The sequence below is a fragment of the Haematobia irritans genome, chromosome 2, assembly GCF_050003625.1.
Source record: "Haematobia irritans isolate KBUSLIRL chromosome 2, ASM5000362v1, whole genome shotgun sequence".
Taxonomy (NCBI): Eukaryota; Metazoa; Arthropoda; class Insecta; order Diptera; family Muscidae; genus Haematobia; species Haematobia irritans.
The window spans coordinates 137,455,966-137,583,275 of record NC_134398.1 but is presented as its reverse complement, the minus strand read 5'-3'; the positions used below and the strand labels follow the sequence as shown (position 1 = coordinate 137,583,275).

At 32.8% G+C, this 127,310-nt stretch overlaps 1 protein-coding gene across 1 annotated transcript; it reads right to left on the bottom strand.

Moving 5' to 3' along the window:
* Nucleotides 1-12,551: 12,551 nt before the first annotated feature.
* Nucleotides 12,552-90,742, bottom strand: LOC142226290 (uncharacterized). Its single transcript, XM_075296209.1, has 4 exons — nucleotides 90,562-90,742; nucleotides 89,878-90,019; nucleotides 53,152-53,376; nucleotides 12,552-15,534 (listed from the first exon to the last, which is right to left on the bottom strand). Exons 3-4 carry the CDS (start codon nucleotides 53,360-53,362, stop codon nucleotides 12,905-12,907), a joined length of 2,841 nt encoding a protein of 946 aa, XP_075152324.1. The 5' UTR covers nucleotides 53,363-53,376; nucleotides 89,878-90,019; nucleotides 90,562-90,742; the 3' UTR covers nucleotides 12,552-12,904.
* Nucleotides 90,743-127,310: the final 36,568 nt, after the last annotated feature.

The window sequence follows — 127,310 nt, the reverse complement described above, 5'->3', positions numbered from 1 at the left end:
TAGTTTGCAAACATTTTTGGAATATACGTAGGTTAGGTATTAGAGGTGTGCACCTGACACGAAAATGTCGTGAATCATGAAAATTTTCGTGAGTCACGCTGATTGCAACAACGTAAGTGTGAGTGATTAACAAATCAAATGTCGTGCGTGAGTCACGAAAATAATATCTTCGTGAGTGTGTGTGAGTAACGAATTTCGGAAAAATACGCTCACGAAAATAATTCCGATTATGAACATAAAATGCTTGGAAGTTGAATTCATTTACAATTTTAGTGACACCTTAGTACTAAGTTGGTTTCTGCGAAAAACGAATATCTTTATCTATCTCCGTAAATAGTGTCTTAAACCCAGGGATGTTAACTTATTTCTGCGAAATAATATGCCTGCATATTTTTTCATGTGAAAAATCCAGGGTTGTATAAATATTTGTTGGAAAATGTTCAAAACAAAGGTTTCGCATTTATTCCGCGCTAACGTTTTTATATGTAGTATAACAGTTTTTCGTGCGAAAACGTGATCTAGGCTTAAGATGTTGAAAGTCCTCTATTTTAACCATGATCATGTTTTCAGACACGTCTCTCAGGTAAATTACTCATAAAATTATTCCTGAGTCACGACATTTTTCGACAAATTTTCTTTTCGTGAGTGTGAATGAGTCTTACCAAACAACATCGTGCGTGACTCGATTTTTTTCGTAATACAAAATTTTCGTATGTGATGGACAGAAATGAACAACGTACAATAAATTTTCTTGAATTTATTTTTATCATATTGACATTTGTAATACAGCTTAGTTAAAAATTTCTAAAATTAGCCTACATTTTCTTTCTGATGGGTTCTATTTTGTTTGAGGTTATGACCATATTTTTTTAATGTAGCTCCCATGCTCTTATAGTTTATATTTTGGGCATGGGAAAGATAGAATTTAATTTGAACTATGGCCACTGGCATAACTACACCGATTTTTTTCAGTTTCTATCATGAAATTAATTGATACAGTTAATTTTTTAATTAAAATTTCTTCAACTCAAATATCACATCATTAAAGATATTGGATTGAATATTGGATTGAATAATTAAAAGTTTTCTTCCGCTAGTTTCAATTAATTTTTAAATTGGTTCAATCAAAAAATTTTAATTGACATTCGAAAAACTTTATTTTTTTTAAGATTTTACACTCAAAAAGTGAACTCTCTATTTCACTAAAGCCAATTTAACTTTATTTTAGTTCATGGAATTACTATGTTTAGAGAAAGTTTCCTTTACTCTAATAATTTTTTGTACACGTTAGTTAAATTAACTAAAATCGAGGAAAAAATATACTCAAATGAAGCATAAAGATTAACTTAATTCGTGTCTTGCACAAAATAGTTCAGAATTCCTTTAAATTTGTAAATTTTACTACAAATGCGTCCATCATGAACTTCGTATGTCACTAAAGACATTCTTGCAATTTTGAACTGCAAGTTTTTCCTTCCAACTACAAAATTTTCTTTAACAAGTGAAAAAACTTAGTTATGTCTAATAAATTTTCTTGAACTTGTCCAAAAATATTTACTTATTTTTATGACATCGGAGTGATGCCAACGTTTGTAATACTGTTTAGTTACATTTTTCTACAAATATTCAATTTTTTCTAAAATTAACCGAAAGTTTTCTTCCTGGTGGGTTCACTGTTTTTTCAGTGTAGATGAAATAATTTTCTTGCAATTTTACAAGAGTGTATATATTTAAATATGAGTTAAAATTAAATGAATCAATGCATATTATGAAACCAATTATTTCCAAATAAAATTTTATATTAGTTTTTTAATTGGAAGTATATTTTATTTAATTAAAATGCTATTGGGGATATATACAATTTTAATAAATAATGTAAAAAATGTCAATCATTTCCTTAAATAACCTTACTTTTTATTTTATTTCATTCCTACCAACTTTGAAGCAATGTATTTCAATATGCAACAAGTTACACTTTTATGTGTCACTTTGAAACACTGTATTATCTCACTCGCTTCATGAAGTACACCGCCTTCTCAGTTTGTGGTTTCTGTTTGATTTGATTGCTCTCTCTTTGTGGCATTTCGCATTTCTCCCCATTCTTCTTTATGTTTTGTGTATACCCCACCAAGTCAAGCATTGCATGAAGTGACGACGATAAAGAAAATAATAAAACGCTGCTTAAACACTGCTTTTATGCATGGATGTTCGGTCGATCACGATGCTTATGGTAAATTGTGTTTGTTACTACTGCGTTTCTTGTTGTTTTTGTTAATCATATCTCCCCACATAAAAGTACTTAATGATTTGTGTTATATTAAATAATGCTGCTGGTCTTGATTGTGGATTGAAGAACTAAAGCAATACGTTGAGTGCCAACTACAAAATAATCAACCATCCCAATCCATATCAACATACTCATAGAGATATGTTTATATGTATTCGTATTAAAACGAACTCAATGCACTCCAAGTTTGATTTTCTCTAACATGTGTGTTTATTGTTTTCATCAATCTATTGAGTCAAATCAGAGAAAGTGAGAGTGAAATGGAGAGTGTGCCAACAAAGAGTAGTTCCTCGAATATGCATAAATGATGAGATAAGAATAACATCAATCTTCGTCAATGTCATCTTTAAGTATATCTGTAAACCTAAACCTTGCGGAGATTAAAAAAAAATACTACGATAATTATTGTAAATTTCAGTCTTATTCTAATTTAACGGTACTTTTTGTCTTACAATACAATGATTATTATTGCTCATAAACATAGTGGAATTTTTAGTGTGAAAATTGGCAGTCACATTACTCTATTTAAGAATTTGATGATATCTTCCGATTTTTACTCGGAATAACATAACTTTATGACGAATCAATTTTGGAAGTTACTCATACTCGTATTGATATCAACATTCTGATTATACTACTTCCCCAAAATTTGAAATAAAATGCCATGGTTTAATAATAAATAATTATATACATATGTCCGTTGGCTCAAATTTGCCGAAATCTCAAATGTATTTTATTTGTACAGCTGTGGGCAAAATAATAGCACCCCAATCTGTGGATGGTTTGTTAAAAAAATTTCAATTAATTTGAACAGTGGACTAAATTGTATGAGTCAACCTAAAGTAATGTGTTGCCACTATACCTGACCTAATATTTTTATGAAATCTTCTATTTATACGTTTAAAAGGTCTTTTTTTGGGTACGTTTAATTGTTTTACAATAGACGCGTAATAAAGATATTCTAAAAACCATAAGCGTAGGAAGGCCTCTGGGGAGGGGGCTTAGACCCCCCCAGAAAAATTTTAGCCCCCCCCCAGAATTTGAAAACCTATTTACGACTTTGCATTGTGGTAGCAGTTGCCGATTTTATTTCTTAACATTGTCTTCTAAATTGTAAGTTGGTTTCTTTACTATAAGGTGAATTTTGTGATATTTTCCCGAATAAAAGTTTTTATGATTTTTTGTCGAATATTTTCAAAAATTATTAAAATATTAAAATTTTCTAGAATGGATTAGCATTTTTGAGACAAAATTTGAAAAATTTGTACCATTTTATAAACTTTTACTCTTTTTTAATCCATTACAAAAAAAAAAAAAACAAGTAAGGAAAGTCTAAAGTCGGGCGGGGCCGACTATATTATACCCTGCACCACTTTGTAGATCTAAATTTTCGATACCATATCACATCTGTCAAATGTGTTGAGTGCTATATATAAAGGTTTGTCCCAAATACATACATTTAAATATCACTCGATTTGGACAGAATTTGATAGACTTTTACAAAATCTATAGACTCAAAATTTAAGTGATAGACTTTTAAAAAATCTATAGACTCAAAATTTAAGATGGACTAGGGTGGAACACAATGTTAGTAAAAAAAAAAATATGGGAAACATTTAAATCTGAAGCAATTTTAAGGAAACTTCGCAAAAGTTTATTTATGATTTATCGCTCGATATATATGTATTAGAAGTTTAAGAAAATTAGAGTAATTTTTTCAACTTTTCGACTAAGCAGTGGCGATTTTACAAGGAAAATGTTGGTATTTTGACCATTTTTGTCGAAATCAGAAAAACATATATATGGGAGCTATATCTAAATCTGAACCGATTTCAACCAAATTTGGCACGCATAGCAACAATGCCAATTCTACTCCCTGTGAAAAATTTCAACTAAATCGGAGCAAAAAATTAGCCTCTCTGGTCATATGAGTGCAAATCGGGCGAAAGCTATATATGGGAGCTATATCTAAATCTGAACCGATTTCAACCAAATTTGGCACGCATAGCTACAATGCTTATTCTACTCCCTGTGCAAAATTTCAATTAAATCGGAGTAAAAGATTGGCCTCTGTGGTCATATGAGTGTAAATCGGGCGAAAGCTATATATGGAAGCTATATCTAAATCTGAACCGATTTCCACCAAATTTGACACGCATAGCTATAATGCTAATTCTACTCCCTGTGCAAAATTTCAACTAAATCGGAGCAAAAAATTGGCCTCTGTGGACAAAGGAGTGTAAATCGGGCGAAAGCTATATATGGGAGCTATATCTAAATCTGAACCGATTTGGATGATATTTTGCAAGTTTTTCGAGACTCATAAAATATTCGGATGTACGGAATTTGAGGAAGATCGGTTGATATACACGCCAATTATGACCAGATCGGTGAAAAATATATATGGCAGCTATATCTAAATCTGAACCGATTTTTTCCAAAATCAATAGGGATCGTCTTTGAGTCGAAACAGGACCCTATACCAAATTTTAGGACAATCGGACTAAAACTGCGAGCTGTACTTTGCACACAAAAATACATCAACAGACAGACAGACGGACATCGCTAAATCGACTCAGAATTTAATTCTAAGACGATCGGTATACTAAATGATGGGTCTCAGACTTTTCCTTCTTGGCGTTACATACAAATGCACAAACTTATTATACCCTGTACGACAGTGGTGGTGAAGGGTATAAAAATACCCATTAAAAACACAACACGTCGCAGAGTTCCTCGATCTGGCCATAAGCTGAATACCAAAGCGTATAACATAAAAATGGATGAAATCACAATAAACTGTTACAACAACAACAACCCATTACAAACAAAAAATACCCATTAAAGAAAAATGAGTTATAAAAAATTGAATCAAAACAACTTCCTGCGTATTTAAAATAATTAACTTCTTTGTGAAGACATTTTTGGAAGTGCTTTTACAGTTGTGCCTTCAGAAACACAACACAAAAATTTTTTTGCTGGCAAAAAGTGTGGAACTACTTTTAGTTACTTTTTTATAAATTAATTGTCGAGTTATATTGAAGTCTGATTTTTTATTAATTTTTATAAAATAAAACATGAATCGAACTGAAGTTCAGTCTATTAATTTTTTTCTAGGGGGGCTATAGCCCCCCCCTAGGAAAATTGTCTAGCTACGCTAATGCTAAAAACCCTTTAATAGTTACTTGGAGTGGTACAACTTCTCATGCAGGTGCTATTTAGACAACATTTAGATACAGTCTACGAGGGTTTTCCAGCAATCAATTATGGTGATATTTCTGAGTGTTTCAAAGGTTCTCTAAATGGTCTCACCGCAATATGAAACGCAGTTCGGACATGGCTATAAACTAGAGATGTGCACGTGAGTAATATTTTACTCACGCTCACGGACACTCACGACGGAAAAATCTTACTCACGCACACTCACGCACGAAATGTCGTGGCCCACGAAAAATATCTTGACTCACGAAAAATATGTTGAATCACGAATAAATTTATGAATAATTCACCTTAGGGACGTGTTTGAAAACATGAGCATTATTAAAACCGAGAGCGTTATTAAACTCTTGACATCCCAGGTGAATGAATTCATCTCGTAAGCGTTTTATTTCCGTGGGCGGGATTTTTTTCGTAAGCGTATTTTTTCGAAATTCGTTACTCACGCACACTCACGAAGAAATTATTTTCGTGACTCGCGCTCACTCACGACTTTTGATTTGTGAATCACGCTCACGACTCACGAAATTTTTCGTGATTCACGTCAATTTCGTGTCACGTGCACACCTCTACTATAAACAGGAGACGTCTTATCATTGAACTAAAAATACAATAGGACTGGAGAGAAATTCACTACGTGTGGTTGGACTGAATTGTCTAAGCGAGCCTTACCCAAGCTAATATTTCTACGAAATCTTATATTTATACATTTAAAAGATTCATTTTGGTAAGTTTGTTTTAAAATAGACCCATCTATGGAGGTGCTATTTAGACAAAATTTAGATACCGTCTTCTAGTGTTTTCAACTTGTGAGACCCATAGTTGTCTCCAACTCTAAAAAGTTTTGTCACACAGAAAAAAATATCACCAAAATATTTCCAACTAAAAAAATTGATTGAATTTCAAATCGTAATCAAACAAAAAATTATTTGAAACAATTAACAAAAATATCTCCAATTAGAAATTTAATTTAAATTTAAACAAATTTGTTCGATTTGATGAAGAGTATATACTTCATTGGTTCATTAAAGAAAAATCCAATTATAATTATCGGAAACTCCTATAAAATTATAAGAAAATTTATTACGAATAAATAAATAATAATACAATAAGCAATTAATTTCCTAAAATAAAAAATTGATTGAATTTTAAGACCAAAATCAAATAAAATTTGTAATTGATCCAATTAAAAACTTAATTGAAAGTGCCGAAGAAATCAATTAAGTTTTTATTTAATTATATCTTTTATTTTTAGTTAATTGTGCGATTGATGCTATCATTTTGGTGATTTGAAAATTTCAATGAAAAAATTAATTGGATCAATTAATTTCGTGCTTGAATCAGAAAAAATTCTCTGCAGGGATAAATAAAATAAAGTGTGATCTTATCTTTAATTCAAAGATTGGAAATCTGAGATAAATTGAAGAATACTTCTTTAAATCATGAATGGATTTTCTTTACTGAAAAAAGCACTTGCTTTGCCTTCGTTTTGTCTGTACAGAATGCCGATTTTAAAAATGTTGCCAGTAATCTAAAAACATGCTATCATTTCAGTGAGTAGAAAAGAATTCAAAAGAGCAAACAGGGCAATCGCAGCTCTCATTTGCCGGCAGTGCTGAAAATGCCCGCAATTTGCCTCTATGCCTGGCACTATTTTCACAACAGAATTCGAATCCTTTTCGCACTTTTACCTGCAAAAAATGCGTATTTTTTACAAGAAAAGGAAACACCATTACATTAACATATGTTAATTGTGCGTACTTCAAATATTATAAACTATCTTGTGATTAAAATGCTTTCATATCCAAGAAATCTCTATTGTGGGGTTGCTAAGTAATTTGTTTCCACTAGTTTCAAATTTTTGTGATGTATACTCGCAATGAAAATATATCTTCAAAATATTTTGTAATACAACATTCGCATTCAATATCTCTCAGTTGCTTAGTGTATTTAGCAAGGTTTCAAACCCATGATAGAATTTTTTTATTACTCCTACAAATATGCTACAAGTTTTTTTTTAAGCATGTGTATTCGGTCGGCCCTGAGTAACTTAGTGTTGTGTTTAGCTATATTTTGCCAGTCGACGCTGCCGCCGAATATTTCGACTCATCTCGACTTCAATTTAGTCGCCATTTAATCAAAAATATTGATTTATATCAGAAAAACTTATAAATAATTGTTGAATTTTTTGCCAACATGTTGAACTTCCCACTCACAATCAATCAATTATAATTTTGCAAAAATTTAGCTCGGAGAATTTGAATGAAACGTCCCAGCAAAAAAAGCGTCACCAAAAAAGTGGTGAAAATGGACTTTTTGGATCCGGAAGTGGTGCAAAATTGGCGCAGAAGCGATGAATTTAACATGGGCTTGTCATAGGACGGATGTCCACCATTTCAACAGCCGTTGCACTGAATTTGCATCACATCTCAAGGTCTGATCCCAATTCAGTGTTTTAGATGTGAATTATAAAAAAAATATTGTGATATTTTGTCAAATAAAAAAGAAATTATAACTTCTGATGATTTTATATGCATTTTAACTCTTGTCTGAAACATTTGACATCAACTATTTTCAAAAACTCGCAATTTTTCTAGAATGTATTTAGAAGTTTTTTCGAGAAAATTTCAACTATTTGTACCATTTTATAAATTCTTACTCAGTTTTTAACCTTTTTTTTTAAAGAAAAAGGTTAAAATTACCCATTAAAAAATGAAAAAAGCAAGTTATAAAAAATTGAATTAAAATAACTTCCTGTGAAGTTAAAATGAAGAGCATATTTGGGTGGACATTTTTGGAAGTGCTTTTAAAGTTGTGCCTTTAGAAGAACTTCCATATTTTTTTGCTGGGGTACAATTGATTTTACGATTTGTTGTACAACTAATCTCATTACACTCGTATAACTTCAAAATTTAGTGTCAGCCGTCGCCGACATAAATGGGTTGGCTTCATTTTCTGTTCATGGTAAGAAAAAGTTTTACGTGAGACCAATTCTGTTTTTTATGCCATCCATTTAATTTTTTAACAAACAAATACTTTTGCTGTCTTCTATAATATATCGGTCGTCATTCCTCTATGGAATGATTTAGCAAAAATTGGTGAAGTGGTTGGGGTTAAACGCTGAAGAATTCGGTCGGACTGTAATAAAGCAGAGATGGATGGATTTCTTTGGTACTTCTGAAATAATGGAAATCCTCTTTAATATGATAATTTTTTAATCATTTTCAATACCATAAGTAGGGCTACCAATCAATTTAATTTTTTGAGTACATTTTGAACACAGGAGTTTTCGTTCATATTGTATTAAATTAACTTTCATTTCATAACGAAATTGGCATATTTTTTATGGACCTAAAATATATCTAGATTTGTAATTTTAAGGAGATCGGTTTTAGAGTGTCCAAATAACCTTTTTTTCAGTTTATACAAAAACCCAAATTTTTTGAAAAACTTTGTTTCGGTTTTTTATTTTGCCCAAAGCCGGTTAACAGGTTAAAACAAAAAATTTTTTGTGAAAATGAGTTTTAAACACTCACTTTCTTCAAAACAGGTAAATAATTAAAATGGACATATAAAATGGACAAATAAATTAAGGATTAATTCATGCTGTACTTCCATTGTGATTGTGAAAAATTAAATGCCTTTAAGATATTCCCTTTGCAAACAATATTTTTGTGAAGCATGCCAACGAAAATGCTCGATTACTTATATATGCCGAACTAAAATTCGGACAATTGTCACAACGCTTCTAATTCGGGATTATTTTCTCTTAAAGAAAGCGCTTTATAACAAAGTGGAATTATATTTGACTAAAATTTCATTCCGAAGGAAAATATGCGAAATAGTCGAATGCTGTAGTAAAAGATTATTTTGTGCTACTAGGTGAAAAAGTGTTGCAAGTAATCAGTTGTTTATCAACTACAATATCTCTCTACAAAAAAATCGGCTTTCGGAAAAATATGACAAAGTAGATAGAAATTTCATTCAAACAAAAAAAAAAAAAAAGAAAACTTGTTAACCGATGGTTAAAACCCGGTTTTTGCGGGTAATCGAAAATGTAAATTTTTTAACAATCCGGTTTCGGTTTTTATAATTGAATCCGGTTAACCGGTGTCGGTTTTCGACACCCTAATCGGTTTATATAGGAGCTATATTGATATCTTCGTACATATATACCAGCCCTTACCAAATGGAGGGGCGCGCCCCCTAGGGGGCACCACGAGGTTCCAAGGGTGGGGCGCAGTGTCTTTTTTGGTTGAGCAGATTTTGTATCATTGAATTTGTTAAAACAACACAAATATATAAGCTCAACAAAACATAAATAATATACTACAAAAGAACGTACCATTCGTACATTTCGAAATGTTCATTTATAAACACAGTGAGAAAAGAGTAGAAGTTACATGCAATATCATAATTTGGTGTAGGTTTTCCATTATTAGTCGTTCACTACCATTATTTGCTAAATTTCTTACTAAAATATCAGAAATAGTACCCACTTTTTTTTAAATGTGTGAAGACAAAACACATTTTCAAAATTTTGATACAATTTTCATCACTTTTAGACCTACAGTCAAAATATAAAATACCTAAATGTTAAAACTGATTTGAGATGTACTTTATCAGTAATAGTACCAAATATTAAAAAACTAGCTTATGAACAGGACAATTGCCAAATTTCCATCTAATTGATAAACTCTTTTATATTAATATTCGTTAACATTCTTATTCTTAATTATTTTTAATAATTATTAATCATATTTTTAGGTTTTGTTAACATTTTTATACACTCCACCATAGGGGTATATTAACTTTGTTATTCCGTTTGTAACACATCGAAATATTGCTCTAAGACCCCATAAGTATATATATTCTGGGTCGTGGTGAAATTCTGATTCGACTAAGCATGTCCGTCCGTCCGTCTGTTGAAATCACGCTAATTTCCGAACGAAACAAGCTATCGACTTCAAACTTGGCACAAGTAGGTCGGATGGTATTGCAATTGGACCATATCGGTCCATTTTTACGTATAGCCCTCATATAAACGGACCCCCAGATTTGGCTTGCGGAGCCTCTAAGAGTAGCATATTTCATCCGATCTGGCTGAAATTTGGTACATGGTGTAAGTATATGGTCTCTAACAACCATGCAAAAATTGGTCCATATCGGTCCGTAATTATATATAGCCCCCATATAAACCGATCCCCAGATTTGGATTGCGGATCCTCTAAAAGAAGTAAATTTCATCCGATCCGTTTGAAATTTGGTACGTGGTGTAAGTATATGGTCTCTAACAACCATGCAAAAATTGGTCCACACCGGTCCATAATTATATATAGTCCCCATATAAACCGATCCCCATATTTGACCTCGGAGGCAGGAACAAAATCCATCCGATCCGGTTGAAATTTGGTACGTGGTGTTAGTATATGGTCTCTAACAAACACGCAAGAATTGGTCCATATCGGTCCATAATTATATATAGCCCCCATATAAATCGATCCCCAGATTTGACCTCCGGAACCTCTTGGAGGATCAAAATTCATCCGATATGGTCTCTAACAACCATGCAAAAATTGGTCCATATCGGTCCATAATTATATATAGCCCCCATATAAACCGTTCCCCAGATTTGATCTCCGGAGCCTCTTGGCTCATCTGATCCGGTTGAAATGTGGAACGTGGTGTTAGTATATAGCCGCTAATAACCATGCCAAAATTGGTCCATATCGGTCTATAGTTATATATAGCCGATCCCCAATCACACAAAAATTGGTCCATATCGGTTCATAATCATGGTTGCCACTCGAGCCAAAAATAATCTACCAAAATTGTATTTCTATAGCAAATTTTGTCAAAATTTTATTTCTATAGGAAATTTTGTCAAAATTTTATTCCTAACAAAATTTTGTCAAATTTTATTTCTATAGAAAATTTGGCAAAATTTTAATTCTATAGAGAATGTTGTTAAAATTTTAATTGAAAATCTTGTCAACATTTTATTTCTATAGAAAATTTTGTCAAAATTTTATTTCTATCGATAATGTGTCAAAATTTTATTTTGTCAAAATTTTATTTCTATAGAAACTTTTGTCAAAATTTTATTTCTATAGAAAATTTTGTCAAACTTACCCCCATTTTCATAAAGCTCCGTTAGTGTTCCGTTAACTAACCAACTTTTAAACCGTATTATGGACGAAGCTGTCATCTTGCATATATATATTCCATATGCCAGTTAGGAACTTAACTGACGAAAATTTTTCAGTTAAAGTTAACTGGAGAGAAGATATTTGCAATTTACTTTCTGTTAACTGACAGTTAAAGCCTAACGGAGCTACATGAAAATGGCCGTTAATTATATACATTACAAACTTAATTATATTATATTACCGCAACCCAAGTAATTCGATTGTGGATGACAGTCTTCAGTAGAAGCTTCTACGCAATCCAGGGAGAGGGGTACAGCTTCGGCTTGGCTGAACTTACGGCCGTATATACTTGTTTTCAGATTATTTGGTTAAACAAAATTTGTTTTTGGTTGGGGGCGCAACGAAATCGAAACAGTTTTTTTGGGAAGCTCTGATGTAGACAAAAGACGAATTTATGCAATTTTTTTAACACGATAGGTACATTATTGGGAGCCACCGTGCAATAGTTAGCATGCCCGCTTTGCATACACAAGGTCATGGGTTCGACACTGGGACACATACTACTATTATTACTGGCTGTTACGAAAATGGGTGCCTGTGTTGTGCTAGTGATGGAACTGGTAAAAGGAATGGATGTAGCGTGATTATTACAGACAGACAGACGGACATAGTTAGATCGTCTTTGAATTTCACCCTGATTAGCGACTCTATATGGTTTATATAGTCGGAAATGGATATTCCGATGTGTTACAAACGGAATGGCAAACTTATCACCATCCTATAGTGGTGGGTATAAAAATTGTAACTGGTACGACCGACAACTACTTACGCATTAAAAACTATTTCGCCAAAACAATTTTTTTAATAAATAGATTTTTATTTCAATAATTTACACTTAAACAACTAAATCAATAAATAGATTTTTCTTAAATAATCACATAAATAATTGTGATCTATAATTACTTAATTACTAAAATCATCTCCTACATATATAAAATGACAAGGGTATTGATTGATTGTTGAAGAGAAAGGGATAACAATAAGTTTCTTTTAAATAGAATTTTTCGCTATATATACACTTAAAGGAATCATATGAGAAGGGGCAGAGTAAATCGACAAACAAAAAAGTCATTACTTTGAGGCCACTAGGTTTAAAGGGATGATTTCGAAAATTTTGGTATAGAACAGTAAATACGAAATACTAGCCAGCTATAAGAACACATTAAATATAACTCCTTATAAATAGGAAAGGTTACGCCTTCGTCGTCTTTCGCTGTTGTCGACGGGCCAAATCTAGAATTTCTAAATTATCTTCAGATAAATCGGTTAATGTATCTGTATCCAAGTCATCCAGATCTTCGGAGCTATTTACCAAAGCATCAATGCGTTTAAGAAATTGGTGGTTGTCCCCCTCCTCGTCCTCATCATATTCATCATCGAAGCCAAATGTTGATAGATCATCTTCTTCCTCATAGTTTTTGTAGTCCTTATCTGAGGGGGTAACCCGAGACTCCGGTAATTGATCATAATCGAATATTTGTCTGGTTTCACGTGGAAGATACTCTGTGGTAGTTGTGAAGAATTTGGAATCATCATCGTCATAATCAATGGCCTTGATGGCTTGCAATTTAGTACTAACACGAGCTTCGATTTGAGGCTGAGTTTGCATAGTGATAGATTTCAATTTGGTGGTCCCATTTGAGGGAATCGCCGGGATTGTATTATTCTGCTTATCTATATCTTCCTTGAGGAAAGAATCCAAAGAGGAACCTAAAAGATTTAAAAATCCTTGCATAGCTGTTGGGGGCTCTGTTTGATGTCCCTGGCTAGGTTTCTCTTGGGTATTTAGAGTGTTCACATTATTCGAACCGAGCTTTTCACCTTTTACTGGAGTTTTGGCGGGAATTTTATCGATTTTGGGTTTTATTGTAGTTGTTGTCGTTGTTGTTGCTTTTGTTGTGACCATTGCTTTAGTCGGTTTTAAGGTAGTGGTCGTCACACTTAACTTTGGAATAGGTTTGGTGGTTGTGCTCTCTACTTTCTTGGGACTACTAACTGTTGATGATTCCACTTTCTTGGCCATAGCTGTTTGTGGTTTCTTGGTTGTTAGCGGCTTGGAACTTGAGCTAGGTGCTTTTGCTGTGGTACTCGTCACCGGTTTCTTAGTTGTTGTTGTTGTGGTTGTCTTTACTGTCATTTTTGGAGTACTCTCTGTTACCTTTTCCATGGGTTGGGTGGTTTTTGTATGCAGATGTTTAACCTCAAAAGTTTCTGGTGTTCCTCGCTTTTCATTAGGATCTGCTCTGCGTACCACAGGTTCGCGACTTGATATAACCGGAACTATTTTCGGTTTATGAGGATCCAATTCATCTTTGCCATAAGTCTTAACCTTTGAATGACCTTCAATAATTAAATACATGGGTCCACGTAAGGGTTTCTCAGGTTGATTATAGTGTGAGAACAAAGAATCAGTAGTCATTTTAATAGGGGCCACTGTGGGTCGATAAGCTAGATTGCTAGTATTCGGAATCAGTAATCGTGTTGGACTCAGAGTGGTTGTAGTCTTGGGTGCGGGAGTTGTTGTGGTATGTGTAAAGAATATTGGAGAGGGTGTGGTATGATAGGTAGTACTGGTAGTACTACTACTGCTAGCTGTTACAAAAATGGGTGTCTGGGTTGTGCTTGTGGTGGAACTGGTAGTGGGAATGACTGTTGTACTGCTGGGAGTACTAGTGGTCACAAAAGTCACCGGCGAATAATTAATACTCTGGTGTATGGTATATGTCTTGGCTGGTTGGATCATTGCTTCAAAATGTGTTTCCGTTTGTGGTTGAGACCTTACTGGTACTGCCTCACTGTGATACAAAGAATTGGGTGCTGCAGTAGGTTTCGCGCTTTTAATGAACTCTTTCTGCAACAAATCATGAATCCATGGTTTACGAGAACTGGAAGATGTTTTTTGTACTCCCATAGATCCTCTAATCGAATTCGGTGAATAATAATCATGACTTCCTCCAGTCATTGAATGATGACTGGTAGTCGTCATACTTGGCCTGGTATATGTCAAATACTTCATGGACTCATGGTGATGTGTATCTGACGATGGCTGATGACCATGTGATGGACTATGGACAAAATGTTGATTTGGTTGATTCATTCCGGATGGTTTCATATGATGTAGGGACGAAGGCATTGCTGTCACCATAGAAGAAGAGACAGGATTGGGTGAATGCATCCAGGGTTGAGATGATGTAGCTGTTATATGGTGGTATGGTTTCGAATGACCTGCATTCATACCTGGGGCCAATGGTGAAGAACTCATATGCGAATGATGTGGGGACATTATGGGCATATTATGTCTATAATCCGCATGTGACGGCTTCATCATATGACCTCCATTTTGTGATTGCGATTGTGCAGATTGCGGTTGCTGCTGTGTTGCCTGCATCATGGGCATGGCCGGTTGCATTGGTGGAGGCATAAGATGGGTGGGCAATTGATGTGAGTAGTAACTACGTCTTATCGATGTATACTTGGGTTGCAATAATGGCGTTTCACCTTTGGCATTTTTCATCATATGTGGACCTTGGGGATGCTGAACACTTGATGTTGAGCCCATTCCTCCTCTGATTCGATCTCCAGTGACACCTAATAACAGAATCTCATTTTTACCAGGATTGGCTTTTTTCAACTTGGCATCCAATATATTCGCTGTTGCTTCATCGAATTTTTCTTTATCCTTATCCGGATCCGCCCAATAACGTACCCTATCCAAAGTGGGTGGACTATAATCAAAAGTTGGATCATTCTTCAATGGATCTCCACGACCCACGGGGCGCCATTCATTGCTGTTATAATCCATGCGGGGACTAAAGTTGCGCACTGAAATAAAACCAAAGAAAGAAAGAAACCACATTATTATTTCATAGAAATATGATATGTTGTCGTAGAGCTTTTCAAGGGGTGGAGGGGAGGGGCGAGAAAATCATAATTTGAACATGTGTTTTTGATGATTATTACAAGCGTGTTGTAATTGCCAATTTTATTGGCTTGGAAAACTAAAGCAGCACTTATGTGGTTAAGTGATGCAGAGCAGTAACATGAGAAGCTTTAAAACAGGATTGTTTACAAAATGTGCTCATATCATCAGTACTTCCTTATAGTAATACAGTGTTTTCAAGAGAGACATATTGTGATGATATTTGGGATGAGTTTTGGTGGTGGTTCTCCAGTAATATAAGATAAGTAAGACAAATAGTGAATCACATCAAAATTAGAGTTTTATTGCAGACTTTTTCCATATCCGCGTATGCAATCCTGCTTAAGGGAAAACTTCTTTTGATTTGGCTGCAGATATTGTATAAAATTAGAAATATCCTAAGGCTAAGATTCTAAGACGCTATGTGGAAACCTAACAATGTATTTTCTTATATCATAACATCTTAACATACATCAGCAAAAAAATTATAAAAAATATTTTCTAGTACAAAAATTACAAATAGAGTTTTTAGAGAATACTATATTCAACATGAGATATTAGGTAAGTTAGGTGGCAGCCCAATGTATCAGGCTCACTTAGACTATTCAGTCAATTGTGATACCACAGTAGTGAACTTCTCTCTTATCAATGAGTGCTGCCCGATTCCATATTAAGCTCAATGACAAGGGACCTCCAGGGAATTCCCGGGATCCCCGGAAAAAACCCTAATCAAAAAGTAAGAAATTTGGTTATGTATTTTGAAAACAAAAAAAACGTAAAATTATTATTTTTTTTATTTTATACCCTCCACCATAGGATGGGGGTATATTAACTTTGTAATTCCGTTTGTAACACATCGAAATATTGCTCTAAGATCCCATAAAGTATATATATTCTGGGTCGTGGTGAAATTCTGAGTCGATCTTAGCATGTCCGTCCGTCTGTTGAAATCACGCTAACTTCCGAACGAAACAAGCTATCGACTTGAAACTCGGCACAAGTAGTTGTTATTGATGTAGGTCGGATGGTATTGAAAATGGGCCATATCCACTTTTACGTATAGTCCCCATATAAACGGACCCCCAAATTTGGCTTGCGGGGACTCTAAGAGAAGCAAATTTCATCTGATTCGGCTGAAATTTGGTACATGGTGTAAAAATATGGTCTCTAACAACTATGCAAAAATTGGTCTACATCGGTCAATAATTATATATAGCCCCCATACAAACCAATTCCCCGATATGGCTTGCGGAGCCTGTAAGAGAAGCAAATGTCATCCGACCCAGATGAAATTTGGTACATGGTGTAAGAATATGGTCTCTAACAACTATGCAAAAATTGGTCCACATGGGTCAATAATTATATATAGGCCCCATATAAACCGATCCCCAGATTTGACCTCCAGAGCCCCTTGGAAGAGCAAAATTCATCCGAATAGGTTGAGATTTGGTACGTGATGTTAGTATATGATATCCAACAACCATGCAGGAATTGGTTCATATCAGTCCATAAATATATATATCCCCCATATAAACCGATCCCCAGATTTGACCTCTGGTGCCTTTTGGAGAAGCAAAATTCATCCGAATCGGTTGAAATTTGGTACGTGATGTTAGTATATGATATCCAACAACCATGCAGGAATTGGTTTATATCAGTCCATAATTATATATAGCCCCCATATAAACCGACCCCCCAAATTTGGCTTGTGGGGACTCTAAGAGAAGCAAATTTGATCCGATTCGGCTGAAATTTGGTACATGGTGTTGGCATATGGTCTCTAACAACCATGTAAAAATTGGTCCACATCGGTCCATAATTATATATAGCCCCCATATAAACCGATCCCCAGATTTGGCTTGTGGAGCCTCTAAGAGAAGCATATTTCATCCGATCCGGCTGAAATTTGGTACATGGTGTTGGTATATGGTCTCTAACAATCGTGCAAAAATTGGTCCACATCGGTCCATAATTATATATAGCCCCCATATAAACCGATCCCCAGATTTGGCTTGCGGTGCCTCAAAGAGAAGCAAATTTCATCCGATCTGGTTGAAATTTGGTACGTGGTGGTAGTATATGATATCCAACAACCATGCAGGAATTGGTTTATATCAGTCCATAATTATATATAGCCCCCATATAAACCGATCTCCAGATTTGGCTTGCGAAGCCTCAAAGAGAAGCAAATTGCATCCGATCCGGCTGAAATTTGGTACATGGTATTGGTATATGGTCTCTAACAACCGTGCAAAAATTAGTCCACATCGGTCCATAATTATATATCGCCCATATAAACCGATCCCCAGATTTGGGTTGCGGAGCCTCAAAGAGAAGCAAATTTCATCCGACCCGGCTGAAATTTGGTACATGGTGTAAAAATATGGTCTCTACCAACTATGCAAAAATTGGTCCACATCGGTCAATAATTATATATAGCCCCCATATAAACCAATACCCCGATTTGGCTTGCGGAGCCTCTAAGAGAAGCAAATTTCATCCGATCCGGCTGAAATTTGGTACATGGTCTGTAACAACTATGCAAAAGTTGGTCGAAATCGGTCCATAATTATATATAGCCCCCATATAAACCGATCCCCAGATATGACATCATTGTGCTATTATATGGCTGTTAAAAACCATGCCCAACTAGGTCCATATCGGTCTATAGTTATACATAGCCCTCAGATAAATCGATCCCCAATCACACAAAAATTGGTCCATATCAAGTTCATAATTGTATATAGCCCCCATATAAACGACCCCCATATTTCAATTCTGGCTCTCTACCACGTACCACAATTTAGAAAACGATGTTAAGAAGTTTTAAGATACCACAACCCAAGTAATTCGATTGTGGATGACACTCTTTCGTAGAAGTTTCTACGCAATCCATGGTGGAGGGTACATAAGATTCGGCCTGGCCGAACTTACGGTCATATATACTTGTTTAATTCTAATTTCGACCAAACTCCTACTAGTTATTCAACGGTGGATTTTTCTCTTTCAGTGACATTTCTAGGTGTTTCAAAGGTTCTCCGTCGTTCGGACCCGCATTCAAAAAGGCGTTTACTTGATCCCAGGATTTTGACCTTCCCTTAGGGTTTTTGGAATTGATTCCAAGCCAAAGATGTGGTTTATTTAAAATAAAGGCATTTTTTAGTGACCTAACTGGCTTTAAATCTAGGATCAATAAAATTAAAATTATGATATAGACCTATATTAATAAAGAAATTCATGTACAAACAACTGTTGGTTTAAAAATCCAAATTATATATATTTCAGTGTAAAACAATATTTTCTTAATTCCCAAAAACTTTAAACCAAAGATCCTAAATCCTCAAAATTTTAAGCCAATATTGTGTTACAAATTTGAGTTCCAAACATATAAATTTTACACCCAAACATATGAAAAGCAGTCTGTTTCGTTCGTGTAGTTATAGTGATAATTGTCTGTTGATGGCAATAAGAACTACATGGCCCAATGACTTAGAAACTGAATGGTCCGGGGCTCGATTCACCGTCTGAACAAAGGTAAAATTTAAAAAATGTATAAATTCTAAAAATTTCTTCTACATTGTTTGTATTACAGAAAAATGTGCTGAGAAGTAAATAAACCAATTGGAAGTGAGAAATATATGAGGAAAAGCAAGTAGCAAGAAAATAAAAAAAAAAAAAATATAAAATTGTTTTTACATTCTGTAAAAAGTCAAGGTTTATCACAAAAATCAGAACTTTTCTTCCAAATAAACTTCCTTACAGCGAAAAGCAAATGGTAAACGATATTTGTTTGTCTAAAATTTCCTTTGGGTGGAAATAATTATGTTTTTGTCGTGTAGCTTGTTGTCATAATCTCCATTTATATGCTTTTTCTACCACTGTAGTATTTTGATTCTTTTACTCTCAGACAGGTCTTAATAGTTTCACAAAACTGCTGGTGCACGCATCGTTGTACTAAACTTCAAGTTCATATGACTCAAGTAAGCTAAAGAAAAACATTTGAAGCCTATCTAGCTTCAGTTGGACTTGACATAAGTAGTGTGTCGTGTCAAAGCCACCATTTGGATGCATGAGTTTTGCACCTACTATGCAATAATATGCATTCAATTTTTTTATTGATATTCCTATAGCAAACACTATCCAGCCAACTATCTAGTTTGTCCGTCTGACAGATTGGCCGGCAAGTTAACAGCGATGAATTCATATGTGGTTAATGGATACATGTGTAAGGTGTAGCAACACATCTGTTTGTATATTTATGTAGATGCATTTTGGATGTTAGTTTATCTTAAATCATAACTTGTTAAAGTGTTAACAAATGTTGACCAAAAATCGCGCCAATGCGATCATCATCACATTGTGGTCTTCGAGAGAGAAGATTACTACGACACCACCAGCACCACTGCCACTAGCACCAACAGTATTACCACCTTCCCGTACTCGTACTGAGTTTGTGATGTCAGTCAGTCGTCTCTCACTCAGAGATACGTTCGAAGATAGTTTGTGTTAGCTTGTTGCACTGTCATTGCACGACATTGCACAGCGGACTCCATTTGGACTGGAGTCGTTGGGTTCTTGTTGCTGTATTTATTATTTGGATTGTTGAACTGGTGGTGGAAGTGTTGGCGTTTGTTTGGATTTGCTACCATAACAAACTAACATCCATCCACTATCCAGCCGAGTTTGCATTGATATTAGCTTCTGTTGATCTTGTAGTGTTGTCGTTGTTGACGTCGTCATCATCATCGTCGTCTGGCCATGGTCTGAGGAGTGTCTGGCTTAGACAAATTATATTGATTTAACAGCTGAATGACGTTATAGTGGTGGTGGTGTCAGTATTTGCAACTTGTTTTCGATTACTTGCAAAAGTTTTGTTTTCGTTTTTAGTTTTATGCAGTTTTTGTGATTAGATCCATTCCAGTGTATGTGTGACTGTGTGTGTGTTATGATTTTTGATCCATTTAAAAAAGTAATCGGAGCCTATAATTGTTGCCTGCAGCAATCCAATATGTAATTGCAAATTTTTGCGTTGACGAACCTGATTTACATGCAAATTTACAAAAAAAATTAAAGTTTGTGTCTTAAGTCTTTCGTTTTATTATCTAATGATGTTTGATTTTATGGTAAAAAATTTATTGATTGTAGTATATGAAAAATTGAAGATTAGTAAAATGCATATGACCTAGCACTATCGTGCTATAATGCAAAGCCTATTCTGTTTTTCATAAAAAGAAACTATGGTTTCTAGCCCATTTTCATCCGAATACAAGAGATTTTATGTATCCAACAAAGATAATCCCATCATGAAAGAAAATGTGGAATTTATTTAAGAACATTTTAACTAAAACCGTTTACTAATTACAGCATGATACAAATAAGTTAATACTTTTTGTTAAATTGAAGGCGATTTATTAAAAATGATGATGTCTTTATTCAAAGTTGAAGGCATACACAATTTAATTAATTCATTTTAGAAACTTATGAATACAATTTAAATAAAATCTACTAATTTTAACATAATTTGAACCACTTTAAGCCAATTTCGAATTTAGTGTATTTCATTGGTATACAAGTTTTTTTCATGTCATTGAAGTGAGCAAAAAATTATAAAAAAAAGTAAAGAAAGTCTAAAGTCGGGCGGGGCCGACTATATTATACCATGCACCACTTTGTAGATCCACATCGATTTCAAATGTGTTGGTTGCTACATATAAAGGTTTATGTTCCCATAGAAATTAAAATTTGACCCGATCTGGACAAAAATTGTCAGACTTTTACAAAATCTATAGACTTAAAAATTTAAATTTAAAAAATGCTAAATCCAATCTGAACAAATTGTGCATTTTTTTTAAATATTTGAGGTCAAACGTTTCCGACAAGCGTTAGAATCCATTAAAAATTGGAAAAAATTATAAAAATTATTTATTTGACAAAATATCACAGAATTTTTTAATTTACATCTATAACATAGAATTCGGATCACACCTAAAGAAGTGATGCAAATTCGGTGCAACGGCTGTTGAAATGGAGGACTTCCATCCTATGACAAGCCCATGTTAAATTCATTGCTTCTGCGTAAATTTTGCACCACTTCCGGATCCAAAAAGAACATTTTCATTACTTTTTTGGCGACGCCTTTTTTTTGGGATGTTAGTTAAAAAAGATTAGGGAAACATTTAAATCTGAACCGATTTTTAGGCAATTTCGCAGAAGCGTATTTATGGTTTATTGGTCGATAGATATGTATCAGAAGTATAGGAAAATTGGTGTAATTTTTACAAGTTTTCGACTTAGCAGTTGCGATTATACAAAGAAAATGTGGATATTTCGGCCATTTTTGTCAATTCGGAAATACATATATAGGGGAGCTACATCTAGGTAGGTTAGGTGGCAGCCCGATGTATCAGACTCACTTAGACTATTCAGTCCATTGTGGTACCCCATTGGTGAACTTCTCTCTTATCACTGAGTGCTGCCCGATTCCATGTTAAGCTCAATGACAAGGGACCTCCTTTTTATAGCCGAGTCCGAACGGCGTTCCACATTGCAGTGAAACCACTTTGAGAAGCTTTGAAACCCTCAGAAATGTCACCAGCATTACTGAGGTGGGGTAATCCACCGCTGCAAAACTCTTTGGTGTTAGGTCGAAGCAGGAAGCGAACCCACGACTTTGTGTATGCAAGACGGGCATGCTAACCATTGCACCACGGCTATATCTAAATCTGACTCGATTTCAATCAAATTCGGCATGCAGATCCAGAACCATAATTCTATTCTCTGTGCAAAGTTTCAAGTATTTAATTCGGTGTAAACCTTTGATCTCTGTGTTTATATGAGTGTAAATTGGGTGAAAGATATATGGAATATTTATATATATATATCTAAATCTGAACCGATTTCAATCAAAATTAGCAGATACAGTAATTTTACTCTCTGTGCAAAATTACACGTAAAAAAATCAAAAAAAAAAAAAAAACGCTTCTCTAACATGTTCCAAACATATTTTGCAGGACATATATTATTGGATGTTGCCGAAACATTATTATGTTTGGTTTATGTGAACATAGTATATGTTTGGAAGCATTTTGAACCCAAAAGTATTATATGCTTGGACGAATTTTCTCCCAAAGAAGATTGTGCTCAAAACAAAAAAAAAATATTTTTGTCTAATTGCATATTCCCTCACATCTTTCTCACTTGCACGAGGCTTTTTTAGTTCTTAGCACCTCTCTAATACAAATAATGTGGAAGAAATTATTCAAATTTATAAATTTTTTAAATTTTACATTTCACCGGGACAGAGAATCGAACCGCGGACCATACATTTTGTAAGCCAACACACTATCCACTGCACGCAGAGAAGGAATATGATCACCTCAAACATGTTTTAAGAGCAAAATGTTATTTTTGTATGGTGACCATGTAACATGTTTGCCACCAAAATTTAATTTTCTCGACAAATATAACCTGCTTGCCGAAATCAGATACATGATTTCCGAGAAAATAACATGGTTGCGAAAACCATGTTACATGGTCACCACCCAAAAATAACATTTTGCTCTTAAAACATGTTTGAGGTGATCATATTCCTTCTCTGGGTGTGGGCTTCATAGCTGTTATTGCCATCAATAGACAATTATCGTTATAGCCATCAACGCACAAGCAACGTAAGCAGCCAAACAGTTATATTTATATAGCATAGTTTGCGGCGCCCACGAGCCGATGCAAACAAAACATTATTTAACAGAAAAATACATTTGTTGGCCAAGTGGAGCAGAGTTTAGCATGTCCGCCTTGCATGCGAAGGATCGTGGGTTCAAGAGGAACTAAACTTTGTTTTTATACATCTTAATTATTAATTTTTCACTGTTTCCCACTTTTTCATTTTACTGTCCCAACTCTAAGAGTTATTTTTTATGAAGATCTCTTTGTTATTTTTATATATTTTCCACTGTTTTTTTTAATTTGTTTTTGTTCGTTCCGATTTGTTTTGACGAACCATGGAAAAAATTGTGTCCATAATGCCAAAATGATAAACAAACATACATCAAATGCAGTTCAATGCAAAAACACATGCTCTTTTTTCAATTGTATATTCTCTTGGTTCCGAATATCTATTCTCTTTACTCCGAATAATCATTTCAATATTCAAATTAAATAATATTTAGACTTGATCATATGAAATTCCTGGCGAAGCTTTTTTAACAGCCAAGCTCGTATCCAAAACAAATGAACTCATAAAACAGTTTTCCGAAACGACATAAAATGCAAGCAGTTTGATTCTCTCGCTGTGTTATGTTGATATCTTCGTCAATCCCTCCGATTTCCATCTTTATTTCCTTCTCTATGCTCTATCTCTCTCTGTCACTCTCTGAATAAAATATCACAACCTACGAGTATATGTTTACTTGAAATTTGTATATTTTTATGTATGTTTACATTCACACATATAATTTTTATGAACAATTTATGTCCCAAACATAATATATTCTAATATATTAACATATTTGTCCCAAACATTTAATGCTAGTTTATGAACATTACATTTTTGCACTTAAATATATTGCGTTTGAAAATTTCTGCTCGAAACACATTTTGTTTATATCGGAACATATGAAAAACATGATCATATAAGTGCATATGTATTCTTGTCAAATTTATTTGGACAAAGCCCTATAGACTGCAAGATGGTTGGACGTACAGCTGTTTCGGAATTACCACATTCCTCATCAGCATCCTCTACTTGCAGCAAAACCAATTATCAGAATAAATTCGGGTAATTCACTCAACCCAAAATGAACTACACTTGAACCTCCCGAAAAAAGGTTTTTGATAGTCGCAAATTTGCATGCATATTTCTTCTCCTTTGCCAAAGTCAAGTAATCGATTTGAGTGCAGTTAGCTGGGTTTGATTTTGAGCGTGCTTCCTCTATCTTCATTCGACTTATACTTATTTTAGTATATGGGGGATATACTAAGATAAGTATAGATGAAAGTCTCAATTTAAATTTTAAGCATCAAGGCTCGATTTCTCTCTGAATTGTATGAAATTTTGATTTCCGTGAGTGTATGTGTATGTTTTTTTTATTTTTTTTTAATTTCAGTAAACTTTTTATTGTTAGATATTGTAAGAAACCGACGAAATATTGTTAGATATTGTAAGAAACCGACAATATCCAGATTATGCCTTTGTAGTACACAATTTATATTGGTAATTCAACCATTATCTCAGTACAATAAATTCCAATTTGTTTCTGATAATAATGTATGAAATAACCCTTGAGAAAAATCATCTACCAATTTGTTTTAAGAAAAAACTCCAACTAAAATTGCGATCCTTTATCAAATGTTTTTAAATCCAATTAATCGTTGGAAAGAAAACAAATAGTAACGAAAACAAAAGACTCAAGGCACGAACTTGAATTCTGGTTACATATCCCCTTTCACACAGCGTTTGAACTTTCAAGCGCGAGCAAACGATCTTTTTCTCGATACATACGAGTGCCATTCGTCTTGAAATACCCCTTGAAATTCTCTATCAATATTTATACAATATTTTCATGTATGTTTGTGTTTTTGTTATTGGTTTTAACTTCTCGACCACTTACTTAATCGTTTAATGCAAAAATGGAAAGCGATTTGTCTGGTTTTTAGCTAATAATTTATCAACAACATATTCGGTATGTTGCACGTTTTAGTTTTCGTTGTTTAGTTTGTTTCTTCTCTCTCGACTGTTTGTTTCTTTTTTTGGTTGGTTTGAAACTCTACTTCAAACCATTGCCTTTGGCAATGTCATCTGTTGGTAAAATATCATGAATGAGATGATGCTGACTCGGATGAATATGATGCTTATGATAATGAAGTTTATATACCAGGGTAATGTATTATAGCATTTTCCCATAACAACACAGATACACATGGACATGAGAATATGACAACACTTGCCTACATTCGTACCTTCAAATCAATAATAGACTAAGTCTATGATAAGATTTGTGGAAAATATATATTTTTTTGTTAGAACCAAATTTTAAAGGTTGCGTTATGGGACTGGGTAGCCAAATATCTAAGTCCACTTAGCCTATTTTGGAATTATATTTTTTTAATATACAGAGCTGTTCAAAACATTTGCAACCAAATTCTCTGTTGAAATTAAACCGTAATTATAATGAAAATAAAAATATTAAAACCAAAATTTTAATGCAATGTTGTTGCTTATTATGTCAATTTTGAAGACTCAAGGAAATAACGGAACTAACGATAAATATTTTTTATAATTCATAATTTTTTGTTTAAAATGAAAGTTTTCGCCTGTTCAAAACATTTGCAACTAATATTAAGTGTCACATATATTTAAAAATAATTAAAGTTGTTGTAACTTTTAACGATAAATGTTAATAGTTAATACTATAGCCATGCCATTTGATTACTTCTGCGCAACTTTTTGCCATTGGTTAGAATTAAATGGTCAATGATATCCTATACATAAATAGATTTCGTAAATAGATTTAAAATTTCGTACCGATTTTGTCGTTTTACAGCTTCCCAAAGCTTGTTTTATGACTTTTACTTTAGGCGACTGAACAGGCTAGTCAAGCACCCGCAATTTTTCATCGGAAATCCACTGTTTTACCACGTTACACGTGTACTAGAGGTCATGATCGCGCTGAATAATCCATGCAGACGGCATTTCCCGGAATGTTTACGACAATATCACATGGGACAAAATGTTTTTGTAGACTTCCGACAGCACAATACCCTCGACTCTATAAATCGGGCCTATAACTTGTCCAAAAAATACCCCCAGACCCTAATATTGGCCTCACCATGATTGACGTAACTTTTTGTATTTCTTGGATTAAGGCTTTCCTTGCAGCCTTCGTACTAAATTTCTACCATCCGATACATGCAAGTTAAATTTTCAATCGTGGGAAAATATAGCACATATCCACTGCTCCTGAGGCCATTTATGTTATTTTTGTGAAAATTGAAGGCGCGCTAACCTACACGCAGAGAAGGAATATGATCACCTCAAACATATTTCAAGAGCAAAATGTTATTTTTGTATGGTGACCATGTAACAAGTTCGTCACTAAAATGTTATTTTCTCATCAAATATAACCTGCTTGCCGAAATCAGATGCATGATTTTCGAGAAAATAACATGGTTGCGAAAACCATGTTACATGGTCACCGCCCAAAAATAACATTTTGCTCTTAAAACATGTTTGAGGTGACCATATTCCTTCTCTGGGTGTAGTTTTCTATGAAATAAGTGATTTTAGACATTTTTGTATAATGACACTCCGACTTCTAATGCTCTACCTCTGATAGTTATGGTAGATATACCAAGTTGAATTTAATTTCTGACTTCTTTAGATGATATTTGATTGTATTGTTGCATAGTTCTTTTGATTATATGATCTTCTTTTGGCGTAGTCTTCTACCCCAGAGTACAGTTTTGGTGCATCCACTGTTTATAACTCGAGACGCATTTTTGTGATACCCCAATTTTAAAATCATCGATATTTTGCTTTTTATTATGTTGATTATGCTTATTGCCGGTAATTTTATCGAATTATTCAAAAAATAGAGCATAGAGGCCTATGGCGATCGGTTTATGGCCAAATTAAGCAATGAACTTAACAATACTCCTACAATGGCATTTTTGTACATTTAATCCATCTTCTTATAGGATTTTATAACTATTTCAGCTAAAAATACAAAAAATAATGGCCCTTAAAGAAGAAAATATTACAGGGTTCTAGGTAGTTGCAAATGTTTTGAACAGGTCGAATCATACGATTCTTCACCTTTCGTGAAATATCAATTTTTAATAACAGCCCATTCATTTTTCCAATTAGAATTTGGAAATACCACTCCATAACGATTATTTGTTAAGTGGAAGCGAAACAAAGAAATTATTATTATGGGAGATATACTTAGATTAAGTTCATGGTAGGACTAGTTGCAAATGTTTTCAACAGCACTGTATATATATCCACATTTGCATGAGCATAGTAATATTTTTAGCCAAAATATCCAAATCATCAAATCGTCATTGTTTTGTGAGTTCGCGCGGCACCTACTTTGCACATACTAGATGTACTAGGTATCAGGTCTATTCCTGGAGAAGACATAGGAGCATGTCCTGCAGGAATTACAACCAATATAACTTTCTGGTTATTTTTTAAAGGCGATTATAATTTAGGTACTAAAAGTCAACTTTACTATATATAAAATCAACAATCCGAAGTACAAAATTGACGGAAATAAGAACCATACCGTTTGTTTTTATTTTATTAATTATTAAGTTAAAGTTATTCGCATTTTTAAATAAAACATGACGGTTATAAGAAACCTCGGTATAAATTATCATATCTTGTTATATACACTCAAAAAAATGTTTATTTGGATGTAAATATTTTGACCTCCCTTAAAGAGTTTGGTATTAATTCTGAGCCAAAGATGCGGCTGTTTTAAAATAAAGATATTGGGGACCCCTCTAGTTTTAAATCTAGTATCAATAAAATAAAAATTAGGATACATATCTCATATATCGAAATTTTATTTTGTTTTCACGATTTTTTTTTATTGTGGTACTATCATATTTACATTATTTCTTAAGACTATATAAGTTTATAAGTTTTTTTTGAGAATTTACTAAAAAGTATTGCAACAAAAGAATTCTAACTTTGTTTATGAGAAAACTACAATTTTTTATTTGATACAGTTTTAGGCAAAAAAGATATATTTATAAAGGTATTCATGTATAAACAAATGCCAGTTTAAAATTTAAAATAAGTCTTAGCTTGAAACGTTTTTATCTTAAATCTAAAGATTCAGTATTTTAGATAAATTTAAAGGCGATTTCTTTAACTCAAAAATCGTTTTTCTTACTTTAAGGAAATTTGAGAAAATTTGCATTACTAGAAAAACATACGACTTTAACGGAAGGACGAAGGAGGAATTTCCAAAATTTGTGTCCTAAATTTAATGATAAAAATGTTTGAAGCATAGATTATAAACTTTCTTTTAATTAAAATGTCATTATTTTAAAGAAATTTGTCCTTAATATTGTGTAAATTGCGTGTCCTATAATGTAGGTTGTCTAATTATTCATATTACTCCAATATTTTTGGTTTCATAGATAACGTCAAAACATATTTGCACTAAAAAGTGATCCCTTTAGGGCACTAAAGCCAATTTAACCCAATTTTAGTTCATGGACTTATTATGTTTCGAGACATTTTCCTTGACTTTAATAATTGTTTGCGTACGTTAGTGACATTAACTAAAATAGGGTACAAAATTATACACAAATACAGCATAAAGATTTACTAAATATTTTATTTTAACATCGTATGACGTTAAAGACGTTGGTACAATTTTGAACTCAATTTTTTTCGCTCAGAGTTTGAAATTTTCTATATTTACTTATTTTTGTGTTGTTGGCTGTTAACAAACAGTTTAGTTTACATTTTCAAAAATTAACTAACATTTTCCTTCCTGGTAGGTTCACGGGTTTTTGAGTGTATAGACCGAAATCAGACTGCACCTATTGAAAATAATGAACATAATTTAAAATAACGCGCCAGGAATTCCAAAACAATGATCCACACTGAAAAAAATATTGTCGTCAGGTCAAAGATTTCATGTATTTAAAATACGAATGTACATTTTGCTTAGCATAGAAGACGCATTTCTCTAATATAAAAAAAAATCTACTATTTTTAAACGCTTTTTTGCTTTGTAGTCAAGATGCAAAATGTCCACAAATTAGACAAATTAATTAATTAATTTTGAAGAATTTTTCAGAATTATGAAAGCTAAGTTGACCTTAGTCAATCAAAATTTTCTTACCTTTTGGGATACGCGAACCACTTAACTATGAGGACAACACGACTTCATTGAAAGGTTTATAGACTTTTGGACAAAGAAAAAAAATTTATATCCGAGAAATGTGTCTTCTATGCTAAGCAAAATTCGGATTTGTATTTTATGAACATGAAATCTTTGGCCTCACGACAATATTGTTTTCAGTGCATTTTCGACCAAAGAAAGCTTAAAACTTCAAATATTAGCTTTTTTAATATTTGAAATAAATTGTTTTGTATATGAAACTGGATATCATAGACTATTAAAGACAAGAATAAAATCTGAATAAAAATCTGAGCACACACTGTTTGTCGTGTTTGTCGTGCAAATTACTTTAGCCGGCATATTAATCTTACTTATTTCTTATATCCTACAATAATCATATAAGGGTATACCGTGTAGATGAATGTACATTGAAATAAAATTATTTCAATGAGAATATCATTGTATGTTCTGGGCGTGGGGGAAAAATTCTTAAAATCGCGAGAACTAACTTTAAAGAAGAGATTGATTGCAAGTACTATTCGGCAGTAGTTACCTTAACTGAATACACTCATGTTTGAGGTGATCATATTCCTTCTCTGCGAGTAGTATGCTACGACAGTCATTCGGTTGGTAAACAATTTGTTTGGAGCAAAAAATCACAATTGCCACAATCAAAAGCTATTCCAGTGTGTGAACAAACAAAATGATCTAGCTTGCTTACTAAAGAGGTTAGCTGAAAATATACACCTTCGATTGGTCACAAGAACTCAAGCGTTGGTAACGGTTTTGGCCTCCGTAATGGCCGATGGTCTCTCCCGCTCGTATTAATCGAGTTTGGGATCAAACTAATTGTATTGAAACCCTAGGAAGATAAACATTTCTGGCGTAGACCATGGACATGCCAACAGGACACAGTACCATCGCACTCAGCATGCATCAACCAAGAATGGCCTAAAAAGGAAATTTCTCGCACTATCCACAGAAAAAACAGTAAACTACATTATGGGAGAAATGAACTATCTCATGCGAAAGTTGAACTAAATTATATTCCAAATATTGAGACTCATTAAATTAACGAAGATTTTCCGACATTTTTTGGATTTTCAATTAAATTTAGCGAAATTCATCTTTCTCGAAAATAAAAAATTGAACTAAAATAAAGAAAAAATCTCAGCCACCAGATCTCATTCCCATTTTAACCACGCTTACTATTTTTGAGAGGTGTACAAAAACTTCTTCTGTTTCTATTGCCATTTAGTTCATAAAATTTTTGAGCATACTTGGAATAAAGAATAAATCGTTGGGCTAAGGAAAATTTCGTAATAATTCGTGCTAATTCGAACAAATCTAAACTGATTCTAAAATTGGATTGATATTTCTGTTTTTTTTGCCTTTAAAATATAAAATTAAAAAAAAAACAAGTATATACGGCCGTAAGTTCGGCCAGACCGAATCTTATGTACCCTCCACCATGAATTGCGTAGAAACTTCTACGAAAGACTGTCACCAACAATCGAATTAATTGGGTTGTGGTATCTTAAAACTTCTTAACATCGTTTTCTAAATTGTGAGTTAGTCCATACATGGTACATATTAGACAAAAAAGGTATGTATAGGTAAGTCTACAAATAATTACGAATCGACATGGGCTTTTGCACGGTACGTAGAGAGCCAGAATTGAAATATGGGGGTCGCTTATATGTGGGCTACATACAATTATGAATTTGATATAGACCAATTTTTGTGTGATTGGGGATCGATTTATCTGAGGGCTATATATAACTATAGACCAATAGACATGGTTGTTAACGGCCATATACTAGCACAATATACCAAATTTCAACTGACTCGGATGAAGTTTGCTTCCCCATGTGGCTCCAAAACCAAATCTCGGGATCGGTTTATATGGGGGCTATATATGATTATGGACTGATATGGACCACTTTTGGCATGGTTGTTAAATATCATGTACTAACATCACGTACCAAATTTCAACCGAATCGAATTTTGCTCTTCCAAGGGGCTCCGGAGGTCAAATCTGGGGATCGGTTTATATGGGGGCTATATATAATTATGGACCGATTTCGACCACTTTTTGCATGGGTGTTTGAGGCCATATATTAACACCACATACCAAATTTCAACCGAATCGGTTGAAGTTTACTCTTCCACGAGGCTACGGAGATCAAATCTGGGGATCGGTTTATATGGGGGCTATATAAAATTATGGAACGATGTGGACTAAGTTTTGCATGGTTGTTAGAGACCCTATACTAAGACCATGTACAAAATTTCAGCCGGATCGGATGAAATTTGCTTCTCTTAGAGGCTCCGCAAGCCAAATCTGGGGATCGGTTTATATGGGGGCTATATATAATTATGAACCGATGTGGACCAATTTTTGCATGATTGTTAGAGACTATATACCAACACCATGTATCAAATTTCAGCCGGATCGGATGAAATTTGCTTCTCTTAGAGGCTCGGCAAGCCAAATCGAGGCCTCGGTTTATATGAGGGATATATATAAATATAGACCAATGTGGACCAATTTTTGCATGGTTGTTAGAGACCATATACCAAATTTCAGCCGGATCGGATGAAATTTTCTTCTCTTAGAGGATCGGCAAGCCAAATTTGGGGGTCCGTTTATATGGGGGCTATACGTAAAAGTGGACCGATATGGCCCATTTGAAATACCATCCGACCTACATCAATAACAACTAAAGGGTGATTCTTTTGAGGTTAGGATTTTCATGCATTAGTATTTGACAGATCACGTGGGATTTCAGACATGGTGTCAAAGAGAAAGATGCTCAGTATGCTTTGACATTTCATCATGAATAGACTTACTAACGAGCAACGCTTGCAAATCATTGAATTTTATTACCAAAATCAGTGGCAGAAAATCCGCTTTTTTATCTACAAATTTTGTTCAGCGATGAGGCTCATTTCTGGTTGAATGGCTACGTAAATAAGCAAAATTGCCGCATTTGGAGTGAAGAGCAACCAGAAGCCGTTCAAGAACTGCCCATGCATCCCGAAAAATGCACTGTTTGGTGTGGTTTGTACGCTGGTGGAATCATTGGACCGTATTTTTTCAAAGATGCTGTTGGACGCAACGTTACGGTGAATGGCGATCGCTATCGTTCGATGCTAACAAACTTTTTGTTGCCAAAAATGGAAGAATGAACTTGGTTGACATGTGGTTTCAACAAGATGGCGCTACATGCCACACAGTTCGCGATTCTATGGCCATTTTGAGGGAAAACTTCGGAGAACAATTCATCTCAAGAAATGGACCGGTAAGTTGGCCACCAAGATCATGCGATTTGACGCCTTTAGACTATTTTTTGTGGGGCTACGTCAAGTCTAAAGTCTACAGAAATAAGCCAGCAACTATTCCAGCTTTGGAAGACAACATTTCCGAAGAAATTCGGGCTATTCCGGCCGAAATGCTCGAAAAAGTTGCCCAAAATTGGACTTTCCGAATGGACCACCTAAGACGCAGCCGCGGTCAACATTTAAATGAAATTATCTTCAAAAAGTAAATGTCATGGACCAATCTAACGTTTCAAATAAAGAACCGATGAGATTTTGCAAATTTTATGCGTTTTTTTTTTTTAAAGTTATCAAGCTCTTAACAAATCACCCTTTACTTGTGCCAAGTTTCAAGTCGATAGCTTGTTTCGTTCGGAAGTTAGCGTGATTTCAACAGACGGACGGACGGACGGACCGACATGCTTAGATCGACTCAGAATTTCACCACGACCCAGAATATATATACTTTATGGGGTCTTAGAGCAATATTTCGATGTGTTACAAACGGAATGACAAAGTTAATATACCCCCTTCCTATGGTGGAGGGTATAAAAATAAATAAATAAAAACAAGTATATACGGCCGTAAGTTCGGCCAGGCCGAATCTTATGTACCCTCCACCATGGATTGCGTAGGAACTTCTACTAAAGGCTGTCATCCACAATCGAATTACTTGGGTTGCGATAACACTTGCCGATGGCAAGGTATCGTAAAACTTTTTAACACTGTCTTCTAAATTGTAAGTTAGCCCATACGGGGTATATATTAAACAAAAAAAAAAGGCCGAATGAATACGTATATAATATAGTTTGACAAAATTTTCTATAGAAATGAAAACTTGACAAAATTTTCTATAGAAATAAAATTTTGACAAAATTTTCTATAGAAATAAATATTTGACAAAATTTTCTATAGAAATGAAAACTTGACAAAATTTTCTATAGAAATAAAATTTTGACAAAATTTTCTATAGAAATAAAAACTTGACAAAATTTTCTATAGAAATAAAATGTTGACAAAATTTTCTATGGAAGTAAAATGTCGACAAAATTTTGTATAGAAATAAAATGTTGACAAAATTTTCTACAGAAATAATTTTTTTACAAAATTTTCTATAAAAATAAAATTTTGACAAAACTTTCTATGGAAATAAAATTTTGACAAACAATTCTATAGAAATAAACGTTTGACAAAACTTTCTATAGAAATGAAATTTTGACACAACTTTCTATAGTAATAAAATTTGACAAAATTTTCTATGGAAATAAACTTTTGGTAGATTATTTTTGGCGATATGGACCAATTTTTGTGTAATAAGTCATCGGCTATATATAACTAAAGACCGATATTGACCAATTTTTACATGGCTGTTAGAGGCCATATATTGACAAAATGTACCAAATTTCAACCGCATCGGATGACTTTTGCTATATATAATTATGGACCGATATGGACCAATTTTTGCATGCTTGTTAGATACCATATACTAACACCATGTACCAAATTTCAACTGGATCGGATGAATTTCGCTCCTCCAAGAGGCTCCTGAGGTCAAATCTGGGGATCGGTTTATATGGGAGCTATATATAATTATGAACCGATATGGACCAATTTTTGCATGGTTGTTAGAGACTGTATACTAACACCACGTACTAAATTTCAATTGGATCGGATGAATTTTGCTCCTCCAAGAGGCTCCGGAGTTCAAATCTGGGGATCGGTTTATATGGGAGCTATATATAATTATGAACCGATATGGACCAATTTTTGCATGGTTGTTAGAGACCGTATACTAACATCAGGTACCACATTTCAACCGGATCGGATGAATTTTTCCCCTCCAAGAGGCTCCGGAGGTCAAATCTGGGGATCGGTTTATATGGGGGCTATATATAATTATGGACCGACATGGACCAATTTTTGCATGGGTGTTAGAGACCGTATACTAACATCAGGTACCACATTTCAACCGGATCGGATGAATTTTTCCCCTCCAAGAGGCTCCGGAGGTCAAATCTGGGGATCGGTTTATATGGGGGCTATATATAATTATGGACCGACATGGACCAATTTTTGCATGGGTGTTAGAGACCGTATACTAAGACCACGTACTAAATTTTAACCGGATCGGATGAATTTTGCTCCTCCAAGAGGCTCCGGAGGTCAAATCTGGGGATCGGTTTATATGGGAGCTATATATAATTATGGACCGATATGGACCAATTTTTGCATGGTTGTTAGAGGCCGTATACTAACATCAGGTACCAAATTTCAACCGGACCGGATTTTGCTGCTCCAGGAGGCACCCCAAGCCAAATTTGGGGATCGGTTTATATGGGGGCTATACGTAAACGTGGTCCGATATGGCCGATTTTCAATACCATCCGACCTACATCAATAACAACTACTTGTGCCAAGTTTCAAGTCGATAGCTTGTTTCGTTCGGAAGTTAGCGTGATTTCCACAGACGGACGGACAGCCGGACAGACGGACAGACGGACGGACGGACGGACATGCTTAGATCGACTCAGAATTTCACCACGACCCAGAATATATATACTTTATGGGGTCTTAGAGCAATATTTCGATGTGTTACAAACGGAATGACAAAGTTAATATACCCCCATCCTATGGTGGAGGGTATAAAAATATAGCGCATTACTATGTTGCGTTACACAGCAATATCACCGTTAATTACTTATCAATAGGTATTCCCAGTGGATGAGCAATCTGATTTCTAGAATTATGTGTATGCTTCCTTAGCCTGGAAACTTGAGATGTTCATTTTATAATCTAGGAATTTTGTTGAGCCCTTCTCAGTGAAAAATTTCTTCTCATCTCCTGTCAGATTGCTCTTGTAGACGTCAAAGCCTTTCGAAGTATTAAAGGGCTTTGACTTGTTATAACAAGTGCAATGCGAAAAGCTTTCTATAGCTTTCTATAGTGTACTTTAAGTGGGATGTTGAAAGTTTTCGTAATGCAATATCGTTTGATTGCCCGTGTGATGTTCATATTCTACTCAGGTTATTCCAGTATCAACATCTTAATATGTTAAAACCCTATCCTTCCAAAACACTATTTTTTTTTCTTTCGGCCTAAACAAAGTTTGTTGAGTTCAAACGTGGTACCGGGAACAACAAATACTTATTTGTCTTAAAAACTAACTTTAAAAAGAACAAAAAACTTGCAGAACCCAAAAATCCGTTTCGGAGGAAGGAACTATTTTTTTGTCTGTACTTATTCCAATCTGCTTTCCACAAAATATTTTGTTTTTGAAACATTTTCAATTAGGCAGTTCTTGTTATCAGTGAGATGCTCTTAAATAATTGAATCCCTGTAAATGGTGGCTGGGAAAATAGACATAAATATTTTTTCCCAGTGACTGGTAAATAAAGAGTGATATGTGATGGTTTGAGTGGGCATAAAACTCCTAGCGACCAGTTAGTTGATGGTGGCCAATGTATGCTGCCATTCAATTTGAGTGATTGACCATCAAATATTTTGTTGGTTATCAAGTTGAAACCCTGATTTCCTCTCTGTCAACCCCTATACAACATACAGCCAGCAGTGTTTATGGTTTGTTAGTTTTTGTTGGTATTCGTCCTGTCAAAAATTTATTCAAAATTTAAGTAGTTTTTTTCATACAAACTATTAAGTTTTTTTTTCTACTTTTGATTCATGATCTTGTTGGGATTTGAGAAAGATGTTTTCCATATAGCCACGTTCAAGAGTCGGTAGATAGTTGCGCACACATGATGCTTTTATCCCGTACCCCTTACCGATTGATTCCTTCATTGATTCATGTGGCAATCGATGCATAATTTGTTTATTTCGTTAGTCCAGGTTATGCAGTTATTATCTTATGCTTAAGTTATTATCGTCGATACAGATACTGACATAGGAGTTTTGATGGTTTTTTTGATTTTTGTATTGGTTTGTATGGCTACTCCTGTCGCGATTGCATGAAGGAGATTCATGTTTTAGGTCTTCTACCTCATGAGCTTGTTTGCCTAGTTTCAAGTTTTATTGAGCCGGTGATTTGTTAATATGCCGGTTGTCTGCTGTGTTCATGGGCATCGTGTAAACAAATGTAACCGACCGATTGCGTTAATAATTTGACTTGCTATGGTTTTTGTTTTGTTTGGCTAATGCAAATGACAGTTTATATACTTTTAAAGAATTTTTAAATTTTGGGTTGGAGAATTTCCTATCAAAGACAAATTTATGAAAGTTAATTGATATTTGCCGATATTATGCTGAATGTTAGAGCCATGTAAACGGGAATATAAATAGATCATCGTCACATCACTTTTAAGTTAGCTACCCAGCAAAAAAGAGCTTCCAAAAAAGTAGTTTTGATCCCCAATCTGTGATCCGGAAGTAGTGCAAACTTGATTCATCTCCAATGAATTTTAAATGGGCTTGTCATTGGACGGAAGTATATTCGTTTTGTTTATTTTATTATTATTATTATTATTATTATTATTATTATTATTATTATTATTATTATTATTATTATTATTATTATTATTATTATTATTATTATTATTATTATTATTATTATTATTATTATTATTATTATTATTATTATTATTATTATTATTATTATTATTATTATTATTATTATTATTATTATTATTATTATTATTATTATTATTATTATTATTATTATTATTATTATTATTATTATTATTATTATTATTATTATTATTATTATTATTTACTATTTTATTCATTTTCTATTTTTTACGATTTTTATTTATTTTCTATTTTTTTGTGAAATTTAATTGTACAAAACTTAAATTTGCACTTAAAAAAGCCTAATTGCGTACTTTCTAATACTTGTCCAAAAGGACTGCACCGGAAATAGAAAAAAATTATTGGGGGACCCCAAGATGCGCTTTAGAAGAAATGTTTGACCGCATCGGAAGTGGAAAAAATCATTGGGGAATAGGTTAGGTTAGGTGGCAGCCCGATGTATCAGGCTCACATAGACTATTCAGTCCATTGTGATACCACATTGGTGTGATACCATCATTGGGGGATCCCACAATGCGCTTTGGAAGAAATGTTTGTGGATCGATGTTTGTGAAACAACATCCAATTTTTTTGCTGGGTATATATACTGAAGGATACCTTCTTCTTGCCAAATGTTAGAAAAGTAGATTGAGCTCTTTACAGGACATCGACGATGTTGGTGAGCGTATTACGAAAGCCTTCCATTTTACTTAAAATAGCATGCCCTAGAGTAAAGTCAAAGTGGAAAGTTCTTCCACAATGGTGGCCTAAGGAATAATGTGGTATGCGGAAATCTTGCAGAAACGACAGGGACGGCTAAAGTAAATAGACAAAAATCGAAATTTTACTTATTTAAAATAGTTTTTTTTTCTTTTTTTGAAAATCAAAAATGACCAATCGAACTCTAATGAAAAAATTCAAAAGTCGACTTTGAATTGGAAACATGATGTACATAGGTTTCTTTATGATGACAATTCATCAAAATGTCAAGACTTCAAATGTTGACGTTTTAGTGAAGTTGGTATACAAAAACAAAAAAACCCTAATGGTTTTTCAATAAAATATGTTGATTCCCTCTAAAACTTGCGACAAACATGTTATATGTTCACCTTCAAAAAATAACATTTTGCTCTAGGTGATAATATTACTTCTCTGGGTGGAAGATGGGATCAACAGTCTAAGAAAGCTATTAGCATTTTATATTAGCTTATTGTTTATTCCAAGAAAAACACTCTTCAGAGGATGGTAGATATACAGCATATCTTACACTCTTACAAAGTTTACTGGGATCGAAAGATTTTGACCTTTCTTTAAGGATTTTTGTATTGATTCCGAGCCTATCTCGCTTAGCGACCTATCTCACTTAAAGTCTAGGATCAATAAAATTAAAATTAGAATACAGATCTCATTTATCAAATTTCCATTCTTTTTTTGCGGTATATTAATGAAACAATTCGCCTACAAACAAATGTCAGTTTACAAATCTAAATTATAACGGATACTTCAAAGTAAAAAATGTTTTCTTAGTTCAAAAAAAAAAAAAAAACTATAAACCAAAGATGTCAGATCCTGGGAATAAGTCTTAGCCTATATGTGAAGCGTTTTCATCTTTAGTCTAAAGATTCAATATTTTCTTTAATTTAAGGACACTTTCTTTAAATCAAAAATGTAGTTTAAGGTAAATTTGCCTTACTTCAAAGGCATACGACATTCACGGAGGGACGCAAATTTCTAAAACTGTGTGTCCTAAATGTATTTAAAAAAATTTTGAAGCAAAGATTATAAGCTGTATTTTAATTAAAATGTCATTATTTTAAAGAAATTTGTCCTCAATATTTTGTAAATTGCGGGTCCTAAAATTTAAGTTGCGTAATCTTTAGTATCACGTAAATATTTTTTTCAGTGTACAGCAAAATGGTTTTTTTCCAACGGGGAGAAAACAACAATTTTGTCACAAAAAATGTTGTGTTCCCGCCAAACATAAAATGGTTGTCGAAATCAGATAATGTCGTGCTAAAAATAACATTTTGCACTAGGAGGTCATGCAAAATCATTGTTTATTCCATGAAAATTGAGGGAGATTAAAGTTCCTCTCTTCCTCAAAAGGTTTATATTCAAAGTAGTTTATTAACACTTTGCAGAGGATGATGTATCTTAAATCCAGTATTGATTCATGATTACTCCGAATCCGTCAATATGCTTATTCCAGAGACATTGAAAAGTCAGTTGTTAACAAAATACCTCAGAATTATATTACATGGAGCTTGTTAGACTATAAGTTCGGTATTTAGGTTAGGTTAGGTGGCAGCCCGGTACATCGGGCTCACTTAGACTATTCAGTCCATTGTGATACCACATTGGTGAACTTCTCTCTTATCACTGAGTGCTGCCCGATTCCATGTTAAGCTCAATGACAAGGGATCTCCTTTTTATAGCCGAGTCCGAACGGCGTTCCACATTGCAGTGAAACCACTTAGAGAAGCTTTGAAACCCTAAGAAATGTCACCAGCTTTACAAGCTTTTTTTTTGGTGTTTGGTCGAAGCAGGAATCGAACCCCCGACCATGTGTATGCAAGGCGGACATGCTAACCATTGCACCACGGTGGTTTCCAAGTTCGGTATTTAAAGAAGGACGAGGAAATTTACAATGGTGTAATTATGTACTGACTGTATACTAGAGATAAGCCAACCGCACTGGATAATACTAGTCAAAAGACTAGATATTTAAAAAACACTAATTCCCAATGGTGAAGCGTGGCACTCTCTTGGCAAGAAATGTTACTTAGATATCGATACCGATGGTTCCAAACTATATTGACAAGTATAACAAAAAAGTTTGGATCTTGGATCCAAAGATCCAAGATCCAAATATTTTCTTAATTTCATAAAAACTTTAAACGAAAGATTCAAAATCCTTCAAATACGCTTTAGCCTATATATTTTTATCTTAAATCTAAAGATTCAATATATACATTTGATATAAAGACGATTTCTTTAAATTAAAAATATTTTCTTTATTTTTACTACTTTAACAGAGGGACGCAAACTTCCAAAATTTGTGTCCTAAATTTAATGAAAAACAAGTATCTACGGCCGTAAGTTCGGCCAGGCCGAATCTTATGTACTCTTCACCATGGATTATGTAGAAACTTCTACTAAAGACTGTCATCGACAATCGAATTACTTGGCTTGTGGTAATACTTACCCATGGCAAAGTATCTTAAAATTTCTTAACATCGTCTACTAAAAAAAAAATTGTATTATAGAACTTTTGTGTATTGAATTTGTAATTTTATGAAGTTATGAACGGCTATTCAAGTATACACTTTGATCAGTTTTAAAGCTTTCATCCAATTCATTTTGATCAGTAATGTCTTTATTGTTTATTTCAGTTGCGCGTGCTTTTGTGAATTTAGTACAAACGTTTTTAATGACATCTTTATCAAGTTAAAAAATTCGGCACTAGTCGCTACACTTTTCTACAGAATACCCTAAATAACAATATTAATTAAAAAATAATCAATACCACCTTCATAACAATCAAATTCTATATTTGGCAATAAAGTTGAGTTTCTTAAGCTCTTGAAAGTCTTATCCAAATTTTTGTATTAATTAAACTTAATACTGTTCAAAATGAAAAAAAACACCAAAAGCACTAAATGAAAATGGCAAAAAGCACCAAGTTGGTGTTTTTTTGAAAAGGCACCAAAAAGGCAATTTGGTGCTTTTTAGAAATCAAAAAGCACTAAATTTGGTGCTAAAAGCACCAAATTGGCATCGCTGTCTTCTAAATTGTAAATTAGACCATACGTGGTATATATTAGACAAGAAAAGCAGATTAAATACGTATATAATTCAGTTTTTGACCGGTATACTCGTATATAGGGAAATCTAAAAATAAATTCGAACCGATATGAATTTTTGCATGAATTGAAATATGGGGGAAGCTTTATATGGGGCTATATACAATTATGAACCGATACGGATCAAATTTTGTGTGATTGGGGATCGGATTATCTACGGGTTATATATAACTATAGGCCGATATGGATCAAGTTTGACATGGTTGATAGCGGCCATATACTAGCACAATGTACCAAATTTTAACCGAATCGGATGAATTTTGCTTCTCCAAGAGTCTCCGGAGGTCAAATCTAGTGATCGGTTTATATGGGGGCTATATATAATTATTGACCGATACAGACCAATTTTTGAATGGTTGTTAGACCATATACTAACATACGTACCAAATTTTAACCGGATCGGATGAAATTTGCTTCTCTAAGAGGCTCCGCAAGCCAAATCTGGGGGTCGGTTTATATGGGGTCTATATATCATTATGGACCGATATAGACCAAGTTTTGAACGGTTATTACAGACCATATACAAACACCACGTACCAAATTTTAACCGGATCGGATGAAATTTGCTTCTCTAAGAGGTTCCACAAGCCAAATCTGGGGGTCGGTTTATATGAGGGCTGTAAGTAAAAGTGGTCCTATATGGTCCATTTGCAATACCATCCGACCTAAATCAATAACAACTACTTGTGCCAAGTTTCAAGCCGATAGCTTATTTCGTTCGGAAGTTAGTGTGATTTCAACAGACGGACGGACGACGGACGGACGAACGCAAAGAATTTTGTCCTTAACATTGCGTGAATTTCGAGCCTTTTTTTCAGTGCATGCATTGAAAAAAATATTGACTTAATGTAAATGATTACGGAACCTACACTCAAAAAAAAGTGAACTCTCTATTTCACTAAAGCCAATTTAACCACATTTTAGTCCATACAATTATTATGTTTGGAGACAATTCCCTTCATTCTAATAATTTTTTGCGTATGTTATATAAATGAACTAAAAAACAGAAAAAATATATACAAATTAGGCATAAAGATTTACTAAATTTGTATTTTTCACAAAATAGTTCATTATTTCTTTACATTTGTAAATTTTACTACAAAAGCGTCCATCATGAACTTCGTATGCCACTAAAGACATTCTTGCAATTTTGAACTCCAAGTTTTTCATTCAAACTACAAAATTTTCTGTAACAAGTGAAAAAAAATTATTTAAATTTAATATATATATATATATATATATATATATATATATATATATATATATATATATATATATATATATATATATATATATATATATATATATATATATATATATATATATATATATATATATATATATATATATATATATATATATATATATATATATATATATATATATATATATATATATATATATATATATATATATATATATATATTAAATTTAAATAATTTTTTTTCACTTGTTACAGAAAATTTTGTAGTTTGAAGGAAAAACTTGGAGTTCAAAATTGCAAGAATGTCTTTAGTGGCATACGAAGTTCATGATGGACGCTTTTGTAGTAAAATTTACAAATTTAAAGAAATAATGAACTATTTTGTGAAAAATACAAATTTAAAAAAATTCAAAAAAAATATTGACTGAATGTAAATGATTACGGAACCTACACTCAAAAAAAAAGTGAACTCTCTATTTCACTAAAGCCATTTTAACCACATTTTAGTCCATACAATTATTATGTTTGGAGAAAATTCCTTTTATTCTAATAATTTTTTGCGTATGTTATATACATGAACTAAAAACCAGAAAAAATTATACACAAATTAAGTATAAAGATTTAATAAATTCGTATTTTTCACAAAATAGTTCATTATTTCTTTAAATTTGTAAATTTCACTACAAAAGCGTCCATCATGAACTTCGTATGTCACTAAAGTCATTCTTGCAATTTTGAACTCCAAGTTTTTCCTTCAAACTACAAAATTTTCTGTAACAAGTGAAAAAAAATATTTATGTCTAATAAATTTTCTTGGATTTGTCGAAAAATATTTACTTATTTTTATGATATCGGCGTGCTCCCAGTGCTTGTAATATTGTTTAATTAAAATTTTCTAAAAATATTCAAAATTTTCTAAAATTAATCAAAAGTTTTCTTCCTGGTGGGTTCACTGTTTTTTCAGTATAAATTATATTACACGCAATTTACTCAATATTAAGAACAAATTATTTTACAAAATTTCTTCCATTAAATTTAAGACACGAATCTTTTAAATTTGCGTTCCTTCTTTAATGTCTTTAACATGTCGCATGGCTTTGAAGTAAAACAAACCTTCCTTAAAGTACAGAAAAAAAGATATTAAAACTTTGGAATAAAGTCAAAAAATTTCATTGTTTTTTGTTGTTGTTTTTTTTTTTAATATTGGCTTCAATTTGAGTCTTATATGTTAATTTCCTATGAAAATTACATACGAGAATCATTTCTCCCTAATTGAACCATTTTTTTCAACACCACTGTGCATTATCTTCTAATATAGCTGCAATCCATTAATCTTATTTTTTCGATTTCGGTTTGGTACTACATTATTGCAACAACGAATCGAAAGAACTATAATAATATGTAAAGTATGTGATTTGGATGAGAAACCAGCCTGAGTTGATATCAGGCTAACATAAAAAAAATTGTTTTCAAGTATATGTCAAATTTTGGATTTTTAAGGATGTGAATATCTTTGATAACATATCGCAAAAACAGAATAACAATTCGATAAATGAGATCTGTATCCTAATTTTAAGTTTGAAGAGCCTAGAATTAAAGCTAGATAGCATTTAGCCCCATCTTTGGCTCGGAATCAATACCAACATCTTTAGGGGAAGGTTCAAGTTTAGCTATCCTTTATTATCATTTGGCTATACAGTCAGTTCGATAAATTTCGAATTTATTTGTTTTAAACATAAGCCAGTTTTTTTAATGTTTTATCCTTTCCACCCAATCCATCATGTTATTCACTACCAAATAAAAAATCACTTTATATTCCAACACGATTGCATTTAGTTGATTGTCATGGGAATTGAAATAAACTCTAACATAACATAACAGCCACTTTACTAAGATGACAGGGAACAAGACAACCACCACAGTAGTAGCGGCAATAGAAGTCAGATCTGTTAACATTTCAGAGTAGACATATAGAAAAAAATGCCACCAAGTGCGACCCTATCACGACTCACATCACAGCCACAAAGTTTTCATCCACACAACCCAAAAAAAAAAGGATCAACTATCCAATGACCATAGAAAATGCAATGGTCAAGCATTGGAGCACTAAAATAAAAGAAAAATATAATTCAGAGGCAGATGACGGAGACTGACTACCCCATACGGATGAGTGACGAGTAAGTCCAGTAGTGACGGCAGCCATGGCATTTGCTAATAGTTGTGGTCTCTGTCCATGATAATTGTACGTGGGACTCGATGACAGTTATGATGTCCAGTGACTATGGTCATGTCTCGGGTGCTTGGGGTCTGGGTGACCATAGCAATGATTATGATGATGATAATGGTCAACATCTCCATGTGATAATAATTGACATTGACCACAAATGTTGAATGCAGTTATTTGTGGCAAAAAAAAAAAAAATACTACAAATCATTTTGATAATATTGAAAGAAAAAACACACACACACAAAAAAGAGACAATAATTTGGATTTTTGTCATACCGCAAATTATGAACTGAAAATTGTAAAAAATGCAATTTTGAAATAAGATAGGATTTTAAGTACACAGCCAGAGGAGAGGAAACTTTTTGGACACTTACCATACTTTCCTTATAACAAAATACATAGATTTTCGAAGAATGTTGAATGAAACGCTTTGGTAAAAGTAGGGTTTTGACATATTTTTATATGAGGACGGAGGGCGAAATGTTGGTCAAAATCAAATAGTCGATTTTGAAAGCCGTGCTACGAGTTGTATGCACTAAAGGGTGATGGCTATTATCCATTTTTTTTGTTTTTTGTTGGTTTTCTTCTTCAGTCATTATTGTTAGTTTGATTGCAGCTTAAAACCATACGTTGACTAAACTACAATAGTAGCTTAATCAAAAGTGGAAAAGTATGTTTGTCAAATTTATTTGGGCAAAGTCCTTTAGACTGTAAGATGCTTTGATTGGAGATGTGCGCGTGACATGAAATTCACGCGTGAATCACGTTAGTCGTAAACAAAATCTAAAGTAAATCTCGTGAATGTGCGTGAATGGGACTAAAATAAATATGTCGTGCGTGAATGTGTGTGAATAAAATTTCTGCAAAATCACGCTCACGAGAAAAATTAAGATTTAATTTATACCCGTATGTTACCTGAAAATAATTTATTTCTCGAACTATATTCTATTTTTGAATTTTGTTACCTTTGCTTTGCACGGGAGCCACCGTGGTGCAATGGTTAGCATGCCCGTCTTGCATACACAAGGTCGTGGGTTCGATTCCTGCTTCGACCGAATACCAAAAAGTTTTTCAGCGGTGGATTATCCCACCTCAGTAATGCTGGTGACATTTCTGAAGGTTTCAAAGCTTCTCTAAGTGGTTTCACTGTAATGTGGAACGCCGTTCGGACTCGGCTATAAAAAGGAGGTCCCTTGTCATTGAGCTTAATGTGGAATCGGGTAGCACTCAGTGATAAGAGGGAAGTTCACCAATGTGGCATCACAATGGAGTGAATAGTCTAAGTGAGCCTCGGGCTGCCATCTGACCTAACCTAACCTACCTTTGCTGATTTCCGTTTGGAAAATGTCGTGAGTCTCGTGAATCACGTGAATTGTCGTGGATCGTGCGTGAGTCTTTGAAAGTATTACGTGCGTAAACGTGCGTGAGTACTGGTTTTCATTTCGTGAATGTGCGTGTTTTGCCCTGATTTGCTTCAAATTTTGCACAAGGAGTATATTTTTAATAGTATAATTAAGTGTGCCAAATTTAGTTGAAATCGGTTCAAATTTAGATATAGCTCCCTAATATCTTTCGTCCGATGTGGTCTTATATGGCCTCAAAAACCAGAGTTTTGCACTGATTTGCTTCAAATTTTGCACAAGGAGTACATTTAATAGTATATTTAAATTTGCCATATTACATTGAAACTGGTTCAGATTTAGATATAGCTCACATATATTTCATTCGGCCGATTTACACTCATAGGACCACGGAGGCTAAAGTTATTCTCCCATTTACGCGAAATTTTGCAGAGATAGCAGAATTATTATTCTAACTATGCATGCAAAATTTCGTTGAAGCGGTTCAGATTTAGATATAATATATAATTTTTTAAATATATAAATACGGTCAAAATTTGGTCAATATAAACTTGACGTATTTCTTTCAATTTTGCATTTAAAAAACCTGAACAACCCTCATTTTGAAGGTGTGTGTGTAGAATGTTGCTCCTATTTTGATTTTGGAATTCACTCTTCAGTTGTCAAAATGCCGTCCAAGCAAGAAGAGCAGCGTATCAAAATTTTGCTCGCGCATCGCGAAAATCCGAGCTACTCGCACGCAAAGCTGGCAAAATCGCTAAAAGTTGCCAAATCAACCGTTACAAATGTAATTAAAGTGTTTGGGGAACGTTTGTCGACAGTCAGGAAGTCTGGATCGGGGGGAAATCGAAAACCGGAAGCCGGTTTTCGACAAAGAGAGTTGGCGGTAGTTTCAAGCGAAACCCTAACCTCTCTCTCCGAGATGCCGCAAATAAGCTGGGTGTATTGTCTACAACCGTGCATCGAGCCAAAAAACGAGCCGGACTATCGACTTACAAGAAGGTAGTGACTCCAAATCGCGATGATAAACAAAATACGACGATGCTGACGAAGTTTGACTGCGTGGTAATGGACGACGAAACCTACGTCAAAGCAAGCAGCTTCCGGGACAGGAGTTTTATACGGCAAAAGGAAGGGGAAAGGTAGCAGATATTTTCAAGCACATAAAACTGTCAAAGTTCGCAAAGAAATATCTGGTTTGGCAAGCCATCTGTACCTGTGGCTTGAAAAGCAGCATTTTCATAGCTTCCGGGACTGTCAACAAAGAAATTTACGTGAAAGAGTGTTTGAAGAAACGTCTGCTGCCTTTCCTGAAGAAACACGGTTGTTCCGTACTGTTTTGGCCGGATTTGGCATCTTGCCATTACGGTAAAAAGGCCATGGAGTGGTACGCCGCCAACAACGTGCAGGTGGTTCCCAAGGACAAGAACCCTCCCAACACGCCAGAGCTCCGCCCAATTGAGAAATACTGGGCTATTGTCAAGCGGAACCTAAAGAAGACCATAAAACTGCTAAGGACGAGCAGCAGTTCAAGGCAAACTTGCTTTCTGCGGCGAAGAAGGTGGACAAGGTAGCTGTACAAAATCTGATGGCAGGTGTCAAGCGGAAATTCGGATTTGGAAAAGCGAAAGCCTAACTGAATATTTTTCCTGAATTTTATACTAATTGAACTTGAAAAAGAAATTTAATTTGATTTTTTAAATAAACGATTTCACCTATTTACACGCGTTTTCCCTTGACCAAATTTTGACCGTAACACCCTTTATTTGTATATGGGAATATAAACCTTCGTAATAAGTCCCAACATATTTGAAGGAGTTGAGTTGATAACACAAATTTTGGTGTACATAGTGGTGAAGGGTATAATTAAATCGGCCCCTCCCGACTTTAGACTTTACTTACTTGGTTTTTTATTGCTTAATTAATATTAAAAAAAATCGGAAGGTTCAAGTGTGGTTCACTTTGGGTTTAGTGAACAACCCGAATTTATTCTGATGATTGGTTAATAGTTTTGCTGCAAGTAGAGGATACTGATTAGGAATGTGGTAATTCCTAATCGTGCTTCCATTCAACCATCTTAAAATCTATAGGGCTTTGCCCAATTACATTTGACAGACATTCTTTTCCTCTGTTGGTTAAGCTACTCTTGTAGGTTAGTCAACGCAACGGTTTTAAGCTGAGATCAAAACAACGACTATATTAAAAATATTAACCATCAAAATCACTTTCTTCGGTAACTAATTCTAATTCCGTCCGTCTGTAAAATTTTTAAACTTACATTTTTTCGTTTGTTAATAGCTTTGTAAATATACCGAAAAAATAAAACGAAAATTCTATAAATGCGTTTGGTATCTTAACCTTAATTTTATGAAGTCTACACTCAAAAAAAAAAAAATTACCTGAATTCAAAGATTGTAATCTACCCTTAAGGAATTTGGTATTTATTTCTAGCCAGCTGTTTTTTTTTTTAATAAAGACATTTGTAGGCAGCTATCTAATATTAAATCTAGGTTCTTTAAATTTAAATTTGTACTAAAACAGATCTCATTTATCTAAAACAGATCAAAGGTGTTCTTGTACAAATAAATCAAAGCAAAAATTTGTTTTCTTAACTTCAAAAAAAAAAAAACACAAGTAAGTAAAGTCTAAAGTCGGGAGGGGCCTACTATATTATACCCTTCACCACTTTGTAGACCAAAATTTGTGTTACCATCTCAATTCCTTCATGAAGGTTTACAGTCCCATATACAAATATTTATATTTTAACCGATTTGGAGACAATTTGTTCTACTTCTACAAAATCTCTAGAACTAAAAGTTAAATCAGGACATCAGCCGGTTAAAATTTTAGTTCTAGAGAAGCACAATGTTACTAAAAAATTTGGGAAACATTTAAATCTGAACCAAATTTGAGGAAACTTTGCAAAAGCGTATTTCTGATTTGTCGGTCGATAGATGTGTATTAGAGTAATAGGAAAATTTGAGTCATTTTTACAAGTTTTCGACTTAGCAGTGGCGATTTTATAAGGAAAATGTGGGTATTTTGGCAATTTTGCCTAAATCGGAAAAACATATATATGAAAGCTATATCGAAATCTAAACCGATTTCAATCCCATGCATAGTTACTATGTTAATTCTACTCCCTGTGCAAAATTTCACGTAAATCGGATTACAACTTTGACCTCTGTGGTCCTATGACGGAAAATCGGGCGAAAAATATCTGTATATGGTATATGAGTCTAAATCGGTCGAAAGATGTACTCGGGAGCTGTATCTAAATCTGAGCCGATTTAAACAAAATATAGCAAGCGTATTTAGAATGTTAATTCTACTCCCTCCGCAAAACTTCATTTAAAGCAGAGTAAAACTTTTGGCTCTGTGGTCATATTAGTCCAAATCGGGCGAAAGATATATATGGGAGCTATATTTAAATCTCAACCGATTTCAACTAAATTTGACACAATTAACGATACTATTAAACATACTCCTTATGCAAAATTTTAATCAAATCAGGGCAAAACTCTGGCTTTTGTGGCCATATAAGTGCAAATCGGACGAAAGATATATATGGGAGCTATATATCTAAATCTGAACCGATTTGGCTGATATTTTGCACATTTTACGGGAACCGTAAACCATTTTGCTGTACGAAATTTTAAGAAAATACGTTGACAAATACGTCAATTATGACCAGGTCGGTGATAAATATATATGGCAGCAATATCTAAATCTGAACCGATTTTTTCAAAATCAATTGTCTTTTAGCCAATGTAAAACTCTGTGACAAATTTGAGGACGATCGGACTTAAACTGCGAGTTGTACATCGCTAAATCGACTCAGAATTTAATTCTAAGACGATCGGTATACTAAACGATGGGTCTCAGACTTTTCCTTCTTGGCGTTACATACAAATGCACAAGCTTATACCCTGTACCACAGTAGTGGTGAAGGGTATAAATTTTAACCATCAAAATCACTTTCTTCGGTATCTAATTCTAATTCCGCCCGTCTGTAAAATTTTTAAACTTACATTTTTTCGTATATCAATAGCTTTATAAATATACCGGAAAATAAAATGAAAATTGAATAAATGGGTTTGGTATCTTAACCTTAATTTTATGAAATCTACACTAAAAAAAAAAAATAATTGAATTCAAAGATTGTAATCTACCCTTAAGGATTTTGGTATTTATTTCTAGCCAGCTGCACCCTCACAAAAGATCGCTTCTGTAACATATACTCCCAAACATATTTTGCTTCAAGCATATACATTTTTGGGTATTGCCCAAACATTTATATGTTTGATCTCTTCCAATATATAATATGTTTGAAAGCATATTAGTCTAAACAATATATGTTTGGGTAGTCTAAGTTCCAAACATTTTGTATTTTTGCATCCAAATTCAATAATGTTGTCTTCCAAAAAACAATATGTTATTATGTGAACATATAATATGTTTGGAAGCATTTTGCACCCAAAAATATTATATGCTTAAAAAAATTCTCCCAAACAATATTGTGCTCAAAATTTTATTTATTTATTTATTTATATATTTACAATCATAATGAATTATGAAAATAAACAGGTAATATAGGTGCTAACAACATAGGTTTTCGACATGAATGCTCAAAATTTTGTTTCTGCCTAATTGTATATTCGCCCACATCTTTCTCACTTCCACGAGATTTTTTAGTTCTTAGCACCTTTTTCTGTAATGCAAACATTGTAGAAGAAATTATTCAATTTTATGATTTTTTTATTTTAATTTTACCTTTTGCCGGACGGGGATTCGAACAGCGGACCACACAGTTTGTAAGGATCAAAGAAGTAGCTGATCAATTGCCCAAGGAAAAATAAAATGTTAATTTTGTAATAACAAGCAATTCAATATCGCTCCCTGTTAAATAGCGCTCCAAGCTACTAAACACATATATGTTTATAGGCTATTTCTAAATTAATATATGTTTGCATCCAAGCATATTATATTTACAAACATTTTATGTCCCAAACATAATATGTTCTCACATATTAACATATATGTGTCCCAAACATGTTATGCTAGTTTATGAACATTATATGCTTGCACTCAAAAATATTGTGTTTAAAAACACAAAACATGTACATGTACAGTCCAGGCGTGTATAGATTGGTATCTGGCGTTTTCTTTTCAATGGCTCTATTAACCATGTTCCTTAATCTATATCTGTCCATAAAGCTCGAAAAATAATTGTATAATTAGGTTTAAAAATTTGTGTTCCAAACATATAATGTTTATAGCCAAACATATGAAAAACAGTCTTTTTCATCCGTGTGCTTTTTTTTAAATAAAGACATTTTTAGGCAGCTATCTAATATTAAATCTAGGTTCTTTAAATTTAAATTTTAAAGTAATTTGTCTTTATTGTTGTATACCATAGATTGCACATCCTAAAATTTAGTTTGCATAATCTTTTATATTAGCCCAATATTTCAGGGTAGATTTAAAGCTAGATAGTTCCCCAGAAAATGTATATATTGTAATGAAGGCGCATATTTGTCAATACCAAAATCCTTAAGAAAAGGTCAAATTCTTTGGATCCAAGTAAACTTGTTTTTTAGTTTTAGTTTTTTTTTTGTAATAGATGCATCACTTATGTATGTCTTAGATTCCAAGTCATTCACATTGCTGAAATCTTTCTGGTGATTGTAGAAAATTATTAAAACATTAAAATTATTTCTGATTAAACAATCATCTGCCATTATTTAGCTAGCTACTGTAAATCAACAAAATTCCACTTGTATTACATTAAGATGAAATCCTTGTCTAATTTGATGTTATTAAATAAAGACAAAAAACACAAAAAAAAACACTTTCTATGATTTAAATTTATTTTAGTTTTGTATTTATTACTATTAACCGTAGAGTGAAAACACTGGTGTTCATATTTTTTTTCTTAAGCAAAAGAAAACTATTCAGCTAATAGGTCTGGATTGAATTAAAATTATTTAGTTTCTGCTAAAACTATTGGAAAATAAATGAATTTGAAAAAATGTTGGCAATTTATGTTAACACAAGTAATTATTGACATCTTACTATGTTGTATCTTTAAATTTCTTTATATTCAGGAGTCTGTGTACGCCATGATTAACTATTGGTAAAATGTGATATAACTCTCCTCCTACACGCAAAAAAAAGTGAACTCTCTATTTCACTAAAGCCAATTTAACTTTATTTTAGTTCATGGAATTATTATGTTTGGAGAAAGTTTTCTTTACTGTAATAATTTTTTGTGTACGTTAGTTAAATTAACTAAACACGAGGAAAAAAATATACTCAACTGAAGCATAAAGATTAACTAAATGCATGTTTTCCACAAAATAGTTCAATAATTCTTTAAATTTGTAAATTTTATTACAAATGCGTTCATCATGAACTTCGTATGTCACTAAAGACATTCTTGCAATTTTGAACTCCAATTTTTTCCTTCAAACTACAAAATTTTCTTTAACAAGTGAAAAAACTTAATTATGTCTAATAAATTTTCTTGAATTTGTCGAAAAATATTTACTTATTTTTATGACATCGGCGTGATGCCAGCGTTTGTTATACTGTTTAGTTAAAATTTTCTACAAATATTCAAAATTTTCTAAAATTAACCGAAATTTTTCTTCCTGGTGGGTTCACTGTTTTTTCAGTGTAGCCCTAGAGTGGCTAAAATGTCATTATATTATTATCTAATGGGTACTTAAACCATCAACCACAATCAAAAATACTACTATTAGGTTATCAAGTATGAAACGTTTTTTCGTAATACAAAGTTCAAACTCATGTGTAGCTTTCATGAGTTTTATTTTATCCTCTTTGATTGATTTGATACTGACAATAGTTATGAGTCTTTTTTTCATGAATCGAATCGAAATGTTTTTGATTTGAATTGTCAATGGACTTAAACTGATCATTATCGTTGTCAGTATTGGCGTGATCATCATTATAATTTGCGATTTTTTCTGTCAAAATAATTTCGTACAATTTGATTGTCATAAAAATACAAGAAATTTGTTTTGTTTTTTTTGCTTGTTTTGTAACCAGGTCCGTGGTTTGTGTGAGTGAGTGCTTGGTCATAATGATTGTTAAATTGTTTTTTTTTTTCTGATCACATTTCCATCGTAATCGTCATCATACCTGTTACATCTTGTTGCACTGGTACATTGCTCTCAACAACATGGAGCTGTTGGTGATGAAGTTGTTGTTGCTGTTGCGGCTGTTTGTGCTGCGCCGCCGTCTCTGCATTATGAGCCAGTGCCGCTGTTCCACCACAACCCACCAAGATGAGACATAAAAGCCACAACCATTGTATCGTAACAAAATTCAATTTGTTGCGATCGGTAATCATTGCTGTCAGGGGATCTGGTAATAGAAAATTAAAATAAACATTATCCGAAATTGCACAAATATAATTCGTTTAGGAAAATTACAAATATTTCTTTTTGGAGTTCATAAAAACTTAGTAAGAAAAAATATATTTGAATGAAATTCAAGCACTACATTTTACTGAGGTTAAGATGAAAAAGAAGAGGGATATTCTCTCCCTCCCTCCCTGACACACACACGCTGTTCAAATTGCAAATTTAGTTTAATTAATTCGGCTAGTGAAGCACTTTAATAGTCTCTTCGTATCACTGCTCTAAAATATTGAAAACAACTATAAGTTGTTTTCAATATTTTGCGATATCGTTAATAAAATAACGTCCGTTTTTCCTACTGATCATTGTATTAGACTTCTTCAAATTTTCCTGAATTTGATCTCCGTAATCCTCATTCATTCCTTAGAACGTGTGGGCATTATGGGCCTTGGGATTTCTAATTTTACCTCCTGTAGCTCCGAAGTTAGTGCCACCAGATTATAGGCTTTTTTTGTTAGGCATTAATCTGGTATGTGTGGGTACTTATGTTATATGACGCAATTATACCGGGTTCAGAGTAATCATTAATCCTACCTTTGCATGATGCAAATATTGTATATTTATGCATATATGTCTCTTGTTCAACTTATTCTTGAGATCCCGTGATACAATGGTTACTTTTTTATCACAATAAACTGAATAGTCTAAGTGAGCCTAATACATCGGGCTGCCACCTAACCTAATGGTTACCATAACCGTCTTGCATCATGGACTCAATCCCAGTTTCGACCAAATACCAAAAAGTTTTTGAGAGGTGGGTTATCTTCATAGAATCGGGCAGCCCTCTTTATGGTATCAAAATCGATTGAGTAGACTGAATACGGCTAAAATAAAGGGCTGCCAGTATACCCAGCTTAATCTATTCCTACTGAACAGGCCCTCGCTATCTTAGGCTGACACAACTGGGTAACAATTGTTACTATGTAAGGTATAATTTTTCTGGTTCCCTGATCATGGTGTACCCATAGACTCAGGATCTCCTCAGCACTGAGTCCTGAGAAGATCCGAAGTCTATGGGTACACCATAGACTTCGGATCTCCTCAGCTTATCCTTCCTTAGCTTAAGCTAGTCCGAGTGTATTATTCACACCTGGCGTTAAGCACCCTCTCTGTCATCCGTTTGCGTACTATTATTGCACCTGTAATATTCCCTCTAACGGATCGTTGTATTACTTCCCGTGTAAAAATTGGTGGATCTAAATAGATATAATCATATCTCAAAATTGGCCGCTTCAGATCTAGGCAGATACACCCAGATATGATGATATAGAATTAGATATAATTATATGTAATTCCATATATAGGGAGATCTGACACCAGATCTACTTACATATAGGGATAGATATAATAATATCTAAGACATTAGATCTGGGCCAATTTTGAGATCTGATCAGATCTATTTCCATAAAAATTAGATATGATTAGATCTTACCATTTTTCGGATCTACTCATATCTAATCATATCAAATTAGATCTCTCAATTTTTACTCGGGTTGGTTCCCATAATTCTCAGTTTATTGGCGGTTATGTTTCCACATATTGACTTATATCTCCGTAGTTTTTAGGGTAAATTTTGTCCCTAAATCGTATATATACGTTGGTTTTATTCCTCCTCTTACTGCGCCACAGCAAGGCTACCGGACCTGTTAGGTTAGGTTAGGTGGCAGCCCGATGTATCAGGCTCACTTAGACTATTAAGTCCATTGTGATACCACATTGGTGAACTTCACTCTTAGCACTGAGTGCTGCCCGATTCCATGTTAAGCTCAATGACAAGGGACCTCTTCTTTATAGCCGAGTCCGAACGGCATTCCACATTGCATTGAAACCACTTAGAGAAGCTTTGAAACCCTCAGAAATGTCACCAGCATTACTGAGGTGGGTTAATCCACCGCTGAAAAACTTTTTGGTGTTCGGTCGAAGCAGGAATCGAACCCACGACCTTGTGTATGCAAGGCGGGCATGATTACCATTGCACCACGGTGGCTCCCGGGAGCTTAAGCTAGTCCGAGTGTATTATTCACCTGGCATTAAGCACCCTATCTGTCATCCGTTTACGTACTACTATTGCACCTGTAATATTTCCCATAGTTAAAGGTAATATGTTCTAACGGATCGTTGTATTACTTGGTTCCCATAATTTTCAGTTTAGTGGCGGTTATGTTTCCACATATTGACTTATATCTCTGTGGTTTTTAGGGTAAATTTTGTCCCTAAATCGTATGTATGTTATACGTTGGTTTCATTCCTCCTCTTACTGCGCCACAGCAAGGCTACCGGACCTGTTGAAATATATTTGTGTTGCACTTCTTCTTTTCCACAAGACTAAAGATGCGATATCACAATTGACTTAGTTGTGCTTTCATAAAGCAAAATCTTTGGATACAAACCTCCAATTCTATCTTCTGTCCTTAGGCATAATAACAACAATGTGAAAGCCTTCCCAGCCTTCTCTCCTTGATGAGACGCTTCCATTTCAGTTTTCTGTCTTAAAATACTTTTAAGTATTAAAGTACACCTAAGTATTTTTTTATCTATGCTTAGTACGGTTTTTTGTATTGTCTAGATTCATATTTTTTCAGTCCAAAATCCTCAACAGGGCTTACTTACTGGTCACTCACAATAATGACGACAATATGCTTCCTTGTGCTGCTCCCAACTCTACCTTATCTCTTATATTTACATTATATAACTACCAGAGTATCTATATTTTCCTTAACATTTGGGTATTACAGTTCTGATCCTTTATAACTGGTAGAAGGAATCGCCGAGCTTGAGTTTGGGTATTACAGACGAACGTCTCAAAAATCTACATAATAACCTCAAGTAGTCGTCGTTCTTATAATTCTTTTGTATTCATTTAGCCTAGTCTCAATATATAGTGATTGAGTAAATTCCTTTGTAAAGGAATTTACTCAATCACATTTTTCAGTTTGTGTCTTAAGTCTTTTGTCTGAGTTTTGTGTGTGGGAGAATAAATTTGTATACCCTTCACCACTACTGTGGTACAGGGTATAATAAGTTTGTGCATTTGTATGTAACGCCAAGAAATAGTGGTCACAGACCCATCTTTTGGTATACCGATCGGCTTAGAATTAACTTCTGAGTCGATTTAGCGATGTCCGTCTGTCTGTCTGTCCGTCCGTCTGTCTGTATATGTAATTTTGTGCACAAAGTATAGCTCGCAATTTAAGTCCGATCGTCCTCAAATTTGGCATTGGGCCGTTTCTTGGGACAGAGACAATCGCTATTGGTTTTGGAAAAAATCGGTTCAGATTTAGATATAGCTGCCATATATATTTATCCCCGATTTGGTCATAGTTAGCATGTTTATCAACCGATTTTCTTGAAATACCGTACATCCAAATCTCGAAAATCTTGCAAAATATCAGCCAAATCGGTTCAAATTTAGATATAGTTCCCATATATATCTTTCGTCCGATTTGAACTTATATGGCCACAAAAGCCAGAGTTTTGCCGTGATTTGCTTCAAATTTTGCACAAGGGGTACGTTTAATAGTATCGTTAAGTGTGTCAAATTTTGTTAAAATCGGTTCAGATTTAGATATAGCTCCTATATATATCTTTCGTCCGATTTGGACTTATATGGCCTCAAAAGCCAGAGTTTTGCCCTGACTTGCTTCAAATTTTGCACAAGGAGTACGTTTAATAGTATCGTTAAGTGTGTCAAATTTTGTTAAAATCGGTTCAGATTTAGATATAGCTCACATATATATCTTTCGCCCGATTTGGACTTATATGGTCTCAAAAGCCAGAGTTTTGCCCTGACTTACTTCAAATTTTGCACAAGCGGTACTTTTAACGATACTATTGTATGTGCCAAATATGGTCAAAATCGATTCAGATTTAGATGTAGCTCCCATATATATCTTTCGTCCGATTTGAACTTATATGGCCTCAAAATCCAGGGGTTTGCCGTGATTTGCTTCAAATTTCGCGCAAGGAGTGCGTTTAGTAGTATCGGTAATTGTGCCAAATTTGGTTGAAATCGTCTCCCATATATATCTTCCGTCCCATATATATCTTCCGTCCTATTTGCACTCATATGACCAGGGGGGCTAAAGTTTTACTCCCATTTACGTGAAATTTCGCATAGATAGCTGAATTATTATTCTAACTATACATGTCAAATTTAGTCAAAATCGGTTCAGATTATATATAGCTCCCATATATACGTACACCAGAGTTGGGGAAATATGGTAGACTGTTACACATTTTAGACCCATTTTCAATGGAAGTTTCCTCGCTAGTGGTATGGTATATTATTATTGGTAATTATAATAAATTAATGAGCAAGTGAAAACGGAAAATTTATTTCCCAAATTTAGCAATTCTTTAACAAAAAATCAAAAACCTGTTAGAAAAATATAACATTTAAACTATTTTGTATATGTTATACCTGATATCTTACTACTATAATATCAATGATAAATTCTCATATTATTCACTTTTTTGAATTGCAAGTCTCACCATCAAAATGAACAAAAACCTAAAAAAATGTCTTCCCAAGATATCCCCAAACCTTGCTGCTTTTAATATGACAAGATCAACCAACATGCATGACAACTTCATTAAAAATGTATTATGTATTTCTGTTTCAATTTCCACGCATCGATGGTTAGTGGATGCAGTTAGGATACGTTTATTTACTCCTTGGGTAACTTCTATATTATCAAAAAAAGAAGAATAAAAATAATCGTATGAGTTAATATATACATAAAATGAGTAGAAAAGGGTCAAGTTGTATGAGTTACGGTGTAAGCCAAGTTTTTATCGTATACACTTTAGGAATGGAGATTGAAACATTATTTCGTTATAACCAACAAGTACCCTATATGAAGCCAAATGTATTTTTACGCTGAGAAGGAATATGATCACCTCAAAAATTTTTCAATAGCAAAATTTTGTTTTTGGATGGTGACCATGTAAAGACATTTACGCGATAAACATGGTACATGTTCATCATCAAAAAATAACATTTTGCTCTTGAAACAGGTTTGAAGTAATCATATTCCTTCTCTGGGTGTTGGAAGAATTATGCATAAAATAAATTTGTTTGTATTGTATTAATCATATTTAGGCGAAGGACCTGGCAACCAGTCCCAATCTTATTTTTATATAATAAATACATTTACAATAAAAAATAAATAAATAACGTAAAATAAATATTATATTATTTTGAATTTTACTGTGCAAATTTTATTCAATATGATAAATTTAATCAAATTTAATTTAAAAAAAAAATTAAAAATGTTGTGCAGAAAAATTTGAAATGAACTCGAAATTTTTGTTGCAGGAATAATTTTTCGTCGAAATCTTATTGTCAAGGAAATCGCAACAAAAATTTCCTAAGTTGATTTAACTTTATTTTAGTCCATGATACTAACTAAAACTTAAAATTTTTAAAATGTGGGAATATTTTCCATATTTAAATTATTTTTTGCTTAAATGACATCAACTAAAAATGAGAAGAAAAAAGTTTTATACAAACGAAGTACACAATTTTAATAAATTAAAAATTCGCATAAAATACATTTGATATTTTTTTTAATATGTAAGTTTTAGTCAAATTACGTTCATTTTTTCCTTAAATAAAAATATTTATTATTTGTAATAAAATTTCTTCAATTTGACAAATGGTATTAATTTATGCACCGTATTCTAATTTGTAAAATATTTTAGTTAAAGGTGTCTAAAATATTCCTAGGTTTTCTTTCATTGTGGGGTCACTTTTCACTATAGAAAATTCTATTTGTATTATGTTTCAAGAGAAAATGTTGTTAGTATTTCACTTCTTCGTAAAATATTGTCGAAATGTTATTTCTACACACAAAAAAACATTTTTTCTGATTCAATAACGAAATTAATTGATCCAATTAATTTTTTAATTGAAATGTCTTCAATCATAAAAATGGCATGTATCAATCACAGCTTTAATTGGGCATAGAAAATATTTGATTAAAAAATTAATTAATTTGATTTGAAAAGTTCAATTAATATTTTTATTGATGGAATTAAAAATTTGATTGATGTTGATTGCAAAACTCAATTAATTTCTTGAATTAAACACGTGACTATTTTCAATAACTTTCTTATCTGACTGTGTTTTTAGTTTGATTAAAAAATTGATTGTTTGAAATACATTTTTATTTAATAATTAAACAAATTTCCATCATTTTTTAACTGACTTAGTCCTCCGAGTTTAATTAAAAAGCTAATTTATCAATTAATTTTTTAATTAAAAATGTAAAAATTTTCAATCAAAGACTTAATTAACTTAATGCTTCTATCATTATTAAAAACTTTATTGTATCAATTAATTTATTCATTGAAAATTTATTCAACTTCAATCAACTTTTTAATTGGATATATTTTGGTGATAGTTTTCCTGTGTATAGACAAATATTTTCCACAAAATATTTTCAAATTTAAAGTCCTCGCATATGAGACGCTAGATCGTGTATAAATATGACAGCAGTCTGATCATTAGTTTACAAACTAGAGCATTTTAGAACTACTTATTTTTCAACACAAGGATTCCTTAAGAAAAGAAGTAGGGAGTCTGAAGTCTTAAAGTGTAGATCCACATTTTCGATAGCATATCAAATCCGTCAAATGTTTTGGGTGCTATATATAAAGATTTATGTTCCCATATACATATATTTAAATCTGACCCGATCCGAGCAAAATTTCTTAGAGTTATACAAAATTTATAGATTTTCTATTTAAGTCGGCAATGTTAATAAAAACAAGTAAAGAAAGTCTAAAGTCAGGAGGGGCCGACTATATTATAACCTGCGCCACTTTGTAGATCTAAATTTTCGATACCATATCACATCCATCAAATGTGTTGGGGGCTATATATAAAGGTTTGTCCAAATACATACTTTTAAATATCACTCGATCTGGACAGAATTTGATAGACTTCTACAAAATCTATAGACTCTAAATTTAAGTCGGCTAATGCACTAGGGTGGAACACAATGTTAGTAAAAAATATGGGAAACATTTAAATCTGAAGCAATTTTAAGGAAACTTCGCAAAATTTTATTTATGATTTATCGCTCGATATATATGTATTAGAAGTTTAGGAAAATTAGAGTCATTTTTACAACTTTTCGACTAAGCTGTGGCGATTTTACAAGGAAAATGTTGGTATTTTACCATTTTTGTCGAAATCAAAAAAACATATATATGGGAGCTATATCGAAATCTGAACCGATTTCCAACAAATTTGGCACGCATAGCTACAATGTTATTTCTACTCCCTGTGCACAATTTCAACTAAATCGGAGTTAAAAATTGGTCTCTGTGGTCATATGAGTGTAAATCGGGCGAAAGATATATATGGGAGCTATATCTAGATCTCAACCGATTTCAATAAAATTTGGCACACTTGACTACACTACTAATTTTACTCCTAGTGCAAAATTTTAAGCAAATTAGGGTAAAACTCTGGCTTCTGGGGCCATATAAGTCCATATCGGGCGAAATATATATATGGGAGCTATATCTGAATCTGAACCGATTTCTTCCAAAATCAATAGGGTTCTATTCTGAGCCAAAACACATACTTGTGCCAAATTTGAAGTCGATATATATATATATATTTATATATATATATATATATATATATATATATATATATATATATATATATATATATATATATATATATATATATATATATATATATATATATATATATATATATATATATATATATATATATATATATATATATATATATATATATATATATATATATATATATATATATATATATATATATATATATATGTATATATATATATATATATATATATATATATATATATATATATATATATATATATATATATATATATATATATATATATATATATATATATATATATATATATATATATATATAAATATAAATATATATATATATATCGACTTCAAATTTGGCACAAGTATGTGTTTTGGCTCAGAATAGAACCCTATTGATTTTGGAAGAAATCGGTTCAGATTCAGATATAGCTCCCATATATATATTTCGCCCGATATGGACTTATATGGCCCCAGAAGCCAGAGTTTTGCCCTAATTTGCTTAAAATTTTGCACTAGGAGTAAAATTAGTAGTGTAGTCAAGTGTGCCAAATTTTATTGAAATCGGTTGAGATCTAGATATAGCTCCCATATATATCTTTCGCCCGATTTACACTCATATGACCACAGAGACCAATTTTTAACTCCGATTTAGTTGAAATTGTGCACAGGGAGTAGAAATAACATTGTAGCTATGCGTGCCAAATTTGTTGGAAATCGGTTCAGATTTCGATATAGCTCCCATATATATGTTTTTTTGATTTCGACAAAAATGGTAAAATACCAACATTTTCCTTGTAAAATCGCCACAGCTTAGTCGAAAAGTTGTAAAAATGACTCTAATTTTCCTAAACTTCTAATACATATATATCGAGCGATAAATCATAAATAAAATTTTGCGAAGTTTCCTTAAAATTGCTTCAGATTTAAATGTTTCCCATATTTTTTACTAACATTGTGTTCCACCCTAGTGCATTAGCCGACTTAAATTTAGAGTCTATAGATTTTGTAGAAGTCTATCAAATTCTGTCCAGATCGAGTGATATTTAAAAGTATGTATTTGGACAAACCTTTATATATAGCCCCCAACACATTTGATGGATGTGATATGGTATCGAAAATTTAGATCTACAAAGTGGCGCAGGTTATAATATAGTCGGCCCCTCCTGACTTTAGACTTTCTTTACTTGTTTTTATTAACATTGCCGACTTAAATAGAAAATCTATAAATTTTGTATAACTCTAAGAAATTTTGCTCGGATCGGGTCAGATTTAAATATATGTATATGGGAACATAAATCTTTATATATAGCACCCAAAACATTTGACGGATTTGATATGCTATCGAAAATGTGGATCTACACTTTAAGACTTCAGACTCCCTACTTCTTTTCTTAAGGAATCCTTGTGTTGAAAAATAAGTAGTTCTAAAATGCTCTAGTTTGTAAACTAATGATCAGACTGCTGTCATATTTATACACGATCTAGCGTCTCATATGCGAGGACTTTAAATTTGAAAATATTTTGTGGAAAATATTTGTCTATACACAGGAAAACTATCACCAAAATATATCCAATTAAAAAGTTGATTGAAGTTGAATAAATTTTCAATGAATAAATTAATTGATACAATAAAGTTTTTAATAATGATAGAAGCATTAAGTTAATTAAGTCTTTGATTGAAAATTTTTACATTTTTAATTAAAAAATTAATTGATAAATTAGCTTTTTAATTAAACTCGGAGGACTAAGTCAGTTAAAAAATGATGGAAATTTGTTTAATTATTAAATAAAAATGTATTTCAAACAATCAATTTTTTAATCAAACTAAAAACACAGTCAGATAAGAAAGTTATTGAAAATAGTCACGTGTTTAATTCAAGAAATTAATTGAGTTTTGCAATCAACATCAATCAAATTTTTAATTCCATCAATAAAAATATTAATTGAACTTTTCAAATCAAATTAATTAATTTTTTAATCAAATATTTTCTATGCCCAATTAAAGCTGTGATTGATACATGCCATTTTTATGATTGAAGACATTTCAATTAAAAAATTAATTGGATCAATTAATTTCGTTATTGAATCAGAAAAAATGTTTTTTTGTGTGTAGAAATAACATTTCGACAATATTTTACGAAGAAGTGAAATACTAACAACATTTTCTCTTGAAACATAATACAAATAGAATTTTCTATAGTGAAAAGTGACCCCACAATGAAAGAAAACCTAGGAATATTTTAGACACCTTTAACTAAAATATTTTACAAATTAGAATACGGTGCATAAATTAATACCATTTGTCAAATTGAAGAAATTTTATTACAAATAATAAATATTTTTATTTAAGGAAAAAATGAACGTAATTTGACTAAAACTTACATATTAAAAAAAATATCAAATGTATTTTATGCGAATTTTTAATTTATTAAAATTGTGTACTTCGTTTGTATAAAACTTTTTTCTTCTCATTTTTAGTTGATGTCATTTAAGCAAAAAATAATTTAAATATGGAAAATATTCCCACATTTTAAAAATTTTAAGTTTTAGTTAGTATCATGGACTAAAATAAAGTTAAATCAACTTAGGAAATTTTTGTTGCGATTTCCTTGACAATAAGATTTCGACGAAAAATTATTCCTGCAACAAAAATTTCGAGTTCATTTCAAATTTTTCTGTATATTTATATATTCTGTATATATATATATATATATATATATATATATATATATATATATATATATATATATATATATATAGATATATATATATATACATATATATATATATATATATATATATATATATATATATATATATATATATATATATATATATATATATATATATATATATATATATATATATATATATATATATATATATATATATATATATATATATATAAGAGTCCCCAAAACAGAAACTTGTGCCAAATTTGAAGTCGATTGGACTAAAACTGCGACCTGGACTGTGATCACAAAAATGTGTTCACAGACTGACAGACATGGCTATATCGACTCAGGGAACCGCCCTGAGCAATATTGCCAAAGACATCATATGTCTATCTCGTCTCATTCTCGGTGTTGCAAACATATGCACTAACTTATAATACCCTGTTCCGCAGTATGGCGCAGGGTATAATGAGAACATAGATCTTTGATCCCTTTCATAATTTGGCGTCTCTCATGGGACTGCTTGGTTTGGCGAACGGGATTGAGTCAAATGATCCTATACTGAAGTAAAAGATGCCGGGTTCCACAGATTTTGTTTTTTCACTAATAATTTTGGAATTTTATTTTGTTCCCAATTTTTTTTAGAACAAATTGAAATGGTTCAATGAGATATTCTGATTTGTTTCTATTGAATGATGTCCCCGTAAAAGGGTGTAATATATGTTTATGTAAACCACAAACATATTTTCCTTTTTAACATGTGTTGTTACTAAAACCCCCTTCAGGTATATATTGCAATCGGATCATAAAAAAAACCTAAGAAAAATGTTCAATGTGGCGTTTGTATACAATTTACACTGTATACTGGTCAGTATTCATGTGAATTGAAAGAGATTGCGTTCAAATACCAAACAACCAAAAAACACATACACAAACCAAATATTCGCATGTGGCATTGCCACATGTAGCTTGCAAACAACAAATTTTGCCAAAGGGTTCCTACACGAGAGACCAAAACACAGATTTCATTCTGTCTTGTCCTTTGTGTTGAAGATACTTTGCCGCAATGTGGACAACAATGGACCATTCAGAAGACAATATCATTAAATGGCATCAAAATCGTATTGTATTGCGATTGTCCAGAACCCAGGAGGTACAAAATCAAGAGCCAATGAAGATGACCAAAATCACACGAAAGAAATATATGGCTAAAGAGAAAAAAGATGTTACATCTTCTTCCTTGGGTGGGCTGATCAATTTTTGACAATTTTATGGCTGTGGCAGGCCGAAGTGGTACAGGAAAGAGTAATGGATCCCAGTATTTGGAAGATGAAAAAGAAGATGGGACTCTTTTCTTCTTTATGACCAATAAACTATAGTTAACATGTCCTTAGGGATTTTTGCTGGATGGTTTTTTATTTGAAGTAAACTTGGTGTCCCGCTCAGAGGGGATTCCTATAACTTTTGCTTTTTTTCCTTGGTTACCACTGCGAGTTAAAGTAACTTTGCCTCCTAAAAGAAATGAAAGTGAAATTTTGTCTTTTGACTGACTCCTTTTTCTTTAGCCAATGTCTTCCTCTTTTTTTCATTGGGATGTATTTACTGAGATCTCGTTGGTCTGGGATCGATCTTCTTGTTTTCAACTTATCTTGTTACCAGCAGAGATTTTGGTGGCGCGTTGGTGGCGGCTCCTTTTTTGTTTTTAATTTAAAATTGTAACTTCGAAAATGAGAATCATTTTTTTGGTTTAGTTTAAACTCTTCTTCATTTATTCAACATCCATGGCCGCCAATGTTGTTATATTGTATCACACAAATGTCTTTCTACATTTTTTTTCTTACTGTGTTTTATTTTTTTGTTTGATACCTTGTTGCCCATCCGTTGACAGTTAATTTAAATTTATGGTGTGGTTTTAAGTAAATCATAAATTTTCCCACCAACTACTCTTGTTGGAGATTTTGTTCCTGGGAGTCATTGGGGGATTGAAAAAAAAAAATGAAAATATTAAGAAACTATTGACGAAAAAACTGTAAGAGGAATATTTATGTGCTCATTGTTTTCTAATTGAATTTGCCAATCACTAAACAAAAGACTTAAGACACAAACGTGTGATGATGGCAACATATGGATTTAATGCATCTGTGGGAACAAAATAATTTGATTGTAATGTATTTGCCAATTATCGAAAAAATAAAAAAATATATATTACATTCTTGGTTTTTAGTCAAAGTTTTTGTTTTCATAGCAAATTACTTTCCTATAATGATTATGATGCAATTCCATAAAATGTTTACCTCACAAACAAGATTTTCCACACTATACCATGGGATGAAGTTGAATTAATTTTGGTTTTCGGCTATATGGAGTGTAGTTTTGAAGATATTGAAATCTTCATTCCTTGATTTAATTTTTGCAAGAATACACTCAAAAAATTATACTTTTCTACCAAACGAAATTTAAGACAAACATATATCGTTTCCCAATTGTTTTTCGCTGTAAGAAAGTTTGTTTGGAAGATATATACTTTTTGTGATAAACGTTGATTCTTTTACATTTTCATAAATACTAACTCAATTTTTTCTGGCTAATTGCTTCATGCCTCACATCTTTCTCACTTCCAAAAACAATTTAGAATAAATTATTTGATTTTATATATATTTTTTAATTTTACCTTTTCCGTGGACGGAGAATCTAGCCGCAGACCATACAGTTTGTAAGCCAATACACTATCCACTGGACTACGTAGCTTTTATTGTCATCGACAGACAATTATCGTTATATCCATCAACGCAGAAGCTGTTTACGTTGCTTCTGCGTTGAACAGTTATATTTATATAGCATAGTTTTCGGCGCCCACAAGCCGATGTAAAAAAACTTTATTTGACAAAAACATAACTTTAGATGGTCACCGTGGCGCAATGGTTAGCAAGCCAGCCTTGCATAGGGTCGTGGGTTCAATCCCTGCTTCGACCGATCACCAATTTCTTTTACATTCATTCCTAAAATGTTCGGAAAATTCCGAAGAGATGTTCGACATTACATACTACTATATTAAATTTTTACTACGAAACTTCGAAATGTGTCTTATTAAAGACTTAAGTAAGAACAGTGCTTGATATAAATGATCTGGGCTGTGTTTTGGATTAAAAATTATACAAATTATACAATTATTGCTGATGAAATTTTGAAATTTTCAAAGAAATTCAAAAAACTCTAACAAAAGAAAAAAGTTTTCGTTACACATTTTCCAAACGATTGTTTTTCTTTGCATGTATGCTTTGATTTTGTTCCGTTTACGGTAAGTACATCGGTATCATTTTTGCTTCTTGTACACTAAAAAAAAAGAATGCCCAGTTCCAAAGATGTTGTCTTTACTTTAAAAATTTTGGTATTGATTCCGAGCCAAAGAAGCGGAGAATACAAATAATGATACTTTTAAGACACAATTCTCTTTTAAATTTAGGTTTTGTGTTTTTGCTTCTAGGAAGCAAAATTTAATTTTTCGTTTTTTCAGTTTTTTTCTTCATATGCTATTAAAGTTCTTTAAAAACGAGTTAACAACAACTTTATTTTCCAAATTAAGACTCGACTTCCAATAGAAATTATGTTATGTTTCAAGTAAAAAACGTCTTTAAAATAAAATGTAGAAAAACATGTGCTATTTTTGAACGATTTTTTGTTTTGTAGTCAAGATGCAAAAAGACAACAAATTTAAAGACAATTTCATTAATTTTAAAGATTTTTTTTTTTTTTTTGAATTTTTAAAGTCAAGTTGACCTTACCCCAAAACATTTTTCTTTCACGTTATGATACCCATTTTTAAGTCAAATCACTTAATTATAAGGACAATACGACTTCATTGAAAAGTTTATCGACTTTTGGACAAAGAAAAAACTTTGTATTAGAGAAATGCGTCTTTTATGCGAAGCAAAATTTGCATTCGTATTTTAAGGACATGAAATCTTTGGTCTTACGACACTATTTTTTTCCAGTGTAGCATCAAAACAAATGGAGACGTAAAAAAGCAAACAATATATAAAATGTCTAAAGGCATATTCATAAAAACTAGCTAAAAGTTGTTCTAATCTTTTTAGAAGCTAAAGCAATTTCCATTTTCCAAATTACATTTTCGAATGGTTGTTAGACATCATTTACTAACATCACGTACCAAATTTCAACCGGATCGGATGCGGTTAAATGGGGGTATACCTGAATAACTACATCACCTATATCAATAACAACTATATGCGCCAAGTTTGTTTTGTTCAGAAGTTAGCATGAATTCAACAGATGGACGGACGGACGGACAACACTAGAACGACTCAGAAATTGACCATGACTCAAAATATAAGTACTTTATGGGGTTTGAGACCAATATTTCGATATGTAGGAAACGGAATGGTAAAGTTGGTATACCCTCATCCTGTGGTGGAGGGTCATTTAATGGTACATTAAATGACATATTGGAACCACTTTGGTTTATGTTTATGTATTTAGAGTCAATAGTTAATTATGGTCCTATATCGATAAGTTCTTGTGTTGTTTGAAGAAATTTACTACTATCGTTACGTAACTGGATAATTGAATAGAAACTAGATTCCAGGGCACAAAGAAGTCAACATGGGTTTGTTATAGATCGTATGTCCACCATTTCAACAGCCGTTGCTCTGAAATTGCATCACTTCTTAATCATATCAGTGTTTTGTGGCGATTTCGATTGGGAAAAAGGTGCAACATTCTCGAAATTGATTACCAAAGATAAAGGACACTGTCATAAATTTTGGATCCTCTATCCCTCACAATATTATGAATTAACAATAACTTTGGATTGGCACTATTATTTAAGCGAAAATACAATGAGGGAAAAAGAAGTGTAACACCAGTGCAACATATTTTTTGCGAAACGAAAACGCCCTTAGATGTGAAAAAATTAATATTTTGCCAAATAAATAATTTTTATGCATCCTACCGCTTATCTGAAACGTTTGACTATTCCGAGCCAAAGAGAGAGAAAAAACTATATAACTTCCCAGCAAAAAAACGTCGGCAAAAAAGAAGTGAAAATGTTCTTGTTTGAGCCGAAAGTAGTCCTAAATTGGCGCAGAAGCGAAGAATTTAACATGGGTTTGTTGTAGATCGTATGCCCACAAAAAAAAAAGTATATACGGCCGTAAGTTCAGCCAGGCCGAAGCTTATGTACCCTCCACCATGGTAGAGGGTAGAAACTTCTACTGAAGCCGATGGCAAGGTATCTTAAAACTTCCTAACAACGTAATATATACCACATAGTCCATACGTGGTATATATTAAACTACAAAAGGGCCGATTAAATACGTATATAATTAAGTTTAAAGTTTCTATAGAAATAAAATTTTGACATTTTCTATAGAAGTAAAATTTTGACAAAATTTTCTATAGAAATAAAATTTGGAAAAAAATTTGACAAAATTTTCTATAGAAATAAAATTTTGTCAAAATTTTCTATAGAAATAACATTTTGACAATGTTTTCTATAAAAATAAAATTTTGGTAGATTATTTTTGGCTCGAGTGGCAACCATGATTATGAACCGATATGGACCAATTTTTGTGTGTTGGCTATATATAACTATAGACCGATATGGACCAATTTTGGCATGGTTATTAGCGGCCTTATACTAACACCACGTGGCAAATGTCAACCGGATCAGATGAGATCCGGAGATTAAGTCTGGGGAACGGTTTATATGGGGGCTATATATAATTATGGACCATATCGGACTAATTCTTGCGTGTTTGTTAGAGACTACATTCTAACACCTCCGCAAGCCAAATCGGGGGATTGGTTTATATGGGGGCTATATATAATTATGAACCGATGTGGACCAATTTTTGCATGGTTGTTAGAGAGCATATACTAACACCATGTACCAAATTTCAGCCGGATCGGATGAAATTTGCTTCTCTTAGAGCAATCGCAAGTCAAATTTGGGGGTCCGTTTATATGGGGGCTATACGTAAAAGTGGACCGATATGGGTTCCGTTCGGAAGTTAGCGTGATTTCAACAGACGGACGGACGGACGGACATGCTCAGATCGACTCAGAATTTCACGACGACCCAGAATATATATACTTTATGGGATCTTAGAGCAATATTTCGATGTGTTACAAACGGAATGACAACGTTAATATACCCCCATCCTATGGTGGAGGGTATAAAAATAAAAGTACCAATTAAAAATATAAAAAAAGCGAGTTGTGAAAAATTGAATTAAAAGAATTTTGTGTGTAGTTCAAAATAGAAAATCTTTGGGAGGACATTTTTGGAAAGGCTTTTAAAGTTGTGCCTATAGAACAACTTCCAATTTTTTCGCTGGGTTAGCTCTATAAAATTAAAATTTGGGTGCAGATCTCATTTATCGAATTCATTTCATTGAGAATATCATTCTTATTTCGTTTTCTTAGTTAACCTCAAAACCAGTACAGTGAACCCTCTCAAACTTGGTCAGTCTGAAAACCGGACACTTCCCAAAAGTGGAAAATTGTCGTGAGACGTTTACTATATTAACACATTAAAATTAACCTCTCATAACTGCACATCCTAAATGGTGACAAAATTTTGGCGATCGTGGGAGTCCACTTTTGAGAGGTTTCACTATATTCTATCTTTAATCCAGAAAAGATTCAATATCTCAAAAATCTAAATATTATTTCTTTAAATCAAAAATATTTTTATGTTCTTTAAGGAACATTTTCCTTATTTCGAAGGCATACGGAAAGATTTTAAATTAAAGTTTCTTTAAATAAAATTTCTTTATTTTAATATTGTGTAATTTGAGCGTTGTAAAATATATGTTTCAAGGCCATTTCAATGCTATTTCAATCTATTTGTCAGTGATTGCTCATTCAAGTACATTTAGCGTATTTTAGTATATGTAATTGATGGTATTTTGGAAAAATAAAAATATTGTCCAAAATGGAGGTAGAGACAGCTGTTTCGAATTTCCACATCCTTGCCAGTTCCCTTTATTGGGAACCTTATAAAACTCTATTGAAAAAGCTTTCTTCTGTTTGTTGTGAACGAGCTTTAAAAACCCAACATATCCAAAAAATGGAAATCCATTAGATAAATTTTTACTTCCATTTGTGGACACGTGTTTTAAAGCTTGCTCTCCACAAATACAAGAACGCTTTACCAGTAGGGTCTCTTTGACAAGATAATGTAAATACTAATTAAATATTTAATTAAATAGTATTTGTTGTTTGATAATACCGAATGAGTTGTAGAGAAACGAAAAAATATGTGTTCTCTCTCTTGGCCCATCTAAGAAGACATGATCTCTCCATTCTATAAAACGTTAGAAAATATGAAACTTTTTGCTTATGATCTAGTGAACTTTTTTACTTCATGTATTCTCCATGTGCTACCAACGATCATAAATATACTCCCCGACATTGTTTTATTTGAGACAAGAGATTTCATTATTTCAAGAGTGATAAAGGCCAATATAATCATGGCATCGTACGAATGCAATGAAGTTTGTGTCTTAAATCTTTTAATTGGCGTCTTAAGTCTTTTATTTGGCCACAGTTCACTCACGCCCAACAGTGTAAATAGTTAAAGAAAAATCAAATCAAGATCCAAAAATAATTTCTCTAAGCGAAAATATTTCGAAAAGCACGTACATGCTAGTATACCCATAAATGTTATGGGTGGGTAGGTTGGTAGTTAACACCTGGTCGGGTTTTTAATGAAATTTTCACCCTTTTTCAATTAACCACGTACCAAATGAGCATATATTTATTCCCTTTTGAACAACCCATACCCCTAGCAAATACACTCCTACAATCACTTAGTTGCTTTTTATGCTTTTACTAACTTTACTCACTTCAACTTATTTTTATGGGGAATTATTGTTTAATAACACTAAAAAAAGTGTGTTGAAAAGTATTTGTTGCTTATATTATGTGTTTTTTTTCATCTTCATTGTTGATATGTTTGTAATGATTTTTTTTTTCAAACAGAGGCTAAACAGGAGGTAAAGGGGTCTTACGTCTACCACCAATAGACAATTTGGTGACAATGTTTAATAATAGTCATTTTACTTGGCTGCCATTTGACCAAGTCTGTCTGGTTGGCTTACTGGCTTATGGTCTAGTGATTGTCAATGCTTTTTATAGTTGAGTTTTCACAGTGAGTAAAGTGATTATGTTTGGCTGATGCTGTTGGCAATGATTTTGTGATATTTCATCTTATAGGATTTCCACAGTACTTCGATTCCACATATAAATGTCTTAAATTAAATAAAGGTTTCAAAATTTTACTATATGACTGAGTGGCACATAGGAAAATTCTATATGAATACATAAATGTATGGATAATATGTAAAATATATTGTATTCATAAATATGTTGGTTTTATGTTATTGAACATTTTATAAGACAAACACCAAAAAACTTAAGCTCTACCTAAGTCATTACATCCACTCAAAAAACATTTACTTGAATTCAAAGATTTTTCCGAGACAAAGATGCTGTTTCCTTAAAATAAAGACATTTTTTAGAGAGCTACAAATCTTTAAATCTAGGCTCTATAAATTTAAAATGTTGATACAGATTTAATTTATAGATGCTTCGTTCTCATTTTGCGATATGTTAGCAAAGGTATTACTGTACAAATAAATGTCAATTTATAAATCCAAATTATAACAGATTCTTCGAATCAAAAAATTGTTTCTAAATTAAAAAAAAAATCTTCCAACCAAAGATGTAAAGTCCTAAAAATAAGTATTAGACTTTTTGGAAGCTATTTTATAGGTGTAATATTGCAATTAATTTAAAGATTATTATACCCTCCAACATAGTATGGGGGGGTATATTAACTTTGTCATTCCGTTTGTAACACATCGAAATATTGCTCTTAGACCCCATAAAGTATATATATTCTGGGTCGTGGTGAAATTCTGAGTCGATTTAAGCATGTCCGTCCGTCTGTTGAAATCACGCTAACTTCCGAACGAAACAAGCTATCGACGTGAAATTTGGCACAAGTAGTTGTTATTAATGTAGGTTGGCTGAAATTTGGTACATGGTGTTAGTATATGGTCTCTAATAACCATGCAAAAATTGGTCCACATCGGTCCAAAATAATATATTGCCCCCATATAAACCGATCCCCAGATTTGGCTTGTGGAGCCTCTAAGAGAAGCAAATTTCATCCGATCCGGCTGAAATTTGGTACATGGTGTTAGTATATGGTCTATAAAAACAACCATGCAACAATTGGTCCACATCGGTACATATGTTAATTATATATAGCCCCCATATAAATCGATCCCCCGTTTTGGCTTGCAGAGCCTCTAAGAGAAGCAAATTTCATCCGATCCGGCTGAAAGTTGGTGTATGGTGTTAGTATATGGTATCTAACAACCATGCAAAAATTGGCCCACATCGGTCTATAAGTATATATAGCCCCCATTTAAACCGATCCCCAGATTTGACCTCCGGAGCTCTTGGAGGAGCAAAATTTATTCGATCCGGTTGAAATTTGGTACGTGGTGAAATTTGGTACATTGGCTTAGTACATGGCTGCTAACAACCATGCCGAAATTGGTCCGTATCGGTCTATAGTTATATATAGCCGATCCCCAAAAATAATCTACCAAAATTTTATTATTATAGAAAATTTTGTCAAAATTTTATTACTACACACAAAAAAACAACTGCAAATAAATATTAACAACTTTATTTGTATGTAAAATCTGCTGATGCTCAACAAATTTGTCTATTGAATATGAGGCATTTGTTGTTGAAATGTGTTTGTAGATGCTTGACAGAGGAAATAATAGAAATATTCTGAATTTTCAACAAATTGTTTTGTTGCAAAAATAGTTGACTGCTATCGATTTGAAAACAAAAAAAAAATACAAGACTGGTTACGCGCTCATCGTACGAAAGTTAAAGAAGTATGCGAAGAATACCGTTAGAACAAAATGAGTATTTATGAGCACATGCACGTGTATGATAGCAAGCAAAGAGCTCATTCATCAGAGAATACAGAAAAGCATTTATAAATGTCTGTGAAAAATTTATATTTTTCAATTTGGTAGTTTCTTAAATGTGTTTGTTGTATGAGATAATTAATAAAACCATATTAATATCGGAATTAGAGTTATTACAATTCTAATTAACTAGAATATATATCACTGGATAAAAGGTTGTCAAAATGCTTGCTAGACCCTGGACTACTCAAATTTAAAATACATTTACAAAACTGAGAATAGGATTTTCGACAAAAAAATGTTACATGTTCCCCGTCCAAAAATAGCATTTTGGTCATATTCCTTTTCTGTGTGTACTTAACAAAATATCTCCAAAATTGTTCCGGCAATTTTGCAATTTTGATGCAATAATTCTGTCAATTCCAATTAAATTTTTTGTCAATACACCAAAAAATTTGTTACAGGTCATTGATAGACTCAAACAAACCACATACAAATTTTTCGTTCAAATTCAGAAATATTTGTTAAGGATTAAACGTAACGTTCAACAACAAATATTTTGTACTGTTGGATGCTCAACAAATTACTTACAAATTATGTTATTGAGAACACAAATTATTTGTTGCCTTCTGATGGTAACGATTGCTAACAACTTTTTTTGTAATAATGGTTATTAAAAGTACAAATTAGTTTGTTGCAGGAAAATTAACAAATTTTGTTATTAGTTTTCCAACAAAAGTTATTGGTTCTCAAACTTATTTTTATCTGTGTATAGAAAATTTTGTCAAAATTGTATTATTATAGAAAATTATGTCAACATTTTATTTCTATACAAAATTTTGTCAACATTTTATTTCTATAGAATATTTTGTCAAAATTTTATTATTATAGAAAATGTTGTCAACATTTTATTACTATACAAAATTTTGTCAAAATTTTATTTCTATAGAAAATTTTGTCAAAATTTTATTTCTATAGAAAAATTTGTCAAAATTTTATTGCTATAGAAAGTTTTATCAAAATTTTGTTTCTATAGAAAATTTTGTCAAAATTTTATTTCTATTAAAAATTTTGTCAAACTGAATTATATACGTATTTAATCGGCTTTTTTTGTTTAATATATAATATATAATATCAAAATTTTGTTTCTATAGAAAATTTTGTCAAAATTTTATTTCTATTAAAATTTTTGTTTAATATATACCCCGTATGGACTAACTTACAATTGAAAAGACGGTGTGAATAAGTTTTAAGATACCTTGCCATCAGCAAGTGTTACCACAACCCAATTACTTCGATTGTGGATGACAGTCTTTAGTACAAGTTTCTATGCAATCCATGGTGGAGGGCACATAAGATTCGGCCTGGCCGAAATTACGTCCGTATATACTTGTTTTTTTTTTTTTTAATAAAAATGGTTTTTCTTTTTTTTAAGGGGAAATTTACAAAGACATGCGACTTTAACATAGGAACCTAAATTTTAAAGATTCGCGTCCTAACTTTAAAGAGACCCATTCATTAGGGAAAGATTGTGAACTGTCTTCTAATTAAAATTGTTTCAGTTTAAACAAATTTGTCCCTAACATTGTGTAAATTGAGTATCCTAAATTTTAGGTTGTATAATCTTTCTTATTAGGCATTATTCGAAACGCCTTTACGTAGGGATACATTCAATAAAGTTAGGAAACATTTTATTTCGTTAAGTAAATTTTCATTTTTTAAATCAAATCCGAAATACTGAAATAGTATCACATCTGAAGAACTAAAGCGAAATCAATGCTGTGGATGTGAAATTCAGTGCTTCAAAAATCATGTATCCTTTGCAAACTGGAACGCGTTCCTGAATGCGTTTCTTTTAATCGATGTTGTCATTTTTTTTTTAATTTTTTACTATGGTGGTTATTCTCGGTCATTTGTTCTTTGTATTCTCAAAAATATTTTGATAGGTGTTTTTGTTTTAACTCAAATAGTTGTCAACATTTTTTAAAAACATATATACGAGTTTTTCATACTGTGCTCCATTGCCATCGTTGTATTATAATAATAATTATTATTTTATATTTGTTTTTATTAGTGGCATTAGCGTTTCAACTACTATTATGATTATTGTCAGCATTTTAGTTAAGTATGGTATTTATCTTCTTCTTTTTTTTTTCAAGCATTTAACTACATATTTATCTTTCACTTAAAATGAAGATGACATTCTTTTAATGAAATTAAGTTTTCTTCATGCAGTGAATGTCTGCTAGTGCATACTTTTCTTGGCCATCAGTTTTGCAGTCTTATAGCAAGGAATTTATATTTATGAGAAGTAGCAAAATAAATATTGGAATGACCTTCAATAGTAGAGGTGTTTAATGTTTGATAAATCTAATTATCAAAATATTTTTTTAGTACTGATTTTCCAAACAAAGTATAACAATTTTGAGCTTCCTGTAGCTTTATATTATTTATTATAGCACTGTAATGATGAAACCCATCATCATACAATGTATGAGATATATGTCAGTATATCATTGGGTATTTGCAACTGCGGCATATCAGAACATATCTAAATACGCAAACGTAAATCGTAATCGGTTTTATAGGAAAAATGAACTCCCTCGTGCGAAAGTTGAACTAAATTGTACGCCACATTTTGAGATGTTCATAAAACGTTGTTGAAACAACGAAAATTTAATGCTATAAACTGAACTAAAAATAACAAGTATATGCGGCCGTCAGTTCGGCCAGGCCGAAGCTTATGTACCCTCCACCATGGAAACTCAAAACTGTCATCCACAATCGAATTACTTGGGTTGCGATAACACTTGCAGATGGCAAGGTATCTTAAAACTTCCTAACATCGTCTTCTAAATTGCAAGGTAGTCCATACGAAGTATATATTAAACTAAAAAAGACCGATTAAATACGTATATAATTAAGTTTGACAAAACTTTGACAAAATAAAATTTTTACAACATTTTCTATAGAAATAAAATTTTGACAAAATTTTTTATAGAAATAAAATTTTGACAATATTTTCCATAGAAATGAAATGTTGACAAAATTTTCTATACAAATAAAATTTTGACAAAATTTTCTATAGAAATAAAATTTTGATAAAATTTACTATAGAACAAAAATTTTGACAAAATTTTCTATAGAAATAAAATTTTGACAAAATTTTCTATAGAAATACAATTTTGGTAGATTATTTTTGGCTCGAGTGGCAACCATGATTATGATCCGATATGGACCAATTTTTGTATGATTGGAGATCGGCTATATATAACAATAAACCGATATGGACCAATTTTGACATAGTTATTAGCGGCCTTATACTAACACCACGTTCCTGCATGAATTCCAAATTTCAACCGGATCGGATGAATTTTGCTTCTCCAAGAGGCTCCGGAGATCAAATCTGGGGAACGGTTTATATGGGGGTTATATATAATTATGGACCGATTTGGACCAATTTTTGCATAGTTGTGAGAGACCATGTACAAACACCATGTACCGAATTTCAGCCGGATCGGATGAAATTTGCTTCTTTTAGAGGCTCCACAAGCCAAATCTGGGGATCGGTTTATATGGGGGCTATAGATAATTATGGACCGATGTGGACCACTTTTTACATGTTTGTTAGAGACCATATACTAGCACTACGTACTACTACTACTAGAGGCTCCGCAAGCCAAATCTGGGGATCGGTTTATGTGGGGGCTATATATAATTATGGACCGATTTGGACCAATTTATGCATAGTTGTGAGAGACCATGTACAAACACCATGTACCAAATTTCAACCGGATCGGATGAATTTTGCTCCTCCAAGAGGCTCCGCAAGCCAAATCTGTGCGTCGGTTTATATGGGGGCTATACGTAAAAGTGGACCGATATGGCCCATTTTCAATACCATCCGACCTACATCAATAACAACTACTTGTGCCAAGTTTCAAGTCGATAGCTGGAATATATATACTTTATGGGGTCTTAGAGCAATATTTCGATGTGTTACAAACAGAATGACAAAGTTAATATACCCCCATCCTATGATGGAGGGTACAAAAAACTCATTGGCGCCATTTTAACCTTTATTCAGCAAAAACTACGTAACCACAATACAATTTACATCACCAGAAGTAAAACACTCATGCAACGTATAGCATTACATTGCGATGGGTTATAATGACAAACTTATAATGATAATAGTAAATAACTCTCAGTAATTTGTAATGTGTATTTTAAAAATGTTGACTGATAATGACTGATAATGATAATGAATAATGGAACAAATTATGGCATAATTAAGAATATTAAAGATTATGCAATCTAAATTTATAGAATAATGGCATATTAATTAAAATAAAGTTTATAATCTTTGCTTCAAACATTTTTTAATAAATTTAGGACACAGGTTTTGAACATTTGCGTCCATCCGTTAAAGTCGTATGCCTTTGAACTAAGGCAAATTTCCTTTAAAGTAAAGAAACATGCTTTTGATTTAAAGAAATAGTTCTTAAATTATCTGAAATATTAGCTGTGTTCCTTTACTTTACTCGTAGTAAAAGAGAGAAATATTGAAAATCCTCTCAGAGTTCAAATTTTGTTAAATGTACAGGAACGAAAAATAAAAAAATAGTAAAAATGTCAAATAAAAAACAAAAGAAGTTTTGTGATTTGAAAAAATATTTTCAAAACATGGAAGCATGTAGGTTAAATACTTTTATATCGCAAATATTTTGACAAATGGCAGATTTTTTTTGCAGGAAACTTAGAAATCCTTATTGCGATAGAAAGGGTCCATGGTTTTTATGGGGGTCGTTCCGTTTATAACACATACAAATAACGATTTCTGACTAAAGAAAGTATATATAGTCTTGATCAGGGAGAAATTATAAGACGATATAACGTTGTCCGTCTGTCTGTTGTAATCACGCTACGGGAGCCACCGTGGTGCAATGGTGCTTCGACCGAACACCAAAAAAGTTTTTCTGCGGTGGATTATCTCACCTCAGTAATGTTGGTGGCATCGGCTATAAAAAGGAGGTCACTTGTAATTGAGCTTAACATGGAATCGGGCAGCACTCAGTGATAAGAATACCCGAATACTCATTCTAATATTCAAATTAAATAATATTTAAGCATATCAAATTTTTGGCCTTATTATAAACAGTTTCCGAAACAACGTACAAGGAGTTTCACAGAAATTGCTTTCTTTTGATTCTCTCGCTGTGTTATGTTGATATCGTTCGTCAACCCTTTCGGTTTCCATCTCTATTTCTTTCTCTATACACTCTCTCTCTCTCTGTTTCTCCCTGAATAAAATATCACAACATATAAATGTTTACTCTAAATTTGTAAATTTATATATTTTTACATTCACACATATTATTTTTATGAAACATTCATGCCCCAAACATATTGTTAATATGTGCCCCTAACATTTACTGTTAGTTTGGGAATATTACATGTTTGCACTTAAATATATTGTGTTTAAAAATTATGTCCGAAACATATTTTGTTTATATCGGAACATATGAAAAACATATTTTTCTAACAATTTATATTATTAAGTAATTCATTAATATAATTTGTTTCAATGAGTTTTCTAGTTAATTATGAAATGAATTTGCGTTTTAGAAGAATTTATTCAATTTACTGGTGATTTGAAAAATGGAACATAATAGCATAAATTATGAAGGGTATAGAAATTCGTCGTGCGTATTTGAAATATGCCGATCCGAAACCGTAACACTTTTAAGACCCACACTATTTTCTATGGTGGTGCATATCATCTTCCTCTAATATAAATGAAATATCAATAAATGCTTATTAAATGTGTAACAGTTAAGTTATAAAATCATTTTGATATAAATTAACTACTAACGTAACTGTTACACATTTAATGGGATTTTCATTTCTTCGCTATGCTCTCAAGTTAGATATTTCCACAAGACTAAATTACAACTCACACTTGAATCTTATATAAAATCTCTTATTACATATTGTTAACTCGATCACGCTTCCATAAGATTTTATCGAAATACAAGTATTTACATCATAAAAATGGCACGTGTATCAGTTTTGTTTTATTTACAACGTAATGTGGGTTGAAGCGAAAAAGGTCAAGCAATTTTCTTTTGTTACGCAATATTTGGAATGTTTATTTAGTATAAAAATTTTCTCTCTAGAAGAATTATTTATGGTGAAAATTTGCCACATAATTTTCATCCATTTATTTCTTCAATATTTTTTTGTTTTCCTCGTTTTATATTTTGTGTTAGCTTCTGTTGAATAGCTAATGGATAATGTCAATGTACGATGATTTGATGATTGCAATCTTTGAAATTGCATCATTATTACCGCATCGCAAAAATTGTCTGCATGGGTATTTAACAAGGCATGCATGAGTGTCGTGAACTTTGTATGCAACATCCTTAATTGACGTCGAAAACTTTCAATGGCAAAGAAAATTAAACAGTTAGCAGGACTAAAGTTGTAAGTGACTATATTGTAACTACCACCGTCATAAATATCAACGACAGTAAGCAAAACTCAAATCGATATTATACCAGAGATAACAACTACAATCTACTACGAAATCCAGTCATTATGGATGTTTCCAAATTTGGGATAAATTAGTAAACCTTGACGTTATTCTAACGTACTCTACACCAAAAAAAATGTTTACTTGGATCCAAAGTATTTTACCTTCCTGTAAGGAATATTGATTCCGAGATGTGGCTTCTTTAAAATAAAATGCTTTGTACACTGAAAAAAATATTGTCGTGAAGCCGAAGATTTCATATCCTTAAAATACGAACGCGAATTTTGCTTATACACAGAAAAAAATATCACCAAAATATTTCCAATTAAAAAGTTAATTGAAGTTGAATTTTTTTCAATTAATAAATTAATTGGTACAATTAACTTTTTAATCAAGATAGAAACATTAAGTTAATTAAGTCAATGATTGAAAATTTTAAAATTTTTAATTAAAAAGTTAATTGATACAATAAACTTTTAATCATATTCGGAAGACTAAGTCAATTAAAAAAGTGATTAACATTTTTTTAAATTTTTAATTAAAATTTTTTTTTCAAACAATCAATTGTTAATCCAAATAAAAGTTCTAAGCCAATTCAAAAGGTAATTGAAAATAGTTACCTTTTTTTTAATTAATAAATTAATTGAGTTTTGCAATCAACATCAATTAAATTTTTAATTGAATCAATTAAAAAATTAATTGAAATTTGGAAATGAAATCAATTAATTTTTTAATCAAGATTTTTTTCTATGCCCAATTAAAACTGTGATTGATACTATCATTTTCGTGATTGAAGACATTTCAATTAAAAAATTAATTGGATCAATTAATTTCGTGATTGAATCAGAAAAAAAATTTTTTGTGTGTAATATCATTTGTGAATTTCTCTTATATAAACCGTTTTCCTTTTCCAAAAGTCGACAAAGTCTTTTTGTCAGTGTCCTTATAGTTAAGTGATTCCACTTAAAAGTGGGTATCTTTACATGAAAGAAGATTATGTTAGGCTAGGGTCAATTCTGAAAAATTAATGAAATAGTCATTAAATTTGTGGAGTTTTTGTTTGTTTGTGTGACCACAAACCAAAAAAAGCGTTCAAAAATAGAAGATGTTTTTCAACACTTTATTTTAAAGACGTATTTTACTTGATACATAGAATAATTTCTACTTGAAGTCGAGTCTGGAAATTTAAATTGTTGTTATCACGTATTTAAATCACTTTGATAGCTCATGAAGAAAGAGCTGAAAACACGGATAAGTTCAAATTTGAAGCGGAACCAATGCCAATGATATTGGTACAAAATCTTTGGAACCGGGCATGCTTTTTTCAGTGTATGCAAGAAAAAATTAAGGAAATAAAGTTTTGAAAGTGTTATTATTTTTTAACATCAAAATAAAAATGTCGTATTGATAGGATGAAACATTATTAAACGCGCGATACAAAACAAATCCGCTATTTATTAATGGAGTGGAATTACATTTACGAAAATTGTACAACAATAGGTTTGTTTGGGTAATTTTCCAATAGAAGTTATTCAGTATAAACTTGCAAGACAGGAAGAATGGGTTTCACTCTCTTGGGTAAAATTAGCAAAATGTACACGTTCACGAATTTATCATTAATTCGCCGGATTTAAGCCAATTAAAACGAAACATATTGATATTTTCTAATGATATGACTTAGACATTGTTGCAGTCTCACAGAAGTAGAATTAAAATGAATACAATTAAATTAATATTAATTATTTTAAGTGAAATAGAGTTTTTAAGTTTGTTAAATTTCAATGAAAAATGTTAATTTTGATACAAAACAATTTAGCTTTTTTATACCCACCACCATAGAATGGTGACGGGGGTATAAACACCCAGCAAAAAAAGAGCTTCCAAAAAAGTAGTTTGGATCCCCAATCTGTGATCCGGAAGTAGTGCAAACTTGGATCATCTCCAATGAATTTTACATGGGCTTGTCATAGAACGGAAGTACTCCCTTTTTGGATCCTTTGCATTGCTTTAGAAGTTGTTCCCTGTAAGTTAATTTGAATGAAGAAATTTAAAAAGCGAAAAAAAAAACAATTTTTTTCAACCAATTTCACTTTTTTTCATCAATATGTTTTATTACACATTTGAAAAACTTTGTCGCTCCGACCAGGTGTTGAGCCTGGGTTTGCTGGCACCATAACAGTACGCCTTAGCACACTCAACCACAAACGCCATTGAACATAAAGCGTCGAAAGGTCAATTCAAATGTTTGTGATATGATCGTAATACGACACCAAGGAATAACATTATAATTGCTTCTCGAGATGTTCTTTATTAGTATGAACGAAAAAAATAAGAAACGCAGGTTGAAATCTCACCAGCGGAAATTTTTTTATCAAATATTTTTCTAAAAAATTATTTTTTTTTATGTCATGCATCGTTTTTATTTTTTATTTTCGGCATATACGAAAATGTATAAATATATTTTTTTCATTAAAAAAATAAAAATTCTCGTAATTTGCAAAACCTTTCCAAAAGAACTTCCATAGAACCGAAAAAGTCAAACGGAAAAGGTTCAAATCCCAGCGGGGATGATTTTTTTATTAATTTCTATTTTTTTTTAGTTTTTTATTAGTTTTCTATTATTTTTGTAAAATTTAATTGTACAAAATTTGCACTTAAAATAGCCTGATTGTGTTCTTTCTAATACTTGTCCACAAGGACTGCATCGGAAGTAGAAAAAAATCATTGGGGGATCCCAAGGTGCGCATTAGAAGAAATGTTTGTGCACTTGTCCAAAAGGACTGCATCGGAAGTGGAAAAAAATTATTGGGGGGGTCCCACTATTCGCTTTAGAAGAAATGTTTGTGGACTTGTCCAAAAGGACTGCATCGGAAGTTGAAAAAACTCGATGGGGGATTCAGGGATGGGCTTTAAAAGAAATGTTTGTGGAACAACTTCCAATTTTTTTTTGCTGGGAAGTTTGTCATTCCATTTGTAACACATCGAAATATCGATTTCCGACTATATAAAGTATATTCTTGATCAGGGAGAAATTCTAAGGCGATATAACGAAGTCCGTCTGTCTGTTGTAATCACGCTACAGTCTTCAATAATGAAGCAATCGTGCTAAAATTTTGCACAAACTCGTCTTTTGTCTGCAGGCAGGTAAAGTTCGAAGATGGGCTATATCGGTCCAGGTTTTGATATAGTCCCCATATAAACCGACCTCCCGATTTGGGGTCTTGGACTTATAGAAATCGTAGTTTTTATCTAATTTGCCTGAAATTTGAAATCTAGAGGTATTTTATGACCATAAAGAGGTGTGCCAAAAATGGTGAGTATCGGTCCATGTTTTGGTATAGTCCCCATATAGACCGATCTTCCGATTTTACTTCTTGGGCTTATAGAAACCGCAGTTTTTATCCAATTTACCTGAAATTGGAAATCGAGAGGTACTTTAGAACCGTAAAGAGGTGTGCCAAAAATGGTGAGCATCGGTCCATGTTTTGGTATGGTCCCCATATAAACCGACCTCCCGATTTGGGGTCTTGGGCTTATAGAAACCGTAGTTTTTATCCAATTTGCCTGAAATTGGAAATCTAGAGGTATTTTAGGACCATAAAGAGGTGTGCCGAAAATGGTTAGTATCGGTCCATATTTGGGTATAGCCCCCATATAGACCGATTTCCCGATTTTATTTCTTGGGCTTCTAGAATCCGAAGTTTTTATCCAATTTGCCTGAAATTGGAAATCTAGAGGTATTTCCGGGCCATAAAGAGGTATGCCGAAAACGGTGAGTATTGGTCAATATTTTAGTATAGTCCCCATAAGAACGTTCTCCCGATTTAACTCCTTGGGTTTCTAGAAACCGTAGTTTTTATCTCATTTGCCTGAAATTGTAAATATTCTGGTATTTTAGGCTCACAAAATTGTGTATCGGATTAAGATTTTATCGGTCCATTTGGTAATGCCTCCATATAGACTGACTTCACTTCTTGAGGGTATAGAAGGCGCACTGATCATGAAAATTTCTTGAAACTCAATGTAAAATTTCCAGATTTTATTTCTCGGGTGAAAATCTACAGATTTAAGATTTCAAATCAAGACGTTATTTTATAATTTTCTTGCACACTTACAAGAGATGTTAATGATTCCTCTAAAACTCAAACAAAACTAGTTCTTATAAATCCAGAAACTGATATAGTCCCCATCAGGGATCCGGAGCGGTCCATTTTTTTCGCTCCGCTCCGCTCCCGCTCCGGAGAAAAAAAAACCGCTCCGCTCCGAGAAAAAAAAAATCGCTCCGCTCCGCTCCACGCTCCGCTCCGCTCCTCTTCGAGAAAATTATAGTACAAACATTGTATTATTTGCTCAATTGAGTTTTATTTTATTTAGAAAAATCGGGCGGTACATATATGGGAGCTATAGCTAAATCTGAACCGATTTCGATGATTTTTTGCACATATAGTTAGTGCTATAGAAGATTACATTTCGCCAACTTTGAGTAAGATCGGTTGATAAATAAGGGTTTTATGACATAATTTGACAAAATCGGGCGATACATATATATGGGACCTATATGTAAATCTGAACCGATTTCGATGAAATTTTCAGACTTAAAGGGTGATACAGAAGATTATTTTGTGCTAAATTTGACGACGATCGGTTAGTAAAAAAAGTGCAACGTGAACCCATTTGTCGAAATCGGGCAATACATATATATGGGAGCTATATCTAAATTTGATCCGATTTCTTCCAAATTCAATAACGTTCGTCCTTGTGCCCAAAAAAACTCCCTGTACCAAATTTCATCAAAATCGGTTAATAATTGCGATCGAAATGGACGGACGGACGCCAAGCGCTAGATCGACTCAGGAGGTGATTCTGAGTCGATCGGTATATATTTTATGGGGTCTAAAATCAATATTTCTTGTAGGCAAATTTTTTGGCAGATCAAACTTATTATACCCTAACCACTATGTGGTTTAGGGTATAATGACTTTAAAACAATGTGTTGAAATATTTTATTTATTTTGAAGATTTTTTCAGAAATATTAAATCCATTTTGACTTCATTAAAACGAAATTTGCATTCATGTTAGGATACACATTTTTATGTCGAATCACTGAGCTATAAGGACAAACAGACTTCATTGAAAAGTTTAGAGACTTTTAGACAAGGAAAAACTTTTTTTCAGAGAAATACGTCTTCTATTCTAAGCAAAATTCGTATTTTAAGCAGGTGAAATATTTGGCCTCCCGACAATATTCTTTGCGGTGCACCATCTACTATTTAATATGTGATAGAAACCAAATTTATGAAAATGGACCAAAATGGACCAAATTCTGTTTGGTCTGACCAGCGGACCAAATTTAAAAATTAGAAATCTTTTGGACCAATTTTGGTCCGATCGGACCAAAACGGCAACGCTGATTGGAATTGAAAGTCTATACACAGAGTAGAAGTAACTACCAGGGATGGAAAATGCAGTACTATAGTACTTTTTTCAATACTTTTTCACCCTGGTCAGTACCGTAGTACCCCCGCGAATGATTTAGTACCTTTTGTATAGACATTTTTGAGCCTATTTCAGATTTATTGTACAAATACAAGTTTTGACAAATTTTTTTAAGATTTTGATCATTTTTTTAACATACTTATTTGCTAATAGTATTTTAAAAATTTGGCCAAACAGACAAGTTCATGGGGGATTCTTCCCGATTTTGTAAAAGAACACTTTCGAGATGAGAAGTTATCGATCGCTTGTTAAAATAATGCGAACCAAATAATATTATTTTGCAAAAATGTATTTCTTCAGAAAGTTTTGTCAAACTTTTATTTGTACAGAAAATTTTGCCAAAATTTTATTTTATTTTTTGGCAACATGTTATTTCTATAGAAAATTTTGTCAAAATTTTAATATAGAAAATTTTTTAAAAATTTTATTTTATAGAAAATTTTGTCAAAATGTTATATCTACAGAAAATTTTGTCAAAATTTTATATCTATAGAAAATTTTGCCAAAATTTTATTTCGGTAGAAAATTTTGTCAAAATTTTAATATAGAAAATTTTTTAAAAAATTTATATTTATAGAAAATTTTGTCAAAATGTTATATCTACAGAAAATTTTGTCAACATTTTATTTCTATAGAAAATTTTGTCAAAATTTTATTTCTATAGAAAATTTTGTCAAAATATTATTTCTATAGAAAATTTTATTTCTATAGGAAATTTTGTCAAAATTTTATTTCTATAGAAGATTTTGTCAAAATTTTATTTTTATAGATTTTTTTTTTCAAAATTTAATTTTTATAGAAAATTTTGACAAAATTGTATTTTTATAGAAAACTTTTCCAAAAGTTTATTTCTAAAGAAAATTGTGTCAAAATATATGAAGTACAACTGAGGCAACCGTGATTACAATACTACGATAGTCTTTGTAAGCGGATATAAAACTAAAAAAATATTTAAAATTGAGGAGATGACAAGCAAAATTTTATTTTCTTTAAAATTCAGTTTAAAGGAGCTCGTGACAATAATCTTCCAATGGAATTTTTGTTGAAATTTGGTGGAAAGTACTTTTTCGTTCAAAAAAATACCTTTTTTGTACTTTCTTAAAAATTTTATTTTCCATCCCTGGTAACTACTCTCCGAAAGTTTTTTTTTGTTTTGCAACAGACGTAGAGAAGAGGTTTTGTTATATTTGTAATGTGTGTGTGTATGTTTATGTTTGCAACAACCTCCATCGACATCAGTCCGTGGTATACCTACGAATATTCTTACTCAGATCTAGTGTTACCTAATTTCGCTTTTTTCCCCTTTATTGTATAATAAATGTATATGCGCACATTTTTCAACCAAAATTGAAACTATCCATAATTTTAATTAAATTTTCGAGAACTAATATCAGAAATAAGAGAATGCTAGAATATATTACAATAGTAAAGCAAATGTGAATGAAAAAAAGCATGCCCGGTTCCAAAGATTTTGTCTTTACTTTAACAGTTTGGGTATTAATTCCGAGCCAAAGAAGCGGAGAATACAAGTAAGAATACTTTAAAGACGTAATTCTCTTTTAAATTTGGGGGTTATGTACTTGTTTCTAGGAAGCAAATGTTAATTTTTAATTTTTTTAGATTTTTTTTCGTCAGTTGTTATCAAAATCCTTTAAAAACGAGTTAACGAGTTATTTTTTTTCCATATTAAGACTCGACTTCCAGTAGACAATTATGCTATGTTTCAAGTAAAAAGCGTCTTTAAAATAAAGTGTTGAAAAACATGTCTTATTTTTTAACGATTTTTTGCTTTGTAGGCAAGATGCAAAAAGGAAACAAATTTAAAGACAATTTTATTAATTTTAAAGAATTTTTCTTAATTATTAAAGTCACGTTGACCTTACCTCCAAAATTTTATCTTTCATGTTATGATACACATTTTTAAGTAAAATCACTTAATTATAAGGACATTACAACTTCATTCAAAAGTTTATTGACTTTTGGACGAGGAAAAAACTTTATTTTAGAGAAATGCGTCTTCCATGTTAAGCAAATTAGCATTCTTATTCTAAGGACATGGAATCTTTGACTTCACGACAATATTTTTTTCAGTGTAGAAAACTAAAAAATTAAATATAAATAAGATCGTTTAATTGCATTTATTCGACGTTCATTACAAACATCTTTGTAGTAATACGGGATGAAATTGATCGAAAGTACTGTTGTTACTTTTACAACACATACTAGATATATATTTTGACATTTGCCGTTTTTGAAAACAATTACTAAAAAACACGTTGTGTTTTCCCCAATGTACGTACGTACAAAAATACATATCGTACATTTTAAACGTTTACTCACACTACGCTAAGTACTAGCTAAATTTGAAATTACCTACACAGTGTAATTTCAAAGTTACACATTTCATTCAAGTAATATTTTATTCGGAGCGGAGCGGTTTTTCATTTGGAAACCGCTCCGCTCCCGCTCCGCTCCGGGTTTTAGAAATACCGCTCCCGCTCCGCTCCCGCTCCGGCAAAAAAAGGGCTTGCTCCGCTCCGCTCCACGCTCCGCTCCGCTCCGGATCCCTGGTCCCCATAGCTGAAATCTTTAAATTTATCTTCGGGAAGTGTCCCCATGTCCTTAAGCCCTCCTGAAATTTCGAAGGAAACCCTAATATTTGGTTCATGGTGGTGGGTATTTAAGGTTCGGCCCGGCCGAACTTACTGCTGTATATACTTGTTTAGCTTTTCTTTTAGCTATCTAGCGGTTTTTGGTGAAACAATTCTGGCAACGCTGTATAAATGATACTTCAAAGTAATACTGGTTTCTTAATTCTAAAAACAAACTTTAAAATAAAATCCTCAAAATAAAACTAAGTCTATATTTGAAGCTTTTTAGCCTTAAATATAAAGATTCAACATATCAGTTAATTTAAAGACTATTTCTTTAAATCAAAAATGTTTTTCTTTACTTTAAGGAAAGTTTTCCTTAGTCCAAAGACATACGGCTTTAACGGAGGGACACAAATTTCCAACACTTATGTCCTTTATTTAATGAACATAATTTTTGAAGCAAAGATTCTAAACTTTCTTTTAATAAAATATTAATTATTTGTTCATATAATTGTGTAACCTAAAATTGGGTTGTATAATCTCAAATTAGGTAAATTAGTGTAAACTTCGAGTAATTTTATACTCCCCATAAAAAAGGCAAATATACGTAATACGATTTAATAGAAAATGTATTAAATACGGTTTGATTAGACATCCTAAGTATTATGTGAGTGGATTTCGCCTAATTTGTATAAATATTATCATCGCACTGACAAAATATTGTCATGGGGCCACAAAATAAAGTGTTTTTAATTCGACTTAAAAATGAGCATCTTAACATGAAAGTAAGTTTTCTTGGCCTAAGGTCAACTCGGTTTTAACAATACCGAAAAATTCTTCAAAATTAAATTTGTTGACTTTTTGTATTTTGTATAAAAGTAAAAAAAAACATTCAAAAATAGCAGATGTTTCTCAACATTTGTTTAAAGGCGTTTTTTACTTGAAACATATAATTATTTCTACTTGAAGACGAGACTGAATTTGAAAGTTTTAAGGTTTCGTTAACTTGCGAAGAAAAAAACAAAAATCTTGTTTCCTAGTATCAAGTACGCAAAACTCTAATTTTAAAGAGAATTGTGCTTTTTCCAGCAGGAATCGAACCCACGACCTTGTGTATGCAAGGCGGGAATGCTAACCATTGCACCACGGTGGTAAGTCAAATTATGAGGTATAAATTATGCAGTTTTTAATTTCACTCCCCATGTCATATAGAAATCCAAAATACGACAAATGTGAGTATTCTATACTTATTACACATTATTAAAATAAATAAAATCTATACGTAAAATCGATTTAGTTCTTTGAAATAAATTGATTGTTACCATCACTCAAATAGTTAATTTTTGAGATTTAGATAAGACATAGTCCTGTTTAAGACGCTGGTCATCATCAGCTTCGCTAATTACATCCTCTTTCAGTATAACAAAAGACTTAAGACACACACATTGAAAACTTTGCGTATAACCAGTATTTTGTAATAAAATACTAAATACTATTTTATATATAAATAATTTTTGTATAAATAATTTTTGTATGGCTTGTCTTACCATAAACTGGGGGCTATCCAAAAAATATATGAAAATCCTTTTGCGATTAGATTATGCAAAAACCAACGGTCGCACTGTCTGTTTATATAAATTATGGCTCTTTCAAAAATTGTTATTAAATTTAAAAATTATTTTTTTAAAGCTTTAGTTAGAAATTAGAAAAATTTTTATTAAATAAATCAAAACCTTTTCACAAATAATATCATTACTCAAAAACACGATTTATTTTTACAAATTTAACGAAAAAGTTTCACTTTTTATTTGTTTTGTTTCATTTTTTTTATGTCACATCAAACAAAATGGAAAAATAAAACCAATATCAATAGTAAAACTACACAGGGAACAAGATGTGTGTGGACTTTTTCACAGGTAGCATCTATCCATTGCACTATGTCTAGATGTTTGGTTAAAGCGCGTTGTTGCAATACTGATGCTGTTTGCTACAGCTAATGTATCTGTTGATGTTGTTGTTGTTGGTGTAGTGGTCGTCGTTGTTGCATGTAACAAACTTGCTAAATAATCATCAAACAACAGCAACATCGAACATCACGAAATAAAATTTACACAAAACAACACGGGGGATTGTTTGCGGGGCCCCAGAAGGCGGGCTATAGACACTCTCTTGATTAGCTAGTAAAGTTATCAAATATAACTACGTCTTGCCAACGTCTTCGCTACTCGAACCGTTTCTATTGATGTTGCATCTACGGTGCAACAATTTTCTTTACACTCGCCAATTGACGACACTTCAAACAATTTCTTTTAAATCCACAATATCTCTATTTGAAATTTGTCGCTTCTTTTATTGCAATCGTATTTTTGTAATGTCTTGCTTATTTCCGCTAAAAGCATCTGTTGCTATCGATGTTCGTATCGAAACTAAATTCGCTTTGTTTCCTTAGCAAAGTAACAAGTTGTGGACGTGACGTTAATGTGTGCTCCAAAGCTGTGGTTACGTCGACGTATACTTCACTGCTGTGTAGTGTTACTGTTTTGTGCTGCAGAGAGCCACAGTCGGTCTTCATCACTGCTATGATAACATGGCAATCTATTCCTTCCAATGGCTCTCTAAACATATGTTCACAGTGACTTAAATTTAAATGTATTCTTGTTACAGCCAATAAACAAAGTGTTCGTGGGTAATGATTCCGAGTTAAGCCTTTTTAACAAAGATTTTTTAAAACCTAAGCTTCCATAAAAAAGCTTGTCTGAACAATATCATTTAAACAGAGTGTAAACAACATAGTATGTTTTGCTCTTAATATGAACTTCCGATCCGGTTGTAGTTCGGTACGTTATGTTAGTATATGCCTTTTAACGACCATTGGTGGATTTTGGTTCATAATTATTTTGTTATAATTATATATAAGGCAATCTCTAGATTTCTCTACTGGAGCCTCCTGGAGGAACAAATTTCGTCTGATCCGGTTAAAATTTGGTTCTCTATATGTCATGTCGGTTCATAATTATTCTTCTTAGAAACTAATCAAGACCTAAGTTGCCCATATAGATATTTAATCTGCCTTTTTAATCTAACATACAGTGGGGAGCAAAACCGAGTGCATGTTTTCACTTTTTGCATTCTTTATTAAATGGAAAATGTCTAGTATGGCACACAAAGATTGGCTCGTTGATGCTTGGAAATAAATTAAATGGTCAGATGTAACAAAAATAAACCGTTTTTAATCTGATGCAATAGAACATTACTGGTAACGAACTCCGAACATTACTGGCAATGGCCTGGTAATGACAAAGTCTCCAAAAACACCACATAGAGGTGGAAGCTTCATATTATGGGGATGGTGACACATACCGATAGAATTCTCTTCGTTAATTTTACGAAGAATTCTTCATTAACTATTCTTCGTAAATTCTTCATTAAAACAAGGAAATTTTCATTAATTTTCGTAAATTTTACGAATATACGAAACGTCTATGAAATATTCTACATTAATATTTCTTCGTAAAAAGTTCGCACTTTTAACGAAACTTTCTTCAAATTTCATGATTTTTGTGAAGAATTTATGAATATATTACGAAACTTGTGTTAAAATTTCTTCATAAAAAGTACGAAACATTTTTTTTAAAATAACGAAGAAGTTTCATTGAAGCTGTAAAATTTCGTTCGCGACATAAAATTGTATTTGATAATGTGCTTGAGTGTATTCCTTTATTCTATTTTTGATGCATGTCTATGGTAACAGGTTGGCTGATAAGTCCCCGGTCTGACACATAGATGGCATGGCTAGTATTAAATGCATATTATTTTTATATAGCACCAACCTTCAAATGATTCGTGTCAAAATTTGACGTCTGTAAGTCAATTAGTTTGTGAGATAGAGCGTCTTTTGTGAAGCAACTTTTGTTATTGTGAAAAATAATGGAAAAAATGAATTTCGTGTTTTGATAAAATACTGTTTTCCGAAGGGAAAAAATATGGTGGAAGCAAAAACTTGGCTTGGTAATGAGTTTCCGGACTCTGTCCCAGGGAAATCAACAATAATTGATTGGTATGCAAAATTCAAGCGTGCTGAAATGAGCACGTAGGACGGTGAACGCAGTGGACGCCCGAAAGAGGTGGTTACCGACGAAAACATCAAAAAAATCCACAAAATGATTTTGAATGACCGTAAAATGAAGCTGATCGAGATAGCAGAGGCCTTAAAGATATCAAAGGAACGTGTTGGTCATGTTGGTCATTCATCAATATTTGGATATGCGGAAGCTCTGTGCAAAATGGGTGCCGCGCGAGCTCACATTTGACCAAAAACAACAACGTGTTGATGATTCTGAGCGGTGTTTGCAGCTGTTAACTCGTAATACACCCGAGTTTTTCCGTCGATATGTGACAATGGATGAAACGTGGCTCCATCACTACACTCCTGAGTCCAATCGACAGTCGGCTGAGTGGACAGCGACCGGTAAACCGTCTCCGAAGCGTGGAAAGACTCAAAAGTCCGCTGGCAAAGTAATAGCCTCTGTTTTTTGGGATGCGCATGGAATAATTTTTATCGATTATCTTGAGAAGGGAAAAACCATCAACAGTGACTATTATATGGCGGTATTGGAGCGTTTGAAGGTCAAAATCGCGGCAAAACGGCCCCATATGAAGAAGAAAAAAGTGTTGTTCCACCAAGACAACGCACCGTGCCACAAGTCATTGAGAACGATGGCAAAAATTCATGAATTGGGCTTCGAATTGCTTCCCCACCCACCGTATTCTCCAGATCTTCCCCCAGCGACTTTTGCTTGTTCTCAGACCTCAAAAGGATGCTCGCAGGGAAAAAATTTGGCTGCAATGAAGAGGTGATCGCCAAAACTGAGGCCTATTTTGAGGCAAAACCGAAGGAGTACTACCAAAATAGTATCAAAAAATTGGAAGGTCGTTATGTTGAATAATAAAAACGAATTTTGACAAAAAAAATGTGTTTTTCTTTGTTAGACCGGGGACTTATTAGCCAACCTGTTACTTTTCATTTGGGTGATAACATGCTATGAATAAAAGTGAAGCAATAAAACTACAAGTTATTCAAAACCTTAAGATGTAAAGTATTGACGACATTTTTCAAACTTGTTACCACAACCAAATTCATTTTGGAATATAATTTTTTTTCTAAAAGTTCGAACATTTCTCAGAAAAAGTACGAAAGTTTTTCATAAAAAGTACGAAACATTTTCATAAAAGGGACGAAATTGTTTCATAAAAAGTACGAACATGTTTCATAAAAAATACGAATATTTTTCATAAAAACTACGAAATTTTTCTTACAAACTTAGGTCAAAAACCTTTGTTGTTAGCATCTATTTTCATAATTTATTATGATTGTAAATAAATAAATTCTTACAAACTACGAAAATTTTGGAAGAACTTTTCTTCGTAAAAAGTAAGAAATATTTCGTACTTTAATGAAAAGAGAATTCTTTCGGTGCACTTGGGCGTTGGTCAGTGATAAGGAATCATGAAAAAAGAAGATTACCTGGATATTGTGCAATCAAATTTGCCCGAGTTTGCGGAGGTTTGCGCCTACCTTGAAACCGAAACATATTTACAAAATAGTAAGGAAATGGTTGTCGCAGCACAATTATCAAATGCTCACAACACACAAAAAAATTTCACTTTTAATTGAGTTTTAAAAGATATTCAATTAAAAATTTAATTGATTCAACAAATTTTTTAATTGAAACAAAAATCAATCACAAAAATAATAGTATCAATTAATTTTTTAATTGGATCAATTAACTTTTTAATTGACCTTCAATTAATTTTTTAATTGATACTATCATTTCTGTGATTGAAGACATTTCAATTAAAAATTAATTGGATCAATTAATTTCGTGATTGAATCAGAAAAAAATTTTTTTGTGTGAAGGCAACCACAAAGCCCCATTTTCAATTCCATTTAGAATGTATGGCCTCTGGTTAAAAGGCGCTTGTGATTACACCAAAGAGCACCAAAAAATAACTATGAGATCTAGAGCCAAGTTCAGCACAATTAGTCGGATATTCCAAAAGAAATAATAAAAAACTTAGTAGAAGTATTGTAAGGTGGTTTTCTTCGTGGGCTGTGGTAGGCCAGTGGCCGTTTTAAGGATCCACAAACCTTAAATAATAACACACTACTTTTGTTCCTTTGCGGGTTTTATTAACAATTCTTATTTATATACAATACAATCGTGAGTAAGGGCAATTAGTGGGCTGAAGGGGCGGCGACGACTGGTGGGGCTTCGACTATGAAGAAATGTGGGCTGTTGGACGATGACGAGGGCTGATGCAATGCTGGTTGGTGACGATGTTAAAACGGTGCGAAGCTAGCTGGTGGCGACGATGAATGGGCGGTGTTGATGATGATGAAACGGTGTTGGTGCGTTGGCTGGTGACGATGATGGATCGGTGTCGGTGGTAGGACGAGGTGATGCTAACTGGTGATGCCGGCGAATGGTGCGGTGTCGACGAAGAAATGCTCTCGGTGATGAAGCGGTGCAGTGGAAGGGGTGTCGGGAGAACAGTGTGGCGTTGACTGATAACGATGGGGCGACGGTATGATGCTGTGGAGTCGGTCGGCGATACTCGTGTATGGAGATGACGATGGCGTCGGTGTTCGTGTGCGTAGATGATGACGGTGTCGGGCAGGTGATGTTCTTATACGGAGATGACGATGGTGTCGGGCCGGCGGTGTTCGTATACTAGGATGGCGATGGTGTCGGGCCGATGGTGGTCGTGTACGGAGGCGACGATTGTGTGGGGCCGACGGTGCTCGTATACGAGGATGACGATGGTGTCGGGCCGATGGTGTTCGTGTCGGTTTCTGTAACGAGAAGAGGGACAGGGAAAGTATTGGTGCACTGGATTGATGCGAACGAATCGCGTAAATGGACGAACCGCGTAAGCGGACGAACCGCGTAAGCGAACGAATCGCGTAAGCGGACGAACCGCGTAAGCAGCCGAACTGTGTACGCAGACGAACCGCGTAAGCGAACGAATCGCGTAAGCGGACGAACCGCTTAAGCAGCCGAACTGCGTAAGCGAGCGAATCGCGTAAGCGGACGAAACGCGTTAGAGGGGGGTGCTAGTATAGCCTTAGAGAGGAAGGGGGGATAGGAGAAGGAAGTGCTAGTCTACTACGAGGTTTGGATGCGAACGAATCGCGTTAATTACTGTCGGGATGCGAACGAATCGCGTTGGGATGAATCGGCGGTTGCTATCGGAAGTTCGGCTGCGGTCGTTGTCACTCGCTTTACTATTCGTCAAGCCTCGGTTGATTCATGCCATCGTTCCGACAGACCCACATTCTTAAGTCGGCAGTACTACCAACTAAATAGGAATTACCAACGTATAATTCAAAAAACGTTGGGCGATGAAAGTAGCCTCCCTTCGATACCACTTGTACTTTATGCCAGCAATGGCAACTGTTGCAATGCGTACAGTGACGCAAAACAAGCACTTGGGTACCGTGGTTCGAAGGGGGAAAATGGGAATTAGTTAAATTCAACGTAAGAACAATATGTACGAGCAATTGGCTCGTTACAGTATGTCAAGACGAGTTAAAACCATAATTAGAAATAAAGGATTAGGGCTAAATACTAAGACATTTGATTTTAATGTTTTATGTATAAAGTGCAAAACTGGATTCAGGCTTACTTTTATTTTTATTTTTATACCCTGCGCCACACTGTGGAACAGGGTATTATAAGTTAGTGCATATGTTTGTAACACCCAGAAGGAGACGAGATAGACACATGGTGTCTTTGGCAATAATGTTCAGGGTGGGTCCCTGAGTCGATATAACCATGTCCGTCTGTCCGTCCGTCCGTCTGTCTGTGAACACATTTTTGTGATCAAAGTCTAGGTCGCAATTTAAGTCCAATCGCCTTCAAATTTGGCGCAAGTATGTGTTTTGGCTCAGAATAGAACCCTATTGATTTTGGAAGAAATCGGTTCAGATTTAGATATAGCTCCCATATATATATTTCGCCCGATATAGACTTATATGGCCCCAGAAGCCAGAGTTTTACCCTAATTTGTTTAAAATTTTGCCAAGAAGAACAATTAGTACTATAGTCAAGTGTGCCAAATTTTATTGAAATCGGTTCAGATTTAGATATAGCTCCCATATATATCGTTGGCCCGATTTACACTCATATGACCACAGAGGCCAATTTTTTAGTCCGATTTAGTTGACATTTTGCACAGGGAATAGAATTAGCATTGTAGCTATGCGTGCAAAATTTGGTTGAAATCGGATCAGAGTTAGATATAGCTCCCATATATATATGTTTTTCTGATTTCGACAAAAATGGTCAAAATACCAACATTTTCCTTGTAAAATCGCCACTGCTTAGTCGAAAAGTTGTAAAAATGACTCTAATTTTCCTAAACTTATAATACATATATATCGAGCGATAAATCATAAATAAACTTTTGCGAAGTTTCCTTAAAATTGCTTCAGATTTAAATGTTTCCCATATTTATACCCTTCACCACTACTGTGGTACAGGGTATAATAAGTTTGTGCATTTGTATGTAACGCCAAGAAGGAAAAGTCTGAGACCCATCGTTTAGTATACCGATCGTCTTAGAATTAAATTCTGAGTCGATTTAGCGATGTCCGTCTGTCTGTCTGTCTGTTGATGTATTTTTGTGTGCAAAGTACAGCTCGCCGTTTTAGTCCGATTGTCCTAAAATTTGGTATAGGGTCCTGTTTCGGCTCAAAGACGATCCCTATTGATTTTGGAAAAAATCGGTTCAGATTTAGATATAGCTGCCATATATATTTTTCACCGATCTGGTCATAATTGGCGTGTATATCAACCGATCTTCCTCAAATTCCGTACATCCGAATATTTTATGAGTCTCGAAAAACTTGCAAAATATCAGCCAAATCGGTTCAGATTTAGATATAGCTCCCATATATAGCTTTCGCCCGATTTACACTCATTTGCCTACAGAGGCCAATTTTTTGCTCCGATTTAGTTGAAATTTTGCCCAGGGAGTAGAATTAGCATTGTAGCTATGCGTGCCAAATTTGGTTGAAATCGGTTCTGATTTAGATATAGCACCCATATATATGTTTTTCTGATTTCGACAAAAATTGTCAAAATACCAACATTTTCCTTGTAAAATCGCCACTGCTGAGTCGAAAAGTTGTAAAAATGACTCTAATTTTCATAAACTTCTAATACATATATATCGAGCGATAATCATAAATAAACTTTTGCGAAGTTTCCATAAAATTGCTTCAGATTTAAATGTTTCCCATATTTTTTTACTAACATTGTGTTCCACCCTAGCGACTTAAATTTTGAGTCTATAGATTTTGTAGAAGTCTATCGAATTCTGTCCAGATCGAGTTATATTTAAATGTATGTATTTGGGACAAACCTTTATTTATAGCCACAGCTAACCATTGCACCACGGTGGCTCCCACCGTGTTTACAATACATTTTCACGGTGTCGAGTTTTCTTTTTAATCATAAATCATCTCTTTATTTCTGCATTATCAATAAAATGAATTGGATCGGGAAGTACTTGTTGATGCGAAAGAAGTCTTCGCTTGCCAGATATTTTGTTGTACAAAAATTCAGAAAATCTCTGATATGTCCAAACTTTATGAAGGATGGATGTATTTTGTATATATACGCTTCATAACCCAGCAAAAAAAGCGTCGCCAAAAAAGTAATGAAAATGTTCTTTTTGGATCCGGAAGTGGTGCAAAATTTGACGCAGAAGCGATGAATTTAATATGGGCTTGTCATAGGACGGAAGTCCTCCACGTCTTTAGATGTGATTCGAATTCAGTGCTATGGATGTAAATTAAAAATATCTGTGATATTTTGTCAAATAAATAATTTTTATATTTTTTATAATTTTTAATGTATTCTAACGCTTGTCGGAAACGTTTGAACTCTAATATTTTCGAAAATTCACAATTTTTGCATGTTGGATTTAGCATTTTTTTCGACAAAATTTTAATGATTTGTAACATTTTATGAATTCTTAATCTGTTTTTAACCTATTTGAAACAAAAAAAGTTAAAATTACCCATTAAAAGTATGAAAAACCCAAGCTATAAAAAAGGTAATTAAAAGAACTTCTTGGGTAGTTAAAATAAAAAACATCATTGGGAGTGCATGTTCTGGAAGTGCTTTTAAAGTTGTGCCTTTGGAAGAACTTCCAAATTTTTTTGCTGGGAATCTAATATCACATAATCGAATGAAAACACTGTGCAATAACTACTGAATACATTTTCAACAACATAAATATATGTGAGAAATATTTGGTAATGATCATCATTTAACAGCGCCAACAGGGACATTATAATTATCTCTACACTCACAGTTGAATATCATCCTTCAGCATGTATACAAAACTGCTAATATTCGCTGTGTCCGCGGACTATATTAATTTAATCGCTTGACCAGCAGCCAAATGCTGCTACAACAGCAACAACGTGTTGTTGTAGCGAATTGGTTGATTGTAAAAATGATTTGGAATTGCCCGGTTCGATTTGTAAAAGAAAACCTTAGAGCATTAAAGTTATCGATGGATTGTGTGTAGCAAGTTTATGAGCATTAAACGTGATATGCATCATTTAGCGCTTTGTAAACGTTTTTGGCCGCCGTTAACGTCAACTGCCAATTGTCGTTGTCAAAAAACATGGAAACCACAACGACGAAGATGAAATGCTTTTACTTGTCACGATGATGATGACGAGACGAAATTGTACAACCGAGTTACAAGTGCGTGTTGTTTATTGATTTTTAAAAAGGGGGTAATGAAACATTGTTGCTGCAACATTTGTTGCTCCGTTGCGTGTTGTGTTACCCCCATTGAGGAAACAATTGAGTATAGGTGTCTTAAGTCTTTTGATTTATTATGAAGCACATGAAACACTTTCGTTGACAAAAGTGTTTGATATTTGTAGCATTATTTAAATTTTCTCAATGCGTTTGTATTACATTTTAATAAAAATTTCTTTTACAACAGCAATGAAATTTATGAAATTATTTTAAGTACAAATAACATATTTAAGATGGAATGGATAAACAATAAGAATGTATAAAAATAGTAATAAAAGGAAGAAAATTTAGAAAAAAAATTTTTAGGGCACATGTTTGATGTGAAATGACCCGTTAAGAAAATGTTGATTAGGTTTAGAAAGTTTTAACTCAACTATATTTCCGACTCCGACTTAATAAAAATAAGTAGATAATTTGTAAAAAGTAGAGGTGTGCACGTGACACGAAATTGTCGTGACTCACGAAAATTTTCGTGATTCGTGCGTGAGTCGTGAGTCACGCTCATGACAACAGCGTGAGTGTGCGTGAGCGTGATTATCAAACCAAAATGTCGTGCGTGAGCGTGAGTCACGAAAATAATATCTTCGTGAGTGTGCGTGAGTAACGAATTACACTCACGAAAATATTCCATCTCACCAACATAAAACGCTTAAGAGTTAAATTCAATTACAATTTTAGTGACACCTGAGATGTTAAGAGTTTAATAACACTTTAGATTTTAATAATGCTCATGTTTTCAGACACTTCGGTAAGGTAAATTAATCATAAAATTATTCGTGAATCACGATATTTTTCGTGAGTCACCGTATTTTTCGTGAGTCACGACGTTTTCGTGCGTGAGTACAAATTTTCTTTTCGTGAGTGTGCATGAGCGTGAGTCCTACCAAAAAATATCGTACGTGAGTGTGCGTGAGTATGATTTTTCAGTCGTGAGTGTGCGTGAGCGTGAGTAAACTATTACTCACGTGCACACCTCTAGTACAAAGGTCTCTATCGTCATATGAAATTCAAGCATATATACAACATCTTTAGCAAAATTTATAAATTTTAAAAAACTCTGAACTACTTTGTTCGAAATTTGAATTTAGTAAAACTGTATGCTTCATTTGTGTATAATTTTTTTCTCTTTTTTGGATCATGTAACTAAAGTAAAGGAATGTGGAATTCCGAAACAGCTGTCCATCCAACTGTCTTGCAGTCCATAAGGCTTTGCCCAAATAAATTTGACAAGCATACTTTCCTCTGTTGGTAAAGCTACACTTGTAGTTTAGTCAACGCATGGTTTTAAGCTGAAATAAAAAAAAACAACAATAATGATTGAAGAATAAACCAATAATGACAAAGAAAACAAATGAAGATAGAGGAAACACGCTCAAATACAAACCCAGCCAACTCAAATGGATGATTTGACTTTGGCAAAGGAAAAGAGATATGCTTGCAAATTTGTTTAGCCAAAGCCTACTATCAAACACCTTTTTTCGGGAGGTTCAAGTGTAGTTCACTTTGGGTTTAGTGAATTGCCCGAATTTATTGGTTGATAGTTTTGCTGCAAGTAGAAGATACTGATGAGGAATGTGTGAAAAAGCTGTCCATCCAACCGTCTCCCAGTCTATAGGGCTTTGCCCAAATAAATTTCCTCTGTTGGTTAAGCTACACTTGTAGTTTAGTCAATGCATGGCTTTAAGCTGAAACCAAAAACAACAATAATGATTGAAGAATAAACCAACAATAACAAACACAACTAATCCAAAAATTATTAATGTGAAGGGAACTTTCTCATAATGGGGTATTTTTAACTAAAACACAATATCATCAATAGCATATCAATACCAAAAAGTTAAACTGACTTTATGGCCCTTCTTTTGTAATACGCCCCTGTGTTAACAGATATTTTTAATTCTTATCCCTTTTTCAACAACTTTTTGGATTTTAATGGAAGCTTGGCGACTTATGCCAAATTCTTTTGTAACCTCTCACTGCTCACTGAATACTGCCGATCGCATTAAGAGGGCCTATGCGGCACTATACTCGTGTCAAAAATTGGTCGGGCAGAGATGGGGAATGATGTCTTCTCTTTTTGGCTGGCTTTATACCGCGGTTGTAAGACCTGTGACCACATATGACTGTCATGTTTGGTGGACAATCGTGAGACACCAAAATCATATATCGAGAATAAATAGGGTAAATAGGACTGCACTCATCTATATGACAGGTGCCATGAGGACCACAGCCACTGCCGCTCTGGAGGTACTGATGGGATTTATCCCACTCGATTTACACGTAAGGAAGACGGCTGAACTGACACTTCGGAGACTTAGGAACTTGAACACGCTGGAGAGGACAGCCTGCAGGCATACTGAAATTCTGGCCGGGCAGTATAGAGAGACGGACCATATGGCCACGGAGCATGTTTATCATCACAAACCGAAATGGGAAGACAGGAGGATACCCTTCGGAACCCTGAACATGTATACGGACGGATCAAAGATGGAGGAAGGAACGGGCAGCGGAATCTATTGTAGTGAACTAGGAATAAGGGAGTCTTACACGCTGGATAGTGATTGCAGTATTTTTCAGGCTGAGATTTCGGCGATCACAAAGGCTGCTGAGTCGCTGTTGATGAGGCCGTTATTCAGAAGCGATATCATCTTCTTCATCGCCAGTCAGGCACCTATAAAGGCATTGTGCAGTGCTGACATAAGGTCTAGGGTAGTCAGCCGCTGTCGTCGAGAACTCAAGGTTCTCACTGAACAGCATAATATAACTCTGCGCTGGGTACCTGGGCACTATGGGATAATAGGAAAAGAGGAAGCGGATGTGCTGGCTAAGGAGGGTGCTCGTGGAACGAATAATGTCCTAGCGGACGTTTTTCCTCCACTATCTTCTTATCATTACAGGATAGAGGTTAAATATGATGAGCAATGGCGTAGACGCTGGGTCTCTTCGGTTGGTTGCGAGCAAACCAAGTTGATATGGGATGAAAAGAAACGTAGAAACTGCGAAATTTTGTTGTCGATGAGCAGAGAGGAATTACGGCCACTGATTGGTATTATAACAGGACACAACACACTTGGGAAACACATGGTAAGAATAGGACTTAAAGACGATGATATCTGTAGATGGTGCCTGGACCCGGAAGTTACGGACGACTCGCCCAACTTCCTGTGTCAGTGCCCAGCTTTATCCTTTAGAAGAAACAAGATACTGGGCTCCTTTTTCTTTCAGGCTCTCACTGATCTGCGGGAGTGCAGCTTAAGGAACATACTTGCATTCATCAGGGCCTCTGGTTGGTTATTCTGAGATTTCTTTCCAAGAGAACGAGCAGGTGGAAGTTTCTGGGACAAAGCGGCCGCATCGGAAGGAGAAAGATTGAAAAATCACATCGAGGGATCACAATGGACCTATACTGGTCTAAGTGGGCATCAATATAAGAACATTGATGTCACCCTCTACAACCTAACCTCTCATCCTACTGTGAAACCATAGATGTTCAATTTCTGTCTTCTCATTGGATGCTGTCCGAATTCAATGACAATGGGTCTTTTCTACGAGTATATTCGAGTCCGAACAGCATATCACTTTACGTGTAAAACAGCTTAGATAAACACTCGAAGGTGTCACCAACATTATTGAGAGTGATAAACCATCACTGAAAGTTTTGTTGCCATTCTGCCTAAACTGAGCCACACAGAGTTATAACATATTCATATTTCCAAGCATCTCCATCAGGTACCGATAACAATACACAGAAAATAATTTCACGAAAATTTTTCCGATTAAAGTCTTAATTGAGTTTAAAAAAAAATTCAATTAAAATTTTAATTGATTCATCAATTTTTTTAATTGAAACAAAAATCAATCACAAAAATTAATAGTATCAATTAATTTTTTAATTGGATCAATTAATTTTTTAATTGTACCAATTAATTTTTTAATTGGTACTATAATTTCTGCAATTGAAGACATTTCAATTAAAAACAAGTATATACGGCCGAAAGTTCGGCCAGGCCGAATCTTATGTACCCTCCACCATGGATTGCGTAGAAAATTCTACCAAAGACTCATCTACAATGGAATTACTTGGGTGGTAGTAATACTTGCCGCTGGCAAGGTATCTTAAAACTTCTTAACATCGTCTTCTAAATTGGAAGTTAGTCCATACAGGACATAAAATCCTATATAATTCAGTCCTTGACTGGTATGGGTTTTTGCGCCGTAAAAGAGAGACAGAACGGAAATATCAGTTTATATGGGGGCTATATAAAATTATGAAGCTACATGGTCCAATTTTGTGCGATTAGTACCAAGTTTTAGCACGATCAAATTAAATTTGCTTATCCAGGAAGAAGTTAAATCTGGGAACCGGTTTATATTGGGGCTATATATACACGCACACAAAAAATCGCTTCAGTAACATATACTCCCAAACATATTTTGCTTCAAGCATATACATTTTTGGGTATTGCCCAAACATTTATATGTTTGATCTCTTCCAATATATAATATGTTTGAAAGCATATTGGTCTAAACAATATATGTTTGGGTAGTCTAAGTTCCAAACATTTTGTATTTTTGCATCCAAATTCAATAATGTTGTCTTCCAAAAAACAATATGTTATTATGTGAACATATAATATGTTTGGAAGCATTTTGCACCCAAAAATATTATATGCTTAAAAAAATTCTCCCAAACAATATTGTGCTCAAATTTTTATTTATTTATTTATATATTTACAATCATAATGAATTATGAAAATAAACAGGTAATAATATAGGTGCTAACAACATAGGTTTTCGACCTGAATGCTCAAAATTTTGTTTCTGCCCAATTGTATATTCCCCCACATCTTTCTCACTAACCTAACCTAACCTTCTCACTTCCACGAGATTTTTTAGTTCTTAGCACCTTTTTCTGTAATACAAACATTGTAGAAGAAATTATTCAATTGTATGATTTTTTTTTATTTTAATTTTATCTTTTGCCGGACGGGGATTCGAACAGCGGACCACACAGTTTGTAAGGATCAAAGAAGTAGCTGATCAATTACCCAAGGAAAAATAAAATGTTAATTTTGTAATAACAAGCAACAACCACCAACTTAATTCAATATCGCTCCGTTAAATAGCGCTCCAAGCTACTAAACACATATATGTTTATAGGCTATTTCTAAATTAATATATGTTTGCATCCAAGCATATTATATTTACAAACATTTTATGTCCCAAACATAATATGTTCTAACATATTAACATATATGTCCCAAACATGTTATGCTAGTTTATGAACATTATATGCTTGCACTTAAAAATATTGTGTTTAAAAATTTGTGTTCCAAACATATAATGTTTATAGCCAAACATATGAAAAACAGTCTTTTTCATCCGTGTAACAATGGCCCGATATGGACCACTGTTAGTATATGGTTGTTAGCGACCATATACTAACACAACGTACCACATTTCAGCCGAATTGGATGAAATTTGCGCCTCAAAGAAATTTGCTCCTCCAAGAGGTTCCCGAAGTGAAATCTGGGAATCGGTTTATATGGGGACCATATATAATTATAGACCGATATGAACCAATTTTTGCATGGTTGTTAGGTACCATATACTACTATAACGTACAAAATTTTATTCGAATCGGACCAAATTGGCTCCTCCAAGAGGCTCCGGAGGTCAAATCTGAGAATTGGTTTATAAGGGTGCTATATATAATTATGGACCTATATAGACCAGTTTTAGCATGAATATTAGAGACCATGTATTAGCCGGATCGGATGAAATTTGCTCCTCCAAGAGGATCCGCAAGCAAAATCTGGGGTTCGGTTTATATGGGGGGTATATATAATTATGGACCGATATGGATCAATTTTTGCTTGATTGTTAAAGACTATATACTAATATCACGTACCAAATTTCAGCTGGATCGTATGAAATTTGCTCCTCCAAGAGGATCCGCAAGCCAACTCTGGGATCGGTTTATATGGGAGCTATATATAATTATGGACCGATATGAACCAATTTTTGCTTGATTGTTAAAGACCATATACTAATACCAGTACCAAATTTCAACCGGATCGGATAAAATTTGCTTCTCTAAGAGGCTCCGCAAGCCAAATCTTGAGTCGGTTTATATGGGGGCTATACGTAAATGTGGTCCGATATGGCCCATTTACAATACCATCCGACCTACATCAATAACAACTACTTGTGATAAGTTTCAAGTCGATAGCTTGTTTCGTTCGAAAGTTAGCGTGATTTCCACGGACGGACGGACATCTTTGGCTCGGACTCAGTACCAAAATCCTTAAGGAAGGTTAAAATCTTTGGATCCTAGTAAACTTTTTTTGAGTTTTCGGAAATTATCTGTTAACACCTGTCATCATCAAGGTTTTAAGTTGCCAATACCTTTATAATTCAACTTGGGTTCACATTATTGAATGTGCAATAAAAGCCACAAGTTTATATTCTTCAATGAAGCCGACTAGTTCACGTCACGTCGATACAGTCTGAATAAGGGCTACTCTTTGGGGTTGACTTCTATGACTGCTGTGCAGTGTAGTGAGGATAATCTTATATAAAATAAGTCATTTTAGACCTGAGTTAGAGTTAGAGAAAATTTTAAAAATATTTTTCGTCAAAATCGTCAATTCATCCCAAAGAATTCGTCAAAAAATCGTCACTCATAAAACAGTTGAAAAAAAAAGATTTAGGAACAAAATAAAAGTTTTATTCAAACATCTGAGGCATCCATATATTGTATATACAATAAAGCTGTTATTAAAAAAGGGGTTTTATTAATTTTAGTTACATGAATAATGCCATTTAAATCTCTAAGTAAGTCATATAGTTTCCAGTTTTTTAAACGACGATTAATTGAAATAAATTTTTAATTAATTTCAATTAATATATCTGATTGTGACCACATGCACTACATTGTTTAACAAAATTTTCTTGACAGAAAAATTTCCTATTCTCCAAAGCGAATTTAAATCCTTATTACTTGCTCATGTATAATTTTTGTTATTATTACTATTATGGGTAATGAATAAATAAATAAAGTGAATTTAACTAAACTGGCTTAATAGCAATCAAAATTATTTCGCTTTAAATAGTTTTTAGACAAAAGAATACCTGGCAATGTTTAAGTTTCAAAGGGATTTCGAATTTTAGGTTTATTTATATTGATTGCTTTGAAATTTCTTTCTACATTGGAGACGGCTGGGAGCAAGCTACATATAAATTGTCATATTATTGAGATCCAAAATAACATGTTTACATTACAACTTATGAAAATTATACTTATGAAAATTACATTACAACTTATGAAAAAATTATGAAACTTATAACTACACCACTTTGAATACCCCTTGAAAGGAAACACTTGAGTCGAGCATTTTAAAAAATCGTCATCTCATAACTAAGTTGTTTAAAATCGTCGTCAAATCGTCAGAGGCCAAACTTACCATCAAAAATCGTCAAAATGACGAAAAATCGTCAGAGTTGGCACCGCTGCTGGTGATTGGAAAATACTCTTGCTGACCTGAAATTTTCGCAAATATAAAAAAATTGACACATACTTTGTTTTTAGTTGACAGCCATGGGATAACTGCATTGATTAATGCAGAAGTAACTCCATTAGGTCCGGCCCTCTTAATGGTTTTAAAACTTCTTAAAACCTATTCCCTGAATGCAAATGATCACCGGGGCTCCTTGAGATTTTGTATGATTTTAGAATACAATTTGTCTAATAGAACTTCCACAGTCTGTTCTCTAGACGTCGTACAGTAATCTTTCGATATTTGAATATAACTTAGATGGCTTAGTTAAATGATGTTAATACTTTCCATAACCCTAATGCCTCTTAGGTGCTTTGTGGCAAAAAATCGTTTTGTTGAGATCTTCTCAGTGCCTAAAATTAAAATGAAATTTTTGGAAAAATGTCATCCATAAATTGTTCATAAAATTAAGTAAAATGTATGTCTGCTTTGTGTGTAGCCGATTAAAAAACATCAAAAATACTAATTTTTTTCAACACAAGCCATTGAACTTTTTCCACTATTGATAATCCTATAGTTTATGAACTTTTCTAAAGAAAAATATTTATTTACTATCAGACATGCCCGGTTCTCCGGTCCAGTCTAGTCCAGTCTACACACAGCATCGTTCAATGGACATCATCAGGCAGCAGACATCAAGAAACGAGAGACATGTAGTCGTCGGACATGCAACATGATGTTGCGGCGGCATATAACTGATATGCAAAGAGCTTTACACCACTCCATCAACAACAGCAACAGCTTTAGAGTTGGCGATAAAGTAATAATGATTTTACCCCATCTAAAAAACTAACGAAAAAACAAGAGATGCACGCACTTTTAACGTTTTCTTCAAGCGCTGCAGTTGGTCGACCGTTTTAAATGTTACGCTTTGTCTATCGGTCGGCAGGAGATTTTTGCCTTTGACCATATTGATGCATATTTGATGCCGCATATGAAACCAGTTGCTCTTACGATGATAACAGTTGCTGTTTTTTTTGATATTTGGTTTTCAACAACAACAACAACAAAATTATACAAAATATTGGCAAAATCTCACACGAAGATTACTCATAAGCACTTTTTTGGTTGTACTCCCAGACACTTGGTCACCAAAAGCAAGTCTTTGTTGTTATTGATAATAGCCGTGGCTTGAATTTTCTGTATAGACTCATTGGCAGCTGCAATCATCATCAATTTTGCCAATTTTGAATTGTACATTTGATCTTATGTTCATTTGTAGTTATCGCTAAAATGAGTTTCAGGTTTCCATTTCATTAACATACCGGGAAATTCTAGACTGGACAACGCTCTTCAATCGATGAATATTGAAAGTGAAAAAATAGTTGGTTTTCAAAAATGAAGTTGGGTTTCAAAAATATCACCAGAGTATATAATTGAAAGGTAAATAGAAAGTGTAATTTACCATCGAAAAAAATTGAGATGAAATTAGCTAAAACAGCAGAAATCAAGATGAAACGATTATATTATGACCCTTACTAACGCTAGCAATTCTATTCTAACATTTAATAGGTATAGTGGAATCAGTAAAAACGTTGTTGAATTCGGCCCTTGAAAAATTCGTATACTTTATGCTTTGCTGTGTACTTAAACACAAGTTAGTTCGCAATTCCCTTATCAGGTAACGATAAGGGCATATCAGGAGTGATAATTGAAATCTTGATAACATTAATAAATCTAGCATACACGTTAGATTTAGATGGATAACTTTTTTATGTTTTCGCCATCTTCATTCAAAAAAAAGTTTACTTGGATCCAAAGATTTTGACCTTCCTTTACGGATTTTGGTATTGATTCCGAGCCAAAGATGCGGCTTCATTAAAATAAAGACATTTTTTATGGACCTCCCTGGCTTTAAATCTGGGATCAATAAAATTAAAATTGGATACAGATCTCATTTATCGAATTTTTATACTCTGTTTGCTATATATTATTAAGGTATTCATATACAAACAAATGCCAGTTTCAAAATCCAAATTATGCCAAGTATTTCAAAGTAAAAACTGTTTTCTTAATGCTAAAAAAACTTTATTCCAAAGATGCAAATCCTTAAAATAAGTCTTAGCCTATATTTGAAGCGTTTTTATCTTAAATTTAAAAATTCAATATGTCAGTTGAGTTAAAGACGATTTCTTTAAATTAAAAATGTTTTTCTTTATTTTAAGGAGCATTTGCCTTACTTCAAAGATCTAAAACTTCAACAGAGGGACGCAAAATTTCAAGATTTATGTCCTCAAAAAAAAGTTTACTTGGATCCAAAGATTTTGACCTTCCCTTAAGGATCTGGCCCCCAGCGCAGGGAAAAAATTTGTCTGCAATGAAGAGGTAATCACCGAAATTGAGGCCTATTTTGAGTCAAAACCGAAGGTGTACTACCAAAATGGTATCAAAAAATTGGAAGGTCGTTATAATCGTTGTATCGCTCTTGAAGGGAACTATGTTGAATAATAAAAACGAATTTTGACAAAACAAGTAAGGAAATTCTAAAGTCGGGCGGGGCCGACTATATTATACCCTGCACCACTTTGTAGATCTAAATTTTCGATACCATATCACATCCGTCAAATGTGTTGGGTGCTATATATAAAGGTTTGTCCCAAATACATACATTTAAATATCACTCGATTTGGACAGAATTTGATAGACTTTTACAAAATCTATAGACTCAAGATATATATGGGAGCTATATCTAAATCTGAATCGATTTTGACCATATTTGGCACATACAATAGTATCGTTAAAAGTACCACTTGTGCAAAATTTGAAGTAAGTCAGGGCAAAACTCTGGCTTTTGAGACCATATGAGTGCAAATCGGGCGAAAGATATATATGTGAGCTATATCTAAATCTGAACCGATTTTAACAACATTTGACACACTTAATGATACTATTAAACGTACCCCTTGTGCAAAATTTGAAGCAAATCACGGCAAAACTCTGGCTTTTGTGGCCATATAAGTTCAAATCGGACGAAAGATATATATGGGAGCTATATCTAAATTTGAACCGATTTCAATCAAATTTACCAAGCATTGGGAGAATATCAATTCTACCCTCTGTGCAAAATTTCACGAAGATCGGTAGTAAACTTTGGCCTCTGTGGTCATATGAGTCTAAATCGGACGAAAGATATATGGGAGCTATATCTAAATCTGAACCGATTTGGCTGATATTTTGCAAGATTTTCGAGATTCATAAAATATTTGGATGTACGGTATTTCAAGAAAATCGGTTGATAAACACGGTAACTATGACCAAATCGGGGATAAATATATATGGCAGCTATATCTAAATCTGAACCGATTTTTTCCAAAACTAATAGCGATTGTCTCTGTCCCACGAAACGGCCCTGTGCCAAATTTGAGTACGATCGGACTTAAATTGCGAGCTGTACTTTGTGCACAAAATTACATATACAGACAGACGGACGGACGGACAGACAGACAGACAGACAGACGGACATCGCTAAACCGACTCAGAATTTAATTCTAAGCCGATTGGTATACTAAAAGATGGGTCTATGACCACTATTTCTTGGCGTTACATACAAATGCACAAACTTATTATACCCTGTACCACAGTAGTGGTGAAGGGTATAAATATGGGAAACATTTAAATCTGAAGCAATTTTAAGGAAACTTCGCAAAAGTTTATTTATGGTTTATCGCTCGATATATATGTATTAGAAGTTTAGGAAAATTAGAGTCATTTTTACAACTTTTCGACTAAGCAGTGGCGATTTAACAAGGAAAATGTTGGTATTTTGACCATTTTTGTCGAAATCAGAAAAACATATATATATGGGAGCTATATCTAAATCTGAACCGATTTAGCTGATATTTTGCAAGTTTTTCGAGACTCATAAAATATCCGGATGTACTGATTTTGAAGAACATCGGTTGATAAGCACGCCAATTATGACCAGATCGGGGATAAATATATATAGCAGCTATATCTAAATCTGAACCGATTTTTTCCAAAATCAATAGCAATTGTCTTTGTTCCAAAAAACGACGAAAATTTGAGGACGATCGGACTTAAACTGCGACCTATACTTTGCGCACAAAAATACATGAACAAACAGACAAACAGACTGACGGACAGACAGACGGACATCGCTAAATCGACTCAGAATTTAATTCTAAGACGATCGGTATACTAAACGATGGGTCTCAGACTTTTCCTTCTTGGCGTTACATACAAATGCACAAATTTATTATACCCTGTACCACAGTAGTGGTGAAGGGTATAAAAATGTGTGTTTTCTTTGTTAGACCGGGGACTTATCAGCCAACCTGTTATTGGAAGCTCCTTCCAGCCTACTATTAATAATTGCAATATAACTTTCCTTTGTTTATGTTTATGGGAATCATATTAAGTTTCGAGAGGCTTTTGAACACAATTTTCATTTTCACAATGATGACGTATTGTCACAAGATTCATACAAGGCGTGAAGTAAAATATGTTTCACTTTTCCTTCCTACATTTTTTCACTTGGTTTTTTATGTTTTTGTTGTAGACATCTCGAAAGGATAATTAATAATAGACGAACAATTTGGTGTCAACATTTTGTGTAATAAGAAAATTTGTCCAATGGAACAAAATTAATGAGTTTTATAATAACAATGTCCCAAGCAGTTTTCGTTGCTTCATCATTTGTCCGGCAATTTAGTCAATGTAGATATTTTGCAAAGTTGTTTGTTTAGCGACAATTATTGTTGTATTAAAGGAATTAAATTAATATCGAAATTGTAAAAAAAACACTTTAGTGTAATAATTTTTTTTATGTAAACTAAAATGAAAAGGGAATTACTGCCATGGGTGTCCCTTTTGCCAAAAATAATCTATAAAAATTTCAAGATAATTTTGCCACAAATCTACCAAACTTTAAAAATCTGATTTTGAAGTTTTGATCAAATTTTTGTGGTTAGTATGATTAAAATATTTTTTCTTCGAGTGAATGAAAGACCCCTCCACGTTTGAGAGGCTTCACTGTATATCTACAAAAACGGAAAATTTACTCACTATGGTCTTGAATGTATGAAATAACAAAAACATTAAAAGTGAATTGAATTAAAATGGATTTAATTTATACAAAATTTTATTTCTATGGAAAATTTTGCCAAAACTTTATTTCTATAGACTACCCAGCAAAAAAAGCGTCGCCAAAAAAGTAATGAAAATGTTCTTTTTGGATCCGGAAGTGGTGCAAAATTGACGCAGAAGCGATGAATTTAACATGGGCTTGTCATAGGACGGAAGTCCTCCATTTCAACAGCCGACGCACTGAATTTACATCACTTCTTTAGGTGTGGTTCGAATTCAATGTTTTGGATGTAAATTAAAGAATTCTGTGATATTTTGTCAAATAAATAATTTTTATAATATTTAATGGATTCTAACACTTGTCTGAAACGTTTGGCCTCAAATATTTTCAAAAATTCACAATTTTCTCAGATTGGATTTAGAATTTTTTACGACAAAATTTAAATAATTTGTACCACTTTATGCATTCTTAAACTGTTTTTAACCAATTTGAAACAAAAAAAGTTAAAATTACCCATTAAAAATATGAAAAATACATGTTATAAAAAATTGAATGAAAAGAACTTCCTGTATAGTTAAAATAAAGAACTTCATTGGGAGTACATCTTCTGGAAGTGCTTTAAGCCTTTGGAAGAACTTCCAAATTTTGTTGCTGGGTATTTTATCAAAATTTTGTTTACACAGAAAAGTTTTTATTTCTATACAAAATTTTGACAAATTTTATTTCTACAGAAAATTATGATTTTTTTTTTAGAAAATTTATCAATATTTTATTTTTAAAGAAAATTTTGTCAGAATTTTATTTCTATAGCAAATTTTGTCAAAATTTTAGTTATATAGAAAATTTTGTCAAAATTTTATTTTTATAACAATTTTGTCAATATTTTATTTCTAAAGAAAATTTAGTCAAAATTTTATTTCTAAAGAAAAATTTATTTTTACAAACAATTTTGTCAATATTTTATTTCTACAAAAAAAATTAGTCAAAATTTTATTTCTAAAAAAAATCAAAATTTTATTTCTAAAGAAAATTTTAGCAAAATTTTATTTCTATAGAAAATTTTGTCAGAATTTTATTTCTAAAGAAAATTTTGTCAAAATTTTATTTTTATAGAAGTTTTTTTTTCAATATTTTATTTCTAAAGAAAATTTGGTCAAAATTTTATTTCTAAAGACAATTTTGTCAAAATTTTATTTCTAAAGAAAATTTTGTTAAAATTTTATTTCTAAAGAAAATTTTGTCAAAATATGATTTCAATAGAAAATTTTGTTAAAATTTTATTTCTATAAAAAATTTTGTTAAAATTTTATTTCTGTAGAATATTTTGTCAAAATTTTCTTTATATAAGAAACTTTTTTTATAATTTTTTTATTTTATTTATATAGAAAATAGAAGTACCTTTCAGTGGGAGGGGAATGTTTGTCAAAATCTACCAAAACATCAAGAATTCTAGAATTCTTGAGTTGCAATGTTCTGACAAAAGTAATAAACTTCTTGGACGCTTTATTGCTCAACTCGAAAAATGTCATAAACTGCCGAAATCACTCAATCTTACATGAGAAGGCCAAATGCCGGGTGAGAGAACTCTGAGCCTAATACGCACACTAGGTGTGCTAAAATCATCAAAACTTCAGCTGGCACTTGTCGTAAAGTAAAAGTACTGCAAGAGTTCTCCCAATGCGGAGGAAGTTTAAGTTCAAAAAACGTCCGCAAATATAGTATGTTCATCAATAAAATTTCATCATTATTGCCCACCTATTATGTGATGGTGGAATACATACAATCTATAGATATAAATTTGTTAACCACAAAGTAAATTTCCAGTGTATATAAATTTTTTACATAAAATCTTTATTGCTATATCTTATCATTACTTAAATCTTTACCATCCTTGAATGTTGTATGTTACTTCTTATTCAATCACAATTTTTTCTGTTATGTAGCGAAACGACCATTATAAATTTGATTGTTCGTCCGAAAAAAACATGTTAACGGTGATGAGTTTTAAAAATAACTTTCGATTTCACATTACTTTGATAAAAATGTTACATTATAGAATATACATACATATAATAGGTGGGGTCGATTTGTAGAGCAATGTTACGAATACGAATTTTTGAAATTTTCGTCCCTCTGTTAAGTTCGAATGTCTTTGAAGCAAAGCCAATTTTCCTTAAAGAAGAATTTTGAGGAAATAATCTTTAAATTAACTGAGATATTGAATTTTTGATTTAAGATAACGCACCAAATATAGGTAAAGACTTATTTTCAAAATTTTACATTTGAGTTTTTTTTTTTTGGAATTAGGATTTTTTTTGAAATATGTGTTATAATTTTGATTCTTAAACTGACATTCGATAAAAAAAATATGTATATCCTAATCTTAATTTTATGTGCACTATATTGAAAGCTATACCATCTTAAAAAAAGGTTTTTTTTTTAAGAAACTGACTCAGAATCAATAACAAAATCCTTAGGGAAATGTCAAAACCTTTGCATCAAAAAAAATGTTTGTACATTTGTTCTAAACTCTCTTAAGTTCGAATGTCTTTGAAGCAAAGCCAATTTTCCTTAAAGAAGAATTTTGAGGAAATAATCTTTAAATTAACTGAGATATTGAATTTTTGATTTAAGATAACGCACCAAATATAGATAAAGACTTATTTTCAAAATTTTACATTTGAGGTTTTTTTTGGAATTAGGTTTTTTTTTGAAATATGTGTTATAATTTTGATTCTTAAACTGACATTCGATCAAAAAATATCTCTGTCCTAATCTTAATTTTAAGTGCCCTATATTGAAAGCTATACCATCTTAAAAAAAGGGTTTTTTAAGAAACTGACTCAGAATCAATAACAAAATCATTAGGGGAATGTCAAAACCTTTGCATCAAAAAAAAAAATGTTTGTACAGAACAAATGTACAAACATTTTTTTTGATGTTTGTTTATTTGTCTAAAAATGGAAAGAATAATGTCGTAGTCTTAAGATTTCATGACTGAAACCAACTTTTCGTTAATACGTTTGACCTACTTCATAAGTACTATAAAATCGTCCCGAAATTCGATTTCGTTTTTCTTTGAACTATTTTCTTTAAAGCTAGTACAACTAATGGATGATAACCGTTGCAACATTTTCATACATTCAAAGTTTTTGCAAAGGGGAATTTTGTTTGTCAAAAATTTCGATCCGTGAGTAAATAATTTATGTTCACATCATTTTTATATATGAACAGGCACACGCACAGAAAAAACATGTTTGGACATGGTTGCCGCATCCACACAATACTTATCTAGAACGTGTAATTGTCGCGAAAACCATGTATTTTGTCTTTGTAAAAATAATTTTCGAGCAGAGAAAAATGTATGCTGGCAATAAGCTTTTAAATGATTCTCAAATGCCGCAAAAATGTTCTATTATTTATATGATTGAATTTGAGACCATTATATGGTCAGGAAAATCATGTATCTAATCATTAAATTTTTCGACTTTTTTGCAGGGAAAAAAGTATTTTTATAGGTTAGGTATAGACATGTCTAGAACCATTACATGACCAGAGGTTAGGTTAGGTTAGGTGGTAGCCCGATGTATCAGGCTCACTTAGACTATTCAGTCCATTGTGATACCGCATTGGTGAACTTCTCTCTTATCACTGAGTGCTGCTTCCATGTTTGAAACCCTCAGAAATGTCACCAGCACTACTGAGGTGGGATAATCTACCGCTGAAAAACTTTTTGGTGTTCGGTCGAAGCAGGAATCGAACCCACACCCTTGTGTATGCAAGGCGGGCATGCTAACCATTACACCACAGTGGCCATAAAGACCATGTACATTTTTTCGCAACCATAAAATTTTCAACTTTTTTGCAGCGAAAAACATTGAGTAGGTACACACGATTTTCATTTTGGGCGTCAGTCGCGTATTGATTGTTGCTTGGAATGGACGGAGAATACGGAATTACTGTGTTTTGTGTTAATTTATTTATTCAGAAGAGGCACGTGGTTTTATGTGAACACAAAAAAAAGGAAAAAAAAATTACCTGGTTTTTGTTCTACATTTTGCTTATGGTATAATTTATTTGCAGTTACATGATGCTTGCGTTTGTACATTTAATGGGCACGACGTAAATATGGAATGATTACATATTGTTGAAATTGAACCAAAGTAGAGTTTGTAAAATTATGTGATGTTTACTTGCACGACATTATAAATACAAATAAACAATGAATTAGTTTATAAATAAATAAAAACAAATAAATAAAGTTAATTTTGTGTTTTCTTTTCTCAATGTCATTTTTCGACGACGAAAGAAGTTTTTTTTCATAAAGATCAAAACATTTTAGGTTGTGACCATGTTCTTTTAATTGGGAGAAAAACATGACCATTGTCTTTTGATTCAAACTAAATTATTTTTATCAATATAATAACATTTTAGATGACGACAATTTTATTTTTCTTAGAACCATGTTCACTGAGCAAATAGGTTGCAGGTGAAAATGTTACATAGTCGCCGCAAAAATAGCTCTTATCATATTATTTTGCTCTTCGAATATGATTGTGACAATCATGTTTCTTCTCTGCGTGTATGTTCATATGCACTTATTCTATATGTGTTTATATTTCTATAAAAAGGCCAATAATAGAAAATACAAATGTAAATTTGTCAATTGATTTATTATATACAAAATATTACCATTTAAATAAACTACACATTTGTGTCTCTTTTGCATACGAGAAAATTTCTCTCAAAAATCGTACATAGCAAATTTCATAAATATTGGACACATTTATATAGTTTTCTATTTTATAGAATTTTTATTGGTGTATCCCTCATCGATGCAACTTTCACAATGAAAAATCAAAACATTTATAATGTCCCGTCTATTGGTCTATAGCTAAAACTATTTGAAGAAATCTATTTCTTTGCATTAAATTGAATAGATAGTACATCTTCAACATTCCTACAAGTAACAGCAATTGTCATCAATATGTATGATATAGTGGCGAAAAAACTCTAAAAAGAATTGCTTACAAATTCCCATTTTTCTACAATACTTAGTGTAGACTTAGTATAGGTCAAATAAACAAAAGACTTAAGTAACAAACTTGAGTCAACACAGGTTTACCAGCTGACAGTTTTTGAGATATTCACCAATAAAAAACATAAAAATTTAGAATTTTAAATATTAAAGCATAAATAAAGTGGATAGCCATACACTGATTCTGCTTTAACATGTAATATCTATGAAAAATGTGATTAAACACGCAAAGAGCAAAAAACTTTTGATAAACTTGTATTATTGTTAGAGTTTTTTGAATATTTTCGAAAATTTTAAACTTTTACCATGAAAACAATTTTTATACCCTCCACCATAGGCTGGGTGGTATATAACCTTTGTCATTCCGTTTTTAACACATCGAAATATTGCTCTAAGACCCCATAAAGTATATATATTGTGGGTCGTGGTAAAATTCTGAGTCGAACTAAGCATGTCCGTCCGTCTGTTGAAATCACGCTAACTTCCGAACGAAACAAGCTATCGACTTGAAACTTGACACAAGTAGTTTTAATTGATGTAGGTCGGATGGTATTGAAAATGGGCCATATCGGACCACTTTTACGTATGGCCCCCATAGAAACCAGATTTGGCTTGCGGATCCTCTAGGAGAAGCAAAATTCATCCGGTCCGGCTGAAATTTGGTACATGGTGCTAGTATATGGTCTCTAACAACTATGCAGAAATTGGTCCACATCGGTTCATAATTATATATAGCCCCCATATAAACCGATCTCCAGATTTGGCTTGCGTAGCCTCTAAGAGAAGCAAATTTCGTCCGATACGGCTGAAATATGGTACGTGGTGTAAGTATATGGTCTCTAACAACCATGCAAAAATTGGTTCACATCGGTCCATAATTATATATAGCCCCCATATAAACCGATCCCCAGATTTGACCTCCGGAGCCCCTTGGAAGAGGAAAATTCACCCGATCCGGTTGAAATATGGTACGTGGTGTTAGTATATGGTCTCTAACAATCATGCAAAAATTGGTCCACACCGGTCTTAATTATATATAACCCCCATTTAAACCGATCCCCTCCGACGCTATTGGAGGAGCAAATTCATCCGACCCGGTTGAAATTTGGTACGTGGTGAAATTTGGTATATTGCGCCAGTATATGGCCGCTAACAACCATGCCAAAATTGGTCCATATCGGTCTATAGTTATATATAGCCGATCCCCAAAAATAATTTCTATAGAAAATTTTGTCAAAATCTTGTACTATAGAAAATTTTGTCAAAATTTTATTTGTATAGAAAATTTTGTCAAAATTTTATTTCTATAGAAAATTTTGTCGAACTCAATTATTTACGTATTTAATCGGTCTTTTTTTGTTTCTTATATACCCCGTATGGACGAACTTACAATTGAGAAGACGGTGTTAAGAAGTTTTAAGATACCTCTCCCTCAGCAAGTGTAACCACAACCAAGTAATTCGATTGTGGATGACAGTCTTTAGTACTTACGGCCGTATATACTTGTTTTTTGTTACAAACAATTTTTCTTTTTTGCTATAAAAATATTGTCTGTTCCAAAAAAACGATCCATTTCGTTTATATCAAGCATCGTTCTTTAAATGGCTTTAAATCTTTGATAAAATACATTTTGAACAATTTAATATAGTAGAATGTATTTCAGATTTCTTTTTTTAAAACTTGCGAACATTTTTCGAATATACGTAAAATTACATTATTTCCATTTCCAAAAGTTTTATAATTAAGAAAGTGGCCCACTAAAAGTAAGTTAGATAAATATATATATATATATATATATATATATATATATATATATATATATATATATATATATATATATATATATATATATATATATATATATATATATATATATATATATATATATATATATATATATATATATATATATATATATATATATATATATATATATATATATATATATATATATATATATATATATATATATATATATATATATATATATATATATATATATATATATATATATATATATATATATATATATATATATATATATATATATATATGTTATCTTAAAACTTCTTAACATCCTTTTCTAAATTGTGAGTTAGTCCATACGTGGTATATATTAGACAAAAAATGTATGTATAGGTAATAGAGGTGTGCACGTGACACGAAATTGTCGTGACTCACGAAAATTTTCGTGATTCGTGCGTGAGTCGTGAGTCACGCTCATGACAACAGCGTGAGTGTGCGTGAGCGTGATTAACAAACCAAAATGTCGTGCGTGTGCGTGGTCACGAAAATAATATCTTCGTGAGTGTGTGTGAGTAACGAATTACACTCACGACAATATTCCTGCTCACAAACATAAAACGCTTAAGAGTTAGATTCAATTACAATTCTAGTGACACCTGAGATGTTAAGAGTTTAATAACACTCTCGATTTCAATAATGCTCATGTTTTCAGACACTTCGGTAAGGTAAATTAATCATAAAATTTTTCGTGAGTCACGATATTTTTCGTGATTCACGGTATTTTTAGTGAGTCACGGTATTTTTTGTGAGTCACGACGTTTTCGTGCGTGAGTGTGCGTGTATACAAATTTTCTTTTCGTGAGTGTGCGTGATCGTGCGTGAGTATGATTTTTCTGTCGTGAGTGTGCGTGAGCGTGAGAAAACTATTACTCACGTGCACACCTTTAATAGGTAAGTCTACAAATAATTACGAATCGATATGGACTTTTGCACGGCACGTAGAGAGCCAGAATTGAAATATGGGGGTCGCTTATATGGGGGCTATATACAATTTTGAACTTGATATGGACACATTTTTGTGTGATTGGGGATCGATTTATCTGAGGGCTATATATAAATATAGACCGATATGGACCTAGTTAGGCATGGTTGTTAACGGCCATATACTAGCACAATGTACCAAATTTCAACTGACGCGGATGAAATTTGCTCCTCCAAGAGGCTCCAAAACCAAATCTCGGGATCGGTTTGTATGGGGGCTATATATGATTATGGACTGATATGGACCACTTTTGGCATGGTTGTTAAATATCATATACTACCACCATATACCAAATTTCAACCAGATCGGATGAATTTTGCTTCTCCAAAAGGCACCGGAGGTAAAATCTGGGTATCGGTTTATATGGGGGCTATATTTAATTATGAACTGATATAAACCAATTCCTTCATAGTTGTTGGATACCATATACTAACACCACATACCAAATTTCAACTGAATCAGATGAATGTTGGTCTTCCAAGAGGCTCCGGAGGTCAAATCTGATGATCGGTTTATATGCACGGTTGAAAAAGACTGTTTTTCATATGTTTGGCTATAAACATTATATGTTTGGAACACAAATTTTTAAACACAATATTTTTGAGTGCAAGCATATAATGTTCATAAACTAGCATAACATGTTTGGGACATATATGTTAATATGTTAGAACATATTATGTTTGGGACATAAAATGTTTGTAAATATAATATGCTTGGATGCAAACATATATTAATTTAGAAATAGCCTATAAACATATATGTGTTTAGTAGCTTGGAGCGCTATTTAACAGGGAGCGATATTGAATTAAGTTGGTGGTTGTTGCTTGTTATTACAAAATTAACATGTTATTTTTCCTTGGGCAATTGATCAGCTACTTCTTTGATCCTTACAAACTGTGTGGTCCGCTGTTCGAATCCCCGTCCGGCAAAAGGTAAAATTAAAATAAAAAAAAATCATACAATTGAATAATTTCTTCTACAATGTTTGTATTACAGAAAAAGGTGCTAAGAACTAAAAAATCTCGTGGAAGTGAGAAAGATGTCGGGGAATATACAATTGGGCAGAAACAAAATTTTGAGCATTCAGGTCGAAAACCTATGTTGTTAGCACCTATATTACCTGTTTATTTTCATAATTCATTATGATTGTAAATATATAAATAAATAAATAAAATTTTGAGCACAATATTGTTTGGGAGAATTTTTTTTAAGCATACAATATTTTTGGGTGCAAAATGCTTCCAAACATATTATATGTTCACAAAATAACATATTGTTTTTTGGAAGACAACATTATTGAATTTGGATGCAAAAATACAAAATGTTTGGAACTTAGACTACCCAAACATATATTGTTTAGACCAATATGCTTTCAAACATATTATATATTGGTAGAGATCAAACATATAAATGTTTGGGCAATACCCAAAAATGTATATGCTTGAAGCAAAATATGTTTGGGAGTATATGTTACAGAAGCGATTTTTTGTGAGGGTGTGGGGGCTATATATAATTATGGACCGATATGGACCAATTTCTGCATGGTCATTAGAGACCATATACTAATACCATGTACCAAATTTCAGCCAGATCGGATGAAATTTGCTTCTCTTAGAGGCTCCGCAAGCCAAATCGGGAGATCGGTTTATATGGGGGCTATATATATTTATTGACCGATGTGGACCAATTTTTGCATAGTTGTTTGAGACCATATACTTACACCATGTACCATATACTTACACCATGTACCATGTACCAGCCGGATCGGATGAAATTTGCTTCTCTTAGAGGCTCCGCAAGCCAAATCTGGGGATCGGTTTATATGGGCGCTATATATAATTATGGATCGATGTGGACCAATTGTTGCATGATTGTTAGAGATCATATGCTGACACCATGTACCAAATTTCAGCCGGAGAGGATTTGCAAGCCAAATTTTGGGGTCCGTTTATATGGGGGCTATACCTAAAAGTGGACCGATATGGCCCATTTGCAATACCATCCTACCTACATCAATAACAACTACTTGTGCCAAGTTTCAAGTCGATAGCTTGTTTCGTTCGGAAGTTAGCGTGATTTCAACAGACGGACGGACATGCTAAGATCGACTCAGAATTTCACCACGACCCAGAATATATATACTTTATGGGGTCTTAGAGCAATATTTCGATGTGTTACAAACGGAATGACAAAGTTAATATACCCCCATCCTATGGTGGAGGGTATAAAAAATATATAAAATCAAATAATTTCTTCTACAATGTTTTATTAGGGAAAAAGGTGCTAAGATCTAAAAAACCTCGTGGAACTGAAAAAGATGTAAGGGAAGATGTATGTTAATTAGCCAGAAACAACATTTTTTTTTAGTTAGTCTACATTTACAGTCTGTAAAATTACAACGTTTATCACATAAAGTATATACTATTTTTCCAAACAAACTTTCTTACAGTGAAGAGCAAATGGGAAACGAAATATGTTTATTTAAAATTTCGTTTGGGAGGAAAGAATATTTTTTTTGTGTTTTGGAAATATTGGTTCTGGGCTCCATATTTTATTTGAGTTTTGTCCGGCGAAACTTTTTGAATTCACAAAAATCGTGACAAACGAAGATATAGTTCACGTATATGCCTCACTGATTTCTACAATTATGATCATATTACAGCCATTGTGTCTTAACTTTAGATATTTCTTTAGATATTATTATGATTTGAAATGTAGTCGTAGTCATATTTTATTAAAACTTTCACAACAAGAACATGAAGTTCACAAATATGAACAACACAAAGATCATATACTTTCCTACATATAAAATTACTTTATTCCGAAAAAAATTATCATTAATATTGTGTAATTAGGGTTGCATATTTTTTTTTCATATTATTACAATATTTTTTTAAGTATAAAATAGAAAACAAAAATGTCAATTTGTCAATTTGTTTTTAATAAAAAATATTTCCATTTAAATTAACTTCAGTGGTGGCGGTTCACATTGGTGTCTATTTTGCATACAAGACAGGAGAGTTGTCAGACTAAAGATTTGGCAATTTTTTTTTAGATTGTTTTCGGCTTTCTTCTATCCATCGTTTAGAGCAAGACCCAATAGCCCATATGCATAAATCCACGAATCGAAGCGGTGATCATCCAATCACTAACAACAATTGGAGTGTCAGTCATTCATTTACTTTAGCCATCACTCATCCGCTTCATCTATTCATCGAAATATTTGACCGTCTCACTATAGCACTATTCACATGTAACCAATTTGAGTAGGAATACATTCATTTATTTTTATTCCCTCAAGGCAAATAAGCCATCTTACATTGTAACGAAGAAGTATACAAATATGATATTCATTCCTTTTACTATACTTATACTCAAGCAAAACTAAGAGTCCAATTTGTCATCAAGAATTGCTGTTAATTTTTCAAAATACAAAAATTTCAAACTTTTTTTGATTATAGCAATTGGGATAAAACCCCTTAAATCCAGTAAATATTTTGTGGCAACATAAATGCATTCAGCAAAAAATCAACATAACTTTATCAAATAATGAGTTTGTTTTTTTTTAATGGATGAAAACTGCCATACTGGTCTAATATAAGATAATCCTGCAATAAATTTTCTATAAAACAAAGTCCACTACAGCTACGGAAGGCTGGGACACAAGCAAGAACAATCTGATAACGGAAGAGCGTAGAAAAGCTTTACTTAACTACTGGCGTTAATTTAAGAGCTCAGAAAAGGAAAAAAAGATTTTGTTGCTTTTAAATTTGATTACTCTCCAAAGCTTATCACAATGGACTGAATAGTCTAAGTGAGCCTGAATCTTAATCGGGCTGCCACTTTAACCTAACTTAACCTAAAGCTTATCCGGAGTGATCTCTTTCGGTTTCAATATGGAGAGGCCGTTTGTGTGTTTTAGAAGGGGTGATTTTGATGTGGAAGACAAAGAACGTCTAAGATAAGGAGTCCTTATCAAGGGCTCGCGTTCAACACAAAAAGATCTTGGCATTGGTGAACTCTTGCACTTTTTAGAACTTCAATGGGTTTAGTCCATGTTTCAATATGTGTTGCATCCGTTCTCTCGATATGCTCAGCTGACGAACAAGTTTTCTACTACTGCGACGTGGATTTCGATCAAATCTGGTCTTCAGATATCAAATAATTTCTAATGTTCTTAATGTTTCTTTTCGTCTACTTTTGGCCGCCATGTAACACGGTAATTAGGAAAAAATATTCTTTTCTCCCAAACGAAATATTAGACAAATAAATATCGTTTCCCATTTCGTTTTCGTTGTAAGGAAGTTTGTTTGGTAGAAAACTTTTAGAAGATGTAAAAAACTGACTCAAAAAAAGTTTTGTGGCTAATTGCATCTTCCCTCACATCTTTCTCGCTTCCATGAGTTTTTTTAGTTTTTAGCGCATTTTTATGTAATACAAACAATGTAGAAGAAAAATTATTCGATTCGATTAGTCGTGGGTTCAATCCCTGCTTTGACCGAACACTTCTTCCATACGTTTTTGTTTTCTTTGCGTGTACGAGAAACAAAAGATTTATTCACATTTAAATATTGGAGGGTGCTAACAATAACCACTTGTGGTTTTCCGGCCAAATATAAAGCAATCACAGCCTGAATTCCATCACGAATAAATATAATTCTGAATGCAAATTAACAGATTGGCTGATAAGTCCCCGGTATGGCACATAGATGGCGTCGCTAGTATTAAATGCATATTATTTTTATATAGTACCAACCTTCAAAAGATTCGTGTCAAAATTTGACGTCTGTAAGTCAATTAGTTTGTGAGATAGAGCGTCTTTTGTGAAGCAACTTTTGTTATTGTGAAAAAATGGAAAAAAGGAATTTCGTGTTTTGGTAAAATACTGTTTTCTGAAGGGGAAAAATACGGTGGAAGCAAAAGCTTGACTTGATAATGAGTTTCCGGACTCTGCCCCAGGGAAATCAACAATAATTGACTGGTATGCAAAATTCAAGCGTGGTGAAATGAGCACGGAGGACGGTGAACGCAGTGGACGCCCGAAAGAGGTGGATACTTTATGGGGTCTTAGAGCAATATTTCGATGTGTTACAAACGGAATGACAAAATTAATATACCCCCCTATGGGGGGTATAAAAATAGACATTTTTAAATAGAAAATGTTCATCCAGAAAAACTGATTTGAATATATTTGTTCTTTCACGCCCTGTTCCTGTATATCGAATGATAACCCATTCGAGAGAAAGGCAGTCACTCCAATTAGAATTAATTTGGGTTTTTCTATTTTTGAAAGTTCGTTTCGTTTGTATGAGAATACATTGATTGTAAAAAATGAGTATCTTCAAATTTGGCTTGAGATTAATTAAAATTTTAACAAAGTTTTTTTTTCTTGACACATATTGTATACGTTCGTTTGCTACTCGACAACAAAATATGAAGTTACTTGTGTTTAAAGGAAACAAAATCAATTTTCTTTCGCTTGGAATACGAACGATAGGTTTCGTTCGGTATACAGAAACAGAGCATCAATCCAACAGAATATTTGCTCTATTGTCCCTGCTGAAAGTGGTGTTAATAACCTTTAGTTACCATGTATCGTTGAACTCAGCTTATTATCAAATTAGTTTTTAGTATGTTAGTTATGTAGGATGAACTCGGCGACGGTTATGAGAATAAATTGATTGCATAATCAAATTTCTCTACATAATCCATTAATACGCATTATTATAGCTAATGTACATAAATCCATGATACAAAGCTCTCTATTCGATTACAGTATCTCCACCCTTGGCTAAATTTGATTAATGGCTAGTGACATGCCACCACAACTAATGAATAAATGTTGCAAATTGTTTTTCGATTATTGTCAACGATGTTGATGATCTATGATGAGCACCATTACAAAATTCAAAACAAGTAAAATAATTTTTGGGATGAAAAAAAAAATAAATAAAATCACCATAAGTAGTTGACCGTTAATACAACATCGCTCTGAAGAATTGGGCAATGGTTGTCTTTTTTTTTGCTTTTGCTATTTGTGTCTTCAATGAGAGCTAATTTTGGTTATGAAAAGGAAAGTGTTGATAATGTATGACAAAAATGCATTAAACAAATAATATACCCGTTCGTCTCGATTTGTCTTGATACACACAATCGACATAAACTACTGCGGTAACTTAAATGTCAATAATAATAGTAGTGATATGGATAAATGTGGTTGCCAGATTGATTTAAATAGGCTACACTCAAAAAAACAAGTAAGGAAAGTCTAAAGTCGGGCGGGGCCGACTATATTATACCCTGCACCACTTTGTAAATCAAATGTGTTGGGGGTTACATAAAAAGGATCTGGACAGAATTTGATAGACTTCTACAAAATCTATAGACTCAAAATTTAAGTCGGCTAATGAACTAGGGTGGAACACAATGTTAGTAAAAAACAAGTAAGAAAAGTCTAAAGTCGGGCGGGGCCGACTATATTATACCCTGCACCACTTTGTAGATCTAAATTTTCGATACCATATCACATCCGTCAAATAATTTGGGTGCTATATATAAAGGTTTGTCCCGAATGCATACATTTAAATATCACTCGATTTGGACAGAATTTGATAGACGTTTACAAAATCTATACACTGAAAAAACAGTGAACCCATCAGGAAAGATAACTTTCGATTAATTTTAGAAAATTTGGAACTTTTTTAGAAAATTTTAACTAAACGGTATTACAAGCGCTGGCATCACTCCGATATGGCAAAAATAAGTAAATATTTTTCGACAAATTCAAGAAAATTTATAAGACATAACTAAATTTTTTCAGTAGTTAAAGAAAATTTTGTAGTTTTAAGAGAAATCTTGGAGTTCAAAATTGCAAGAATGTCTTTAGTGACATACGAAGTTCATGATGGACACATTTTTGGTAAAATTTACAAATTTAAAGAAATAATGAACTATTTTGTAAGAAATACGAAATTAGGAAATCTTTATGCTTTATTTGTGTATAACTTTTTCCCGTTTTTTAGTTCATTTAACTAACATACGCAAAAAATTATTTGACTAAAATAAACTTTTTCCAAACATAATGATTCTATGAACTAATATAAAGTTAATATGGCTTTAGTGAAACAGAGAGTTCACTTTTTTTTGAGTGTAGACTCACAATTTAAGTTGGCTAATGCACTAAGGTAGAACACAATTTTAGTAAAAAAAATATGGGAAACATTTAAATCTGAAGCAATTTTAAGGAAACTTCGCAAAAGATTATTTATGATTTATCGCTCGATATATATGTATTAGAAGTTTACGAAAATTAGAGTAAGTTTTACAACTTTTCGACTAAGCAGTGGCGATTTAACAAGGAAAATGTTGGTATTTTGACCATTTTTGTCGAAATCAGAGAAACATATATATGGGAGTTATATCTAAATATATATATATATATAGATATAACTCCCATATATATATATATATATATATATATATATATATGGTTGACATCGGTTTAGATTTAGATATAGCTCCCATATATATGTTTTTCTGATTTCGACAAAAATGGTCAAAATACCAACATATGTTTTCCCATATATATGTTTTTCTGATTTCGACAAAAATGGTCAAAATACCAACATTTTCCTTGTTAAATTTAAAAAATCAAATTAAATTTCTTTTTCAAGTTCAATTAGTATAAAATTCAGGAAAAATATT

What these genes read in the sequence shown, in the direction of transcription:
- LOC142226290 (XM_075296209.1), bottom strand. Translation starts at nt 53,362, where the DNA reads ATGATTACCGATCGCAACAAATTGAATTTTGTTACGATACAATGGTTG. An exon ending in AGTGCAACAAGATGTAACAG is followed by an intron (nt 15,535 to 53,151) that starts GTATGATGACGA and finishes GTTTTATTTCAG; the next exon opens with TGCGCAACTTTAGTCCCCGC.